The sequence below is a fragment of the Trematomus bernacchii genome, unplaced genomic scaffold (assembly GCF_902827165.1).
Source record: "Trematomus bernacchii unplaced genomic scaffold, fTreBer1.1, whole genome shotgun sequence".
NCBI classification, from domain to species: domain Eukaryota; kingdom Metazoa; phylum Chordata; class Actinopteri; order Perciformes; family Nototheniidae; genus Trematomus; species Trematomus bernacchii.
The window spans coordinates 2040166-2177674 of record NW_022988066.1 but is presented as its reverse complement, the minus strand read 5'-3'; the positions used below and the strand labels follow the sequence as shown (position 1 = coordinate 2177674).

Below are 137509 nucleotides of genomic sequence, written 5' to 3'. Positions count from 1 at the left end.
ATGTCTGTCAAGAGAATGTGTGTCATCCGTTTTATAGTTTTATACATACAAAACAGAAATCCAACCCTAACTGTCTTCATGTCCTACTTACAAATCTTACCTGGACATGCTAAAACAATACAGAAACTCTTAAAATGGTAAGAGTTTCTGTACACTAGAGTAAGTAAACTTAATTTGTAAGGTATTTTATTTCATTTGGTTTATGTTCTTTTGTTTCTTCTTTTTATGTTCCTCAAGCTCGCACTGTTTCTATTGTTGAAAATGTTAACCTGCTGTTGTAAGTTCCATTGTGCAGATAACCTTTTTTTTATTTTTTATATATATATTCGCCCACAAGTGGAATATCCATGAGTTTACACACTAGTCTTTCAGCTACACACTTGTTAAAGGTGATTAAAATGCAATGACTCATTAACTGTAAGGTCACTCCACATCTGCCACCTGTTGGTATTTGCCATTGGAATCCCACTTATCAGCGCAACTAAAGTGCACTCATTAAGTATTTTAGCTACATGCATTTAGACAGGGTCACATTATGAATCACTTTTATGTCCTGTGACGTTAAGGCAAGTTTATTTATAATAAATAATTAATAGTTAACATTAAACTGCTTTATTTAAAGTTTAAAGCAATAGTATATAATATATCATTAGTAGTAGATATTTTCTGTGAGGGAGTTAATATACTGTAGGCAAGGCTATAGCCAGAAGCCTGTTACAACGTCCATGCTAAAAGAAGTTGTTTCATGTGTCGCTCCACCCCTGCTCCACATTATAAACATCTCCATTGTCTCTGGCTCCGTCCCATCATTTTTTAAGCAGGCGGTTGTTCAGCCCCTTCTCAAAAAACCCAATCTAGATCCCTCCCTCCCGAATAATTACAGGCCCATCTCAAAGCTCCCATTTGTGTCAAAAGTTTTAGAAAAAGTTGTTGCTAATCAACTCAATACATTTCTGAATGACAATAAAATCCATGACAAATTCCAATCAGGTTTCAGAAAACACCACTCCACAGAATCAGCTCTCCTCAGGGTCTCCAATGACATCATGATGGCATCGGATGCAGGCGATTGCGTGGTTCTGGTGTTGTTGGACCTGAGTGCAGCGTTTGACACAGTGGACCAGGCCATCATGCTAGATAGACTCAGGGAGTGTGTAGGCATCTCAGGGTCTGCCCTCCAGTGGTTTGCCTCGTACCTCAGTGGGAGAAGTTTCTCCGTGGCGGTGGGCCCGTTCTCATCACATAGCACTCCCCTATCCTGCGGCCTGCCCCAGGGTTCTGTTTTAGCCCCCCTTCTTTTTGCCCTGTACATGCTCCCATTGGGCCGCTTAATTAGCCAATTTGAGGGTGTCTCGTATCACTGCTACACAGATGATATCCAGATATACTTCTCCTTCAAACCTGTCAAAATGGAAAATGTAAACACCCTGATCACATGTCTGTCTGCAATTGAGGAGTGGATGTCAAGCAACTTCCTACAGCTCAATGCATCGAAAACGGAAGTCTTGATCTTAGCGGCTGATAGCATCGCCTCTAAGGTAGCAAGCCACCTGGGTTCATTTAGTGGTAGTGTTAGGGCAAACATAAAAAACCTTGGTGTAACTTTCGATCAGTCTATGCTACTAGACAAACACATAAAACTCCTGACCCGTACCTGTTTTTTCCATCTCAGGAACATTGCCAAGCTCAGGGGGGTTCTATCCAACGCAGAAATGGAGATGGCTATCCATGCCTTTATTTCATCCCGGCTTGATTATTGCAATGCTCTTTTTGCCTGCCTCAACAAAACATCAATAAACCGGTTACAACAGGTCCAAAATGCTGCAGCCAGATTGCTCACTCGATCCAAAAAAACATGCCATATCACTCCGATCCTTTCGCCCTGCACTGGCTCCCTGTCCATCTCAGAACCCAATTCAAAGTATTGGTCTTCACATATAGAGCTGTCCATGGCTAAGCCCCAGCCTACATTAATGACCTTATCCACCCTCACAGCACAACCCGGGTACTGTACTGTAAAGCACTTTGTACATCTGTGTTGAGAAGGGTGCTATATAAATAAAGTTTTACTTACTGTTAGCTTAGCATAAAGACAGGAAACTGGAAGTAACAGTTAACCCTCTGACTCAAGGTAACCAATTACACCTAGCAGCGGCTTTAGTACATCAATTGAAACATGAAAATAGTTCTGGTAAACATAAACACTGGTGCATCTGATGAAAACTAAATATCTACAATTAATTTTGTGTTTTCATTTTGTTCTTTCCAAATTCCAAAATAAACTACATGCAATTAATAATCTTAATTAAACTGAAGGAACAACAATAAAATTGAGGCCTACACCAACATAACAAAAATACACAAAGAAAAAATTAAATGGGTGACAACAATCTTTGTTAGTGTTTTAAATTCGCTCTTTAAGACCAGGTATTTAATGTTTCTGAAGGAATAATGGTCAATGAGCTGTCATGGGGGGTTGTGAAAGATAGGGAAAGGCAAAGATGACATGTTGAATCATAGCTTGTGTGTACTGTAGCACCCTCTGCAGGTCTTACCCCAACACTATAGTTGAATTGTATAAAGCAGAGGATCCCAAACCTCCAGAAAGGTACTCTCTGACAAGGATGTACTAAATCCAGTAGTGCTTTCCATGCAGTTTGAAACATTGCTTTAGGCGTTGGAGTTTGTCATCATGGCGAAAAGTGCTCAAGGAACTACCACTGAATTTGATTTGAGTACCTTTCCAGGTGTCTGTATTTCTCTGTTTGTCTACAGAGATATTTTTGTGGCCATGAAACAAGATGCAGGACGAAAACTTTACACACATATAGCGGAGATCAAACTGAAGGTCAAGTTAGAAGATAGGCATGTTTCGAGCAAGGGGAGGAAGGGGGCCACAACGCCATGTTACTCCCCTGGCTTGATTGGGTGTGACTTTGCAGGTATGTAGATGAGATAAAAGGTGAAGGCTGGGTTTCAAGATAGGTGTTGCCCGAGCAAGGGGACCGGAAGTAAAGGGAAGGAAGTGTGGGAAGGGCCATTGCAATCCCCCACAAGAACATCATGATTGTCATTGCAAGAAATTGGATCAGATTAGATATACTTTAACTGAACCCAGTTTAACTGACACATTTACTTACACATTTACAAAATGACACATAGAAAGTAAAACATATAGTACAGAAATATAGTTAAACACTTGTCCTTTATTTAACGTAACATACAGAGAAGAGGTTGAGTTTAGTCGTCAGCTCAAAGGAATAAATCCTGCTCAGTCCACAGTTTTTGGATCCAGTGCCTGATAGACAGCAGCGTACTACGAGGCGTCGGGAATACTAGACTCTGGATCAGCACCTGCTTCTAGAGCCTGCAGCCTCACTGCATAGTGAGTAGAAGCACCATCTGTATTTTCCTCGCAGTAATCAGACTGTAAGAACATACCATACAGTCATTAGAACAGCTGTTAGAGGTGAACAATTTAATCAACACTAAAAGTGATGAATTATAAAATGGTTACTCACCTCACTCTTGTTTAGACCTTCTGAAACACACAAGCAACACGATTCCTTAAAGGGGACCACTACCTTAATTTAGGATTACTTCATGTTTGTTCTTTGGCCTACGAAAGTTCAATCAATATCTGTGAATATGAGCATCTCAAAGCAGAGAAGTATGTTTGAAATGTGTGTTTTCACCATCCTTAAAGGTGGGGTAGGTAAGTTTGAGAAACCGGCTCGAGATACACTTTTTGTTATATTCCATGGAATGCTCTTAACATCCCGATAGCAATGAATATCTTAAGTGCTTTGACAAAAAATCCATTAAAAAAAATGTCATCTGTGGAAGCCGTGGTACTGTAAAAAGCATGACCAATCATTTTAGCCGGCCCGGCTAAAATAACTGGATGGCCTACCTGCCTGTCAGCCTTCCATCTGTGCACAAACTTATCTCGTGCCCTCATTGGTCATGTGCGCGTTCGTGTGTGTTGGAGGAGGGGCTCTGTAAGGAAGTGGCAGATTTGTTCCGGCTGTGTATTTTCAAATTCTAGCGCACTCGAGCCGGTTTCTCAAACTTACCTACCCTACCTTTAAAGTGTGCAGCTGCTCTATAGACAATGAATGTGAACATTTTGTAAACCCACAGAATGTTTGTTTTCTTATTTTAATACCTAAATGACCTCTTTTATATTGAAATGTTCTCAGTGTCCCTGTTGTCCTTGGTGCCCTCAGGGTCACCTATAACATCTTTCAGAATTAATTTATGAAGCAGCTCCAATTACTTGGGAACAACATGTATGAATTTAAAAAATGGGCAAAATGTACCCTTAAAAAACATGTAGACATTGTAGAGTGTAAGCAGTGTGTGTAAGCATGCATGTCTCTGAGCATGTGTCTCCTCACCCGCATTATTCCGGCAGTATCCGTAGAATATAAGAGGTATAATGGCACAAACCAGAAGAGCCAGGGTCACCGAAACAATGATGACCACTGTGGCGTCTGCAAACAGACAGTCGTTTGTGCTACTGACAATAAAGCTTATTCAACAACAGGATGACAACTTAGTCTCTGATATTCAGAACAATCATTTCATTATTGATGCAGCAGAAACATTTTCTGACCAAGAAATCTAATTATCAGACTAAGTTATTTCTCAATTTTGAGCAATCAGCTGTCAGTTAAGAACATAACAACAACCTGTTTTTATCCATTGGTAAAACATATCAGTTCTTCCTCAAAACACAAAATGTTTAGCCACTTATTACTGAAAATGCACTCTATGGAAACTTTGTCTGCCTCCTATATAAATGGAAACAATGCACATTTTTCACATGCACATCACAGGATCAACACATGCCTATTCCACACATTTCTGTATGTTTGTATCCTTTGATAGCAGCATGTTACAACAGTATATGCCTTTTTTATCGTTTCTATATACTGTATAGGCTGCATGCATGTTAATACCTAAAAAAAATGGTTTGCCACCTCCTGACGGTGAAAGGGGATTATGTCTTTGTCATGATTACTAATGAGATTTATTTTAGGCGATTATCAAACTTTCTTTTATTTATCTGTTGTGCGAACAGTATCATTTAGTATGACAGTAATTGATTTAAATATATATTGTAACAACACAGTCCAGAGGTTTGTTTAAAAAAAATGTGCATATGGTATAGATACAAAAATGAACTAAAAACATATCGCTTCCTCAGACGTTTTGAGACATATTCCAATATTCTGCTTTCAATAATGTGTCTGATGTTAGTTTTTTTTTGTTCATTTAAAAGAGTTAAATAAACTAGATTATATTCGACACAAGATTTCTTCTACTTCATGGAAAGTCCATTGTTAGTGATGTGCAGTCAAGTTTCCAAATCCCACTTGTTGCATGTTGGACCTGGAATAGCTTCCAGACACATACTGTATATACATATAGAAACACATTTAAGGTGAGAAACAAGCCACCTTCAGCACCTGAAGTGAAAACAAACTTCTAGTGTGACTCCATCCAAGTGAAGTTACACAAAGAAAACACAGTTTGGAGTGCAAGGTGACTTACTGTAAGTTGTTATCCAAACTGACCAATAAGGTATACGCTGCTTTGAGGCCTGCAACAGGAGAACAGCTGCTAACAGTGACCGTTAAATACCTTTTAGTTTGGTGGCTGCTGGCTGGTTTGTCTCTGTAGTCGGCAGCGTTGATGCTTCAGTGCTGGATGCAGAGCTGCCTTGGGGCAGAGCTTGTGCTTCAGTCTGCAGAGAGGGGGTGGTGGTGGAGGGAGGGGGTCCGACCGGAACAGTGGAGGCTGCGGGAGAACAGGATGAAGGATGACTGGCAAGAAATATTGTGAACTCGTGATACATCACAGGAAGGGTTGCAACGTCAGGAGAATTTCACAGTAGAATAATCAATTTCACAGCATCACAATATTATTAATATTATTATTATTATATGTATTATTATTGTTGTTATTATTGTTGTTATTATTTCATTATTATAACATCATTATAAAAATTGCATGTAACCACAAAGAATGTTAATTTACATGTTAGCAGCACTAGCACATTAAATAAACTAAGAAATTAGTGTGAGCTTTCAAAATAATGTCTAATGATTATTAGCTATTATCACTTATTATAAGGGCTCCACACACACATGGACACACAAACACATATGTTCACTCGGATCAGTTTTTTTAAATAAAACAATGTAAAAAAAAACATACATGGTATTATAACCTTTAAGTTTTACACCTGCAGTACATATAATAATCCCTTTCCACATGACGTTTGGTTGGTTTTATTCTGCAGACAGAATCAGTTGTATTTATAGGTTTTGGTTCAACATGACCGTGTCATATTATAATGAAAAAGCTTACACTGTGACCTTTGTTTCATACAAAATAACCACTCCTGACTAGAAGATAAATAGTGCATCAGTAACGTCCCAAACCGTCTCATTGCCTGCGGGAACCTCTATGCATTAATCCATAAAATTACCATCTGCCACTCTGAGGTTGACCCTCTGGTGCAAAATGTTATACGTTTCCTCCACTCCACAGCCTCTGTATTTCTTGAATGCACCTTCAGCTTCAGGTTTCAAATGATTTTGTCACAGAGGTTGTTTGATCTAAGGTACCATGACCTTTTCGCTTCAGGGTGGTGCTTTTTTGGCCAAGTGTGACTGTGCTAAAATGATTTGCATGAGGAGGATGAATGACATACTTTGTTTTACGAAAAAGCCCGGCCCCCTTAAGCAATTTGCTAACTTTTTTTATGCATCTGCCCATGAACTTACCATCTTCGACTTTGAGATTGACCTCCTGGTGCAACACTCTATACGTTTCCTCCAGTCTGCATTGATATGTCCCTGTGTCGGCCCTCTCCAGCCTCTTCATGGTCACGTTGAAGGCTCCATCCCCTCTGCTGACCTCCATGCTGTATCTTCCCCGTCGCGTGATAGCCAAACTCTTCTTCTCAGTTTGAATCAGGATGTCTTCTCTGGCGCAGTCTCCTTTGCAGAAGTACATGTTGTAGAGTTCAGAGCTGTTGGTGGTGGTGCCAGAGCAGAGGATGGAGACCTCTCCTCCAACATGGCCGCTCACCTCCAGCACTCCTGAAGCCTCAGCACACACACCTGCATTACGGAACAAAGGGCCTTTGTTACATGATGGTGATATCTACACAACTGCAGTTGGATGAAATTAAATTGCTTGACCGGGCAGCATATTAAGATAAATAAACACAATAGCATAATCTGCTTGATAACTTTACAGCTTCACCTTTTTTGGTTGATTTGAATTGTGGCTTAACACCATTGTGTTTTTATATAATGTCATTCAGTGGGGTAATGTAACCGTACGTAAGTACAAAATGAGGTACTTGTACTTTGCTTGAGTATTTTCACATTATGCTACTTTATTTTTGTACTTTATTACATTTTGTTGGCAATTGTTGTAATTTTTACTTCACTACATTTATTTGACACATTTAGTTTCTCATTGGTAATCAAAGATCTGTAGACATTCCTACTTCTACTATTACAATAAACTCTGATTCAATATAGTCTTAAATACAATATCATACTTTAATTCAGTAGACTTTCACTTTTTGGTTGTGAAGGTTTATTTGCAAGCAAGTTTGAGTTATGATGGAAATGTTTAACTGGTGTTCAAACTAAATTATTTTTTAAAAGAAGACCAATTTTAAAATCTATACCCAGTGGTGGAAGAACCAGTAAAAGTATACTAAATTGTATTGCTTTCAAAATCTTACTTATCTATACTTGAGGTACCAAAAGTAAAAGTATTTCTTCTATTTCGTAATGGCCCATTTCCGAATTGTATATTCTTAATTTCTGGATTGTGATTTTTGATGTCCTAGTTTGTTTGTAATAGCTGGTAAATGAAGGGCTTATTTTAAGTGCTTTTTATAACGCTGCTGCATACATATTAAATAATATGTCAAAGTTCATTTATAAATTGATTGATACTTTGTTAAGATAATCATCTAAATCTAAAAAGTAGCTTTCCAATAAATGTAGTAAAGTTAAGAAGTATTGGCTTCCAGAATGTAGTGAAGTAGAAGTATGAAGTAGCATAAAACAATACTGACAGAACTCAGGTTTATGTTACGATCCACCACTGACTATACTGAACATTACCAGTGCATTAGAAGAGGCTCATCAATAAATGTACACCTTATTAACAAGTACATTTATAACCAATTCACAATGTAACCTTTAGAAATAAAACATTCGGATGATTTGAAAAAAAACTCACCCAAGATGCAGCAAAAAATTACAAGATGAAGAATCCTCATTCTTGCTTAAGGTTAAAAACGTTTTTTTCCGGCTGACAGAGAAAATAAGCAGTGGTCCGCTTCAAAGTGTTAGTCATCTGATTCAGTGCCATACAAAAGTGATTGTCTTGGTGATCTAGATTAGCTACAAGGCTGTGATTGTGCAGCTGTCTCTCTCAATTGAACATGCCTCTTGACAACATTTTTTTAAAACAGATCATACAGTTGACTGTAGTTCTCCAGCCCCCCATCTCTCTGCAGGACCAGCCCATGACAGTGATACATATGAACTGTTTTCAGTCTTTATATGTATTGTTCGGCTCTGGATGCTGGCCCTGCTGCCTCAGTGCACATGAAGCTGGAGGGCATCAAAGTCATAAAGCTGTCTGTTGACTGTGTCACGGGTATCAGAGCCCGAGGGCCACTTCACCATCAGGTTACAGCAGGTTTAACTGTAGTACAATGTGCACATTTCAACTTTTAAATCTTATAAGTTATTTGTATATCAATATCTTTTTCATATTTTAATTTAATTTAATATTATCTAATTCCAAAACAGGGCAACTGTCACTAAACCCAATTTCCCCCAGGAAAAATTAAGTATTTCTGACTGACTTCTGACCTTTAAGTTGCCACAGAAACCTTTCGCTCCACTTAGGCCTTTTTGTAGGGTTAGCGTGTCCTTACACGAGCCACTCAGCGGTGTCTCCGAAGGGACTGTACACAAATGATGTGTGAGAAGGGCTACATTTTATGTTTTGTTTTATGAAAAGAATAAAACTGTTCCAATGTTTTTCTATAAAATAATAAATTGACAAAGTTAGCTGTGACAGGGTTATATTTATCACAAAACCTGGACTATTTAAAGTCTCAATCCAGTAAGAAAACATACATTTGTGTTAGTTGTTGCTTAGATGTCTGACATTAACTTGCAGAATAACACACGATTGTTGTTTTCACATGTATCTACTCAAATTCTTTTGTTGTTGAATACAATCGCTTGACATTTTGGAAATTACGTACAGTTGAGGCCTAAATTATTAGCCCCCCAGGAGTTATGGAACATTTTCCTAAAATTCTTCCCAATGTTTCCAGCATTGATTAATAGTCAATAGTGTACCCTTTCTGAGCCACAACTGACAACAACCTCTTAGAGTAGTTCTTTACTAGGTTGGCACAGGTCTCTTGAGGGATTTTGGCCCATTCTTCCATTGCAAATTGTTCCAGCTGGTCCAAATTGGGTGGTTTCCGAGCATGGACATTCACTTTGAGCACCCGCCACAGATTCTCAATAGGATCAAGATCTGGGCTATGTGCGGGCCACTCCAGCAACTTGGTTTTGGTGTCCTTTAGGAACTGTTGGACCAAGTTTGATGTGTGCTTTGGGTCATTGTCTTGTTGGAAGACCCAGCGACGACCTAAGCGAAGACTAAGAGCAGATTTTTTCATATTATCCCTCAAAATGTCAACATAATTTTAATTTTTCATGATGCCTTGCACCCGAACAAGGCTCCCTGTGCCTGAGGCTGCAAAACAGCCCTACAGCATGATGTGTTCTTAGGATTTCGCCAAACATAAGCAACATCCATGTGCCCAAACAGTTCCAGTTTAGTCTCATCAGACCAAAGCACAGACTTCCAAAACTCATCTTTACCTTTCAAATGTTCACAGGCAAACCTCAGTCTGGCTCTGATGTGCCACTCTTTGAGTAAAGGGGTTCTGAAGCCCACCACGATGAAGAGCCCTCACAACTGTGTTCCTTGAAACATCAACTCCAGAAGAAGCCAGGTCAGCAACAATCATCTTGGCAGATGTCCGGGGATTCTTGCTGACATCTCTGACTATTTTCCTCTCCAGAGTTCTTGAAATCTTGCGCTTTCAACCACGCCTAGGTTTGTTTCTTACAGAATGTGTCTCCTTGTACTTCGCAATAATGCAACATACAGCAGTTCTAGACATTGTGAAGCGCTTGGAAATAGCAGTATAGCCTTCCCCCTTATCATGAGCCTCCACTATCTTCTTTCTGAGCTCAAGACTGATTTCCTTTGTCTTTGGCATGGTGAGTAGGAGTAGTAGTATAGTCCCTCTCAATAAGGTATTCAAGTGCCTGTTTCTTGGAGTCCTTTTATGCTGATTGAATGCTCAGGTGTGGCTTGAAAGCAAAAATTCACATGGGGGCTAATATTTTTGACCAACCCATTTTTCACTATATTTGATATAAAGCAAGCCTAAAAACGTATTTTATTTTCCAAAATGTACCAAAAGCTACTAGATAGCACTGGTGAATGTTTGATTATATCAAGTTTTATCAATGCTGGAAACATTGGGAAGAATTTTAGGAAAATGTTCCATAACTCCTGGGGGGCTAATAATTTAGGCCTCAACTGTATATTGTCCTCGTCTATTTTATAACTGCTTATATCTATCCATTCAGTACAAATCTGCAAGTAGCCGGCTCTTTTAGCTTAGCATAGAGACTGAAACAGGTAGGGGGAAACTAGCTTGGTCCAAATGTTTTAAGTATCTTTAAATCTCGCTAGATAAGATCTTCTTTCTTTAATTCAGACGTGAGGAAAGTATTTATCTCCTCATCTCACTATTGGCGAGAAAGAGAACAAGAGTATTTCCAAAAAAGTATTTATTTTAGACATGAAACATAAAGTGATTGCAGTGTTCCAGCTTAAAATATGGTTAAATATGGAGAGATCTGTGGGAGAAATGTGAAACAGTCAATATTGAGTTTATAAAGAGAGGAAGACTTAGCAATACCTCAGTCAGATATGGTTTTCTATAATTGAGGCTGAAACGTGACTATACAGTTTAAGCTCAAGGTAAACTTCCTTTTTTAGCCCTTGCAGAAATAAAGAGCAACACCCTGGTCCTGCGGGTGGCCCTTTGCAAGAAAGTGAAAACTTAAAAAATGATGTTGTCAGACCTTCTTCGTTGCGCTCGTGTCAGCAGTGGCTGCAGGGGATTGTTCTTTCATAAGGATTCTGGGAAAGTCAGTCCATCAACACATGAATGTAGAGTTGCTGTTTTTACTGTGTGAGCTGCAATGCTAATAAACATGACACATTCTTTCCATGAAGTGAAGGTTTCTCAGGCCAGACAACGTTTTATTTTATTATCAACTTTACATGGGTTGACTTTATAAAAACAATTCAATCTTTATGTTGCAATTTCATACAACATTTTTCCAGTGGAGAACCTTTGATACCAACAAAACTATTTAAACAGAACTGTCCTCATATACTGTACATGTTATAATGTTTGTTCTTTCATCAAAATATCATCTTATTCAGTAAACCAAACAGCAAACAATATTGGTCATATTTACATGATATCGTTTGAAATGCTGCAGTCATTTATGATTAGCATTTTCCGAAGGTGGTTTCTCATACTATGTTTGACAGCGTTCACAAATGTGTCTCACAAGTCTGTCTTTACTTTTGTGAAGTGATTTGTAACGCCGCATGAATGACTGACTGACTGACAAAATAGTTGGCAGCTTAGTGTGATAATCCTAAAGTCCCAGATGTCCGTTGGTGTGGTTTAGGATTGTGGGAGGACCTGAGCGATGGTGTCCCGGGCGCTCTGGCTGAGCCTTTCTGGGAACTTGACCTCGTACTCTACTAACAGGTCGCCTCGACGGTCGGGGCGTTTGGGATAAGGCAGCCCCTCGCCGCTCACGCGTCTCTTCATCCCTTGCTGCACAATATCTGTTGTTGACACGGTCACCGTTCTGCCGTCCAGTGTGGGTGCGTTGACTGTGCAGCCACACAAGGCCTGATGGAAATAAAGGGAGAAAGAAAACATGATTTAAGATCAGGAAACGTCATTATATGTATGCAAATCACACAAGTGACAAAAAGGCTATCTTATATGTAAACTTACATCTCTTAGTGAAATCTTTGCTGTATAAACGATGTCCGAGCCCTCACGTTTGAATACCCGATGGGCCTTGTCCTTGACCACGAAAACCACATCGGCTGGAATGTTTCTGGGGGTCTGGTCCCCCTCTTTGGGAAATGTGATTTTAGTGCCCTCTTTCCACCCCTTCTTTATCTGCACCTCCAGGATTTTATCCTCTTTCCTTACTGTTCGCCCGTCTGGGTTCAGCCTTTTACGGGAGATCTTCATTTTCTTTGTGCAACCTGACAAAACATCCTCCATCGCAACCCAGAGATCGTGAACCACGGGGGGGTCCTGAGGCTTCTTTACAATGCTACTGTGAGGTCCCATCCCTCCCATGCCAGAGCTGAAGGAGCGAGGGAACCCGCCCATCCCTCCGCCCCCCGCCCCGAAGCGGGCAAAAGGGTCTTCAGTGTCCATGTCCTCATCTGGGCCTCCATTGCGGGCACCAAAGAACTGATCGAAGGGGTTACGTCCACCGAAGAAATCTGAAAAAATTACATGGGGGTCGCCCTGGAAGGAGTAGCTGAAGTTGCCAGGCCCAGCACAACCACCACCACCACCACCACCAGGAGCTGGTGCTCCTCCGCCTTTCAGACCTGAGTGAGAGAAACCACAAAGTAATGTATCACCAAAACGACTTCCTTCACTTCACTATAAATTATGTATTTCAAGACTCATTATAGCATCATTCATGTTATAGGTTATGGTATTTTCCCCACATTGTTCTTGTTATAGTTTGTGCAGGCAAGCTACAAAGTAAAGGGCAAAACCAGAGGCAAAGCATTTTGATAAATGAATTGGAGAGGCTAAGAAGTCATGGCAACGGCAAAACATTTTCCATTCGAAATGGCAACAGGCAGCATATTTTACTGTGAGGTGCTCTATCAATAAATCTAACAAACACACAATACAAAAGTCCCTCAATGCTACTTTTAAAGTCCTATTCACTATTAGCATGGGTGTCTTTTGGAATTTGCAATCGATTCTGTGCATAAGAATTGCCTCACAAAGTAAGAATAAGTGGATATGTAGACCTTGAAAATGTCGGATAAAACCCTGAAAGATCTATCTTTCTTGTGTACAGACACCACCATAAAATATGTGACACAAACCTACAAAATTCTACAGCGCCTGTCATTGTTTTCAAGCTGTGTGCAGAAGTATTACTTGTCAGGTTCCGTATTTGGAAATATCCTTAGCTTGAATGCATTGAAGAGTTTCCCTTGATGAACATAATTTCCATTAAATTAATTTTTAGTGTAGCCATTAAATGAGTAGTTATTTTAAATGTTCACATATGTCTTTGATGCAAACAAACATTGTTATCCCAGGGGGGGAAAACATGATATCCATGTAACCCGACATTTGTTGATCCAAATGATGATGTTGCCATGGTTACACATCAGGGGAGCCATTACATCTCCAGTGAATAGATGCAGAGCCTTTTTTTTTAAAGGGTTTCTTATAAGATTTCCATTCAATTACAAACGTGTTGTTTTTATCATCACGTCGTTCCTAAATGTACTAAAGTTATTGAACAGGTATTACTAGTCAAAGTATTTCAGTACATGCACTGCCCCACCTCTCGTTTCTATAAAGCCCCCCTGACAACACCGTTCAAACATCCAAATACAAGAGCACGCTGCTACGCTAAGCCCCGCCCCCTCCTGACGTCAACAACATTAAGTTGCCCTTGTCAACTCACGTTCACATAATCCCCTTCCGGTGGGACTCATGGGACCTTATTTCGGAAAAAGTTTGTATTTAAGTCAATGGAGAGAGAAAGATTATCTTTCGATCCCGTTTGAATTGTGCCACGAATTACACATATGATGTTTGTCAATCTTAAATAATAATAATTTCCATGTCAAAAAAGTCACAGTTTGTCGTAAAACTGTTGAAATATAAGACTATGAAAAATACGCAACTAGAAAGACTACAAATCCCAGAATCCCGGTCTCGCATGCTGGCTCTTACGGAACCGACTAACTCCCCTTTGGTGTATGTACAGCTCTCAACATGCCCAGACTTGTAGTGATTTTCACCTCTTTTAATACCTTTCGCCTCATTCTGAAAGAAAGAAGTGAAATGTGCCAACGTGACGGCCGTCTTGGTGTGTGGTGCGAGACGGGAGATGTAGGTCATTGAGCGGTTTCACACAAAAAAAGTGTTACTTCACAGTTTTATTTTTTTGACTTGTAAAATTATCTTTTAAATTGACAAACATCATATGTGTAATTCGTGGCACAATTCAAACGGGATCGAAAGATAATCTTTCTCTCTCCATTGACTTCAATGCATAACTTTTCCGAAATAAGGTCCCATGGAGGTCCCCCTGGTCTTGTAGAAACATGTATTGGTGGTTTTCCTGTGTGCCTCACAACCAGCCTCTACTGAAGGCCTGTAATCAGTTGGTTATCCCCATTCTCACAGGCTAATGATTCCTATGTGAAATCTTACCTTCTTCACCAAAACGATCATAAATGTCCTTTTTCTTTGGGTCGCTCAAAACGTCGTAAGCTTCGGCGATTTCTTTGAATTTGTCCTCGGCATTTGGCGCCTTGTTTTTGTCCGGATGAAAGCGCAGAGCCTGCTTACGATAAGCTTTCTTTATATCGTCCTCCGACGCTCCCTTTTTAATTCCCAAAATGTCGTAGTAGTCTTTACCCATTTTGACCATCCAGTGGCCTGTTAAGTAAACGTTACAGTTGTTTGTAGTCCGTCCTCAGTCAGAGCTCTGTCGCTTCTGAGACCGCTGGGTCCCGGGTATTGTCTTTATAAACCTTGTGGAAACTTCTAGAGTTTTCCATAAACAGCTCAAGCTCTCCAGTCTCCACACTAGAGTTCATCCCCGACACGCCCACCGCGACGTCACGACGTGCTGCCTTCAAGGGCTGTCGGAAATATTGTCGCACATACCATGCCTTATCAGTCTCACTAAACTGGTTCTGATACATTGGAAAGATACTGAGGGATCCGAACTTGGAGAATCCAAAACTCAAAACAAGGGACCGTCGACAAAGTAGCCTGCAGAAAGATTTTTTTTGCACAATTTGGGTGATTTTTTTAATGTAGCATATTTAATAACTTCACTTTAATACAATGTAGTGATACCCCAAATCCCACACATTAATAATCTCCTGTTGGTAATACTAGGATATACCAACAAGTCTGGAACAACTTTCTTTTGTATGATTTCAATTCCGCACCACACCCTGTCAGTGTGATGAGCAAACATGTTTAATCTTTAACAATGTGTTGTTTATTATGAATTGATCAATTGTTTTTAGTTTAAAATCCTAATCTAAAAAGTAGCTATAAACATAGATCTAATAATTGTCAAAAGTACAATTCTTCTCTCACAGACGTTGGGTATAAATAGCATACAATGGAAATACTCAAATAAAGTAAATCAATAATTCGATGCTTACATGTACATTATTCTGTGAAAATGACTGACATGGCAGATCATATCACAAATCATGTCCCAAGCAGAGATATCATGAACAATGAATACTTGTTATGTAAGCCTTAAAAATACTCCACTCACTGAACCCCTTCCATACCAAAATGAAACGTTGACTACATTGCTGGCAGCAATCTTGTTATGCCTGGGTGTGGCCCATATTCAAGACTACTAACAGTGCATGTTAGTATTTAGGGCATAACATTTTATTTGAGCACTTTCGGTGTTCTCAATCCGTTTTCTGAATCTTTCTACATATGAAAGATGTTTTCTAAATTCTTGCTAAATCTGGAATACAACAAGCAAGAAGCATGAAGATAACATAGCTGCCATCTTTATTCAAAATAGCCTTGGAGTGAGATAACACTATATATTGTGCTCGTAGGCCTAATGTCTCAAAGGAGTTTGACAATTGTGTTGCATGACCGGATTTTATCAGGTGTTCATCAGTAAACTTAATGCAAAGTTTTTTTTTTATATAGTGACTAGAACATTTGAAACAGATACTGATCTGAGTCAAGTGAAGAAAACCGGTTTTTCAAGGATGAGAGGGGCGTAGTCAGTTTGAATAAAAAAAATCACTGCAGGTTAAATGGCTTCACAGATAACTGTTATGCTTTGTGTTTTACATTTCACAGTGATGTGTGGTCGTTTTGTCCTCAGTGTGTTTTTTGCAGGTGTACAAGAAAATCATGTTTTTGAAATGCACCTTACTACTTAATGTTGCATTGGGTTTGAGATTATTAAGTGAAAACATACTGGACAAATGGCAAACTTTATTAATTTAGGGCAATTAAAAACACAAGGAAAACACATTGTACACATATATTCCTTTATACAATATAATGCAAATACAGATTTGATATAAGGCAAAAGCAATTGCAAAAATTAAAATAAGAACTTAATTGATTACCCTTAGGGAAAATTAACTTGTTACTTGTCACAAAGAGTACAAAAAAAACAAAGTAGAAAAGAGAGATACAATTAATTAAGTCTGGTGACAAATCACTGCTGAAGAGTATCCAGCATGAGCTGAGAGACAAGTTGAGGAGGGGCAGAGATTCCTACAGGAAGAAGCTGGAGGAATCTCCAGCAGAACAATAGCAGGGATGTCTGGGCTGGGATGAAGGCTATCACTGGCTTCAAAGAGAGAGACAGACTGACTGTGGGCACCCTGGAGAGGGCCAACGAGACTCTATTTTCTGAGGAAGCTGAGATCCTTCAACGTATGCATGGAGATCTTCTACCAGTCTGTTGTGGCTAGTGCACTCTTATTTGCTGCGGTCTGCTGGGGGGGCAGCATAAGAGACGGTGACACCAGCAGGATCAATAAACTGATCAGGAAAGCTGGGTCTGTCATCGGCATCAAGCTGGACCCCTTTGAAGCTGTGGTGGAGAGACACTAAACAGGCTGTTGTCCATCATGGATAACACCACCCATCCTCTCCACCTGCAGCTGGACAGTCAACAGAGCTCCTTCTCCAACAGACTGCTGCAGCTCCGCTGTCACAAGGACAGATACTGGAAAACATTCCTGCCCACTGCAATAACACTGTACAACAAATCACCTCTGGCTGGAAGAGAACTCTCTGCTCCATAGTTTCTCTAGAAATAAAACCACGTTGTACATTTTACTCTATAATCTGTTCAATATTTATACTCCATATTCCATAATGTCATATATTTTGAATATATATATATATTTGTATATATAATATCTGCATGTATATTTTCTATTTCAACATGTATATTTTCTATTTTATTTTATTTTTCTTTCTATTCTTGTATATTTTGTAGTTTTGTTTTATTGTAAAATGCCTTTTATGCTGCTGTAACAACAACAATTTCCCAATTTGGGATCAATAAAGTACTATCTATCTATCTCTAAAGACGACATGCATTTTACAGTTTAAGGAAGGTGGTTCAATCTCCAGTCTGCTCCACCTGCGCACAGACGGACAGAGCTGCTTCTCAAAGAGAAATTAGTCCTAAACTCTGGATAAATCCAATTATGTTAGCATAGCGGCGACCTTTTCGTTTGCTCAAATCTCATTGGCTACGTTGCTGATAGTGTACGTGATAACGTAATGGCGTGAATGTTGCTGGTTTTGATTGGCTGCAACATAAACGTAGGTCCCGCCTACTATGGTCCAGCAGTTGCACGTTACTTCGCTGAGTGGAGGGCGGCTCTGTCAATCATCTGGGATATTGAGGAAGGGGGTGCAAGCTGCCAAGATGAAGCACTACGAGGTAAGAAGTGATTTTAAAACTCGAAACCCCTAAATGGAGCCATAATGTAATTATCAGACCAATACGAAGTATGGCTGTGATTTCTGTTAAAGTAAACTCCACCAAAACAGGCACTTTATAGCTTTAAACATGTGCAGCGAGGATCACACAATGCAGCGACGCCGCCTGTCATGGGCTGGTTGCTAGGACCGGGGATTTGTGGCCTATCGGTGCATGGCATATATCGGCTTATATCGTACCTAAAAGTCGACCTTCTGCCTCCACAGTAATGCCGAATTATGCTTTCGTTGCATATTTATCATGTTTTAGGATATATGCTGGATGTCTTTGTTAGCTAAACACAGAGACCTCTGTTCAGGATAAAACTCCGCATCATCGCCATCTCTGGCTGGAACGGCGCATGGCGCTTCGTATCTTGTTATTACCCAATAATGCAAGTGAACAGTCAAGTGCGCAAACTTAAACTTCAAATAAATCTTCAAGGCTTATGTTGTTTGACGCTGCATTAGCTGAAGTCAGACCTAAGTTGATGACAGAAAGTCACTTGGAAAGAGCAAAAAAGTAACAATGTTTGTCCCTCAGAAACACCCACACTTTTACCACAGGCCTGTTCCACTATGTTATCATTAAGGTAAAATGTTTGCTATACTTAACCAGTAAACACTTGCAATCACTAAAAGCTTTCATAAAAGTCATGAAAAGGAGTTTCATGAGCACCAAAACCCATCAGACAGGATCTGCAGGAGTCTGACAGAAACTGACCCAACCAGTGGCTGCTCCTGTTCCCCTTCTTCCTGTTGAAGACAGTATGGCTGTTGCAACCTGTAAGGGGTGGGGGCAACAACATTTCAATCATGAAGGGTTTTTCCCCCGAAAACTTTATGTGTCAGTATTTATTTGCACTGACCTGATATGGCCATATATGTAAAAATGGGCCACCCCTGAAACCTGTAATATATTAGCTTGACTCACTTTTTTATGGCCATGGCTGTTGAAACTGCATGATAAGACATGGGCATTATTGCAACATAAGCTACAACAGGTATAACTATGCATGCCCAGGACTAACTGCATAAAATAAGCCTGCACATGTTTGTGTGAGGCCACTGTGTAGGGCTGCTCAATTAATCGTATTTTAATCGCAATTACGATTTTGGCTTGCAACGATTATGAAAACAACATAATCGAAATAAAACGATTTTTTTTTTTAAATAATTTTTTATTGGTTTTTCAGTTGAATTATACTTAAAGTTCAGGGTAATCAACTGTTAAAAACATATTGTTCACATTTTTCTTTCAATAAATTGATGTTTTCAAAGTAAATATAATATATATAATTGTTTTTAATAATCGTGATATCAATGATTGACCCAAATAATCGAGATTATGATTTTTGCCATAATCGAGCAGCCCTACCACTGCGATATTCAGGCCTATAAAGTGCCAGTATTGCGACTAAACCACCCAGTATGTCACTCAGGTGAGTGCTAAGAGCATTATCTTCAACGGGTATGCTAACTGAAGTCATAAAATGTGGTCCCTGCTAGTTGTGAACTCTTACTGACACCATAACCAGTGCACATGTTCATACAGGTGCTCTTTGAGTTTAATAGTTCCTCTATGTATACCTTAGAAGTCTTCTAAAAAGTTCAAGTTCATTGATTCAATCATAATAGTGATCACTGTTTACGTTTTGTAAATTGCATGCTTTACACGGCACGACAGATCAATTTAAAGCCTAACACGCATTATTTGACAAACTAAAACTACTGAATTTTTTTCTTTTTTAAATTCACAATATCTTGGGACATTTATTTTCACTTGGGTCATAAAATAGATTGACAGTCACCAGATAGCACCCAAGTTACGAGGCGGCATGACTTCCAAAATTATCTCTCTTTCTTACAAACGGATATCAGTATCTGCTAGTGTGTTTTTAAAAAAACAAGAAACTTTTGGAGCATATTAACATTTCCAGATGGTCTGCTAATCTGTTTAAAGACGAAGGCCTTATATTTCTAGATTTCAAAAGTGTCCTCTTACCTTGGGATATCAAGTGAACCAGCGAAGAACAGCAACAGTCCGCTGTAGTAATTAAAGGTTATTTCTCCCTGCTTCACCCTCACCCCAAAGAGCATTAGGACTGACTCACTACCAGTAGCTTTATATAGATGAGATGGGGGAGGTTCAGTGGCAGTGGGTATGCCTGGCACCGGGAAGACTGAGATGGGGGTCTTTCTCAGAAGTCCCAACTGCAGTGTCAGGTTTCCTGCTTGATTTAAGAAGACATGAATGTTTACCTTGTAAAACGGGCAGCTTGTGTGTAGGCAGGGCCGTAAATCCATTACAAATAACACTGATTCGAGTTTTAGAATGGCTAGTGTGCACATAAATAAGTAAATGCTTATCTTGAACAAGTAAATACATATTTTGCCATGATGTATGGCCACGACACAAAATCATCAGATAGCTATGTTTAAAAAAGAAAAAAACCCATATACATGTATTTCTTTGATCAAAGTTGAGGGAGGCAAAGGTGAGCTTTTATGCAACATGAAAGTTTCCATAGATAAATGTCTGGACTTAACTCCCATGCTGCCCCTTGTGGCTATGTCTTACATTTCTTATGGTAACTGAATACTTACTGTTGGTCATAAGAGACTGGAAGGGTGGGGGTGGGGTGGGCTTCTCCAAAGGGAATGCCCCAACTAAGCCCTCAGAGTCTCGAATATTATCACCCGTTGGTGGTAGGAAAAGGTGACTCCCTGTGTGAGTGACTGAGATCTGGCTGCTCCGTTTAGTTTGAAGGTACAAAACACTGTAGCAGTCAGTGTGTGTCAGAGACCTTGAGAGTGATGCATTTAGGTGTCTGATCAAAGGTTGGTGATGTGCATCGTGGCTGTAGATGGACAGATGGACAGAACTAGAGAGGGTCTTAAACCATTAGCCCATGACATCATCACATAGTCGTAGACGCGTGGGGGTCCTTGGGGAAAGGGTTGGTCATGCAGAGTTAGCAGTAGACGTTTATATTTAGCTGGGGAGAGGAAGAGTGGGGACAAACTGGGAAAGGGGTGTTGCTGTTCGTCATAATACCTCTCCACCATCTTACCACTTAACCAGGGGTTGAGAGGTTTCACGGGTCGTCAGGTGACCTTTTTTTAGGGACGAGTTATGTTTCAAAACCGAGTCACTGGAAACATAGCTCTGTCTCTAGAAGCTTCCTTCTTGACACACAGATGATCTACTGCTGATAGTTTGCCAGGGGGATACTGGGCATTCCTGTGTATGCAACTGTGCACACACATGTGGCATATGTCCACGCTCCAGGGGTCGGCTGGCAGTTAAATAAAGCAACACAGCAGAAGTGAAGGAATGAGCGTGGGGCAAAGAGGGAGGGAGCGTGAAAGAATGGCAGAGAGGAGGTAGGGGGTGGAGAAGCAGGGTAGAGACGCAGGGTAGAGACAGATTTATTTCCACAGCTGAGTGCTGCTGCTCTCTATGGTCTGGAGTGGGGAGACAGTTGAGAGGTGAAGAGTGACAAGAGAACCGCGAGGAAGAAGGGAATAAAGCGAGTGCAGGAGGAGCACTGTGGACATGGATGCCCTAGCACTAGAGGCTACCAGCACTAAAAAGCCGGCTAACGGTGTGCCGGCTCCAGCCCCGGCCAAACGCAAACCTGCTAAAAAAACTAAAAAAGCTGTTGTTTTCTTTGAGGTGGAGATACTGGATGCCAAGACCAAGGACAAGCTCTGCTTCCTGGACAAGGTGAGAACTTTTTGTATGTGTTTGTTTTCATTGGATTTCTGTTCTAACATCAGCTCTGCAAAAAGTATTTTACAGCTGTATGTAGCTGTTTTGTGTGTTTCCTAATGCAAGAGGTGCGGTATTTCTGCCCCTACAGTATATTACAGTAAAAAGCGTTTGTGTATGCGAGTCAGGCGCTTTCTAGAACATTGTTGATCTGCTTTAGACCTCGCTGTCAGTCAGTGTGTGTGTAAATGAGACTACAGTCCCAACGCAACACAACCCTGCTGTCTGTGTGCGGTTATCTGTGCACACACACATCACATTGGTAAACAACATGGCATAAACAACTGTACAGCTGTGCAAACCAACACAACAGCCTACTTGATGTCAGAAGTTACACCAATAAAATAACTTCTCTACAACTTGTGAGTCCCAAGACACCCCTCTACACTGTTAGACAGATGCCTGGTACCCAAAAAGAAAAATAGATTTAATTTGAAGACAGATGTAGTCTTTACATATTAAGGTGCATATAAGGTAGGTATATGTCATAGAAGGTATTTCTATGACAATGGAAAGTAAGACTTGGTCAAAATGCTGAGCAGATTTATGTTTTGGGCAAAGAATCAATCCCTTTAGATACATGGGCATGAGAAATGCAGCACATATCTGGAAAAAGGAAGATAGTCTGCACATAACCTATTGTTGACTCCAAAAAGTTTGTTTTTGGAAGCAGCTTCGAGGACCTTCATAGAAGTACTAGAGAGAATTTGTTGAGACTGGAAGCTCTCGGCTTTCATTGGGGCTGTACCGTGTTCTTGTCGTGTAAATGTCATGTCAAATGTTTTTAAAGATGATACACAATAACGTATTTAGACTCAGACTGATGGACTTAGTATGGATTTGAGAGTATCAGTGTTGTATTACTCACCTTTATTTTGTTAGGATGTTTTAGATCATTGTTTTAGTGGGTATATGTACAGTACCTTGCACATTGCCTGTAAGTCAGTGCTGCTGCATTAGGAGGGTTTAGTGTGCTGTTGGTGTGCGACTTAGCCAAGTTTACAGTGGTGTTAGTCTGCCAGGCTCAAAAGCTGCTCTTCAAGACCACCAAGTATAAAGGGCTATCCTTCTTGGATTATACCCTGTTGTCGGCTTAGCAGAGTTCCCATGGTGATACCATGCACAATATTAACACCTTTTGGAGAGAAAGTCTGACAGATATAGATCAGGATCTGGGCAGAGAGCCCCGCGATGGGACTGGTTTCCTAAAGTAGGCTAACGGCGCTGAACTAACAGACTGAGTTAGAAATAAAACTCAAATCCTGTATCATGTCTGGGTCAGAGTTTACAGGACGCTCCCAGTGATCTCAATACTGAATGAAGCCTGTTGAAAGAGAGGGAGGTGGTGGGGGCAAGGGTCACAGAGAGGTGGTTTCTCAGTGATGTCATCGTGCTGAAAATGGCCTGCGGTCCTCTGGACGGCGTGAACAGAGGCCAAGTTTATTTCAGCGGCAGACCAATTCGTTTCAGATAGGTCACACGTGATCTTTGAGGAGCATTTTCTCACAGAAAATACATATTGGTGTAACGTTCAAGGCGTCCTAAAATACCATACAAATTAAACTTTTTGGGCGTTTCATCTTAACAGAAGAGCTAATCCAGTACTACCACTAGGGATGGGTATCGAGAACCGGTACTAAGTCAGTACCGGTACCTGATTGGACGGTATTGGTATACCGTTAAGCCGCTGGACAAATGGTGCTGCTATCGGTATATGAATTACGCTACTTCCTTAGTTTAACTTTAAACAATTCTGGTTGGTTGGGAACCCTCATCCCGTGTGACATATCCGGTTTGAGTAGCACTCTGATTGGCCACTGTGAATGCCACTCGTCATCTCTCCTAACAGCACTCTTATTGTGAGACTCCCGGGGGCAGACCATAGGGGCAGACGCAACATCTTGCTAGAAACAGCGTCTCAAGGCTTCTTAACATTTAACAACCTATTAATGATGCATACCCACTTAACGGGAAAAACTCAGCTAACAGACGATATTAACCATTTTACCTACACGGAACAGAAGTCCAACACCAAGAGTCTTTCAACACTAAGCAAAATGGGCTAACGGGGCTAACGGCTACTTTAGCACATAACTGGCAAAAGCGATCTTTTCTACGTCATTTTATCTGCATTAATTATGTCTTACCTTTGCTGTTTTGTGATCAAAAGTTGTGTTCAAGGGCATAAAAACGGTTAATCCAATGTCTCTGTGTAACTTTAACATGATTACTGATAATCCATAATTACAATTATAATAATAAACGCAATAAACGGATTATAATGGTTAGCCGACCGGAGCTTCCGGTTTAGGAGGTGCACATGCAGCGTCTCGTTTTAACTGAATAATGGTCATGTTTACATGGATTTATGAACTGCCCCTAATTACCGCCCCCCTTCCAGAGACACACTGTCAAACACACTCATACCTGCTTGGTATGACATTGAAAAAGTTACATTAAATAATAAATATAAATAAATTACAATAAAATGACTGTTGTTTAATCTTCACATCTTGTAATCATGTCTATAATTTTGAGCACCAAATTATTGAAAAGTATCGAAAAATACCGGTATCGATAAGCAGTATCGGTATCGAAAAATACCGGTATCGATAAGCAGTATCGGTATCGATACAATCCTAACGATACCCATCCCTAACTAACACACTGTCTATACTGAACAGTGCTTGCCTTGGTAATCTGATAGTGTCTTGGCCATAGGTTGATAGTACGTTAAGTGCTCTCTGACAAACATTAACATGTAATTGAACCGTGTCCTTGTGGTTCAACTCTTTAAAGGCTTGATGATTTGCAATCGAAGTTTAAATTAGTACATCATTTTATATTTTCTTGTGTTGGTCTTCACACCTTTGCTTGGTCAATGTGACGGGCCGCATAGAGGTTTACATTTCACAGAAGCATCTTAGCACAGTGAGGCATGGCCAGCAGGGTGATATAGGCTTACTGCTAAAATGTTTAGAGAAACCTGTCACCAGCTTCCTAAATGTCAGAGGCCTGACAGAAATTTGAAGCGGATGCCTGAGATGTTATTAGGATGTAATGTGCATTGCTGAGTTTGTTTTCATACCAATAAAAAATGTCTTAAAAGTTAAATAACTCTCTGTATACTGAAACGAATATAGGACAAATAATGAAAATAGGGTTAATATGCACCTGTGTTAAGCAAGTTTGTTTAATAATCTCAAATTAATGGTTATCAGTCAGAAAAGTTGTCATTTACAAATATGAATGCTTAAGGCGCCAATCTTGATTTATGGAGCACATTTCATATGGGTTAGGGAAGTCAAACATGTTTCAAAGTAAATGTGAGCATAATTGGTGAAACAGCACAGTAATAAAAACCAATTATAAACAAACAAAAGCATACAGACAGCCAGTTATATTTATAATTCATATTTAGTCAGTACTTACATGTGTAGTGTTGCAAAAACACTGGTCTTATTTGCTCTTTTTAAAACATTGGTGGACATTTTTAAAATAATTTTATGACATTTTTCGGACCCACAAATAAATATAATTCCAAAAATATATAAATAATAAACATTTGTTAAAGCTCTAGTGTACACGTATTGTTGCCTTTAAACTAAAGCGCTCAGTATTATAGCAGATCCTAGGGCTCAGACAACATTTTAAATAAACCAATAGGAGTAAGCCATCTTACTCTTTCTTTTTAACAATGATTTTACTACTCCATAAGAGGGGGCTCTGGCAGCAGTATGAAGTGTGAAAGCTGCTCAAATCAAACAGATTTGCCATTTGATCACATGTTGGGAATGTGTTGATGTCCTCAGACCATTCCGTAACAACTGTGTCCGGATCTGCCTCTGTGAGCTCTTCATGTTTCCGTTTTGAAGTCATTGGGTTTATATTTCGGGTAGTTGGGCAATTTCTGGCAGCCTGGCACAAGGTTGTGTACTTTGGCTGTGGATGTGTGTGTGCTTTGAAACCCTAATACCAGCTGTTAAATGAACCACGTCCACGGGGTATGGGAGCTAAATTTACCCCCTTCATGAATGGAAAACAGGGTTATTATCTGTTCCTTTTGTGTACGTGTACGTGTCCCTCTACTAATTTACTGATGCGTTATTTGCAGGTCGAGCCAAATGCCACTATCGGAGAGATCAAGTCTATGTTCCACAAGAGCCGTGAGTGCTGTCTCTCTGCAGGCGACTAAAGCCTCATAAATCTGATTTAACATCAAGCTAAAAAAAAAAAAATGTATGTCCTGTCTTAAGATGTTTGTGACATATTATTGTCTGTTTCAGATCCTCAGTGGTACCCAACCCGACAGTCCATTCGCCTTGATGCCAGTAAGTCAGCCAAAGAGTGACTTACTATTGTTTAAATATTTGTTGTTCATTTAAGGGTTAATGCCATACTGCCTGTTTTCACCCTCTGTCTGAAACCAGAGCCCAGTCTGCTCTGATTGGTTAGCTGACCGGCTGTGTTGTGATTAGTCAACCGCTTAGTGATGTCCTGACCCTTAGCCTATCACATACAATGTGTTGGAGCGCTAACCAATAAAAGAGCCAGTGTTACATAGTGATGTCACTATGTAAATGTGGGTGGGGGGGATTTTCAGGATTTTAGCCTTTGCAGACCATTTACATGCACAAAAACCTATATAACACACTACAGGAAATGGGAAAACCCCAAAAAGCACAATAGAGTGGTGCAGGGATGACTTATTTACCCGGAAGTAAGCTGCACATGGGTTCCCTCGTCAAAAAAGCAATGGGATTTCTCCATAGGATTTTGGAAAATAGCTCGAAATAAGGTCTGTGGAGAACGAACTTTTGATAAATGCACGTTTTGTTCAGCCGAATAATCTCTACATGTCTACCCTACTTTTATAATTTTCGAATCATAAATCTAATCGCCAGAAACAAAATGCTAACGTTATGCTATAAACGAACTACAGCAGGGTCGCTGCTTCAACGTCACGCCAACTTAAGATCGATATTCAAAAATACAGATAACATTTTTTACAAGCTGAAGCTTTTTGTTTTAACAGTTTGCAGGAGGCAGGCACTTGCTTTCAAGCAGAACAGGGAAAACAAACTTAGCGGGAGTGTTTACGTGTTCGGTGTAATGACGTACAACGTCCTCGACAACTTCTGTAGTCCTATTCAGCCACTTGTTAACAACCATCGTTTTTCAGACACTTAAACTCTTCAAAAATCACCAGTGGGGTTACTGCTGATGTATTTAATGTTGTAGGACAAAACGTGATCCGTCTCTTAAATTTGTGTCAACCACAGACCTTATTTCCAGCTATTTTCCAAAATCCTATGGAGAAGTCCCATTGGCTCTGAGACGAGGGAACCGGTAGTGGTAAAATGCTAACTCTCTTCCGGGTTTTAGGACTCGTCGTCACTGCACCGCTCTATAGGGCCCCTTTAAGGCCGACAGAGTATTTATTAACCATGTCTTTAATGAGTTATAAATAAACCCCATACAGTTTATTTAGAACAACAATTATAATTCTATAAAAGTTCCTGGGATGGAGTTTCCTTCTAGTACAACTAGACAGGAAGTACTTTTTCTGTCAGTATACTTAAAGGGAACATCTTATTACTTCCCTCTGTAATCAAGTCCTCGTTTTCTGTACGTCTCCTGAAGTAAACCTGTCTGTGTTTCAGAGGGGAAGTCTCTGAAGGACGAGGATGTCCTGCAGCAACTACCTGTGGGAACCACGGCAACCTTCTACTTCAGAGACCTGGGAGCTCAGATCAGCTGGGTCACAGTGAGTACACCGTGGAGCCGCCAAAAGACGGGGGGGGGGGCGGGGCGGGGGGCGGGCATGTTGTGCTGTCACAATCTAACAATCCTGACAAGCCCACCTACATCAGACTGGGATCAAGAAGAGCTATATTGAGATTTCCCTCTGGGTAAAAAGGGTGTGTGTGTCGTAGTTAAATTGGCTCTGCCAGGAGCGGGACGGCTATATTTATCTTTCTAACACAGCAACAAAAAGTATATCAATATTATGACATTAGGGCTACACTTAAACTGTTAAAAAGGCTCAAACTTATCCTGTCCCTCTTTCCTTCAGGTCTTTCTCACAGAGTACACCGGTCCTCTGGTCCTCTATCTGATGTTCTATTTCAGAGTTCCCTTCATCTACGCTTCCAAATATGACTTTTCCACCAGTAAACACTGGGTCGTTCAGTAAGTGTCCTCATCACATCTTCACACACTCTATAATTAAGTAGCGCCTCTCTTGTCCCTCTTAAAGTTCCACCAAATATAAATTCACTCTCACTACCAAACCACATTCTCTGTCACTAATAAACAAGCATTAATGACATCCAGACCAGACCAGTGACTTCACCAACACATGCAAGCTGATTTCACTTAAAGAGCAACTTGCAGGTTTTTTTTTTTACTAGATTTATGCTTAACCTTGCCTGAAAATTACAATTTAAAAAAAAAAAAAAAAAAGAAAAGGGAATGCAGGATTTGATATGTTTTACAAGACATACGGGCAGGAATTCAGAGGGGAAAGGAGCCACTTTGAGCTCTGCTACTAAAAACTGCTTTTTTTTTTAACGTCATACGTCAAACGCGTCATATTACGTCACATGGGGGAGCAACTTTCTCGGACTCCTTCTCTGCCCAATCTGCGGTAGTAGTTTGTAGTTGGTTTGAGTGGTTGTGATTTAGTGAGCTGGTATTTTTTTGGTAATTTTACATTGCATTTCACCATTTTTAATCATGGTGAGCTTGTGTTTGTGCAGGTTGCGCCTGTTGCGCATTAGTTTCTGTTATGAATCAGTATCAACAGTCCTGCCAGTAACGTTACTACATTATCAATACTACTTTAGTTATAGCCTGATATATGATAGCTAACTTTACAATGTTGTGATGTGACCGACGTTAGCTAACATTAACTGTAGCTAACGCCGGTCACTCACCAAGACAGCTGCCCTGTTCTCCACTGATTCTCCTCACACCACAGCTCCATTTCTCTCCGATGGCCGTTATTTCTTCTAATCCTTGGCTGCTCCTGGTCTCGTGGACGCCTAGCAGGCTCATAATTATATGGTTGTGGTCCGTCATATGCATTCGAATATATATTTTCAACCTCTTCTGTGTCAAAACTAGCATTGTCCAGATCCATGTTTATTCATACGTTAGACCGGCCGCTCTCCCCCTTGTGTATATTTATGTATATTTTTTTGAAAATCTAGTGTATACATCATTTTCCTACACATGTATTCACTGGTGTCACTAACCTGCAAGTTGCTCTTTAAGGCAACTGTCTACCAGTATAAAATAAGTCACAGTAGAAACAGCATTTGACATATGTGAATTCAACCGCAGCACTTTTGAAACTTGTTTTCAAAGTCATATATATTGAATAAGTTAAAGCTCTATACAGGTCACCAATGTCCACCCTTTGGATTTGTTCAAAAGTGCTCTAGAAAGTTATGTCGTTAGCCTGAAACAAGAAAGGATGAGGCAAGTTTCTGCAAGAGAAACTATGATATTTTAAAACTGTATTTTTTTTAAATACTCCAAACATGGAAGTTTGCTTAAAAATGTAATTTTATAATTTTACTTAAAAAATATATAAAACAAGACTTCAAGGAACATAGTGTAAAATGACTTGATACAAATCTAATTTGGGGAACTAAATATAGATCATGGCAATTTCGCTTTAAATTCAAATATGTGGCAGGATAAAAAAGGCCAGACATTCCCAATGTCCAGTCTTTAGCTAATCAGCTGCTGGCTATTGCCTTACTTTATGTTAAACATGCAGACACAAGAGTGGTATTTATGTTAGTCAATAACCAAGCGTATTCCTTTTAAGCTGTGCTCTTTCCACATCGACACCATGTTAGCAGCATCCTGTTTTTGATAACTACAGTACAGCTGACTAGGGATGGGTACCGAGCCCCGGTATTAAAGGGGCCCGGGGCTGAATTATTAAAGACAGTGGTACCGTTAAGCTCCGACGTTATCTGTCTTTTTATCGGTACTGGAGACATTTAAAAAAAGATATGTCATATGTATTATTGCTACATAAACATTATATTGCAGTTTTAGTTTCGCCAACTCAGTTTCTGACATGCAAAAAAACTACAAAATGCGTCTTTGATGTATTTTCGATCTTTCCAATCCAGACGAGAGATCTCTCTCCCCCGTCTGTGTGTGAGGGGGCGGGGCAGTTTACACACACGCAGCTGCTACATGCAGCAACACACACACAGCGGAGATAACTAAGCGCTAAAAGGTGTGGTTAAACTTTACCGGTCTCCATGTGGACAATGCTCGTTGCCAAAAGTGCAATAAGAGTTTAGCATGTAAGGGCGGTAACACGAACAATTTGTCTGAACATTTAGCAAAAGTGTACCATATCCAGACGGAGAAATGCACCGGGTTCGACTGTCTTTCTAGTAGCGCTGTAGCCCCATCCATGTCAGGTATGTTATGTATACCTTAATCTTCCTCCAGAAGAACAGTCAGGCCTTTTGCAGCATACCTGTATGCCCCACCTGTGTTGCTCTGTACCACTGTATTTTTGCAGTAAATACTTGTTTTTTGTTTGTTTTTTACAGTTCCGTAAGTTCACATTATTTACAATTTGTTTAGTTAATTTACCTTTTCTTTTTCTTCAAAAGAACCGATAAGAGTACCGTTAAAGGACCGGATCGATAAGCAGTATCGATAAAAGTAGTAGTACCGTTCAAACCTTAACGATACCCATCCCTAGAGCTAACTCAAGTGTTTGTCCTTCTGCAGTCTCGCCTGTATGTGTCACTCCTTCCACTTCCTTAAGAGGAACCTGGAGACGCTGTTTGTGCATCGCTTCTCTCATGGTACAATGCCGCTACGCAACATCTTTAAGGTGAGATGCATTCTACCACTGTCTTATCCTGCTGTACATTCATATTGCCAAATGAGGAGTCAAAGGTGAATCATGAACTGTTTAGTTTATGAGTGAGAAGTGCATTGCTACTGCCACAACAATCAAGTCTGAACATGACAATAATCCTGTTTCAGAACTGCACGTACTACTGGGGCTTTGCAGCATGGATGGCCTACTACATCAACCACCCGCTGTACACACCACCCAGTGAGTATACATGCACCAGACACTTAACTTATACCATTGTGTTATCATAACTCTTTTTCACCATTATTATTGTCAATTATGTCTTGATGCAGTATACGGGGAGCAGCAAATCAGACTGGCCCTCATCTTATTCTTGGTAAGTATTGACACTTATCAAGCATCATTCAATTTGACAAAAAAGTAGACAATTACTTGTTATTTGCATCACTTAAATAGTTGTTTTTTTTGGCATTCTAAACTATATTCTGTCCTACATTTTCTTCTTCAACAGAACATGTATAAATATGTTTCTCTCTTTTATTTATTGTATTTTTTCTTTCTTAGTTCTGTCAGATCGGCAACTTTTCCATCCACATCGCTCTGCGGAACCTCCGTCCACCAGGTACAAACAACAGTAACACCTGTACGTTAATCACTCTCACACACACACACATACACATGCCTGCACTCAAATATTGCTCAAATGAAGGTATGTGACATCATGTTTTTTTATAGGTAAGCCTCAACGTTTAAAGCCAGTGAGAGGAGAGCACTTACTCTCTAGTGTTACACTCTGAGAGCGCAGACATCCACCGAGGGCCTCCTTCCAGAGTCAGAAAGTAGTTCTCAGGACATCGATGCGTTCATGAGCTTTTAATATCTTTAATATAATGGGTTCTTTGTTACCACACCTTTCCCCCAAGTGTTATGGAAATGAGGCCAGCACACCTCTGTAATCCCTTTTTAATAAAAGAACAAGCGGAGCTAAAAATGTCATGGTATAGAATGCTATTTATAATGTAATAAAACGTCGTATTAGATTGACATTTCCTTTTGTTGCTACCTTCATCTAGGCTCTAAGACCAGGAAGATTCCCTATCCCACCAAGAACCCCTTCACCTGGATCTTCGTGCTGGTCTCCTGCCCCAACTACACCTACGAGGTAATGTAATTTTTTCTTCAAATGCTTACTGATGCCTTTTTCAGCATCAAACTATTATTTATTGCTTGATAATTGAAATAAATCCACTGGATTAGGTTGTCCCTCTGTATTCCCTTGAATGAACACTGAGAGTTAAATACACTGCTGCCCTCTTGTGGTATGGGTCTGTGTGTAACCATCCTCCTCCTCTGCAGCTGGGCTCCTGGCTGGGCTTCACACTGATGACCCAGTGCCTGCCGGTGGCCTTCTTCACCTTGGTGGGTTTCATCCAGATGACTGTGTGGGCCAAAGGGAAGCACCGCAGCTACCTGAAGGAGTTCCGCGATTACCCTCCCCTCCGCTCCCCCATCCTGCCCTTCATCCTGTAGAGCTCAACCCTTCAGCTCTCCGCTAACTGAGAGGGGGCTCTCCGTTTTACACTGGAGCTTAGTAGACTGACTGGCTTAAATAATGTCCCCTTTTTCTTTCCCCCTCTTTTGCTTCCTGTCTGTAATTTCTGTAATATTGAGTGAAAATGTAAAGCACCAACGCTTGCTCTATTTTTTCATTTCCCTATAACCCATTCTGATTGGTTAATTGACTTATGTGTGTTTGGTCTCCAAGAGCTGTTCTTGACCTTCAAACGAGCCAGTGTATCCTGAATGACATACTGTCGATAAATAATGTAAAGATGTCTTGCCACGCTGTCATCTAATTCTGTTGTTTTGAGGCTGAATCTGCATCTGGTGAGATTCAGTCAGATTTCAAAGGCTTAGTTTTTATATCCATTCATCTACATTTGAAATCATAACAGCATGTCATTTTGTTGATGTTTGAAGTAATTTATTAAAAAAAATGTAAAACTAATTATTGTCTTGCTCTGTTTGTGATTCAGTTGCCGCTCTCTGTATTTGTACCAGTGTGGTTATCCTTGAGCTTTTTACACGAATGCACTGCAGAGGGTCAGGCGTCTGACAGATTTGATGGGCTTAGTTTGGGTTCAAATGTAATATAAATTGTCAGATAGGAACAACTGAGTGATCTTTGGTTACCAAATACAAAACGGAAACGTGAATACCTCAAGTCATACAAAGAATGTTTCTTTATGAAAAAAATGGTGATGGACTTGCATTTCGACATTTATTAAATGTATATTTTAGGTAGGAAAGAAAATAACACTCCAGATACAGCAACGTCCTTTATAATCGTTATCTACTCGTACCCAGGCGTACTGAATGAAGAATCCCTCTTGATAATAAATGAAAGGTAACACCCCCTTATCATTATAGGGCAGGTGTTGTGATGTGTACATTTTCTGGTACACGCACACACATTGGAGAGATCCTACCAAAAAATGTTACAAGAAGAAAAAACGTGATTTTACAGAATGTAAGAACTGGTCTTACAGGAAAATCAAAAGGCATCTTATTTAGGCCATTAAGCAGCTGAATGCATCCAATATCATTCAAGTTCTAGTGTTCAAGGTTATTTTTATAGTCTTTATTGGGCTCAATGGACGGATAATCTCTCTTTAGCCGACAAATACATTAATTATATTTACTTGCATAATCAAAATGTTATGATATTCATGTTCTGGTAAGCATGGGTTCTAACAAAAGTACAAAGGAGAAATCCTGGACAAGATCAAATGAGAGGAAATTTAAACCATTTCCTGAATCAGGTCAAAACTTCCATCAAACGCTCTTAGGTAAATAAAGATCGCACCCACCTTTATAGTGACATCATCCAGAGGATTACTGTATGTTTTAACAATAAGACAGAGGATTGTAGAGGTTAAACAATCGTGTTTATTGTGGACAGCGGCACATATATACAGAGAAGAAGCATCAGCTGTGATCATGCAGCTTCAGGCTGAGACTGGATTCTTTTCTTCCTCAGCTGGAGCCTCCTCTCTCTCTCGTACTCCTTCATACGCATCACATAGCTGGAGACAGAAAACCACAGAGAGCATGGTTAATGACAAGGTGGGTCAATATCATCTCAAGATTTACAAAGATCTAGATTAGAAGAGGTCTATACTTGTCTCTTAATTAAATATTATTGTTAGTAGCAAACTGTCAAGATATTGGAAAAAAAAACATGGAGTTTTTTGTGATTTCAAAAAGGGAAATTAGCTAATAAGATCACACATATCGATGAGAAGTCCTTATAATGCTCACAAAAATGTAAATGTTAACAGCTACAATTGCACGACAACTGTTAAAGAAGCATAGACGTGTGATACCATTTAAAGCACCATAACACCTACTAACTCGACCTTGTTGAAACAAAGTAAAACTGTATATATAAAGGCCATAAAACAGACAGTTTAATTAGTTTGGGTTTTCCTGTGCTATCACTGAAAACAAATGTATTGTATTTTTCAAATTTGGAATTAAAGGACTAGATCTAGAGGCCCAGTTTCATTGGTTATATTTGTGAGTCTGCTAAGAGCGCCTAACCCCGACCTTTTAAATGTCATAACTCGACTCGGCTGTCAGCACTTACTCCTGGTGTTCGCAGTAGTCCCAGTCGTGTCTCTCATGCTTGCAGGCCAGGAAGTTGGGCCAGTTGTCCCTCTTGCACTTCATGAACTTCAGGAGGTGCTGGGCACAGTAGTCCCTCTGCTCCAGAGGCAGCTGGGCCAAGTTCATCTGATCCTGGGTGGCTACCATCTCTGGCAAAGGTATACACATTTTCATGGTCATCTTACAATTCAAGCACCTGATGTTACTATATAATTTACTTTGGGAGTCTTAAAGGTCCCCTATTATACTGTTTTTCATCAATATATTATAGGTCTCAGATATATACAAAACATGTCTCAGATATATACAAAACATGTCTCTGAAGTGTTTGGCTCCAAATACCAAACAGATCATGCATTGTAGCATCCCATAAACCCCTCTGTTTAAACCCTGTTTCAAAAGTGCTGATTCTCTGTCTTTTACTTTAGATGAAAGGGTGGTCCAAATACAGAGTCCGTTATGCATGTGCAGTCTAGGCTTAAGGCTGTACATTTAAATTATTATACTGAAGTTTTTTTAGAACCCTCATTTACAAATACAAGACACTATTAAACACATTCATGCCACAGTGCCATTTCAATAAAACATACTCAATCTAGATTGTAAATGGTCTATGTAAAAGGAGACTTTATTTTAAGTCAGGTTCACTTACACCAACTTTGTGAACATTTTTGCTTAAGATATAACATCTCAATCAGTTTGTATTTAAAGAATTACAATTGTGTATGCATCTGCAAAAGCCATCAATGTAGTTCTTATATACACCTTACTTTGCATAACAGATAGAGTTCACTGCCAATTTAGTATAAACATAGAATATGAATATTGAAATATTCTTGATTATGTGTGACTTTTAAAAACAACAGAAGCTGCATCATAGGTGCTACGTTCTATATCTGTATTTGTGTTCTCAGATAACAGTGATTTTGCCCCTGGTTTACTGCAACAGCCAATCTGTAAATATCAATATAGAATTCAGGTTAGGGCTTTTAATGAACAATGTAACGTATTTATAGTGAATTTTTCAATGATTTAACTGTTGTCTTTTGTTGTGGGAGTTACTTTGTAGTTTTGCCTAAATTGTGTTGACGTGTTTTTGGATTTGTGTATTGTTTTGGTCAGTCGTTCTTCATGTTAAATGCTTTTTGCTCCTTTGTGGTTTCTTAAAATATTTATAGTCACTGATAATGTATAAATAAACATTCATCAAGACAGGTATGTCACTAAATATTTGAAATAATTAGGGATAGCATATACAAATATCCCAATATTTGAGAGTATAACAGTTACAGAATGTAAGAATAAAACTATAATATCGATATAATGCATGTAAAACAGGAGCCTATGGTGGAATGCAGCACAAAGTGAGCACAGATCTGCAGCAGTTTGACACTGAGCACCTCAGTTAGCCTAAAGCTAATGTTGCCATTAGCTCGACCCTAGCTCGGCTAACATAAGACGAGCTGAGATAGGAGGACAATGGACTCTGTTTCTCTCCAGGTGTTTATAAACACACTGTATGGTGCATTAAGCTAACAAACCTCTCGCTTCCCTCTCTTCAAAGCCGAACTCGGGGTCGAACTCGTACTTCTTGGTGGGGTCCGGCTCGGTGTCCGTCTCGGTGATATACCGTCTCACCAGGTGAGCTCCCATGGCAACAACGATGATTATACACTGTCAACAACAAATTATATATTGAGTTTACTTCTGCTCAGCGTTAATATTTTATTTCCAAAATTATTCAGCTGTCTGCCTTTCGGTCACCTCCACAAGCCACCTCCGCCTTTCACCGGAAATAAACAGCGGAGCGGTCCCTCCCAGAAACACTTCCCCTCTAGCCAAGTGACAAAGGTTCCGCTGGCAGGGGGCTGGTGATGTTAGAAACTTGTTTTCTAAAAGTGGTGTTCACTACTAATGCAAAATCTAAATAGAATAAATATTAACTATATCATATTATACAACTGCATTGTTTGTTATATCGTACATCTGCTTTATTTATTCACCAAAACACTTTAACTGTCTTGCCCTTTTCTTCTTGTTTTTGTCTTATATTGTTTGTTTTCTTTCTTTGCGAACAGTTGTGTATGTGCGCGTGTTTTAAGCACCTCTGGTACGGGAACTTGTCATTTCATTTCAATATCTATCTATCTCTATCTATCTATCTATCTATCTACCTACCTGCCTATCTACCTGCCTACCTGCCTACCTGCCTACCTGCCTACCTACAAAAAGTAAATATTAATGTCGTTTATATATTTATTCATCACATCTTAAACTCACACATACACACAACTTCCCCAACCTCCATAGTGCAAACAGAGTAGAGTGTGAAAACCTAAAGCTTTGAACTTATTATGCTTAAAACATTTATTATCTCAGGCAACTGTCTTAGTATACGTTTTTTCTGTTATATTAACATTTTCTAAGACATTTTTCATGTGATTTTTGTGTTACAACTTTTTAAAACTTTTTCTTTATAATTATTACACACATCTTTATAATTATTATTACTATTATTGTCCACATGATCCCCTTGGTATCTTGTCACTTTCTCTTCCGTGATTCCATTTCTCCAAGGAGGCTAAACACAGCAGTGGAAGAAGAAAACACTGTTCAGTTCAAATACATGATAATGGATATCATTGTTCAGCTGTTCTTTTATGATTTTTATATTTAGTTTACTCTATTAACTGTCCTTATGTGTCCAATGTAATATATGTGTGGTCTTATAGGGTCACGTGTTTGAGCAGCAGTGACTCGGGTATAACTCATGACACACTGGTATGCACTCATCTTTAATATTATTTACAGTTGTGATTCAGTAGTTTTACCAGCAGGTAACATGATACCTGCACAGGAAGGTTAACTGAGCTAATACTGTGTGCTCTTTATCTTAAAGGTGTTGCACAGGTTATATTTAAGGGGGGGAACCCTTATCAAAAATGTAAAATGTTTACAAGGGGGGACCCTTATCAAAAAACTGTAATTTTGATAAGGAGGGAAACAGCAGGATAATTTAGGCTTCTCTTATAAATAACATCTGATGAAACATCTAATGGAAAAGCCACGAGCCCTTAGAATCAACTGCAATATGACATATGCATAAATATTCCTTTATTGGCTAAACCCTAACTCCATAGGCGTTTCACAAAGATTCAGTCAAGATTTTATTTCCTTTACACACAAAACTAAAATAGTTATGGAAAATATATGATGTGAAGTTAATGCTTATTATTTGCTCCATCATAGTGTCATAGTGTGTTAATACCAGGTATCTGTGTTCATTTACAGATAATAAATATATGTCCCTCACCTGTTGCCAATTAGCAGAGATGGCAAAAGTACACACATCCTTTACTCAAGTAGAAGTACAGATATTCGTGGTAAAAGTAAAAGTACTGACTAAACTTCTTTACTCAAGTAAAAGTAAAAAAGTATAGGCTTTACTTAAGTAAAAAGTACCCATAACTGCCAGCTGTTTCATAGAGTATACTGGTAACTGGACCTCACTTTATATTAATAGAACATTAAAGATCTTCTATTTCAAATTGTAATAATGTCATTGTTAGCTAATGAATGTTTCAACACTGAACAACACACATTTAGAAAACAAGCAAAGAAAAACAAAGCGGGGAAATAAACGCCTATACATTGTAGATTCTAAGGTGACTCTGCCTCTTCCTTGGAAACAACACAACAATTATTATGGTAATGCTTTAAAAAAACTGAATTGAAACAAGTTATATGGTGAACTTTATTTAAAATTGTTGGATCAATTAATAAACAACCCAACTCAAAAATGTTGTTTGTGTGCGTGTGTGTGTTTGTGTCCGTGTCTTCGAAAACCAAACAAATTAACATGAAGTAACATTGTAGCTGAACACATCAGCGTAACAATAGTTTCCTGAACCACACATTGCCAGGAATCGCTTCTGATGCCGATCATTTCGAGCATCACCCTCAGATACTGTATGGCCATGGGTGAGGGAGATTAATATCTCCGCTGCTCTCCGTATTGTCGCTAACTTCATCACCTGTCTCTGCCTCTTACGCTTCCTCCCTAACGTCTGCCATTCTCATTGGTCCCTCTTGTTTAGAGAAGACCAGGAAATTATGGATACATGGATAGTGTTCAAATCAATAGTCACGCAATGACTCTAAATAATAATTATCACACCACCAAACGCAGATTAAAACTAAAGTAACGAGCCTGTTTTGAAAATATAAGAAGTAGAAAGTACCGGTATTTGTGTTAAAAATGTAAGAAGTAAAAGTCAAAAGTCGTCAGAAAAATAAGTAGTGGAGTAAAGTACTGATGCCAGAAAAATGTACTTAAGTACACTAACAAAGTATTTGTACTCCACTACATCCCAACTCTGTCACTGATAGAGATCATCATTGCTTTCCTCACTTTGCTGTCCCGGCCCCCCTGACCCAGAGTCTGACCCCTGACCTCCAGACCGGGTACCAGTAGCAGAGGGGAACCTAGAAGGGGGGATACAAATAAATACTTCAAATATCTGTAGAAGAATCCACGACTACATATGATTGTGTGACAAATGAATTGTACTCATAAAAATGTACCTGAAGTTTCCAAAACCCCGGCTCTGCTGCAGAGTTTGAGAAAACATTTCATATTTGCGGATGTCATTGTCACTGACAGAGCGACGAGCGAATCGCATCGCCTCCTCAAAGTGGTCCTTCCTGATCTCTGGGACTGGATCAAAGTCTTCATCCTGCAGGCAGAGAAAAAATGCAATGAGTATGTGTGTGTGTGTGTTCCCAGTCCAAAGGCTGAAATTAACAAAACCCACAGGTCACGCTTACGCTTTCTATGACACCTAATTCTATAATAAACATACTTATAACACATTATGATCTTCCTATAGTACACAGTATAATTATAAATTATAAACATTCATAATGATTTATAGCAATAATTGTATAACAGTATTTGTAATACTATATATAGTATAGAGTATTATTATTAATGTTATAATGCCAGTTACTCTGGTCATTGTTTACTTAAAATTAAGTGAAAAAGTGATCCTTAATTCTATACAATAACAATACTTATAATTTTTACTTCACTTAAAGCAAACAATGAGCACTTTGAGTAACGTATGATAACATTAAAACATGATTATAGTGATTATGATTTTTATTAAAATATTATTAATTGAGTATTACAACCATGGGAATTAGCAAGAAACCCTGATCCTTGCAGTGACCAACAGTTATAACGCTTTATGACATTTGACCTCATAAGTCATTATACATTATAGTATGTTATTATAATTTTTTTAATAAAGAATTATTAATATTTATGAGTGCTTACAACTATAAAATACACAGTGCTTTGAGCAGTTGAAGGGATTATAGATATATAGTGCATTAGAGACATGTGGGTCATAGAAAGTGTCACCAAAGTCACAGAACCCAGTTTTAAGAGCCTTTTAGGCACATTATTTTATGGTAATTAATTATGGTTTGGTGAGCCAATTGAATATTCTTTTAAGTTAACTCAAATGAACTGAATAGCTATGAATGATAATTATACCGTTTTTGTAACATTTTGTTTAGCTTATGGACTGCTCTAGTTTTATGTTTTGTTATTATTATAGAAAGTAGAATGTAGTGCGCATTCTCAGGTATAAATGACGCTGCCAGCGTGACACAGCAGGAGGTCTAGAGAGGAAGTCGGAAAAAGTTTTTGACCGCACACATCCGTACGCCTGTTGGATTTGTTTGTTTATTTAATTTAAATGCAGTGCAAATGTTGCAAGTTGGCAGTGGGTTGCCAGCTGATCCAGTGAACTTTCTAATAAAGCACTTGAATGGAACGCGCAAGGTATTTGGATTTCTTAAATGTACGCGAGTCAATACTCGAATTCGCTTCGTAGATTAAGTGGCCTTTGAACATTCTATTTTGCATAATCGGCCACTACACCAGTTATTGTTCTCCTGCTTAACATATTATAGTATGGTGTAGGATCAAGCATGCAGCTGTAGCCGCCAGTCTGACAGTCTGACCATGGGGACGCCGGGTCGGTTCTGCCTCTCGCGCTCAGCCTTGATCTCGGCCTCGATGGCCTCACGGATGGCCATCTTACAAGCCCGCTGGCAGATCTCTGTCAGGTCTGCTCCAGAGAAACCCTCAGTGATGCCAGAAAGGAAGTCCAGGTTCACATCCTACAGGAAGGAGAGGAAGAAGAGAGGAAGATGTTGAATAGGAACGTGCCTCTGGAGTAGACAGTTTATTTTTGTCATTATTGGACAAAAAATCATAATAACTGTCTTTCAAGCAGTTTGAGAGAAAACTAGACTTCTTCACCTCCTATTGGCTCTGTTGTTAGGCTTAAGAGAAAATCTAGCCCATGACCTTGACCAGACACAGCAGGTAAAGTGTTCCTATTGGCTGATATACAAACGCAGATTGTGCTTCCATGTTGTGTAGATAAGAAAGTAATGAATCTCTGTATGTGTGTATCACTAACTTTTGCAATAGGAGACTTGCGAAGGTTGGCGTTCAGGATTGCTGTGCGAGACGCTTTGTCCGGCAGCGGGATGTAGATGAGCTGGTCCAAACGACCCGGCCGCAGGATGGCACTGTCAATTATGTCTGGCCTGGTGGGACGAGAGGGGTACAGGAAGTGAGATCAGGACTTTCTATGTGCTAACAATCACTGAACACAAAACTCCCACATGTGCACCTGTTCGTGGCTCCAATAATGAAAACATTCTTCTTGTCCGACATGCCGTCCATCTCTGTGAGTATCTGGTTGATGACTCTGTCAGCTGCACCGCTTCCATCCCCTGCTCCCCCTCCTCTGGATTTGGCAATAGAGTCCAACTCATCAAAAAACAAGATGCAGGGGGCTGCCTGTCTGGCCTGTAGGCAGAGGGGGTTACAAGTTAGAGTGTGAAATGAATGATCCCAGAATGCCTCATTTTCCTTTTTCTGCTCTCACCTTATCAAACACGTCTCTGACATTGGCCTCAGATTCTCCAAACCACATGGTGAGCATCTCGGGTCCTTTGATGGAGATGAAGTTAGCTTGGCACTCGTGGGCGATGGCCTTAGCCAGCAGAGTTTTCCCGCAGCCTGGAGGGCCGTAGAACAACACTCCCCGAGACGGAGTCATACCAAACTTCAGGAACTTGTCTGGATACTCCACAGGGTACTGAGGAGAGCGAGGTGGAGATAGAAGGACCCTCGATGGGGCTTTTGTTTGTAGGTATGCACATAACATGCTTGTGTGAGTGTGTGAGTGTCTCTCTCACCTGAACAAGCTCTTGCAGTTCTCTCTTGACCTCGTCCAGTCCTCCAACGTCCTCCCAGTTCACCTGAGGCACCTCTGCAACAGTCTCTCTCAGAGCCGAGGGGTTGCTCTGACTCAGCGCCCACTGAGAGAGGACATGATAAACGTCAGGGAGCGGAAATGCATCACTTTATTTATGTATCATTACAAAACATTGACGTTAAGTGTGGTTGTACACAAGGTGCACACTTGCGTTCTTGGAGGCATTAATGCTAATTTCAGGTTCTTTTGTATTGCATTTGCGTTTTCTACTACTAGAGCATGCACTGAAAAACTGAACATTTGAGCGCCTGTCTCTTTAAGGCCCTCTTTTGTAAAAGACCAGTTGTTCTGATTGGTCAGAGTTTTTGGGTCTCTAACATCTGTACTCTTGGCAGGAATGACTGTAACAGAACTTAAACTTAAATAACCCATACTATTTTTGGATGAGCAAAAATGTGTATGCGTGTTGGTGTAAATTGCGTGTGTACCTGGAAGTCGTCCATGGTGACAGCCAGTGAGTTGAGCAGGTCTGCATCGATGGTATCATCCTCCAGGTCGATGAGGGTCAGCTTCTTGCGGATAGCTTGCAGAGCAGCTTCAGAGCACAGAGCAGCCATGTCAGCGCCTACATGACCGTGGGTCTCTTTGGCAATCTGAAAAAGGTTTAGGGATTTTAATATTAACTCACTAAGTAGCACATATGCGTTTCAAAATGGAGGTGCATGCAACCAGATGGGGGTGTTTGTTTTTTAACACTAAAATTAGACATCATTTGATGGAACTGGGCTGTCTGACTGAACTCAATTGAATCTGTTATTGCAAGAAGTTTAACACTTAAACATTCATTAATGAGAACAACATATTTGTAGAGAAAGTCACAATTCCATTTCCCCTAACTTCTTATATAATGTCAAGTTTACAGGAGTGCACTGGATTTCATGTAAATGTTATGTTGTTAAGCTGGGGTTTTCTTAAAATTAAAGAAATGTACTTTAATTGAATCACTTTTTTAATTGACTCCCAGATGTTTAACTGAAAGAATATTGTTCCATTTTTATTTGCATGAGAAATATATTATAATACAGTTTATAAAAAAATAACATTCTTTAAAATGAAGGGGCTGTGGACAAAATGTAATTCTGTAACATGTCCCTAACAATTATTTTCACTATCCATTAATATGCCCAGTAATTTCTTTAGTGTTCTCGTCAATTTAATAACATTCCAAAACCAAAAAGCACTCAATTTGCTGTCACATAAGACAAAAAAGAAGCAAATCATCAGAAATATTAGTCCAGATCTACGTAAACATTTTATTATTTTAAGCTTTGACCATCAAAATAGTTGAAGAATAATCAATTGTCAGTTTGTCTTGGCCCGGGCTGCTGCTCTCTCTCACCCTCTCCATGTCAATATCGTCCCCGAGCTTCATGTTTTTGGTGTGAATCTGCAGGATCTCCAGTCTGCCGGTGGAATCAGGGATTCCAATGTCAATCTCCCGGTCAAACCTGCCTGGAGAGAGACGTCACCATTTGTAAATGCATCTGTGTTTATGTGTGTATATGATTGTTTATGTTGCTGTCCTGACCAAAGCGTCTCAGAGCAGGGTCAATGCTGTTTGGTCGGTTTGTGGCTGCCATGACGACTACATGAGCTCTTTGCTTCAGGCCATCCATCAGGGTCAGGAGCTGCGAGACTATACGCCTCTCCACTTCACCATGGGTCTATACACACACACACACACACACACACACACACACACACACACACACACACACACACACACACACACACACACACACACACACACACACACACACACACACACACACACACACACACACACACACACACACACACACACACACACACACACACACACACACACACACACACACACACACACACACACACACACACACACACACACACACACACACACACACAACACACACACACACACACACACACCACACACACACACACACACACACACACACACACACACACACACACACACACACACAACAATGGTTTTGGTGGTGAACTTGATAGAGAGTTTCTGCACCACAGCTCTGTACACTGACTGCAGACATGGCCACTTCCTATCTATTGTTCACCTTCTCTCTCTTAGGAGCGATGGAGTCCAGCTCATCAATAAAGATGATGGCCGGAGCGTTCTTCTCCGCCTCCTCAAACGCCTTCCTTAGGTTGCTCTCTGACTCTCCTGCCAGCTTACTCATGATCTCCGGACCTTTTCACAGAATAATGCACGGCATGTTAAACACATTTCCTCCTATACAGAGAGAGAGCTATACATAAGAACAGGGTCATTTCCTATTTTTCCTTACCATTGATGAGGAAGAAAAAGGCCCCAGTTTCGTTGGCCACAGCCCGGGCCACCAGGGTCTTCCCTGTGCCTGCAGGGCCGTACAGCAGGATCCCTCTGGGGGGCTGAGAGAGAGGACAGAAGAATACTTAGAGTAAATAAAAGAGAATAATGTTCAAATAAAACAGGAAGCAGAGATCAGAGTGTATGGGGTCAAGCTACAACACCTTCACTCCTATAGCCTTGAAGAGGCCCGGGTGTCTGAGAGGAAGCTCCACCATCTCTTTGATCTGCGCCAGCTGCTTCCGACAGCCTCCGATGTCGTCGTAGCCGATGTCGTTAAGGCTCTCTTCCTCGTCCTATCAGAGGGTGATACGCAAGAGTCAGCCCTGTTTGAGTTTATTTGTTTTAATGATCGTGGTGTATGCTCAGTGGCCGGCACCTGATGCATACAAGGTTACATGAAACTATCCAGGCTGGAGGACTTTGGCGACTTTGCTAAAGATTCTGTTGGTTTTAATCCATTTATCTGCCAATTAATTTCTCTAATAATCGTTTGGTGCATTTACTGACAGAAATGCCTTTTCGACTTTCCAAAGCCCAAAGTAATATGTTCAATTTAGTTATTTTGTGCAGCCATTAGTCTAACAACCAAATATGCCTTTTTTTACCACCACATAAGACAAAGGAAAGCAGCAACTCCCTTAACAAAGCTGGATCTACTTAATGTTTGTTCCATTTAATACACTTTAAAAAAAAACATAATAATTCTTAGTTATATTTTGTATTCAAACATTTTACCTGCAAAGTAACAAATAATAAGACATAAAGTTAGCAAATACATGAAGTGAAGTAAAAAGTACAATATTTGCTGGCTGGAAATGAAAACACTCAAAGTATTAGTACCTAACAAATGTAAGTAAAGTTCTACAGTAAATGTACTCAGTGACATCCTGATCACAGTACAGAGCTGGTGAAGAGGCTGGATGTGTCACAGACCTCTCTTTTGATTGGGTCTCCCTCGCAGTAGATGACAGTGTCCGGGGCTACGATGCAGTGAGGTCCGGGGTCAGTCTCCACCACCTTGAACTCCACCCCCCTCATGCTCCCCCTCACCAAGAAGATGTCCCCTGGAAACACAGGTAAAAAAGTCAGCACATACAGGGACTATCTATCAGCTCTATGAGATGGAGAGGGGAAACATCAGCAGCAGAGGAGTTTCAGTACCTTGATGGACGGGCCGGTAAGACTCCAGGAAGTACGGTTTGAGGAAAACATCAAAGAGGTTTCCAGACAGGCCCTCAATGGTGTCATCTATTGGGAGGACATGGATCCGTTTCCCATACTTGATATCAGGGCAGGCATGAATACTGTTATAAAAAAACACATCGACATCCTGGTCACTTCATATGCTGTCGTCAAACCTCACATGTTACTCCATACCGGGGGCGGATTACAATGTTGGCCTGGGTACAGACATGCAAAAGCCCCCCCCAGCTTTCAATAGAAGCAAAACGCAAATACATTATTTTAAACCTGTTTATGTTTTGTATCTCTTTGTTATTATGTGGTCTTTTTAAGTCATTTTTTTGTTTCAGTTTTTACCCTTTGTATGTGTTTTGGTAGTTGGTTATAGTTTTTGGAGTCTCTTTGTAGCTGGTTTAAATCTCTTTTTGTTATACGCTATAAGTCTTTGTTGATTTTTGTCTATTTGTGGTACTTATGTGTCCCTTTTCAATTATCATTGTATTATTGGTCTTTTTTTTGCCATTTCTGTGTTTTTAGTGGTGTTTATTGTGGTTATTTCTGCATATAGTTGGTTTGTGTCTTGTAGTTTTTGGAGTATCCTTGTAGTAGGTTTGAGTGTCTTTGTAGATCTTTTTTGTTTGATTTGTTAAGACAAAATTCCCTTTGCAGCTGTTTGAATCTTTTTGTAATTTCTGAGTCTGTTCGTTGTCTATTGGTTTCTCTTTGAATTAGTTTTATGTTTCTTTGGGGTCGTTTTAAGTCTCTTCCTGGTTGGTACTTGTCTTTAAGTGAAATGTTGTGGGTGAAGGCTAGACGACCAGAGGGGCCCCTGACACTTTGAACCCCTGGACCTTGACCCCATACACAAAGTCACAGCCTATAAGATCTACCTGATGACATCACCGAGCCGGACACGCAGGTTGTTGCGCGTCACACGGTTCATGCGGACTCGTTCTTGCCCACATGTGTTATCAGTCAGGACGATGCACACCGTTTGGCGACGCTTCCTCCCTTTCAACACCACCGTGTCCCCCCGGAACAGCTGCAGCTCCTCCATCTTATCCTAGTGCACAAACAAAACATCTCAACAAAATACACATATGTACATGATATAGATCCACACCCACACACACACTGACCTGTGACAGGCTGACGATGCTGCCGTCTTCATTGTGAGCTTTGCTGAGATCAGTGAGCACTTCGTCCACAATGAGTCTGTTGGGTCTGTGTTTCTGCTTCAGGATGGCAGTGGAGAAATCTTCTCCCTTTGGACTTCCAAACAAGAGACACATTACGACTCTCACACATCATGCAGGCTGTACACTTGGAGCTCTAATTTCCTCATGTGACACTGAGCTGAATTTAGACTCTCTTTGGCTCTGCACATAGCAACTACAGTATATAGTCTGTAAACACATGAAAAGATCCTAATAGTTTATCAATAGCTTTACGTTTAAAGTAATATGACTCCATATTGTTTTAAAACTTGATCAACTGCACATGCAATCTGCACAATTTCTAAGTTACACGCTTTAATTAAACAAAAATACTAAATATATAAGAGTTAGTTAAAATATGTATACACAATCACAGCAGTTGTACTCACTCTGCTCCTCCTGAGCTGGGCATGACTGCTCTCCTTTGTCTGGTCAGATATCCTAAATCTCCACTCAGCCCTGCTCCTTCTCTGTCGTCTGCACTTGTTTACTGTGGGAGTTGATCTTGTATGACCCAATTTCGGCTGCGATCAGTGCCAAAGGTTTCAGGTTCTGCCGGATCTGAACTGCCCTGGTGTGGTTTTGGTTTATTTCCAAGTAGAGGGATCAGTCTTTTCTTTTTTCTATGTTGCCTTGAATCAACATGTTTGTGGGATACGTCAGTGGAGGTATAAATATGCTTCCCTGTTTTATTTGTGAACCAATGATGTGCAATCATACGCACACACAGACTCCAAGCACTTACTTTGCAGTGAGTCCCAGGACAGATATAGCGGCATGACATTTCCACCTCCCAGCAAATGCAGGCACTAGCTTGTCATGGAGAACACTTCCTGACTTTCTGAAATATTGATGGGTCATAACAAATGTGGGTATAGAGCCTATTTCCAAAAGAACAGACTTTTAGTCTGTCTCGTCCGGATGTGTTTCAAACACAGCATGGTCTTTGACTTCTTGTGACTGAAGGGAGCTGCTGTTGTTGGATTCCCTTCCTCACACATAAGCACGTGTGTCAAAGAACATGCACACACACTCAGGATGGACATACTTTGGTGTTTTAATTAAAACTTTTATTACAAAAAAAGTATTTTAACAAATAACTTGAGACACACTGTACATTTCCCTCATGAGAATCTGGACTCAGACACAGCTGTCCTCTACGACAGGTTCAACTATTGACAATGAATTGATTTGATTGATAACAGTGGCAACAAACATAGTAACATACATGTTAAAATAAGTGGAATAACTTGAAATTTAGACTAAAGTACGTGAACTCAAACATTTTTGCTGATCTCAGTACTACCTGTTGTTATATGCATGTTGTTTTCCATGCATTTTTGTTTACATAACAATGTCACCGACACTTTAGCCAACATGATGTCAAAATAAACAGCAGGCTTTTCACTACCATTATACACATTTTTGTTAACAGAGACCAACATCTAATCTATCTTGTGTTTTGGATGTGTGGTCTTTTTTTGTGATATTTTAATATTTCTTTCACATTCTGAAAATTCTTAAGAACAGAATTGTGACAGGCCTACTGTAACGTGTTTCTGGATATGCAAAGTAAGTGAAAGGGAAAGAGGTAGAGGAGGTTTTAAGAACTATTGGTGTGTTGAGAGTGGACTGAAAACATTCAGAACATGACAGCATTATGCTAACAAAACAGAAGATAAACACACAAATATGAGAAAAGATAAACATAATTTTATAATTCATGCACAGAGATACCAAACCTGGAATATTTGTCGTTACAGTGACGATGGGAATGAGACGTGTGATCATTTGGCAGCATTGGTTTTCTAAGGTTTGACCGGTAATAGTTGAAAAATGCTGGTGTTATGAGATTATTGATTGACTCAGCTTCACCCTGCCATAACATCTTTCAGTTAGATAATTGTTTCTCAGTTACTTACAAATGGAGGCTGATGTATTGGATGGACATCATTTTTTATATATTTACACTCTAAGTGAGATCCGATTGTTCTGCTGATTTCAGTTCAGTGAGCCGGCGTGTCTGATCAACATTTCTGAGGCCAGTTTCACAACGATATAAAGACTTGTGTGTAGTGTTAGTCCGGTCTTAATATCCTACTAAGGTGAGTCTAATGCAAGTTACATTTTTTTGGGGACCTAAAATTAAGCTGCCGTACCCCAACGCTAACTCTGAACTAAGAGCCATGTTTCTATGACTACAATCACCTGGTTACAATGGTGACCAGTGGCACCCTACAACTATATAAAGGGTAAACATGGCTCTCGATTCATGATTAGAATAAGAGTAGAGTAATAAGAATGCATGCATATGTCGTTTTCTCATACTGATATTCTGTACAAACTGTGCTGTTATATTTGCTGTAAAGTGTCCTTACTGTAAGGTAATTATTATATGTACAGCACTTTGGCTCGACCAAAAATCGTTTTAAAAATGTGCTATATAAATAAAACTTGATTTGATTTGATGATGATGTTTTAATTTTTTTTACAGTAGATAGGTTTTGTGAATTGTTATTATTGCTGAATTTTCCAAGAAAAAGTGTTGTTTTGATCATTTAATCCTTCCAGGGGGCAAACATGTTTATTGGAGAAACTCTTATATTGGCTATTCTATTGCAAAAAAGTCCTTTCTTAACGCAGCGTCCACACGGCGGCGTGCGTTGAAGATTGCCGGTGGGCGACTGGGCGTGTCTGAAACTCGACCAACAACCAATCACATGAATCTCCCGCCCCGGACACACAAGCACGTGGTTTGATTGGCTAGATCTTGTACTGGCATATGATTTGATTGGCTGACGCTTCAGTCGAAGCTTCAAAAGTTGAACATTGCTCAACTTTTGAAGCGAGCAACGCGAGCAAAGCGAAGCGACGGAACCACAATGCAGTTCGGCAGAGCGTGACGTCACCCCATTCAAAGTGAATGGGCAGAAGCGTTGAAGCTTCAACGCACACCGCCGTGTGGACGGGCCGCCAGACAGTCACTAACGGAAAAGCTTTGTGCGGCGGATTCATTTTGACGTCTCCGAGTCTGACTGGTTTGATCTAAGCCACAATCTGTCTGTGAAACTGGCCCCCAATGTGCTGATGCATAGGTCAGAACAGATAATGCGAGCTCTGCTTAAAAACATTATGTCAAAGAGTTTTGTATCTGAAATATTAAGATAGACAAAATCAACTAACTGCCGATCTGCTGACAAGATCCAACAACCTCTCGAACATCTAGGGGGGAATTAAGAGTTTATTGCTTTGTCCAAGGACCTTGTACAAGGTCATCGACCCTGCACGGGATTTTATCCTTATAGGACGACTGACGGGTCAGCGTGCCAACCATCTAAGTTTCAGGGAATGTTTCTGCTCAATCCAACCTACTATTCCATGCCTCTACACACACTCACAGTATGTGTACAAAACACACACCTACAAGCAAGTAACCCTTGCATCAGTGCCTCAAAAAGCCAACGTTTTTTTTTATAACTTCCACACAGACCCGACCTCTTTCAAAATGTGCATAAAGGTCAGAACAAACTAATATATAAACACAATAAAAACATTTTGCACAGTTTGGTCGATACATTTCAAAGTGCTTGATATTGGGGATATTGCATTATTTTTTGCATCCTCTGCATCTTACATTTTAAGTCTTCTTACTCACTCCAACATTTGTGCTCCTTTTGGCTCCTTTCCAGCTCTACTTGTGTGTGTTGTTTCTGGGACAGAGCATTCACAGTGTGTGTGTGTGTGTGTGTGTGTGTGTGTGTGTGTGTGTGTGTGTGTGTGTGTGTGTGTGTGTGTGTGTATGCTGTTGCACATGAGATGAACATTGAAGTGTATTGTATATCATGCATATAGTTGTATAGTATTTGATAACTTGAGCTATATGTAGATACAACAGACACAACAGTCTGTGTGTATTTCTGTTGTTAACAGTCCTCCTCATCAAAGTGTGTTTTCTGCAGAACCTTTACATGGCGCTCGTAGATCTTGAGGGCGGGGCCGAGTCTGATCGACAGGCCGGTCAAAACATCGTTACGCTGCATCAGGAGTAGAGACTTGCCATCGATTTCCTAATGAAGAGAGCAAAGCAATGTGGGGAGGTAGATGTGGGTTACAGCTGTGAGAGGTTCAAGTACAGACATTAACCCTGTCTCTGGTGTCCTCTAGTGGCCGTTAATGGGATTGACAGGCTCACCTGGGTCCCGAATGCAGCCGCCTGCTCCGGGAAACCTGCTTCTGTGAAATAACTGACCACATCAGACACTGTCCAGTCCATCGGGCTCCCAATGGTCCCCTCGGACTTTATAAACCTAGAGAGATAAGGAAGACGGCGGTTGGCCAATTAAAAACCTGAAGGAGATCTGGAAATCGTAAACTCTTGGAATGAAGACAGCTTAAATAAGGAATGTAGTTTTGTGTTTTATTCCAGGGTTTATTCCCTATGTTCGGATTCATGAAGCATCAAATCATTCCTTAAAAGACTACCCCCTTTTTATTGTCACTCGTGTGCCTTTACAGACATTATACCTATAACACCTGTTGTGGGCGGAGGCTAACATAACATGTTCCTGCAGTAAATACTAATCTGGGAGAGACAACCTTCTGATAGTTTTGCCTATTCTTCTCGAATAATTTACAGAATAGACTGAAACTTGATGATTGGACAATTGGTTAGGAGTTCTAGTGATTCTAGGTGAGCCTGTTTTACACAATGTGCTTGCACTTGCATATTTGTTTTATACCTAGGACAAGGCTATTCAAGAAAGCATTTATTTAGAATTCCTATTGAGGTTGTGTGTATATCTATATATATATATATATATGTTTAAATATTTATAGCTATTTTTTATGTTATTACCTTATCATTATTATTATTATTATGATATATATTTTTTCTCTGTACTAACTTCTGGGTTGTTAAGAGATTTGGATCTCAATAAATAAATAAATTATATATATATATAAATGATGTGTTTGCTCTATTAGAATGGGAGAATTAGCAAGCGTCTTTGAGCACTCGGTAAAGCGCTATTTAATTTAATTAGCTTTAATATTGACACTGCACTGTTTTAGTGTAAACAGGAGAATGATATGTTACGTTCTGATTAATATGAAATGGCTTGACCCTATTTAAAAGGCTATAATCAATATTTTTGATACTTGGCTTTACAGAGCTTTATATTGAGTTGTAACTCATTGTTCACATTGTTTTTGTAACTGTCGTTACACTACTGGCTCAGCGTCAAGCAAATAGAGATTCAGTTAGAGACTAGCAGGTGAACCAAGTGTAGCTTTTAGATGCTAAAGAGACAGATATTTCCCTTAGTAGTTGGTGAAGACCAAATACAGAGGTAAAAGAAAGTGAATATTAGACTAACATTGATCAGAGAGACAGAGACACAACTCCAAAATTACTAATAATGGTGGTATATAACTTCTGGATATGATAAATGGGCCACATCACTTTAAAAGGTGATGCCCTCCCAATGTGTTTATGCTTCCCTCATGTGGCCAAAGGGAAAAGAGGGAAAGAGTCAACTTGGATTACACGAAGGAAAGAACATGCAATGCCTGGTGATTCATTGGCCACTGAAATGGGACTACAGTTGAGTGGGAACGTGCTTTAAGTCAAATTGGACTTTAGTCATAGCGTCTCCAGTATCTCTGCTCTACTCACCCTCCTCCACCGCCAAGTCCTCCGTTCATCCCTCGCTCCTCACACACGCCGGAGTCTCTCGGGGAGGCAGTGGGTGTGAGCAGGCAGGACGACATGCCAACCTCTGTCTTACACTCCAGGCCTACGATGGGAAAACAGAGTGCAGTGTGATCAACTGTCGTCACTGCAAGCCACCAAACGCATACACACTTCTTTTGAGATGATCTGTAAAGCAGAACTCACTGTTAAAGCCTGAGGAGGTGTGGTTGGTTGTGTCATCCTGTATGTGGAGGAGAGAGGGGTTAGGTTCAGGTTCTTTATTTGTACCCGTAGGTAGATTTTGTTTGCAGAGAAAAAGACAAGGGATCCATCCCGACACACTCTAAAAACAAACACAAACAACTGACACAATAAAAGGACTAATAAAAAGTGCAAGTACACCCTGCTCCGTCAAATCTCAAAATATTTCAAAAACATTTAAGAGGAAAAACACGAGTACAAACATTAAAAATTCATAATTAAATAAATAAATAAAAAGGCATCTGTGGGACACTCCTATGATGTGTTAATTTGTGCAATAGCTGCTGGGATAAAACTGTTTTTATACCGCTTCGTTCTACTCCTTGAGACAGCTAACCTCCGGCCCGAAGGAAAAAGCTTAAATTCTGAGTGCAGAGGGTGGGAGTCATCGTCTAATATGGAGCTGGATAACCGCTGTAACTGCCTGAGGTACAGGGTCTCCAGGTTTAGCTGTGGCTCACCAATCAGTCTGCTGGACCACTTTATGATCTGACTCAGAGAGGTTCTGCTCTTTAAAGTCAGGTTACCAAACCATGACATTAACGAAAAAGACAGAATTGACTCGATAAAAGCACGATAAAACATGATCATCATGGTTTTGTCAATGTTAAAATAGGACAGTTTCCTAAGACAGTACAAACGATGGTGCCCCCTTTTGCACACAGCTTCACAGTTTGGATCAGAGCTCAATTTTGAGTCAATAATTGTCCCGAGATATTTGTATGATTGCACAAATTCTACTTTCTGATTCTGGATTGTTAAGACATCATGTATGTGGGGATGTCTTCCCCACATACATGATGCAACTAAATGATAAGCATGACAAAAAGAGGATATCTGAGACAGGGGGAAAATTATGTTAAAAGCATCAGAGATATTCTTGGGTACAGTTTTAAATAATATTTCTGCATCTTACGTGAGTGTGTGTGTGTGTGTGGTCTTTATGGTGCATGTAACATTGCTTCTGATGATGTATTGTATGTATGATGTGTCGTGCGGTGTTGATTTGGTTAATGCATGCGTGCACAAACATAGCGGCAACTGCTTTAAAGACACCCCATCATGCCTGTCAATATTCATGGATGGATTTTACTCACATAATGGAACACATTTTTCTCCCAAAATCATTGAAGAGGTCAACATTGTGAAAGGTTTTCACTTTTGCCCTCTATGAACACTTTCTGTGCACCTTTATGTATCAAATAGAAACACACTGGAATCTGCATCTCTTGTTTTGTTCTCTGTATGCGAGTCCTTTACGCTGCACTTTATTTTCTCCTGACTGCCGCATCAGAGAAAAGGGCAAACAAAGGAGCGTTTTTAAAGGCGCAGTACAACACTTGTGTTCCACGAGACTGTGGAGAAAAATCTCAATTACCTAGGATAGCAAGCACATGTGCTTCAGCTCATCAGGTTAATTATTCTTCATGTTTTTTTTATTTTGTGAGTTTTCAAACCTTCACGAACAATTCTGTGATTATTGATTCATTTTTTTAAAGTGCAGCTGGATGGTTTGCTCTCACTCTGGTTACAGCTAGTCCAAGTGCAACACTGAAAGTGTGTTTTAATTAATGATGAAGAGCACTTAAAGGTAGGGTATGTAATTCACTTCAGAAACACTTTTTGTTATATTCCATGGAATGCTCTTAACATCCCGATAGCAATGAATACCTTAAGTGCTTTGACAATAAATACATTAAATTCATCTGTGGAAGCCGTGGCGCTGTAAAAAGCACGACCAATCATCTGAGTCGGCCCGGCTAAAATAACTGGATGGCCTACCTGCCTGTCAGCCTTCCATCTGTGCACAAACTTATCTCGTGCCCTCATTGGTCATGTGCGCGTTCGTGTGTGTTGGAGGAGGGGCTCTGTAAGGAAGGGGCCGATTTTTTCTGGTTGTGTATTTTCAAATTCCAGCGCACTCGAGCTGGTTTCTCCAAAATTACCTACCCCACCTTTAAACAAATCAAGACATTTACACAGATTACATCTCACCCCCAGTTACATTTAGATTTTTCAATTTCAATGCTTTAGGTTATTTTATGTCAAATATTCCTTTTCATCTGATATGTGTGTATTATTTTGTTGTGTGTGTGTGAGAGTGTGTGAGAGTGTGAGAGTGTGTGAGAGTGTGTGAGTGAGTGAGTGTGAGTGAGTGAGTGAGTGAGTGAGTGAGTGAGTGAGTGAGTGAGTGAGTGAGTGAGTGAGTGAGTGAGTGTGTGTGTGTGTGTGAGGGATGTATCTAATAACTGTTGTGTCTTAAGAAAGATTTGTTATGCAACACGGTGAGCCTTTTGTTCTAAAAAATAATCAAAACTAAGGATTTTTAGTATTTCTGTACATTTCATCATGGTATTTCGAACTTCTACTTCACTACAATTCTGTTATAATAACGTAATAAAAATGAGCACTGCTTTGAACTGCTAAAATAACATGCATGCTAATCCATCACACTAACACTCAATAATATAGCATTTAGTACACGAAACTGGGTTTTGTTCATCAGTACTTTTACTTTCATTTCGGACAAATATTTCGGAACTATAATTAAATAATTCGTTGGTACTTTTACTCAAGCAACATTAATATCTTGAATCAAGGTATTTTTAAACAATAGTATTATATATACAAGTTAGAGTATCTCAATTTAATTCCATAACTGGTGAAGGACTTGAGAAGTAGTACATGTTTTAGTATATTCTTTTCAAAGATGTAGTAAAGCGATGCATCAAAGAATGTTTTATTTCATTGCTGCCGTTATAGTGATTTTGATCGGTAATCATTGATTTAAAACAAGCACAAGCTTTCACTCACATGTGCCTCCTTCTGTAGCTGATCAGGACGGACAGCTCTCTCCTCTAAGTGTGCGCTGTTACATGAGCACAGTGAAGCTCCTTGAACAGGTGGAAGCTCCGTCCTGGTGAGGGAATCAATCCCACCCATCCCTGAGACCAGCAAACCCAGAGGGAAGAGAAGAGATACAAGACAAGCCTTCAATTGTGTTATTATAATAGTTATAGTATTCAAATTCATATTGATTGATAGTTGTTGGAATGATAATTGTGTATTGATATTAACATTCTTATGTAATAATATTTTATTTATACAGTAAATTCACAAAATCGGTACACAAAAAAGTGAGCTTTTACAGGGAAAACAAGGCACAAAATAAACATAAATGACATCAACTTATTTTAAACAGCAATAATAAAAAGGTAATGTAACTAAATGTTTGTACTAGGCTTACTAATTAAAAAAAGGGAGATTAATGGGGTCTTTCCAGGGCGCACATCAACACGCACGTGGACACACCTTTACCCCCGTGCTGCTGCTGGGAGCTGTCCTGCTTTGATGCCGCCTGGATCTCTGGAGCATCTTCTGAGGTTTTCTCAATGAGCTCCGGATCGGTTGTCATGGCTACAGGGGATAGACCTTCCTCCTCGTCTGAGCTCCGGGGATCCTCCTCCTCTTCCCGTTCCTCTTCTTCACTGGCTGTTTCCATCGCCTCATTCTCCCTGGGAGAGGGGGACGGCGGCTGCATTGACAGAGAAAGTTGCATTAAAATATGTCTCCAAAATTAACAAACTGGAGATAAATCATGTTTTCCGAGGTGAAAGAGGCGACACCTGAGTTTGAGCAAAGTTCTTATTCACTGCACCCTGAGCGGAGTCTTGGAAAGAGGACAAACAACTCCCACTCCCACAGGTGGGAAGTGACTAAGTACATTTACTCAAGTACAATGTTGAGGTACAGGTTTACTTGAGTATTTCGATGTTATCCTACTTGATACTTCTACTTCAATATTTAAAAAGGGAATAATTAAATTTACTGAACAGCTTTAGCTACTTTTAACAAAATGCATCTCTAAAAATTAAACTAGTGGACTAAACCTCAAGAGTCAAATTATTTAAATATTTTACAAAAAGTCAATCAGAACTTTGTTTGTCTACAGCAGTAAAATGCTACATGATGCAACAAATCTAGAAATGTCATGTATACACTGAACAAAAATATAAACACTTTTGTTTTTGCTCCCATTTTTCCTGAGCTGAAAGACTCAACGATCTAAGACCTTTTCTATGTAGCCTATACACAAAAGGCCGATTCCTCTCAAATATTGCTCACAAATTTGTGTAAATCTGTGTTATTGAGCACTTCTCCTTTGCCGAGGTAATCCATCCACCCCACAGGTGTGGCATATCAAGATGCTGATTAGACAGCATGATTACAGGCTGGTCACAATAAAAGGCCACTTTAAAATGTGCAGTGCACTTATATCTTTTTAGTTTATATTTGTAATCAGTGTATACATATAATGATATACACACATAAAGGTAAAGTATAGCGACTTTTACTTGTTATAGCCTACTACAAGTAGGCCTACATTTAGCTGATAATAGCCTACTATTGTACTTTTACTTAAGTAAGATTTTGAATGCTGGACTTTTAACTTGTAATGGAGTATCTTGGCACTAATGTAGTAGGCCTTCTTTTAATCAAGTGAAGCATCTGAATACTTGTTCCACCACTGACGCTAACGATAGCCGCCTACAACTCGAGTGTGCACCGTGGAGGGAGGGGAGCGTGCTGTCAGAAAATATCAGAAGGATTTAATGAGGCATAAAACGGAAGAGGAAAACAAAACTACCCGGTTAGAAACGCGCCCTCACAAAATGTTTATCGATGTTACATGAGGAACAGACACGAGGCTGTTTGGTCCTCCGCAGGTCGGCCCGAGCGACACAGAGCGGCAGCGGCACGTCTCAAGTTGAGACAGACACCGCCTCCCGCGCGGCAGGCCCAGTCCGTCCGCAGCCAAAGTTCGTGAGAGCGAGATGCGAAACATAAAGGACCCCAAGCATGATTTGAAGACGACACCAGAGCGGCTCGTGCTCGCGCCGTGCAGAGACGCTCTTAACTGTGCGCGCGCACAGCCGGGGAAGCCGCTATAGCTCCCGCATGTACACACACAACACACATGTACACACACAACACACATGTAGGCTACATGTACACATACAACACACACACACACACACACACACACACAGGCTACACACACATTAACCGAGGCGGCAGAGGACAAACGCAGGCACGGTGGAAAGATGAATCTCTCTAAATGTGTGAAATATGCCCCAAACACTTTTACATGTAAACTATCGACGTAGTAGAACTAGAAACATGAACGAGAGGCGAGCGAAGCCGAGCGCGTCTAGTGGCTTTCGTGCGATTTTAACATCATTAATTTATCAGCGAGCAATCAACAAGCAAGCGTTCAGCGCCCATACAGCCGGGACGTGTTGGAAATATTAAGTTATCGGAGCCCACCTTTGTCACCGTGTCCTGCAGTGCGCTCTTCACAAGTCTGTCCGCGGTCCTCGGCTCCTCCGTCACCACCCCCCTCAGCGGCAGAGTGATGTTCCCGCAGCGGGTCCTGCGTAGCCGGCCCCTCGCCACCTCTCTCTCCATGACCACTTTGACTTTGCCTCGGGTCAGCTTCTCCTCCGACAGCCGCTCTTGGCTGCTCAGGTAGCCCAGGATCTCCTTCAGCCCGAGCGGCTGCATGTGGCCTCTGGTGGCGCTGGTAGAGCCCTCTCGGATGCTCTTTTCGGACAGGCGGCGAACAGAAGCCACCAGTCTGTCGCCCAGGTCGGAGTTGGCGTGGTTCCCCGCTGTTTTGGTGCCCCCTCCTCCTCCTCCGACTCGAAGTTTGGGCTTGAGGGGCGCAGTCTCTCTCTGTTGCTGCGGGTGGTCGCCGACGCTCCCGGAGGAAGTTTTGTTCTGGGTGTCATCTCGGGACAAACACCGCTCCTTTTCTCCCTGAACTGCATCGGCTTTGCTCGGCGTTATCCCGCTGGCATCGCCACCGCCGTCGTCGTGTGCGTGTGTTATGTTACAGTCCCCCACTCCCTGCTGTCCTAATCCCTCGTCTCTAGGTGCACTTGCTTTCTCCTCTTCACTGCCGCTCCCGACCGCGCAGCCCGATGTTGCGCCACAGCTCTGGAACCCGTTTCCGCTACTCGGGCTGGAGGCAGGCTTGGGCTTCTTGTCGGTGGCTGATGTTTGAGTGTGGGGACCTGGGCTGGGCTCAGAGTCCTCCTCTTCCTCCTCCTGGTCGGTGAAGCTGTGCGCACTGTTGTTGTTCGGATGGTGGTGTTTGGTCCGCTCCCTCGCTGCCTCCGCGCCGCTGCTGCTGCTGCCAGCGGCCGTAAACTCACTCTTCTTTCGGCTTTTCCTCTGCACCTTCGCCGCATTCCGGTACGATATGGAGCCCTTGTAGCTAACTTTGAGCACGGTCTGCTCTTGGATCAGTTTCTCCAGTTCTGTCCTGGTTCGGTCCGGGTCTGACCCGTGTCGTCTTCGGACCATTCGACAAATCCTCTCCAGATCGGGACGGGCTTTCCTCGAGCGGAGAGAGTCGATTGTTTCCAGGATCCACTCTCGGTACTTATTGGGCTCGGACATCTTCTCCTGCTGGTGCGGATGGGGTTTGGCCCGAGTGCGTCTTTTCTTCCTTCCTCCTCTTCTGTTTCACAAGTGACGCTATGTCAAAGCAGGGAAGCAAGAGTGCGATCCCCGGCTGGAGAATGAGGACGGAAGCCTGGCTGGTACGCTTTCGTTCGTTGGCCACAATGTGCGCTTAAGGTGGACCGAAGATGGCGCATGTCTCCAGCACAAAACTAAAAATTAAGGTGGAATTGGCTTTGGGCGCATCGGAGTCTTTGTTCGCTGTCAAGATTTGATCAAACCGACGTTTATAACATCTGATTTGACACAAAGAAACACAACTGCGCGGAACAAACAGTGAGGGGGGAGACGTGTTTTGAAGCATATCATGGTGAATCAGACTGAATAGAGCAGTCAACAGATGGGTGGATGTAGGCTCCTTTCCGCATCAGATGGCAATGATATAGATGTCTGACCTCCAGGCTACAACACTAAGGCTTCATTTGAGTTATGTCACAATCTACAATTCACTGTTTTCCAAACTCACAGGAGCTCCACCATCATACAAACATCCAGGAAGCACACACACGTTCAGTAGAATTTTACAAGTAAAACTTTATTGGAATGATACTCATGTTGCAAAATATTACACTTCGTGTTTTTATGTCACTGTTCCCGTGACTTTAGACGCTTCCCTTTGCAGTGTGTGTGTGTGTGTGTGTGTATGTATGTGTGCGGGGGGAGTGGGTTAACATGGTTTACATGGGGGTCTCATTTCCCTAAAAAGTGCGACAGTATGTACCAGCATTGTGCCTGCATCAAGAGGAAGTTGTATCACTGCAAAAAACATCGAGGAGACACGGAATAATATTAGAACTTCAAACATTTTGTCCATGATGATATAGTCAACATTAAACTTGACATGGAGGTAATACAGCGAGTGTGAATTCTCAACAATTGGTTTACAACAATGTCATAATAATAAGAATAAGGAAAATAAAAGTTAAATTAGTCATAATAACCAATAAGCCGGCTGAAACCGAGTGTCAACTTTGTAGCTCTTGCCACCATTAATCTGCCAATATCATTTTTCACTCAAGATTGATCAATGAAATGTTTTTCAGCTGTTTCACATCTCAATCAAAAAGAACAATATGAAAAGTAGTGGGTGTATGGGGGAGGGGATCAACCGTTTTGGTCACCTTGTACTGTGACTCATTTCTATGAAAATAATCCAAATCCTTTTTTTTTATGGACACTGTTGAGGCTACCAACTAGGAAAGCAACTGCCCATAGCCCCCAACAGCCCCAGGTCCACTGTATGAGTTGGTTTGTAGTAATATAACTTAATTAAACACATTACTAAAGCACAACTTTATCTGACACTAGAACGGGACTTTAGATAGATCCTGCTTCTTTACTTGTCAAAGAAAATAGACTATAAAAGTTGTCAGATTGAGTCGCACGTCGACATTAGAATCTTTCCCCGCTCTACCATCCATCCCGTATGATGTGACAGTTATATAAATCCAAGCCTCTGCTGCAAGTCTTTTGCAAGTTTTATTCAAGTGCAACGCTGAATCACTTGCCCTTTAAGACCTTCATTAATTCTGCTAATGATGTGCTTACATGATGCATATTCACAAAGTAGTGTTTAAGTCAAATTACAGCACAGTAAAACTGGGGTCATGTCATATTCCAGCATAGTGATACTGTCTAATGTACAGAGAGAGGGAGGATGGGTTAATAGGGGCCCAGACCCCACTAGCTGGATAATCCGGCCATGAAATGTGGGCTACATAGACCTCACATCATCTCATTTAGCCCACCTTGAATTTACACTGATGTTAACTTGTAAATGTGTCATTTTTAATTTGGACAGGAAGGACTTGTGTGCATCAAACTTATCTGGATTTTTAAAGCGATCAGACAAGAACTGGAGCACCTCTTGGAACCAAAAGGGAACATATTAATTTTGGTGGCACAACACAGCTATGAAGAAGGCATTTTAATGTTTGAAACAGACACTAATGTCACTACGTCTTCTTTGATAAACTCCGTAAGACCACCATTTTGTCGCATCGCTTCAGTTATTTGCCATAGTAGCTCAAGAGCTAAAGAGGCATTGAGCACCTGAAGAGCTTTTTGCACTTTAAACAGGCCGCTTGTATCCTGTGCACTGAGATGTTTTTTTGTATCGTCTGAGCTCTCTTAAACTCCAGGTGCTCTACCTTCTTCTAACTTGTTTAATGGAGTCATCTTTGCATGGAAAAAAAATTAAGCATGTAAACAGAGAGATGGGAAAGAGTCTCTGTCAAATGTAAGACTGTCGCATGGAGTGTGGCTCAACTTAGCAAGTGATAAGAGGAGAGGGCTGGGGAGATGAACAAAAACACATCGAGCACCAACCAGACGCAGTTTTAAGGTAATCTGCCTCGGATGGTCTCTATTCGTGGGAGGGCCTAATGGTTGATTCAAAATGCTGCATCAACTTGACTAGTAGGTGAGCTCTGAGCAGAAACAGCGAGTGCTTTGAAATCAGATTTGTCACGTTTTAAAACCAAATGTTCTGGAAGGAAACATTTGGAAAACGCAAACCAAAAGTCTTAATATTCCCTTATGTTCCTTTAAGTGCTTACCAGAACTGTATATTCCCAAATCTATATCATAAGCAAGTGTCTCACACGTCTTCTTAACCTGCTAATCCTAACGCTTTCTGTTGATAAAATGTCTTATTAAGTGATATGTTCAAACCTGAGATACCATTATGTTATAATGTTCCGTCACTACACCATTAAACTGAGATATAACCATCCAAATGTCCATGTTTGTTAACCTGACATGATATCATTGGAGCCACATTTCAGCCACATGGAGTTCACAAACCTGGCTATGCCTACAATGATAAGAAGTATAGATGGAGTAAACTTTAGTGACCCCCCCCCCCCCCCAAGTGTCACTTGTATCTGACGGAAACCTGTTTGAGCATGCAATGCGTCCACTTTATGTTTTTCTTTTGGCCAACTTCGACTTGCTAACGAAACAACGAGAAGGTTTTCAGTTTAAATTTAAGAAACCTTTGTGCAGACTGAGACCTCGACTTGCACCACGCATCATGTAATTCATGTAACCTGCAGGAGAGTAGAACCGACTTTCTCTGTGATGTGGCCCAAAAGTGACTAAATGATGAATGAAACAATAGAAGAGCCGGGAAGATCTTGTGTTAAAATGTGTAGAGGCAACTCTAAATAAGTGGGCTTCCCAACACCCATGAATCTGAAGCACGCCTTCATTATAAAGGGATCCATAAATAAGACAGAATAATAAATTAAATACAACAGAAAAGGCAACACTGCTGGTTATCAGTCTCCTTGCTCTTTTTCCCTTCTCTATCCCATTTCCCCCCTCTGTTTGTAGCTGGTGCTTGTGATTGGACAGGAGACAGTACTTCCTCCTTACGTCTCCCACTTGACCAGCTTACCTTTGACTCTCCCTACTCCCTTCCTCTCTCACTTTCTAACTCTAGAACTCCGCAAACTCCTTGGCACATTTCTCATTAAAGGAGACACGGATCTCCTCCTCTTCGTAGTCGTCAAAGTTGCTGGTGTCGCCTGGTCCTTTGAACTTGGGGACGAAGGGAGCTTCCACCTGAAGACAACGAAAGGCCCGTTTGAAAAGAGAATTCCACAGAAAGGAAGTCAACGTATATAAAAAGTAAACTCTCACATACCTTTTTCTGGTAGATCGCAATCCAGTCAGTGGTTGCAAACCATTTGTGTCCCTTGATGTCGTTGACCCCGTTCTTGAGGTTTCCGTAACGTTTTGTTAGATCCACCTGGGGATTTAATCAATAGGTTTTCCTCACATTATAATACATTCACAACACACAGCAAAGTAAATGTAGCCTAACACCAGAATGAGTGAGATATTTGCTCTCACCTGTAACAGGTTCCTCAGGAGGTCCTTCAGGTCAGAGCTGAAGTGAGATGGGAAACGCACCTGAGACAGAAGACAAGAAGAAGAAGGAAGCAGCAGGAACGTTTTTAGTTAAAGTTTGAAATAAATCTATTCAACTACAATTTTTGGTCCTGTAAAATAATAAGTAAGTAAAATAATAAATTCTGGCTATTCTGACCAAAACACTACTGCGCAGTGGATATATGAACAAGAGCGACAATGATTCAAGTGCAAGATACTTTCTGCATACTGCATGGAACAGTACTAACTTAGAAAGTGCAGCTGCAGTACGTACTAAAGTAAACATATGAGATTTGGAACGCTGCCACAGGGTCCCAACCTGCTTACATGCAGGCATGTGGTGGCCTGAAGAAGTGATGCATTTCTACATTCCTGACATCAGCATAGGGCCAAGGCGGTATGACAAAAAAACTCATATCACGGTATTTTCCAAATTGTATCGGTATCACAGTATTTATTTATTTTTCAATGATTGGAAATGTATTTACATTTATACGTTTTGGCCCCACAAAAAACACCTGATCAGTGGTGGCCCTTATGAGTCAGAATGCATGAAACAACTGCAACATTTCAGAAAGACATTTCACCAGCGTTGCTTGTTGAAGCAGATCGTATTCTCATACATTCTTCGTACTCCAATAAGTGCTTTCTGTTGAGGTGGTTGAGTTAATTACTTGTGTTACCTCCTCAGGCAACAATTTTAAATTTGACAACATTTGCAATAAATGTTTGTTTGGTTCACGTCAGATTTTTTTTAATCCAAAAAACCTCCAAACAACAGACACAGCTCCTCTCCTTGTCATGTGTATCTCCACCTCCAGTCTCATTTTCTTCAGTGTTCATCTTGACATTCAGCTTCACATGTTATGCTACTGCTACTACGCTTGGCGCTGTATCCCAGCATGCATTTCAGCGGCGTCCCCAGGGGACTCCTTTCAGTACCGTACCGCACCGCTCGAGCGCCCTTCGCCACTTTTTCAACAGTATTGCGGTTTATGAAAAATGAATATCATACCGTATAAAGTTCACGGTACTGGGTATTAGAACAAGAAGTCCTGCTTTGTGTGACAAGCGGTATCCAACATGGCTGAACTGAAACTCAAACTTTACCAAGAGTCTCAAAGGCACCTTGTGTGTGTTTGTGTGTTACATTTGACCCTGACATGCATAGGAAGTATCTTGATAAATAAAGGCATATTATAAGGAGTGAATCAAGATGGCTGACTGCAGCTGTATTCAGTATGTGAACTGAAATCAAGCATTTAAATAATGAAGATATCTTAGATTCCCTGGCAAAAAAAGGGGGATACATATCAACATAAAAGCAACAACAGCCAAATGGTTGTTTCAAACATCCGGACATCAGTCCAGAATTTCACAATCAGTGCATCCCTGATAGTGACTGTAGCACAGAATGGCAATCAGAGTCAGACTCACCTTCCCTGATACGATCTTTTCGTAGATCTGAATGGGCTGGTCAGCAAAGAAAGGCGGGTACCCTGCTGCCATCTCATAAACCAGTACCCCCAGCGCCCACCAGTCTACTGCCTTGTTATACCCCTGGTGGATATAACAAGGGAGGAGGGAAGTGGAGACAAAAAGAGTTCATTATCGAGAGAGAATCAAGGAAATATATCTAGCGTATTAATGTTAAATGATCATATACTCCAATTTCACTTTGCATCCCATCTAAAGGCTTGGATGTAAGAGGTATCATTGTCATACACAGTGTCGTTGGCAGTATTGTATTAATTACAAATATTCCTGTGGTTATTATATTGAAGAATAGCTATGTAAGGAATCTTACTGAGAGCAATGAATAAAGGTGACATCATGATTTCTTTCATGTGTTGCATCCAAAACACATTTAAGATGTGTGCCATCTATTGATGATCATCAACATCCCTATATGTTTCTATACGTTTTGAATCAATATAACTGTAACCATGTGTTTCATATCTGACGACTCAAATGAACAACTATCCAGTAAAAAATCGTTGTTTGTTTAAATGTAAAATATCTTGTTTTAAGGGAGACACAGGTGACAGCTAACACGATATAAAATGGCATGGTTGGCTCACCTTGCTGAGAATGATCTCTGGGGCCAGATATTCTGGGGTGCCACACAGTGTCCAGGTCCGGCCCTTTACACGTTTGGCAAAGCCAAAATCTGTCACCTAAGAGAGGGAAAAAAATGACAATGACAAATATTAAGAGTTTTAGGAAGGAGAGACAGAGGGAAAGAGAGGGAGGGAGTAGAGTAGAGCAATGGATTTTTTCACCAGTTGTTATTTGACTATTTACCACTAGAGGGCAGCAGAATCTGCGCTACAACACCAACTTTCTTTAGTGTACACTTTAAAATACAGTACAAACCAATAGATGAAAAAAAGGATAAAACTATTATTTCACAATGAATTTTATAGCTCCAGGGTTTCTTTTTCAGGGATTATGTTTTATAAATTTAATAATTGACACATTATATATATGTTTAATGTTTGCACTTAGGTAAAATGGTACTATATTCATTCAATCTAAACAAACATGCACAAATGCAGACTTAAATGTTCTGTTTTTCAAATAATGTGTGTTATGTTCAGGCAATGGACTGCAGAGCTGCATGCATCAAGGTGTATGGAAAGACACCGCTAAACCCACTTTCGCTTAAAGCGTTGTCCTTGCATCTCTCTCTGTACGGACTGTTACACTTCGAAATACAATGACAGTCAACAAATCAAAAACTACAGGTTGGTCTTTTTTCAAGCAACCAGTGTTCCTCTATGACGTGTTCTATACACATAACTTTTACCTGTGTCTAGTGTTAGTGTTTGGAACGACAACAGTTCTACAGAGATACTCTTGCTGCAGCACACTATATCAAAAGTAACAATAATTCCTGTCCAACATTTCATTTCATATCTACCCCTTACTAAATAAACAGTGGACTTCTCAGCAGGGGCGAAGTCACTCAATGCCTAAAATTAGCAGGCCCCAAATGTACATTTTCCTGTAACTATGGTAAATTATTCAATACTCAAAACTGAAACTAATTAAGATTTTTTTTCAAACTCCATAAAATCTCTTGGGGAATGCTGCACTCAACACCATCTTTCTCCTTTCATTAAACTGATTCTTCCCAACAAAGCGATTCACAGAGATAGATGAATATTTCCAACAGAGCATCACTGGTGTGATACCACTACAATCGAAGCACTCTTTTAGGCTAAATCGTCAAATGTAAATTTGTACACTAGTAATTGTTTCCTATTTGCTTCCATGTGGAGGTTTAGGTTGTTTATTTTTGTATCAAAGTAAGTTGCAATTTTATGTTTAACAAGGTAACCCTGAATTTCCCCTGGGTTATAAATAAAGGTCCATCTATTAAATCAATTAAATTGCAACAATCTGAGTGTATATCATTCATATAGCAGTAATTGTACCAACATTTGCTACACATTTGTCTTTCAAGTGAGCTCCACTTTGGCTAAACTCCATCTTTGTTGGTAAAAGTCACTGTAATTGCACTGATAAGTGACATGAGAAATTGTGTGTACACTGTCTTTTTGTGAATTGAATTATGTCAGTCTAATACAGTCAAATGTTTAGCTGACCAAACCGATCGCAGTTTTTTGAAGGCAAATTAATTCTAGAATTGCTATTGGAGTGAAAATAATGGCATTATCCCAAGAGTTTAGAAGTCTTTTTGCTGCTACATAAACCTGACGTTTTCAGAATTGTTTTCATGGTTACATTTTAAGTCTGACATTGGAGAAAGTGTAAAGCTTTACCTGTTTACTTCATCCCTGTACAATATGATGAACAACTTGAAAGTCAGCGCTCAAATACTAGAGTAATCCATTAGTTTGATAATCTATTGACTGTTTTTTTTTGTCTTGGTTTTGGTCACACAATACAAAATGTGTAATCAACACAAATCTAAGAATTCACACTTTTTAGATAATTTAAAGAGCATACAATGAATCAGTTAGTTGAGGAAATAATGTACAGATACATTGGTAATGAAAATAATTTCAGTTGCAGATCTAATAAATATGAATTCATCTCCATCAGCGTTAACGTTTGCACACTGCAAAAAAAAATCTTAACGGCCACTGGGACACCACAAGGCTAGCATCATCATCATCACTTGTGAACTCCCAATGCTGTATAATGACTGATTTAGTGCTCTTGCAGAAAAATCATATGAATACATATAAACAACAGCCTTCCGAGTAGGAAATCTATGATCCTCTTTTATATCAGACGATCAGGTCTTGTTTTATTTCACCTTTATTTAACCAGGATTATTTACCTGTATGTATCCCTGTTGGTCTATGAGCAGGTTCTCAGGTTTCAGGTCTCTGTAGATCAGGTCCAAAGCGTGCAGATACTCGAAGGTTAGGACGATCTGAGCAGCGTAGAAACGAGCGTGTGGCTCACTGCACACAGGGAGAGTGACAGTTAAGTGGAGAACAAAAAAGAAGGGAAAATAGTACAAAAACATTTAAAAACACACAGACATGCTAAAACAGACATGAGAGAACACAGCTGTAACGTATAGAATAATATAGACTACAAGAGAATAAAAACAGGAGACCACAGCTCAATGAGATGACAGAGCTCCCTAACTTCCCTCTGCATGTGCCCACAAAATGCTTCCGGCTGCCATCTCCTTCGACACTAACCTAAATCTGCCAATTCTCCGTAGATGGGAGAACATCTCTCCACCTGGAACATACTCCATCACCATGTAGAGGTTAGTGTTGTCCTGGGGAGGGGAAGACAGAGGACCTGTTAGTGACATTAACTTATACACACACATTTGAACAGACACACACATGCACGCACAGGATGGGCAACAGGACAACATGGAAACCCTATTTTTGGGGGTCAATATAAATGAATCCACTGACCTTTTTTGTTAAAACCATAAAAAGCGATAAGGTGTCAGTCACTCTGTATCTTATACATTCATTAAGATGTGTTATATTTCCAAAACCCTATTTGAAATTCATAGGTTCTTTAGTTCTTGATTCTGAATCGCTCAGTGATTGTAGGCTAGTCAAATGCAAGTTTATTCATTCCTATGTGAACCTCTGTATGCCTGTGCAATTAGCAAATTAGCTAACAAGCTATTTCATTTAATAGGACTAGATAGGATAGGATAGAAATTGCTGGACTATGTTGATCAAATGAAGTATCCATATAATTAAAATCAAACAGTGTCAGGTAGTTAAAATGTATTTTTCAAGCTCTATTACTAAAGCACATTAATAAAAAGCAACACAATGCGCTTTACATGGAAATGAAATATAATCATAAACTACAAAATAAGGAAGTTCCATAAAATACAGGATACACTTACACAAACAGGTTCACACACACACACACACACACTCACACTTCGTCACCTACAAATTGAAGACACATGAGCTAGGAAGTTATGCACAGACTGTTGTGTAGAGCAGAGAGATACAAGCTGTATATTGTCAAGGAGGATTTTATTCTTCACCCCGTTCTCATTTGACACTTGCAAATATAAGAAACTGTTGAATAGCTCTGACTAAGCAGAGTTACTATTCTGTTAATAGGTTTATTTGAGGTATCAAGGATATTCTATCCCGGTCATCCAAGATCAATCTGATCAGCTTAACCTGAATAAGGTGTTTATATAGTCCAACTCTCCACTTCAGTATATTTTCTTTTCTTCAACAATCAGCTTAGATCTTGATTGAGCTTTAAACAGACAAATTATACCCTACAGAATAACTGCATTCATTATCTGGGGACAATAACCCAAACCCCCCAACATAGTGTTAAAAGCTGTGAAGCAAACAAAATGTTGAGTGGCCTTAGACATTTTTGATATGCTATGCTTTATTGAGTAAAGAAGTTTTAAGGTTTTAACTTCACATGTAGTGTTAAGAGCCTTATTTGAAAAAACATTGTTCAACAGATAAAACATAACGTTAAAGCCATAATGAACTCAAAGCTAATATTTAGATGAATACTTAATACATTCATTTAAGGTGAAAAAATGATTATATTAAACAGCCTGTTAAACATGGTGTTTTAAAGATGTGTCTGAATAAATGGTTGTGTTACATTTTGAATGGAAAATGAGTTCTGTTTACTGTGCCTTTGGTCTTCCAGGCAACTACATGTACAACGTTTATTTCAGTGTGGAGATTACATGATACACGATGAGTTGGGCAGCGGAACAGATTTCCGACTGCCATTTAGGAAAGTATACTGCCTGAAAAATAACTGAAGTTTTGTTATTTTGAGAGCTATTTCAAGTCGAGAATTGTTACTTTATTCAGACTTTTGACTTTAGACCGGTGGCTGATGATTATTTTGGATTGCATGTCGTCAACACGGCTCTATAGTGGCTTATTGGAAAGTTTGGATGCCACTACAGATAAAAGGAAATGCTAACATATAGTATATAGACAAATAGTCTTCAGCAGTCAGGGCGAGACACACACACACACACACACACACACACACACACACACACACACACACACACACACACACACACACACACACACACACACACACACACACACACACCACACACACACACACACCACACACACACACACACACACACACACACACACACACACACACACACACACACACACACACACACACACACACACACACACACACACACACACACACACACACACACACACACACACACACACACCACACACACACACACACACACACACACACACACACACACACACACACACACACACACACACACACACACACACACACACACACACACACACACACACACACACACACACACACACACACACACACACACACACACACACACACACACACACACACACACACACACACACACACACACACACACACACACACACACACACACACACACACAAAGATTCTGTGTACCTTGAATGAGTACTCTAGTCGCACCAGAAAAGGGAAGCTGACAGCCTGAAGGATCCTCTTCTCATTCAGAGTGTGCTCTATTTGTTTGAGCTTCACCACCTGAAAGGCAAACAATAGGGATGGAAAAAGGAGAGTTTAGATTGTAACAAGAAATGAGTTTTAACAACAATAAACAACAGCCACTGTACGGATACCTATGGATAGAACAAATAAACTGTGTTCCCATCCAAAACACTGTGAGCTATGCATGTGTACTTCGTTAGATAACACATGAAATAGCTATAGCTTAGAAAGTAAACAAAGGCAACTAAGGACAAAAGGCAATAGTTCAAAAATTATTTTAAAAAGTGATATTAAGTGATATTATTATCTTTATTAACTTCTGTTGTTTGTTTACAATTACATTCAAATAAAATTCAGTGTGTATTATAACTTTTTAATTTCTAAAGAATAAATGATTATGTACTAAATTAATGAATATGATCATGTTCTTACTATAATTGTATTAAATAATTTTATTTGGTAAAGAGTACTTGCTAATGGTGTTTCCCCCACATCCTAATCTTGACTCTGTACAGTCTGCAGCTTTTAGGCTCCACATGCTTTACCTCAATGTCTTTAGTTTATGGCACTCATGGCCAACAGCTGTCTATCTATTTTTCCATTTTTGTTTGCTTTTGATCAGGTTATTGACCTGGCTGGCACTATTACATTGTGAATAGGTCAGCATTGCACACTTCATGTAAATAATATCCTACTTTTAAATTGTGTTGGCTGTATTTGGCCCTTCATAGAGCTTATTGGTCAGACAGTCTACAGATGTTTATCTTTCACAGTCAACTTGTATATATTTTACTTTTTAGTTCCGTTTTCTATTTTGGGATGTTTCTATTGAATTTGTGTTTATTTTCTACTCTTTTGATGTGCAATGTCTTTGTTTTAACATGCTGCTGTAACAAACACATATTCAAAAAGTACCATTTTATTTCATCTTTTGTTGGTCAAGCGACACATTCACACATCCAATTATTTTAAATGAGGTTCATTTGGATAGTATGACTAAATCCATGAAAATGTACTTTTCCTATGAGTATTTTCACTTTTCACTTTCAAAGTAAACTAAGATAAAGGTCATGGGGGGATTAACACGATGGTAAGATCAATACCATTTAGATACTGAGGCAGAGGAGGGTGCCTGCTCTTTTAGTAATCAGACACACTACTAAAAGTATACACTAATTATAGTAAAAAAACGACACTTTGAAATACAGGCCTGAATAGGATGAACATACTATAAACAGGAGGAATATATTCTAAGCAGGTGGCATCAAATTGGCCAATTACATCAGCTGCTTGTATCCTTTAAAGGAGGGCTGTCTCTCTCCAGATGCAGAGACAGGAAGTAAAACAAAGACATGTATACCGTTTGTTATATAATATAAGGAACTCTAAATGAGACTATACAGAAACCTAAATATATATCAGATTTCTTTATTTCTATACCTGCTAGGAGTCTGGCCCAGCATGCATTTGGTCAAACAGTTAGCCATGTTTCCAGCACATACAAAATGTATACAAAAACAACATTTGCTTTCACTATTTGGTGACTTATTCTGTTAACCTGCATGTATTTTGACTGTATTAATGTGGTAAAAGAACCTAAGCCACTTGGCAAAAACAGGCATTTCCATTCGCATATGTTATCTACAAAAATATTAAGCCCATCTATAAATATTAGATCATTAAAGGGGATCGGAGCAGGGACACTTTAATTCTAAATTGGGAATCAAAATGGCTCTACTTGATGTGATTTGCATAAAGACAACCACGGCTCAGCCACTCCAGCCGATGCCTGCTTCATCACAAGCGGGTTCAAAGAGGTTCAAAGGGAAAAAAAGGAATAAAGGCTTGCACCTGTACGAGAGTCTCTGCATCTTTGCACCAGCATATTGACAGGATTTGATATCCACGAATATTTCAAGGCTTGCAAGTTCATTTCCACATCAATTGTAATTTCCTTATTTTCTATGAACATACTGCAAGTGTCCCTAAATGCCAGTTAACACCCTCCATCCCGACTGACCTTCTGCTTGTTGAGGATCTTCATGGCATAATGCTGTCCCGTTTCTTTGTGCTTCACCAGCATCACACGGCCAAATGAGCCCGTGCCGAGGGTTTTCAACCTCTCAAACTGCTCCAGGCCAGCCGTGTTCTGAACAAACATTAAGGGTTAGTGGATCTTTGTGAAACTGGAGGGCGAGTGTTGTGGCGTGGAAAGTGAAGTTTCATTTGCTAATGTGTCCAAGGCTCACATTTAATTTCTAACATAGTTTATGTATGTTTTTGTACAGGTTAGCAATGACCAAGTATAATCACAGAGTAAATCATGTGTATCAAGCATGGTATATATGGACTATGATAGTATTTTTAAAGTATGTAAAGCATCAAAATGCATACTTGATATTTCGTATAAGTCCTGATTGAGATCATCAACATAAAGTTTGCAAAGGAGTCACCCTGTCACATGTGAGTGTGTGTTTTTTCATAACTACCTGGTTAAGAGAAAAAGGTAAATATACACAGATTATGAAATACTATCATAGTGTCTGTAAAATATGTCTTAAATCTTTGTTGCATAGTAGCCCACAGAACATCCATGGCTTGTATAATACTCCTAGGGTTTAAGGATACACTTGAAATTAAAACCACAATCTTAACAAGGATTTCTAAAATGTCTGCAGATGAAAAGGATTGTAAAGAATGCATGTAAAACAAGCCATATATTGTTCAATGCAATGCTATCCATTACATGTGTCATAACTCATCACATATAAAAAACACAAAATCAATTTTAGAGGAAATAGGGCAATATGGTTTTGATCTAAATCAATGATGAAACATCACCCAACATGTTTTACAAGTATATAGAAATGTACATTAAAAGTGGGAGATAATACAAGTCACATTCCTGTTATTGAGATGAACACTAACCTGTGCAGGGATCTCCCACTTCTTTAGAAAGTCCTCTTTGGCTTTAACAAGGAACTCCTTGACTATAAAGGACAACATCACAAAGGAAAGATGTTGGTGTGTGAAAAGAGTTGAAAAACCAGAAAATAAATAGGATACATCTGGTGTTAAATGATAATAAGTTGTAAAGAGCAGGTATGCTTTCTATAGCCCAGGTAACACCAAAAGAGGAACAATTGATAGGATGGCGTGCAACAGGTGCCAAACAGGTTGAAACATGAATCTAAACTTAAACAACTGAGCTATATCGTTTAAGATTAAACTTTGTGTTTTTGTGTTGTTACTTGTCATAGTAAAACTGTTGTAGAACTTCCAATGGTAGATCTCTAAAGTCTAGGGATATAAAAGAGAAGGGCCTTTTACAGGCAGTAAGGAAAGAATATTTGAGTTGCATTATGGGAAATGTAGAAAGCTGTTAAAGAAAAGACAATCTGTGTCTTTGCTGCTTTATCAATCTCTTGTGAGTATCCAGCTATTTGAAAGTGTAATACTATATCACAGGACAAGCATGCTACTTAAGTGAGAAAGAAAACAAAACTAATTCACACAAATTTAAATCAAACATTTCCTGAAAACAGATCAAAGGTTATAACTAGCTGTGTGGATATGGTAGGGATAAGTGAACCATAGTAATGCCACAGAAAACACTTTTTAAATCAAATTTCAAGGACTCTCTTCATCATCAATGTAAGTTGTTTGTTGAAAAACATATCTGGTTGAAAGGACACCGTTTTAATAGTGATGCACGGTTGTAGCATGCTATTCAGCTGCTAGCCATATACTCAGACTGGCTTGAGTATGAGATACACACACACATCTGCATTTATTATGCATCACTGCTGACAGACATTTAAATAATAGTGGCTTTAGTTGATGTGTCATTGTAAAAACCGTGGTGAAAACTAAATCAATACCAGTAATATTTCCTTGGATTCACAGTACATCAGACACAGAGACAAACTCAGCAAAACCTGCAGACTTTTTGGGATTCTCAGAGAATATATTCAGCTCACCCACACACAGTTAAAGCAGCATCTCTTTCCAAATGTGTGGAGAAACAGGCCTAGTGTTTGGGAAATATCTGACAGTCAGAGTGTTATGATATTGCCAATATTTCAGCACATTGAATATTCCAAGATGATTGCTGCTTACAACTGCAGTTGGCAGTTGTTCAGCTTACAGATAGATTTGGCTATGGAAACAGATCAAAATCCTGCTTCGTCCTACCTTAGCACACACATAAATTCAATTCAAAACCTGAACAGTAAGCCTGAGCCTCATTTGAAGAGAGATTCCCTTCCATCTACATACAATGCTCCTCGATTTAAATGTGCAGGGCACAGGCTGATACAGCAGCGAGGACTTGTCATGGACGTACGAATGGATCTTAATGAATGGGAAAGCAAGAATCTAGGCCTCTAATTGACAGTGTATGGCTTGTTATGTAAAGCTAACATAGCCTGCTGTATAACATCGTCTCTGATCATTTCATGAGGCTGTTACAGAGCAGGTGTTTGCTCAGGAGTAGTGTGTATTTTACCCACCGCTTTCCATCTCGCTGCCCTTCCTGGCCGTGGGCGCGTTGCCCATGATGACAACTTGTCAACGGGCGATCCGTGGCTTTTTGGCCACCCTACAGCCTTGGCACGCCGGTCAAAGCTCGATTAGGTCTGAATGGTGCTCCTTAAATCCAGCTGTTATAGTTAGCAAGCGTTCACTCCGAGGTTTTGCTCCTTAATAGGCTGACAGCTGCTGATGCGGTGCCACGGAGATGCGGTGCCACGGAGAGACGGTGCAGCGGACTCACTCACTCCACGGTCATCCCTCCACCGGCGACCGGAATCGAGTTTAAATCCACGGGGAACTATCGCTGTGGTGTCTCGGTCGCTGGGGCTTCACTGGACTGCCAGGCCGACCTCGGCGCAGTTGGCCTGAACACGGAGGATCCAGTCTTCTCCTGTCCCTCCTTGCAGCCCCCTCCGAGCGAGGCCCCCCGGCTCGCCACCTCTCCCCCAGCCCAGAAAAACAGCTATGCCGACGGCGGGGATGCAATATTATCAACCAAAAGCCTTCCACCTTTCGTTACCGAACCCAGCTTTTAAAAATGGTTCCTCGGCGGGCTCCGACAACGACGGGAATTCGCCCTAATCAACATTGGCCCCCTGTAGCCTCGGAGACGAGCGAGATGACGGAACTACAGCCGAGCGAACGTCCCGCCTACCCGCCAGAATCGGGGTTGAATGACAGCTAGAGCTAGGCAACTGATTGGCTACCTTTCTACAGCGCTGTCCCATGGAGCGTTGTAATTGGTCCTTTGCAATCCATCACCAACGGTAGCGTACCGCCGCCATACAAATAGCAAGCGACGGGAACGTCAGTGATTATTTTCCTCCCGACGACGAACGCGCCCACTTACTCCGGTTGCTCTCCTCCATTGGCTTGGCGTGGTCGAACCGTGGGAATCTCGGTGAATGCGTGGATATCTATTGGCTGTATTCAGTGGTTGACAGGAATGCCCCCCCCCCCCCCCACTCTTCCAAAAAAAACTTCCCTCCCCGAGCTCTCATACACCCCCTCTCCCCGCCGCCGAGCGACTGATACACGTTTGGCTGAGTGACGTCAACAGCGAGCTATTTATAGAAATGTTGGTCAGAATTTAACGCACGCGCCGCGCGGCTGGCAGGACTTCTGAACAGATCGCAGACGGTCGTGCATGGAGGGGAGAGTTTATCTGGTAGGAAGTGAATCACAGGAATAAACCGATTTTACAATCAGTGTTGGCTGAAAACACGCAGAGCCTCACACTCTCAGTCTGTGTGGACCGTCAACGGTTACAGTCAGACTCTTCGAACAGCATCTCGTGTCATCCGCACCTTCCGGTGTACCAAATGCCCAAGGGCCCCTTATTATCATGATCCTGAAAAGCCTCAATTTCACATAGATTTGCATCTAAATATCACATTTTAAGATTGATTTGAGTCTATAAGTCTGAATTTAAAAAAAGGCCCATGAACAAACACCCAAGCTATAAATAAGACATCCCTACAGCTACTGCAGGGTCTGACACCATCATATTATGGCTCTGCAGCCTTCTACTTTATTTTATATATATTCTATAAGCCTAAACAGGCGTATAAGCTACAACTTGTAAAATATTAAGCCCTACATTCATGTGACATCTCAGTGTGTTTTGATTATATAATAAAGCTTTTATTTATTATCAGTGCTTGTTGAACATTTAATCAAATGATTTATGTGGCACCTCTGGTTTTCAGAAATGCAGTGGTGGGCTGCAACCATAGACTGTATATAAAGGCTACAACCATGGTGTTATTGTCATTTTGAAAATAAAAAACCAGGAGGTAGGTAAAATAGAACCAACAACGCAAAGCAGATAAGGACTAGTATCAAACTGACATGCTTAAAATACCACGAGTAAAAGTGAATGGATTAGCTTGTGAATTTCTCCCCTGGGATCAATCATATCTTAATTTATGATAATGCATCATTTTTCAGATTATTATTTTTCAATATTATTAATCTGATATCAAAAGACACAATCTCATACACAATCCTTGTATTGGTCTAAAGTATATTTAAAGGTCCATTTAAGGACCATACAATTGAACTGTGGTTAACGCACCCAATACATTTCCTCCACTCAGGCAGGAGAAGCAACAATTGATTTTGATACCAATTTTAATGTATGCACCATTTTACATACAAGACTACTTATTATAGATTTGCTTTACATTTTTTAGATCTAGACCGCAGCTATTCAGTCTTGCTAAACAGTGAGAATAGTAAAAGGACAGAAGTAACAGATGAAGGCAGAGGAGCCAGTCCCTTCACCTCAGAAGAGATAAAATCAGTGAGCAGACAGCCCCCCTCCCTTTTGTGCTGCAGTTGCCTAGCAACATGAGGCTAGAGTGAGAATGGTGGAGTGAGGCTGCTACATTTTATGAATGAAATTGGAAAAAAGAAAGGGCGCCAGAGAGGGGAGGGGAAAGAGTGGGCGACACACACACTGCTGTTGCTGTGCTCTCCTTTCCTCTCCTCTAGGTGGAAAGCAGCTGTGTAAGTACGATGTGATGACCACAAAGCAGCACTAGGTTCACAAAACAAACTTTATTAACCCCATCACTGTTACAAATACTGAGGCAGAGAATATATAGTAAGTATAGAAAACATGCCTTCCCTTCCTGAAGACAAAATAAGCGCTGAGAAAAAACATTATTTACAGTTAGCCTAAAACACCCAAACAACATGGCTGCAACACAGAATCCATTTCTCCTTTGTTTCCTTCACCTACATGGTTTGTGCATAATTACAGACAGACATTTTTTGTAACATTTTAAAGAACATTATCTGACCTGGAGCCTGTTTAAAGAGGCTGTTTTACAGACTATTAGTAAGCGTTTAACAAATAAAAGCTACTTCTTGCAACAGGCCCCTGAACACGGCACATATTTCATACCCAATATTGTTGAACATGTAATTCAAATGCTACAAATCTAGCTCAGAGGAGACAAACCTTCAGAACAATTATTTATTATAAGCAGCTAGTGCTACATCTATTCTGACATAGAGTACTGCCCATAGATTTGATCTGTGCTCCAGAGGACAAAATGAGCAGCACAGTATGAGTATGACTTGCTGTGAGGATTTGGTGGTCTTAAGATCACCCAAACTTGAGGCCTTTTAACTTTCTCTGACTCAGCTTTGACATTATCTTATACAGTAAAATAAGGCAATGTTGGTTGTGCAGGTCGGTGTGTCGAAATGCACAAGAGACAAAAACATTTTGTAATATTTCCAGATCCATCCCATTTGTGTGTGCTGTATAAAAATATTGTTCCTGCTGCCATATCCCTGCTTCCTGTTAATGTCCACATGTTGTCTGGATAAATCCATGGCCTCTTTGTCCGAATGGGTGTTTTCACTGTGGTTGAGTGTATTGAAGGAAGAGCTTCTTGTCCATTATGTTATTCTGATGATTCTTACATGCAGTCCATGGAGTTCTCCGGCATCAGCCCAATAGGTGGCATCTTTCCTGGTAAACAGGACGGAGGGAGCATGCCGCTGATGTTGGGAGACGGGTCAACATTTTCACCGTCCTCCATCTTGTCTGCTGAGCCCTCCCAGTTGATATGGAAACGGGTGACACGGGGGTTTGAGGCCAAAATGTTCCTCAGGAGCTGAGAGAATTTGTGAAATGACAGATTTACTTTTTATAGTTGAGATATCCTCACTTTTAGTCCCAAATATGGGTAAAGTCTCAACACTTTTCTTAAAGGTAGGGTAGGTAAGTTTGAGAAACCGGCTCGAGATACACTTTTTGTTATATTCCATGGAATGCTCTTAACATCCCGATAGCGATGAATATCTTAAGTGCTTTGACAAAAAATCCATAAAAAAATGTCATCTGTGGAAGCCGTAGTACTGTAAAAAGTACGACCAATCATTTTAGCCGGCCCGGCTAAAATAACTGGATGGCCTACCTGTCTGTCAGCCTTCCATCTGTGCACAAACTTATCTCAGGCCCTCATTGGTCATGTGCGCGTTCGTGTGTGTTGGAGGAGGGGCTCTGTAAGGAAGTGGCAGATTTTCTCCGGTTGTGTATTTTCAAATTCTAGCGATCTCGAGCCGGTTTCTCAAACTTACCTACCCTACCTTTAATGGAACTAAACACCATCTTTTCATTAGTGCCCACCCGCTTGGTAAACATGCGATGACTGCAGGATTGTGGACCTATAGCCAAAACTGATGTAACCTTGATGGCTTTCCATGCCAGAAAAGAAAGAAAGACAGGAACATCAGGAACTTTTTTTTTAAAGTTGGGATCCCTGTCAGGTTAATATAAAAAGGTCCCTTTTCCACATACAGTATAAGTTACACAGAGCATACTTCAGAGAGTCATGGTCAGTGTTGAGTAGGCTTCTGTTCCACTGGCTTGCATTGACGCTACATCTTTATCAGGCTGAGAGTTAATGGAGTTTGTACTGTAGGTGTATATTACAAGCTAAATAAGTAAATACTTTTTATCCCTGATATTAGAACCCCTCACTTATTATTTCAACCAGAAAGAAAATGTTTGTCTGCATTCAACACCTTCAGCTCTCATGGAGTTTTGACAATGCCCACTGTAGCCCAGAGTTGAATGCAAACAAAGTGTAGGTTATTTTGTATCACTGTTAAAAGGCAAACGAAAGCCATTATCAATATTTAGCCAACTGAAAATGTTTGTGCAAGGCTAATAAAAAATCATCCCCCTTTATGTTTTAACTAACTCTAACCTGCATTGAGCGGTATAGGGCTGCAAATGGGGATTCTTTTCATTATCAATTAAACTTTAGTTTTTTTTTTATAATCAAGCAATCATTCAGCAAAACTTTTAATTTCAGAATAAAAGAGCAGAAAGCAAATTATAATCTCTAAGATGCATATATTTGGGGTCTTTGACTTACTTTTGCGTTATACCAACAGAAAAATAAGAATTAAGAGAGAACAACTAAAGATAAGGAAACATTTACTTCATACAGTATATATATTTGAAGTTTATGTTATACTCTTGATGCCAATGTATCCTGTCATTTCCATTTTTATAGCACCAGAGGGCAGTAAAAACTGTGTGTGCTTAAAAGACCCTTTCGACAAGCATGGCCTATCACTGTAGTGTATGTCTGCAGATTGTTGTGAGTGGGCTTCCTACGCTTCTATCCATAAAGTAATGCAATGCCGGTCTTTGCTGAGTGTATGCATGTGTTACCTGAGCGTAGTCTGGTTTCAGAGGTGGGTTTTCCCTTAGTTCAGGATCTGTGTATTCATTGTTGACATAGTAACCGATGCGGATGAACTCCTGTCCACGGTAGGTGCAGGTTATAAGGACAACAGTCACTCCTACAGCGTCAGTCTCTGGAATCAGCCCTGTGTTAGGAGCATCAGCCTGGGGGTACGAGAGGAACATTACAAATAAATAAATTAGATTAAACTAGACCAAAGTATTTATCCTATTAATGCAGCACTGGGCAAAATGAAGAACAAAACTAGGGAAATCAAACACTTTTACCCACATTTATTTGGTGAGAAGTTCTATAATTCCCTGTGGTCTAGCTTTAAGAGAAGAGAAGTAACACGTGACAAAAGCTTACATACCTGAAACACAAACATGTGTCTACCAGCCGGTACCGGGCCGACTAGAACAGAGTCCAGAACCTGGTCGTATTCCTCGCTCTCAGCTGAACCCACATAGATGATCTTCCACTCAAGATCTGAAACCATACACAACAGTGAGACTTTCAAAGGTGAACAGAATAACATCTGCAGTGTATTTAACAACGCTTCTCGTTGCAGACCTTATATATTCAATGAAAGCAGAATACATTTCATTCACTGTTCGAAACAGTGTAGTGTACAGATTTAAAATATGCATTAAATACAGAACTTATGGCACATTTGTACTTTCGACCCTAGAATTGAGGTATAGGAGTTGGTAAATCAGGGGACAGAGGGGGATCTGTTCAAACTTAAAAAGGTATCTAGCAAGGCAATATGGTTGCATTCTTTGACATTCCCAGTTATGGGACTTCTGCCACCATTACAATATTAGCTGAATATCAAGTAACATGACCTAAGAAAAATAGGTCCTTGAATTTCCAGTTTCACCATTGGGCCAAATATCTACAGTAAAAATCAATAAACTGATTTGCTTCACCCGAGTTCATACTGACAGTATGCACAGTGTTATGAGTGCATTTATACCCCTTATACAATCAAAAATATGTTGTTCAAAAACTCACTACAATAGATCCAGTTACATAGGTTGATGAAACTTAATATTTCCTGGTATGCTTACAATTGATGTCACCATCGATTGCTTGCATTCCCAGAAAACACTCAGTTTCCAGTTTATAAGTTACACCAAACAAAAAATAGTATGGTGCTCCAAAAGAATCCCACTTTATTAAGGCTATAAATGTTCAGTTTGTGCTGAAACGGTTTGAGTAGAATCAACTGTACAATAACTTGGATGGGGTTAGGATTACATTGTGTGCATCACTGTTGTATTTAGGCTGAAACAGTTTGTGTACCTAATAAACTGGCGAATGATAGGACAGGGCAGCTGCTTCCCTGTTGTCTTTCCTCTCAGTTCGCGGCAACTCGTTGAGTTCGTCTGTTGCTACAGTAACGTAACTGGTACAACCAATCAGCTTCTCGGGAAACAATCCTCGGATTTACCCTGAACCAATCATTGCATACAGGAGGCGGGGCCATGAGCACAAACGCGCCAGCGCCAATTTTCAATAACTTGTCAAAGGATATCTTGCTATTTAGCCTCTAGGACAGCTAATAGTGATACATCGTCGAAAAACACAACGTTCTTATCAACAACATAAGATTCGTTCATCTACATTTGGTGTATTAGATACAACTAAAGCAGATGGCGACCAGCGAGTGAGCTACTAATATAGCTAAAATAACAAAGAATAAGAAAACCGTTAGCTATAAACAATACCCACCTTCCGGCAAATCCTCCATGCACTCAAACGTTATTTCAAACTGAAAGGGGTTTCCAAATGGGCTCGGGTTGTCCAACACAGCTACATTTAACACTTGGACCTTGGCCATAGCGCTATCTTCTGAGGCACCTCGACCTGGAAAATTAACTTAGCTTTGCTGATCCAATTGTAACGAGTCTCTCGGCATTGACTATCGCTGTGTTCTTGGACTCGCACGCTTTGACGTTGCCTGTCGTTAAAGTTATGACTTTTCTTCTCCGAGAACACCAACAAAACCCAAAGGCGGCCGGGCTAAAGGAAGTACGTCACTCTTTTCTTCTTCTCCCTCTGTATTTCTGGTAGCCACACGCTGCATCGCGGCGCGATGCTGCCTCCTAATGTGTATGTGTTAAACTACAGATCATACAATACAAATAAAGCACTTTAAAACCAAAAGTGCTGTACAGAGAAATAAATACATAAAATACAAAAAGCACACAGTTTAGTTCACAAACATATAATAAGTAAAAATACAAATAAAAAGGGAGAAAACTATAAATAAACCAGAATAAAATAATAAATGACTACATTTGTCACTCAGGCTAGAAAATACAATTAAGGGTAAACTGGACAGACTACTGTCATAAGATTCAGAAAAATACAATCATTTTTGGGTTTATCCCATTATACCCTCTCACCTTCGTAAGATACAAGTATGACGATGAAGATACTGTTAGATAAATTGATGTATTTTTTCATTTGAATTTTGTGAGAGGCTGTGACCTGCTTGTTTCTTGACTATGGTTTTTGCTCAACCCAAACAATCAATAAAACAGCATTTTCAGCAACACATCTTTGAATGTTTTTCTTTTTGTTGGTAGTTTTATTACAGTTGTCATTATGTATCTATATAATCTTTCAAATATTCTGAATCACAGCCAATTTGAAATTGTTTTATACATTGTTAAACTTCCTATACATTTATCCCCTGAACTCAACATTATATATATATTTAATATATTGCTTCGGTGAGAACTCATCGAAGTTTACTATAACCAACAAAACAGTCAAATATGAATATAAGACACAGAAAATGAGATTAAGATCATTTAATTTCAATCAATACACTTCAACATTGCAAGTCCATACATCTTATAGCAGTGAAAGTCGTACAAGATGGGAATAATGTCAAAATATAAACAATTCCAAAAGCAATTAATTCCACTACTGCTGACATCCAAAGAGTTGGTACTGCTGGACCATCTCCTCCATGCCCAAACAGGTAGGTCTGTGTTCATCAGCTTGACACTCAGCTTCTGTGGGCCAGAACTCGATCCAGGTTCTTTCTCCAAGTACGTACTGATACCTAAGGAGAGCAGAGTGAAAAACACGTTAGGTCTTCATGTGAACAGCGATCTGTAACATTCAAACATAACACAAGAAAGCCTCCTTCCTCCTTCTGGATACTTTATTACTCAATAAAGTAAAAATAAATTATGGCAACAGTAAATGTGTACAACAAATATTGACTTGATTTAGTATAAAAAGTAATGAAACAGAAAGATCTTAAATTCCCACACCACAAAATCAGATTCAAACAAACTTACGTTTGATGTGTATCATCTCTGTGAATATCATCTGATGTTCCCATGATAAGGTACGTTTTGCCTGCAACCAAATCTAAAGACTCCCTGCAGTGCGGATAACTGAGGAATGTGCGAAGTTTATTCAGGGGACCCACATCAGACGTTCCTGGAATTTAAAATTAGGAGAACAAAGAAAAGGTGAGGATCAAGTGGAAAGCTAATCATTAATCACACAACAAAAGTAGGCCTACTTTATTATTACATATTTCCAGTGGAATCATTCTGAAAGGAACAAACGTTTCTGGAAACACACTTATTTGCCCTCTTGCCAAAAGTGAAAGAGGCTCTATTAGGCTTTTTGGGGTTTTTCCTTTTCTGTATTGTGTTATATGGGTTTTTGTGCATGTAAATGGTCTGCAAAGGCTGAAATCCCAAAGTTCCCTCCAGAGGGAGTTTCTGACCCACACTCCCGCCCCCTGCTCGAAACTCTTCCATTGGACGGCTTTACGGTTTACTTCCGCGACATAGTGACATCACTACATAACACTTGCGCTTCAATTGTCTAGCTCCCGACACATCTTACATGAGAGGCTAAGGGGCGGGACAACTCCAAGTGGTTGACCCATCACAACAGAGCCAGCCGGCTAACCAATCAGAGCCAATCAGAGCAGACTTGGCTCTGGTTTCAGACAGAGGGTGAAAAGCAGCACAGGCAGAATGAGTATATAAAAAAAATCTATTTTTTTACATTAAAGCATGTAAACATGTCACTTTAGAGCCCCAAAATACAAATATGAATCATAAAAGTGAGCATAATAGGGCCCCTTTAAATTGATCCCACTCTCACGACTGTATAATAATTATCCAACTGCACTAATAAGTGATCGAACATCTTATTTTGCCTAGAAACATGAAAATTACCGGTGTTGACATCTAACTGCCTGACATAAATGCATTTACCAAAATGTTAAAAGTTGTATTTTATTGTCTGACAGGAGATGAAATGTGCACACAAAATGTAAAAAGGAGGTAAACCAACTGTTAAGTCACCTACACCTTTACGGCACCTTAGAAACATCAGGGGCTACTCCATTTTAGGCAGTTAAACTAGACACCCACCTTCTTTGATGACTTCCAGAACACGCATTGTGTAAATGTCTGTGGACAAATCATCTTCAAACTTTTCCAGTTTCATTTTGTACACTGAGGACAGACACATTGTAAATTGTTAGCTCATCTGTTTCATTGCTCACTTGTTCTCCCAACCTCTCAGACACACACAATCAAACACATGCATTTTTGGCGTATAAAAGTACTATATTGAGTCAATTGAATCCATTTATGCTCTCTTACCAAAATCTATTTTGCTGGTTTGTGTACTCTCACAAGCCTTAGCTGTGCGCTGATCATTGCTGATTGTCTCCTTCTTCTGCATACTGCAGTTCTCTGGAAATACACAATTGACATAAAGTTATAACACATCCGATCAAATGTTTATATTAGTACATGAGCATGGATGATGGCAGCTGTATTTACGTCACAATTTAGATTGTGAGGTTTTTTTTAGACTTCAGGTGCTTATGTTTCAATCTGGTGATTTACTGCAAACTAAATTTTACAGCATTCTCCTTTACCAGATGTGAAACTAAGTGCTTTTCTCATAAGGAGTACAACTCCTAGATTTATGTTGTAAATGTGAGAGACAATTCCTGGTGATATCATTATGATTCGATGCTCGCAGTGTGGCTTTCATGGGGACAATGTCTGTCTGTCGTTTAGTGGCTCCAACACTTGGGTCAAGACTGAAATATCTCAACAACTATGATTGGGGAATAGCATTTAGTGCTGCTGTCCATAGGTAAGACTGTCAGCTACTAGCATTGCTGTATAGCCTCTGAGTCTTTGTTTTCAAAGTATAATAATACGCTGCTGCAGTTTACAGACCTCAGATCTGCAGCTTACCTGTACAAAGCACAATTTAAGTGTTGTGTTATGTTAGAATTTAACAAATAAAACTTTACAGTGGATGGATAAGGTTGTTTTGACCCGTTTACCTTCAGCACATGTGCACTCATCACCTCTGCAGAGCCGCAGTAGCTGTCCACCTTTCCTCTCTGGGTGGTAGAACTGCACACAATGTGTTTCTGCAATAAAAGAGAAAGATATGGAAACAGATTCTTACGGTACTTTATAAAATATAAATTAAATACTTGAACAAATAATAATGCCTGCTTATTGACAGTGTTATATTCTCTGACATCTATTGGGAGCAAAACACATGGAGGTTTCTCTAAGACTCACGCTCATAGTATTCATAGACAGATACAGCCGCTGGTTGTAAGACGCCCACTTTCATATTCTGACGAACCCTAAAAATGATTTCTTCTGGTCGTGTGTGAGAAACCTGTAGATAAAGGTGAGATAGAGATAAATACACAAAGAGCAAGGCAGAGAGGAAAAGTATGGAGGAAGGAAACAGCGACGTCTTACCTTGTCCAGGTAGATGATGAGTGAGCCTCTTTCTGACAGGACTTTGTCCATCTCATATTTTGCAATGGTGCGGGCACATCCTTTGGACAACTACACACACACACACACACACACACACACACACACACACACACACACACACACACACACACACACACACACACACACACACACACACACACACACACACACACACACACACACACACACACACACACACACACACACACACACACACACACACACACACACACACACACACACACACACACACACACACACACACACACACACACACACACACACACACACACACACACACACTCAGACCACTAACCATAATACACATATTTTTTCTCCTAACAAAAACCAGCTAGTGCATTTGTTGTGGGTTAATGTGTATCTGTAAAAGTTCTTACTAAGTCCAAGTCCTTTGTGTCAACGGTGAAGCCGGTTAGCAAGCCAATATCCAAAATTGACATTGCTGCATCTCTTTCCTTGTCCTTATACCTGTACACAGAATAGATTGAAGGAAATGAAAGTGTTAAGAATATAGGGAAAAGGGTAATGAACAGAAGCAGAATATTTAATACAGATTTTGAAATATAATAATATCGTAAATAGCTGGTTAGAAAATGTTATGAATAAAGCCATGTGTCAGTGTGTTGCCTTGGTTGTACTTACAAAATTTCTATCCTCAGCTTGTATATCTTCTCGTCTTCATCCATTTTTTCTGCAGGAGTATAATATTGTATTTGTATTTAGTTAATCTGTTTCTCAAGAGTAAGGTACAACAAACGAAGAGACAGAAGGCACTAAATCACCTGGGATGAGCTGCACTGACAGGTTAAACTTCTGACAATCACTTTCCTTTTGTTTAGGTAGAGCGTAGTACAGCGACACCATCTGTCACACAGAGAAGGTGCAATATTTTGTTTAAGTCCTCACAAGGTTAAAAGGGTATTAGGTAAAATCTTAATTTAAAAAAGGACGGATCAGTTATTAACTGTTATTTAAACTCAGAGTATAAAATATAAACATATTTTATACTCACTGTCACTGTTGCTTCTCCTGAACCCTTGCAAGTCACTTTCACATTCTGGTTTATATCATTGATCTGTCAGAGTTTAAATATGAACACAAACACAAACAGTCAAGGATAAGCAGATATTAAAGTATTTATTATTTGTGTGACGAAATCAACAATCAGTGTGTAAATATGCAATCTGTACATTTAAAACTTCTTCTTAAAAATCTGATAAATCAGGCAAATCTCCATGGAAGAATTAAGATCCTCAAGGGACTTGAGAATTCATAAATAAAAACTAAATTTAGTTCAAAAGTTACATTTGTCAGGAATATAGGTTTTCAAATGTGCTTCTTTTATTTGTAAATTATTTGTTATTTTTAGTAAAACTGAAATTAGTTTTTTTCTGTATTTTCAAATCACTTTTATAGTTCCATTTATTTTTTGAGAGTTTACAGATATTTTTTGTATTCCAGGAGACTACACACAATATACACATGCATGATTACAATCTGTTCACACATTGCCACCTTAATGAGCCACTGTTTGTGAGTTTGTGTGTGTGTCTGTGCTTACTTTAGATGTCCTTGTGGCATAGTGGTTATCCCTGTTGAAGTTGTACCTGTCAGGCTTTGCCCTGCCTGGCAACAAAATGTCCACGTTCAGATCATATTCTGGTTCTTTAGCACTGGACCAGTACTCTGATATAGCCTGGTACACCATCATGGTGGCCTTTAGAGAAAAATAGTGGGTATCAGAAAAAAATAAATGATAATCTGAAACAGGATGGAGGGATCAAGATGGAGAGAAGAGTCTCTTCTTACCTGAGTCGATCCATAGCCTCCGCCAACTTTCTGCTGTTTGTTGAACCATCTCACAACAGGTCTGGCATCTTCAAAAGCCTTTATTCACAGAAGGAAGGTACATGGTTGAACTTTTCTGTCATTCACTGCACATTAGAATTATAAAAAAACATACAAATATATTAAAAAGACAATCAAATCAGTTACTTAATAATTGTAATATATTATAACATATTGGATACTTAAAAGGGTCAATTTTCACTTATATTTTAAGGCTGTGATATTACTGAGAGACACATTTCATTGAAAATTGAATACAAACCTTTATATTAAGGTAGCATGGATAAGGACTAAATTGTATGTTGTTTGTAGCATGAAAGGAACACACATAAATGCGACATGCTCACCTTGGTCTTGACCAGAGCGAGAAGAGCGTAAGCCGTAGCCTCCAGTGTGTAGACACGTCCCTTAGGCGTCGGCCAGTGGTTCAACTCTAAGGATGACACACAAATATCTTCCTTATTACTTTGCTATACATACATCTATTTACTTATAAATCCAGGATATCTCATCTTAGAAAATAAAGTATAATTCAAATACGTAGGGACATATTAAAATGTGCTCGCTCTTAATAATTTTAACTAATATATCTGTTATTCAAAAAGTGTTACCAATATTTGTTGTGAGCAGGACAATAGGCTGGAAGACTATTTACGTCAATTACAGACTGTTTCTAAATTAGCTCAAACATTTGACATTTCTCTACTGAGCAAACATCATCCCATCCCACCAATGGGATTTGGTTCACACCAAGTACTTTTTACCAAAGTACTTGGTGTGAACGCGCCTATTTGTGTTGGTAAGGCTCTTGGTAGTTGTGGATGAGAAATCCTTTTGAATCTAATCACCACAACATAGACTATGTTTTCTATGTTTAAGAATAGTAACAGCACCTTGGGAAGCGAACGTGTAGAGGATCTCGCGGTTCATTTTGTTTTCATTGGCCATGGCATATGATGTCATGGCAACAGCATATGGGTTGGTGAGGCTGGGCAGACGCCTTTCCAGATAGGCCACCGCTTTGTCTATACTGCCTGGTAGACTCTGTACAAAAAGTAAGGGAGGAAAGAGGATAAGGCGAGAACAGTCAGGTAGACATTTTTAGGCAACCAAAAGGAAAAAATAACCTTTCATGAACTGAAGACACACTATTAGAGAGTCTTAAACTAAAACATGGACAACATCCTAACCGGATAACACTATTTGAGCTACTATTCAATCCCATGGTAGCCACGCCATAAAGTATACGCTGATTAATCGTCTATTTTACTCCAAATAAGATCATCATTTACAAAATGAACATCATGCTTCAATAAAGAAGACTAAAATCTAGCGATTGCGACTATAAACACATTTGGAAAATCTTTACTGAGTTAATAAATCAAGTGAGAAGTTATTTTCTCTTAGACTTCTATACAATCTGACTTGATTTTGCAACCAGTGGAGTCGCCCCCTGCTGGATATTAGATGCAGCTTTAAGGCTCATCCGGATTGGCTTCACTTTTTAGACCCGGAGCATGTTGGACAGACGGTAAATAAAGAAATGAAACAGATGAGGGAAAAAGAGAAAACACTGTATGGAGGTAAATTACTCACACCAACACTGGCAGCACAAATCGTTCGTGACTCCTGCATAGCAATGAGGCAGAAGGCCGTCATGGAGGCATCTGAATCTGCGCCACGCACATCACCCTAGACGCACACACACACACACACACACACACACACACACACACACACACACACACACACACACACACACACACACACACACACACACACACACACACACACACACACACACACACACACACACACACACACACACACACACACACACACACACACACACACACACACACACACACACACACACACACACACACACACACACACACACACACACACACACACACACACACACACACACACACATTTTTTGAATAAGGGTCGATAACATGCTATTGTTTTCAAACTTATTAGCTATTTTTGTAGCACATAGATGAAAAACAGATTTCTATGAAACCATTGAACGCACAATCATCTCTCCATGGATCACCGTTCCAACTTCTCTAAATAAGCCATCAGGTTGCTGTGCTCTGAGAATCAGAAACTTGATGGCCTCACAGATGTGTGGGCTTTGCACTGCCACCAGATTGTTTGCCATGGCAAACACCTTGGCAACATAGGCCGTCAACCTTAGAGAAGAGAAGAAGGTGTAATAGTTTAGTTTTATTCATACGTGACATACATCATTGTGTGAGTTCAAGGATGTTTGAATTCCTCACCAGGAGCTACTTTGGTATTTTGTCCACACAGCAAAAGACCCATCATTTTTCCGGTAGGTAAGCTGTCGGTTGTAGCCTGTACACCAACAAATACACACAACCATTTTAAAAAGTGCCATTCATTGCTCTACTGAATCTTATTGATTAGAAGCCAATTTAAGGAGTCCTGAATCTTTTTCAGTCTTTAGAGCTTCTTTCAAATGATTCTGCTGGCACAGGCTTTTGTTTTAAAAAGGGAAACCCAAATGAGGGCTGGACAGGGGTGGTGTGGATTGATTTTATTTTTCAAACCTCTTCTGCAATGTCAGACAATTTAAAATCACACTCACAGTGTCATTAATAAGATTCTGCGATCTGAACTAAAAATACATCAGTGAGCCTACCAGTCTTGATGTGTTGGAGGGCTTCTGCACGTTTCTGAAAGCCCACAGTTTCCCACTGGTTGGTTTTGTCTAAATATGTGGCTGCAATGAGAGGTAGGGTCATGTGGATCATGTTCTGCTCTCCACAGCCAGAGGGCTGGTAGATCAGAGAACCCATTGAGTTCCCGCTAACAGCTTTCTCCACGAGGGCAGAAACTTGTTCTCTCCCTGAATGCACACACACACACACACACACACACACACACACAGACAGAAAAGAACCACAACACGTTATAAATCAACAAGAAGAAACCACTAAGCAAACAACTAAGTGCCCCAACGACCAGTGAGGTAGATATTTCCAATAAGAACAATAACAATTTATACCAATTGTATAAATCGTTTCCATTGTACATGCACTGACATGGCATCATGTCCCACCTGTCACAGAGATCTGTGTGCTTGTTGGTGTGTTTGGAACCAAATCTTTCTTGGCAATTCCACTGTTGAGAATTTCTTCTTGTTCACCATCTAAAGGGAGTAACAGTGGGCAAGTTGGAGCATCAATTAGCAAAAGATAAACACATAAAGTTGATAAACCACATGTCATTCTTCAAGGTAACTCACCTACACCTTTATTAGTGGGGTCTAGAATTACAATCTTAGGTTCTTTTACTAGTATGCCTTCAGGCTGGAAAAAAAACAGTTAGGACAAACATTATAAATTACAATCATTTGCATTACTTTTTGAGTAATCTTTCTTTGCTGTTGTTTAGCAAAGTCAAATAAGGTCATCATTTAAATAAGGTATTTATATATCAATAAGATGCATTTCATAAACATGACAGTTTACAAAACTGACTTTACCAGACTATATCTCTCATACCTGTAACTGTAGCTTTGTCACGTTATTAAACCGATTGTATTCAAACTGAGGTTTTTAAAGGATTTGTAAACGGCTTGTGGCTTGAAATGAAAAGTAACAAGAATATTCCATCCATAATGTAACAGACCTTGGATGAGTACTTTTTTAAGGCAGCTTGAACATTTTACTGCAATAAGAGAACAATTCCACATCGTGTAGGAAAAAGTATTTTTCTTACCACCACCCGCAGAATCTTCATAATTCCATCATTAAGCGACGAATCTTTAACAGCAGCTTTGACCTCAATGCTGAATTCTCCTTCTTTCATGGGAATGATGATGAAGGGCACAGATCGTGTAGTTTGAGCCCCAATTCGGACCTCCTGGCGATACTTTCCACGCTTTGAAGCCGAACTGCACACATTATCCTCCTCAATCAGATCAACCCGCACCTTGAGAACAGGACAAAGATGGACTGGAGATTGTGAAGTTGCTCAAAGATAAAGACTATTATTGAGGATATAATTGGATTACATCAGTTTTATTTGAGGTCATCTAACGATAATGCATACCTGATTTTAATTAACATTTGATGATATACAGTGTTTTTTACAGGATCAATCTGATCTTAATAATAAAAGGCACACTGTTAATAATGCAGTAAGGTTTCCCGCTGTTGAGGCATCTATCGTTTTTCCATCCCAGTTCAGACATGGTGCCCACTACCGCATGATGGAAGCATTAATGCAGCATCAGAGCGTCACCGGTGGCATTTTCATCCCACAAAATATGGAATTGACAGCTACAGTCGCTACATAGAGCATCCTTTTCATAGTAGATGATGAAAATAGCTATTTTTGAATACTTCTTATAATTAACACTGAATTGATCAGATTAAGCGGCCCCTATAGTTTTTTTCCCAAGCTAGAGTTGGGATTGTATTACTTGAGCATTGTTTAGATGGGAACCGCGACATTCTATTTTTACATCCATGACGCATTTGTACAGAGCTACGTCATGCTTTTTATCATGCAGGTAGGCCTATAAATTAAATCTAAACTGGGTTGGAAAAACGATAGTCGCAGGCCAACCAGTATGTGAGCAGGTATGAAAAGTCTAGAGTAGGAAGGTTATTCACTCTCTTTTTTTGATACGGTATGTCAGTTGAACATTTGTTGATTTTGCCCTTTAGTCTAAAATGTTTTCTTGCCTCTTTTACTGTATGTAACACAGACTTACAATTGCAGGATCGGGGCTGTAGTTGTGCAGGATTGCCTTAACTTCCAGCTGCTCTCCCCGGACAGCAGAGTATGGCAGCCTGAGATCAATGAAGAATTCCTTCCGGACAATCACCTCTAACGGATCACCAACACAGATTCCTTTAAGATGAGAGGGACAATAAAAAGGGATTACATAGAGAAAGAGAGAGAGAGGATTTAAGGGATAAAAAAAGTTCAAGGTTAGATTCCTAAACGAAAGAGCTTTCAGTCACTGAATCCTTACCGTGAGTAGTTGACAGACTAATGCCAGTAAACTGCCAGGTGGTGATTGAGTCTTGCAGTGGAACATTTTTAGTCACTGATGTGGTATCACTGAAACAAAGAATAGTGTTAAATCTTTGGGAGGTAAGTGTAGACTTAAATTCTAGTGGCGTCATTATTGAAGTTAGTGTTTTTTGTGTGTATATATGCCAGTTGACTTACCATGGGTTTTGTCCAGGGCAAGCAGGAAGTATGATATCTGACCACAGCCAACTTTCAGGGAACTTGGTGCGAGAAACAATTTCATTGCTGTCAATGTAACTGTTGTCATCCTCCTCACCTAGAGTGTCAAACATATTTTCATTCAGAATTTTTTGTTACTACTACTATGGCAAAAAAGTATCACCCAGGGCTTCAGCCCATCCCTTGTCCCGGTCTCTTACTGCGAGCCAGTTGAAGGCTCTCCACCTTGCTGTCAGCTCGCTGGCTTGCCATGTCCTTGCAGCAGTGTAGGAAGGCTGCTGCACAGGCTTCACCATCAATAATGTACTCTACACGCCTTTCACAGGTGTAAGAGAGGAGGGTGTCCTTCATGCCATCCAAACAACAGTCCCGTTGCAGTTTTTCTGTATAGTTACTCACTATTAAAAAAAAGGGTTTTGAAGAAGAGACAGAGAGATAAAGATGTGTGCAGGAAGTGTAAACTTGAAACAAAACATTGTTTTTTTTGTTTTTTAAGAATAAGGAAAAAAGAAATCTTAAGCATGGACAATAGATATGAAGGAACACATTGACCTATTAACTAAATGAAAAATAAAGTAAAAAGAGTTTTCCCTTTTGACTTTCCACAATACATACTCTAGCACAGTGTTTCTCAAAGTGTGGTCCGCGGACCACTGGTGGTCCGTGAGCGCCCTTGGTATGAAAAAGTTTGAGAAACACTGCTCTAGCATGGCATGGAAGAATAATCTGAAACCAGACCATCTACAAACATGTGGAGAGCCTGAACTGCCACACTCTGCTTCTCTCTCTGCCATCTGACCCCTCCCAGTTGTTGTCTGTACTCCCTGTTTCAAGCCTTCATCCACCGCTGTCACTAGACCTGGACTCAAGCCTGAGCTCCACACCACCATCCATTGCTCTCCACATCTACAAAGGGGGCTTGTCGTGGGACTCTACCTGAGCCTTCCCTCCTGAAGAGGAGGAGGAGGTGGACACGTTGATGTATCTGATGTGTATTCGGGTCCTTAAAGAACCCTAAACATGAACTGTGTGACGGAAGCATAGCCCGTATATGTATTGTAGTAGATGTCGTTACTGTGATGTCGGCCATCAGCTTGTTAACTACAACTTTAAAGCTAAGGTCTGGTATTGTGGCAGTTGCCATCTGTTAATTAGAACAGTGACACATGGATTTCAAATAGACTATAACATTTGAATTGAAATTGCTGAAAGAGTTCAAAACAAAAACATATGGTCACCCAAAATTGGATAATATCAAACCAATGGAAAATGTGTACTAGCGACTTGACAACCAAAAGATAGCCGCAACCTAAACCATACCCTGGTTTTGTATGCATTTTACTCTAAATGGGAACCTAGGGATTGAGAACATAAACTTGTTAGAAATACTTCTATAAAATCAGACTTCTCTTTCAAACCTGTGTAGTTGCCCATGTTGTATATGAGATGTAGGTTTAAGGCAATTATGCGTTGGTTTTCCTTTTAAGACCTGAATGTTTTCAGACAGAAGATAACAGGAAATTAGGTTATTGCTTTCTATAGAGTTATGGTTCTTACGTAAGCTGGTTCTGACATCCATGATTGTTGTCTGTCGTTTCCTCCTGCTCGGTGCCGGACATTTCAATTCTGGAAAAAAGCAACAGAGACAAAATCGTTTACAGAACTCAACAATATTCAACCTACCTTTAGCATTATATAATTGATGTGGAACTTTTACAATCAGAGTGAGGTGATTTCTCTGGTAGGACACGTGAACAGGGTGTGGGGGTGAGACATTTCTTTTTTTAGAATAAGTGCTAAAGGTGGTTTTAAAAACCGCCTTATAATAAGAACAATTCAGCTCATTGGCCAGTCACGATGGTCAATGCAAACTTGGAAATGCCTCAAAGGGTAAATTCAACCAAAGTCACATTTCCTACGAACAAATACCCAGATATGGGAGTATCTGACCGTTTCAGCTTTTCGATTCCATGTTTTTCTAGCATTTTTCTAGCATTCAATATTTTTCTATAGGAGGCAAATATTTACAAAATATCCAAACAGCAACGAACCATTTAAGAAACACCAAAACAATCTGCGCGACCATAAAGGGGAGCCATAAAAAGACCCTTTAGGATGCAGTTATTTTACTGAACACAATATGCTCACTTCTAAAGAAGCACTTGACTGATGGTGATGAATAAAGGTGTATGTGCTCACTTTTTAAAACTATGTTCAGGGAAGGGGAGAGTAAAGTAGTGTCACCTTGTCTGTAGGCAGTCCCAGAAGCCGTGTTGGACTCAAACAACAGCCCAGCGTCGTAGAACACACTCATACCGTCCTTCCCTCCACCTGGTGTGCAACCTGTGTCGTACTTCTCTACAATGTCCCACACCTGAGCATAGTGAAAGTCATTCACACACAAATAAATAAACAAGACTTAAAGGCAAGACGTAGACATATCTCGAAACTCACATTAAAGTTCTGATATGTCATGTATTCATGCAATGAATGCAAGAAAAATATGATATAGATAAATTGCCTTTTTCTGTGTGAGGCGGTGCTTGTTGTTAAGGACATAGACGCCTTTATCCACTGCCACCAGTCCCACTATGGCCCCTGGGTCTCCTGTAACCTTCAGACCAAACATCTTGCGAGGCTCGTAGGATGGAGCGGGTCTCGATGGTTCCAGCTTCAGCTAAATGTGAAGGTGAGGTCAATGAATTACACATACAGTTTGGATTTGTTGAACCAGTTGCTTACATTAAAAAATGTCAGATGAATACAGTAATAAATAAATCAGTTTGTGTGTGTTTTGTATTGCGTGTCTCACCGAGCCCATGCAGGAGTCTTTTACATCCACCCAAACAGAGTCTGATACCACTTCATTCCCATTTGTGTGGTAATAGGCTATGATGCGGAACGATGGCAGCATGTCTTTGGTAATGGGAACTATCAGGGAGATCAGTACTTGACCACTTGTCTCGTATCGGCCTTTTTGCACCAGCTGACCTCTGCTCATGATCTATAGGGACACAGACTTACATATCAGCACTTATTGCACATGAGCGTATATATATACTGCACTATACAACTTGATGGATGCAACAAAAAGGGTAGTATAAGCACACATGCACATATTTAAAACATCTCTCACCAGAAATGTGATGTCATTGTCATGACAATCCTGCCTGTTGAGGTTGAGGTTGATTTTCAGGTTATCTCCTAATTCTACTTCAGCTGAATCCACACCTGCAAATATGACATGTGTGATTGCAGTATCTCAAGTATTTTCTAAAGTAGAGCCTTGTAGTATATTTTCTCCCCATAAAACAATGATATTTTACATTGCTTCTGATGGACAGTTATTCTAGAGCAAGAGAGTTCTAGATTAACTTGTTACATAAAAGTGAAAAATGTAGGAATAAGAGCATGTTTTCCAGACAAATTATTTTAAAGGTATATGGCTCAATACCGTCCAAAGTCTTGCAAATCATAACTTTGAATAATTTCCTCAAATATAAAAAATCCATAATTTCATCCACGCTTTACTGTACTTTCACGCCGTAATAAACGCAAGGCGGATTGGAGTCTATTCCTAAATTAGCACCTCTATGAAGTGAATTGAGGATCAATTTAGAATCAAACCGTGATTCAAAGGATACAAAATGAAGTAGTGGTATACAAAAAGATTCCCACCCCTGGTATCTTACCTATGTGGATATAGTTTTTGGTTTGGGTAATATATGGGAGAGCTTTCATGGTGGCTGATGCTTGTCTTGTCGATGAAATACGAGGATCATTCGTCTTTGCCTGAAATTAAAGAAACACACAAGCATACACATGGTTAATTAAATAAATATTACTTGAAAACTCCTGAGTCTTTCCTATTCCATCTTTATCCTGGCTACGATGAAGATAAACTTCACCTTTCACATGCTGTAAATTAAATGTGCAAAAAATCGGAAGTAAAGCAATGAGCTATAAAGAAGCAAAATCATCTGCTGATAGCTCTGCTTGAATTCACCTTAAAAAATGAATATCAAAAATGTTTATAATGATTATTCATTGATTGTAGGTTAAAGCTTACATTTGAAAAGCGGCCTGCGGTGCCTGTATTAATTTTTAAGAGACTTACAGTGATCGTCAGTTGTGGGTCCCTTGTATTGATGGTTAGCCTTGCCATGCCATTGTCTGCGGTGAAGCCATTCACGGTGCCTGGTTCAATCACAACAGCAACACCTTTTGCCGGAGTGTTGTCAGGATTCACAACTTCGACCTGCCAACACAGACACAAACATTTCAACAATCAGAAAGATGTTTTACTGTTTTACTGCCTTCGCAGAATGCCAGACGTCCGCCTGCCAAAAGACATCTTATACAGCGAGCTGAGCGCTGGTTTCAGAGGCAGAGGACGACCACTGTTGCGCTTCAAAGATGTCGTAAAGCGTGACATGAAGGCCCTGGACATCGCTTTGGACGGCTGGCAGAGGCTGGCGGGACGACCGGCGAAGTGGCGCCAGCAGCTTGGCGAAGGTGGTGACAGACTTGACAAAGACTGGATTCGTGGACCTGCTCAAAAACATGGACGTACTGTATCTCTTTGATTGCACTGTACAATCTCTTGTAGATTCATTGCCAATATATTCACTAAGTATTATGACTTTATGGTGACACAAACTTTAACGGGTACATTTCTTAATTTCTCTGGAATATTTCCCTAAATCTGAAAAATCTGCCTTAACATCATAATTAAAATCCATGACAAAGAAAAATTATGTGATCTGTTAGTGTTATTAATATAATAAGAGAGAAGTAAACTGTATGTAGGTTTCATAATTTAAAAAAGAATAACTGTTTTTCAGCAAATCATTTAATACATTAAAGATCTAGCCATACTTTTGCTAATGTTATTATAAAGTGCTTTTTTTATCGTACTTTTTTAAAGTTAATGTAAAGTACTTTACCGCAACATCGAAGGACATTCCTGGTTTGAAATATTTGGGAGTTTTCTTGAAGTGGATGGTGTAAGGAGATGTAACAATCTGAATATTTCTCAACTCTGCCTCCACCATTTCACCACCTGTTAATAGATGCAGAAACAAATCAAATCAAAACAGATTAAAGATTATTTTGTTTATAATGTAATTATATTTTTTCAATTTGGTCACTTTCTAGTGGATACATCATCATCAGGTTTATTATAGAGACTCAAGGTCCATTTTTTAAAAGACATACAACACTCAAATATACATGTAAAAAACATATCCTATCTTTATATATTTATGTTTTCCAACTCTGTCCGTCTCGTTTGGGAATAGTCTTAGTCTCTTTCTTACCGTTCTCCGTCAGCACACTGACAGCTACAAATATGGATTTCGTCACCAGTTCTTCAATGTTTTCGAAGGTCCTTGTGATGTGCTCTCTCTTCAGCGTGACAGCTCCAACACCTCTTTCAATCTAATGTAACATAGTTCAAAAATGTGTCTTAAAATGTAGTATAGTGTTACAGTGAACAGTGAACAGTTGATAATACAACATTTTATTTCCTGCTGCTAAGGGTCTCTCAATTAAAACAACATGAAAAGACTGTGTTTTGTCACCGCATCGTTGTCATTATGTTACATTTTCAACACGCTAAATACATTATATCTGTGAATAGAAATGAAACTGAAATAACGGCAGATCTTGGAGTTAGAGGAGAAATACTACACATTTTGTGAGTATTAGACTCTTCCAAAACACATGTAAAATACAGTAAGTGTAGAATGTGCTCACCTGCACTCTCTGAAGAGAACTTGGAAAGCTCTTCTTTTCACCATCATTTATGACCCCAAACACAACGTAGGCCATCCCATTCACCTCTTGACCAAACAAATACCTAAATCCACAAGAGAGGGAAATGTATGAATCAAAACAGGGTCATTTTAAACAAAGTAAAAACAAATGGTTAAGAAACTAAAAGATCAAGAGCGTCAACCCAACCTCTAAACAGCAACCTGTATTCATTCCTACAATCAATCCAACAATCAAACAGTCTCTAAAGCCACAGAGCAATAACTTTCTCTTACGTGGCTTTAATGTTGACTGTGAGCTCGTGGTCGTCCACGTAGAAGAAAGGGCTCGTAGGATTCAGTTTAACCTCAAAACTGGGAAGCACTGAAAAAAGATATTTATGGTTTTACCAATCCAGTAAAAAAACGAGTGAATGTTGATATTAGTTTTAAATGAAAGTGCAGGTAATGGGAGACTCACCATATTCTTTGACCTCAAACTCTGCACTAAAGCTCTGCTGTGGGTTGCTGTGGAACTTTGTGACGACCTTCCACAGTCCGGTACTAAACATAGAAACACACAAAAACACAACATTTAAACACTAATTTAGAGAGGTAACAAGGTAATACAGGAATCAGGCCTCATACTCTGTGAAGGTAATTACATCTTGTTAATTCACAAATAAAATATATAAAAATTAGCTGCTGAATATAATTATTAGTGCCCTACACTAAAATGTAACGTTTTCAGGTTAGTAGTGTAGCAGGGAGTAAGGGTATTAGTACTTTTATTGTATTTATTTTTATACTGATTAGTTTTACTGCCTATTTCTATTGAATCTGTCCATTTACAATTAAAAGGCTGGATTGTTATAGATAAAGTAGATAGAAGACTGTTATTTCAATCCTTAATCATTTCGGCCAGAAAGCCAATATGCTAGTACAAGTAGCATATTGGCTGAATGAATTTACAGATGAATTTACAGATGAGGTGCAGTAAGGTGTTATAGAGCCCAGGAACTTCTGTGCCAACCAAGTTGAAAATATATTTATAATCAAATTTCATCTAATTTCTAAAGAAAGTCAAACTCCACTTCCACTTCTTCTGTTGACATAACAAATAGTCACACTCAAAACACTACATTTTCAGTTTATGTTGTTCTGATCCAGTGTTTTTCACTTACATTCATCCTCTTGGAAGTATGGTGTGATGTGTGAACTGAGAATTCATTGTGTCTCCACATTTCATACAAGATATTACTTTTTGTTTAGTTCTTTTCCAAACACTATATTCGCAACATGGTAGAGAAATTCATTGTAGAGAACACAACATAAACAAGATAAACTACTAACCTGACAATTTCAGCGAGTTGGTAATCTCCAGAGTGGATCCCTGATTTCAAAGAGACTGGATCAAGTGCTAAAATGATGCCTTCAGGGGTCTAAAAAATAACAATATAAAAAACAAAACATTAACAGAAACAAGTTAATGTTGTAAATCCACGCTATAGTCTATTTTATGCATGTCTCAATGAGCTTGGTCATTGTCTCTATTGAGACTTTTTTAATTTCCAGTTCCTCCTAAAATGTATTTATCTACCACTAAAGGAAGTGGCTATGTTTATGCAAATCAACCACTAGAGGGTAGCAAGTGATAGGACAGGTGTTCCTAAAGTAACACAACCCAACAACTCACAAGGTTGGCTTTGTTTTTATTTTAATTTTGGTAATTTCCGGGGAAAAGTATCTACTGTTAAGAATTTGTAATACAAAGAGGCTTGGTATATGTGCTTATCAAAGATCGGAAAACAATACCACAAACTCAATGTCAATGGACGCATCCATTTGGTTGGCGTCATCCCTTTCCACAGGCTCCATACGGGGTGTCACAGCAAACATCCTGAAATGAACTGACATAGAAAAAGAGTGGACTTAAGACTTTACTTTTTGATAAAGCTTATAGTTGGGGCTGGCTCAGGCTTACTTTGGACCAGCCCCTAGTCATGCTGCTATAGGCTTAGACTGCCTCTCTTTTCCCCTGCCTCTCTATCTTTATGCACTAATGTCCGATAAATGCATGGTAATAACTTGGCAACTCCACATTTTTAGCGCTCTTTCCTCTTGCAGAAAGGCACATTTAATCGTTGCACCTTTTGGATTGTGGATTAACCTGTTGCAGTTCTCCTGATTGAGGTCCACTGTCACTACTATGTTTTAAAGGTCCCCTATTATATTATTTTTCAACAATATATTATAGGTCTCAGATATATATAAAACATGTCTCTGAAGTGTTTGGCTCGAAATACTAAACAGATCGTGCATTGTAGCATGCCTTAAACCCCTCTGTTTCATCCCTGTTCCCAAAGTGATGATTCTGTGACTGTAGCTTTAAATGCTAATGAGTTGCTGCTGGCCACGCCCCTCTGTGAGATATTTGGTAAAAAAAACACAATGGTGCTTGAGGAAGGTTTCCCATTTCTCTAATTTCCGCCTCCTCGACTCCTAGTAGTAGTGACCCGGAAATGGATTTCAGCACGCCATGTTGAAGGACATCTAATTTCTCTAAATGCACATTGAGGACCGAGGATCGAGCATCGAGGAGGCTCTCTGGAGGAGCTATAACCGAGGGTACATTGATGTATCCTCCACGGATCCTCCGGGGATGCATTTCCGGCAACAGTGATGTTTAAAAGAGTCGTGACGCACGGCCTGACTTATCTCAGCCAATGACAGCTCTGCATGCATCCCCTGGATATTATTTTATTAACTGCTTTAATCGTGACACGATGTTTACAGTGAGAACAGCTGTGAGGTCCGTGCAGAAAGCAGAGCAGTGTGTATAATATACATCACTCAGTATAACAGGCCTACTCTCTTTATTTGTATACTTTAGTTTAGTAGATATCTAAAAACAAAGAGTCGATATATTTCTAAAACCATTAGTATTTCACATAATAAAATACACAACGGCTGTATCCTCATATTATATGCTTTAGGAGCTGTAGGTGTGCGTGTTGTACAGTGTAGGCCAGGGGTCGGCAACCTTTTTGATATGAAGTGCCATTTAAAAAAAAAAAAATTATCAGCGTGCCAACGATCGAGAATTATCAACGGGGGGGGGGGATGTTGAGGAGCTTGACGCTCGTGATCTATCAACAGGAGGGCGGGGGGGCCTCGCTGCGGGGACGCAGTGTGTGGACCTGTCAGCGCAACTTACATGATACCGAATTTAACAACCACATTTAAATAATTGTTTTAAACGGCATAATAATAAGGACGATCGTCCGTTCTGTGATTCTCCAGAACACACATGTTATGATATTAGGGTCATGCAGAGTGAGATGAGATCGCTGTCCCTTTAAGAGAGAGAGAGAGGGGTTTGGCGTGTGCGTGTGAGTATGTTTCTGGAAGTGAAACGAGGCAGCAGAAAAACAGAGGTCTGTGATGTATTTTGTGAAACAGAAGAACAGCTAAATAAATGCAACGGCCTCTCAAGAAGAGCTCGCCTCTCTCCAGTCATTTAAGCTAAAGTGGGTTATTGAACCTGAAGCTCGTTGCTTCTGCCCTCCTCGACTACGGTCTGGGAGCCGACAGGAAAGTTCAACACACAGATGGCCAGTCCGCCCCTTTGTAGCATATTATTTCAATGAGAGATGAGCAGATCGCCACTGGGCTTTCAACTAAAGACACACACAGCCACGCAAAAACTGCGACATTTGTAAAGCTCCTTATGGGTACTGCAATTTGTGAAGTGCTTTCTTCCGTGGTGAAACGATCAGCACTGCACCACGGAGGAAAGCGGCAGAAAGTCACCTGGAGTTAAAGAGAGCGGGGCTGCGTTGCGTGCATGGCTTCCTTCTGCAGGTAACGGGGAGACGCGCTCTGGCGGCGGTCTCGTTCAGGATCCGAAAATACAATTTAAATATTTTGCACACTTATTCGACTTATTCCTAGTGTGCCACTGGCTACGGTGCCGCGTGCCAATGCTGGCACGCGTGCCAGGGGTTGCCGACCCCTGGTGTAGGCTATAGGTGTGTGTTGTACATAGTGTAGGTGTGTGTGTGTGTGTGTGTGTGTGTGTGTGTGTGTGTGTGTGTGTGTGTGTGTGTGTGTGTGTGTGTGTGTGTGTGTGTAATTTAAATTCCCCATTGTAGCAAGAGGGGGGGGTATATCTCTGATAGTGTTACGTTATTATAAGAGTTCTCTCATACTTGTTTGATTCTGAAATTGTATATATATATATTTATATATATAAATATATGTGTGTGTGTGTGTGTGTGTGTGTGTGTGTGTGTGTGTGTGTGTGTATGTCCGCATCTGTACCCTGTTATTGTCTCATTATACCGCACTGTGAATGAATTAAAAGTAAATATATAAGTCGTCATGAACACATCTGTCCATCAGACAGAGGGCTGCTGTGCCTCCTGTCATCATTAATGGACGTCTCTTTAAAATAACCGCTCAGAGGAGAGGATTTCTCATTTCTCTAAACGCCTGCTGCTTCCCCTCCTCTCTCCTCGGTTCCCCTCCTCGACTCCTCCGCTCGCATCTCCTGTGGGCGGGACTAAGACACGAGGATAGGAGTCGAGGAGGGGAAACCTTCTAGGATGAGATTCAGGTGATAAGGTGGGTGGGTGTCACCTTGGTTGGTTATTGGCTAATGGTTGCACAACCCAAAACAAACATTGTGACATCACAAAGTGCCCTAAACCTGATCAGCTCATTTTCAGACCGGTTTTTATATAGATGGATCAGGACAAAAAGAGAAAGATTATTTTTTCCTGAAACTCTTAACACAGAGGGGACACATATTAATGTATAAAATACATTAAATAGTGGATTTTGCCTTATTGGTGACCTTTAAGTCATATCTTTATAGTTTTTATTTTTTCACTGATTAATTGGGACTGGTTATCCTAATCAGCCCCTTTTGGCACATTTCACATTTGTAATATGGGGCTTTATGAATAAATATTGCTTGATTTATTGATAATGAATTCACCTCTGCTGTTGGGGGTGTAGATGGTCTTGTCAGTTTGGATGAAGATATACCCAGACTGAAAGGAGACCATGACAACCTTCTCAAGCAGTCGGTCAGGGAACTGAGCTTGCAGATACACATACTGCTTAGTGTTGGGATCCTTACTGAAGTCTCCAGCAGGGATCTGAAATCATTATGAAGAAACACAAACAGTGCATTAGGAGCAGGGTGTATACATTATGTGTATTTTTTAATTCAACACTAGATCATCTTAGAAAATGCAGCAGAGTTATAGCGCATCATTTACCATTATCTGTACCAGCGCCTGGAATTTATTTGCACTGGTAAGCGTCACAGATGCAGTTGCCAGCCTTTTGTTTTTGGTTGGATGGTTCATCACCAAGATTTCCACCCTTTTGTCTGCACCTGTCTTGATGCAGTCTTGACATTCCACAAAAACGTTTTCTGCTGTTCCTACCCTCAACAAGTTGGGGGCAGACATCACCTCCCTGTAAAGCGGGGGCGGAAAAGAAGATATATATTAATGTGAATGTGATGTCACCGAGCAGAAAGAACCACATGCTGGATGTACTGAAAAAAAAGAGTTCAAAATATTAATTCACACACAAAACAACCTTTTTTAAATTAACTACTCACCTTGAATTAATGATGCCTCCATGGTTTGAAGTGTTTCAAATAGTAAAGTTTAAAAGAATATTCATGTGCTTTGGAAATTGTTAGCAAACAAATAAATATATGGGATACTGCATGAGTTGTGTGTATGTGCTTAAAGTGGTCAAATAAATAAACCCAATTGGTAAGAAGATAATTAAAGGGAACAGTAAGGGGGAGCAGAACATTTAACTTTAGGTTTCAATTCCCCCAAACTGCAGAAAAAAACTAAATCTATTTTCAAAGATGTGGATCATGAGCTCCAGTATGGATTGCACACACAATGAGTAATCTATTAATTACATTGACAAAGATCCAGCACTGGATCAACACAATATTTCATCATATCTCTAGACCCTTGCTCTGTCTGGCATTTTGCATCGTTGTGCAAACTCTAAACAAAAAATTAGGCCAACTTATGGCATCATTTGAAACACCACATGACCTTGAATTTTGTAACACAGAGTGGACTGTAGCCCCTCATTATGAAAGACACAAGTTAAGGTAAATCCAAAAGCTTTTTGAATAATACGAATGTAGCGACCACCAATAGTTGCTCCCATTACAGTTTAACCAATAACAACGTGTATACCAGGAAGATGACCAAAAACAAAAAAAGATATATCTTTGTTTTCTGAGAAATGATTCAAGCAGAGCTGGAGTGGGTAAAGGTACGACATGTCTACTTACAATGGAGCTCCATCAGCAAGAGAAGTCAGGGAGACGAAGGCCAGAGAGGCCAGCAGCCACAGCAGAGTCTTCCTCATCCTCCTACCTGATCCTGATCCGCTGTCAGTGAAGTGTCGCTGTGCAGCACCCTCCTTTTATCCTCTCACTGCCCCACCACCACCACCACCTCACCTCACGTAGTCTTTCTTTACACATGTACCAACGCAACCACATACACACCATTTCCCAGCAGCAGTTGAGTAACTGATAAACATGAGGTCCACTTTGATAGTAGAAACAGTTGAAAATCAATAAGGGGGTAACATGTTTGATTAACTTTGGAGCATAAAGTTGAATGACCAGTTCAAAATGACTGTCAAATAACTATCTGCATTTATGTTGTTTTTAAATGTGACAACTGGTTCTTCTTTTCTTGTTTGGGAAATGTTACTAATGTTTAATTATTATTCTGAACCTGCACATAATCAATAATACTGAACATGCACACTAAGTCCTAAGGTAAAAACTGTTGAGTAATACTTGGCAGGGATTTTTTAAGTTTCAACAGTGGGGAGTTTTCACATTTGAAAGTCTGAAGAAAAAAACGGTTAGTCTGTGAATCTTTATTTTATTCTGGGAATTTTATAACTGTACAATTTCTTTCAGATATTCAAATCATTTTATGGATCAGTTTATTTGTGATTTGATTTGGGATTTTGCAACTATATTGAAATAAATAACAATTCAAGAATTAGCTATATACTAAAAGAAGGATGCCATTGTTTGATGGATATACTTATATTCTTTTCACATACAGGTTAAGGTTTAGGGTAAGGCATAAGGAACATTCGGGCTGGCAATGAGAAGAAATCGTCCGGTTACGTATACTGATAATAAAACAAGACAATCACATTCATTAAAAGGCCACATCTTTTCATTTGACATTTATCAGTTGGCCAGATTTATGTCAAAAGTTCAAAGCTGGCTTAAATTGTTGTTTTTGCACCTTTAAAGGTTAGACACCATTGTTTGGTCTCACATCTCTTATGAGTTTACACCTAACAGGAAAGTAAGAAAAGTAAATGACTCTGTCTACAACTGCTATTGTAGAGTAAGCTTATCTCTCTACAATTTGACATAAAGTCTTCATGCTTCCATTCATTATTGATAAGCCCCATACCACTATAGAGCCATGGCGTGTCTTTGTTCTGGATGTCAGGAGTCCTACTATTTGGAAACAAACAAAGTTGTTTGATTAGTAATAATGAAACTAGGCCACGCCAGAAAGCAAATTGTCCTTGCTGACCAACAGCAGATCTAATCTCGTAGAAGGCCTATCTCTCTAATTATTAAACCGATACCAGAGAGATTGATGCTTTGGAAAACACAATCAATCCAGGTTTCTACTGAGAAAGGTGGTTTGTGTTGCAAAATTCAATATAAAGAATTGAATGGAAAAATGAAAAAAAGTCTGAAAATAACATTTCATTTGAAATGTAGATAAACAACATAAAGACATGCACAGAGTAAAAAGTTGGAGAGATAAGGAGCTGTTCCTGATTGGAGGAAATGGGACACGTGACCGTGCTCATTTACGTGTGGACAGGCAGGTGAGCGTGGGAGAAAATAGTTTGAGCTATGTCGCGAACACACCAGCACCTGACGGGATTAAGAGTCCTGTCGCTTTGCCAGAGCATCTTCCTTTGAACCAGGAGTCACCACAGGCCGTCGGTCCGCTCACCTGGACGGACGCTCAGTAACCGGAAGGTAACTCCCTCTGAATGTATCCATTATCCCCTAAAAAACGTCAACACTTAACCTACGAGTCGAGCCTCTTATTATACATCCATGGTCGAGCCCATACGAAACATGTTCCGAGCCTCTTCTCGAGTTACAGAGCCTTAAGGGACTACTTTATGTCTGTACTTTTCAGCGGTTTACCTGGGCTGAGAGCACCGGTTAAACAGGTGCAGCAGGACCTCCTGCATTCCGCCGTGCGCAGACATACATCCGCCTGTACCACTATCAAACTTCAGTGGGTGTGTCCGTGTGTTTAGTTTATCAAGGATTAGGAAGGAAATGGACCTTTGTCATAGTTTGTTCACACGTTAACAATGATTTATAGCTATAACGTGAAAGGATGTAAGGATCTTAAATTACAAGTTTATTACTTTTTCGGTTCGGACCAGGCCTGCGTTTCACTTCGGTTAAATGGATTCCTTGCGTCCCTCACTTGCGTCGTTTCCCTGCGACTAGTCCCTCCCACCAGGGAAGCATGGAGAGACGCAAGGAAACCACGAGAAGCAGGGAAATGAGTTTTAAGAGCAATGGGACGTCCTTTCCTCCGGAGCGTCACGTGAAGCGACGTCCGTTTGTGATGACGCTGCACAGCTGATCGTCTGACAGCAGCCAGCTCTGTCCCCGTTATTGTCACAAACACCCCCGCCTCTGTTAGTACACATTTACTGACACAAACATTTGTATCATCTGTTGTAGACCCAAATAAATCAAATCAAATAAGAACTAATTCTCAAAAAAGATAAACGCCATTCTTAAAATGTATAAACGAACAATAGTTGGATTAATATTGATTAGAGTGCACAATAGAAATAAAATAATTGAGAGAAGAAAAAGAGATATGTTATCTATCAAAACCCAGTTAGATTAACATTCATTGGATTGCACACTTTGTCTGTTTGTGTGGATATGTAGCAAATTAACATGTTAAATAGCACTTAATGACTGACTGAATGGAAATGACAATAAATGAACATGTAAAACGGAAAAAGCGATCATGAAAATGTTTCCAATAAATGAATAAAATAATTTTTTACCACTTTGTTGTTCAGATATATCACATATTTGTAACTGAATGATGCATGAATTGAAACAAAACACAGTATGAACTGAGGAGTGAGTCCCGTGAGTTTCATGTGTTTTCTTCACTCCGCTGGGAAACTGCTCTCATGTCAAGAAGCATCAGATCAGTGCATGCGCTGCATCGTCCAATCAGTGAGCGATACACAGTAAGGGGGCGGGGCGAGTGTCTGAGGATTTCATCGAAGGATGGTCTGGTGGTTCCTCGATTATAGCTCCTCCATTATCGCTCCTCGCTCCTCCGGCAAAAATAAGGCCATTGGGACGCTACTCAAGATGGCACAGACAAATCAACTTCCGGTGAGACCGAGACCGAGGAGCGAGGAAATGAAAAATAAGAGAAGTGAAACGCAGCCCAGGATGTTTCCTGTAGTTTAAGTGTTCTCTGTACATACATTTACCAGGCAACATATTCATTTAATTTGACGCGTTAAAACTTAAAATGTGAAGGTTGAGGTTATTTTTTTAGCTCAGGCACAATAATGGTGTACTTTATTTTAATTATTTGTTTGCATACTAGTTTGCGTTAACATATAACATATAACAGTTATTTTGTATTACAAAATAACTTATTGCAGCACTAGTATGCAAACGCATACATGATTGTATTCTTTATTCTTTGGTCTAGGAACATTTAGAAATGACTGAGAAATCAAAATCGCAGCATCACAGAGAGAGCCTCACACTAATCTTAAATAGTTGTGAAAAGCCTCAAAACTAATTTGATATGTATTTACATGGAAAAGAAGCATCATATTTGACTACCTGTAAAAGTGCATTTTTTGTGAGCAAAAAAAGTGACTGAAATGGTTTTTGATTTTTAAAATATTAACATTTATCTGTTAGTAGGTTAACAGAATAATTGTTAAGCTGCAATGCTTTTTCTAAATCCACATTTCTTATTTGTGTTTACCCTTGCTAACCTCAAGCGTATAGGATGTGTTGTTGGCCTTTTGTAGGCAATACACTAGCTGAACAGAAACTACAACAGCCCTAAGGAATGTAATGTAATCCAAAACAACAGCACTGCTGCAATACTGCCTGTGAAACATTAACTTTATTGTGTGTTTTAGAAGAGAAGTGTTCACCTGTGGTTTCAAGTATTTACTTCCTGGAGTTGTTTTATTGGACTTAATAATATTAAAGGTTTAACGTACATGGGACAAGAGTTGTTTTGTAGCCCGACTATTTTAGATGCTGTCTTTGATCTTTTGACTAAGTCGTTACAGTGACATATTTGCACCTCTTCAACATTTAGCTGTCTTGCAGTCAGTGTTTAGAATAGAAGCCCGAAACAAGAATATTTACTTACCGTTTGCTTTTATAACTCTTGGTCATTGAACTGTGTTTTTAGTCTTTCTCTGAGCTTTAACTGTCTGCACCACACCAAATAAAGTCAATGTGTGCACTTGAGATGATGGTCTATCCCCCTTCTCATCCAAACACATGCTTAACCTTTCTTTTCTCCACAATGCGTGGGAATAAAACACGATTTGACATGAACTTGCTATTACTAAATGGGGACTGACTGTGATGACACCCATTTGTTCAATGCCTGATTTGCTTTCTTTCTTATTTTTCAGATTCCTCTCTTTTGTTTCCATCTTAACAGTGTTGGTCCAGATGTAAGGGCACAGGCCTCAGACCTGATCAGTACTTCCTCATCGCCAGGTAGGTTTTTTTTAGGACTTCACACTGTTGGATGATCTCATCCCTGTATACCTGTTTGGGGATCATTTCATTTAAAGGGTCGGTTATTTCCTAGAAGGTTTCTTGGAAAGGAGTAATGTATCTTTGTACTAATAGAGTGGTGCAGTGACGCATCCTAAAACCCGGAAGTAAGTTCCTTCCGGTTCCCTCGACAAAATAGCAATGCAATTTCTTCATAGGATTTTGGAAAATAGCTCGAAATAAGGTCTGTGGAGACGGATCACGTTTTGTTCAGTCGGATAATCTCCACATGTCTACCCTACTTTTATAGATTTATGATCGATAGAACCGGAAGATACCCATGCGCAGCTTACTTCCGGGTTTTAGGACGCGTCACTGCACCACTCTATAATAAGGAAAATAAGTCTGTATCACACTGGATAAGTATGGATCATGATTTAAAAAATAGGTTTGAACAGCGATTAATTTCCATTCTGGGACAATCATCAATATCCTCAAAAAAGCTGTCTATCTCAATCAAGGAAGTGAAAATACAACTTGCTTTTAAGCATTCATCATGTAGGGCTCGTCCAATATTGCTATTTAAAAAAGGTATTTATTCTTAATTTATGAATTACGAATACCATATTAAGGATTTTAAGACAAGCTATGAGATATTTTTACAGTATGTTTTCATCTTTTTATCATATTTTGATGATTTAACAGTATCAACAATTGTGACACTTTAAAATCTTTCCATTTGCCTACTTGTAGACAAATTATACATCATTACTTCTTCAGTTGACCTACTAAATAACACAAATATAGGTTATGCTTTAATTGGAAGCTACCAATTGAACACCTCCAGTATCAAATTGCTAAGTTCTATCCAGGAAACGGTTTGGATATTGCGCACAAAATCATTTCCTAGACTTTATTTAACATGCTGAATGAAACCAATCAATAGTTTGATTTGTAGTTATACATTGACTGACCACCGTGATTCCCTCCCCAGCTGTCTGTCACCATGGTGATGCAGGTGTTGATGGCCCCTGCTGTGTCCGTCCTGGTTTCCACCGTGCTGTCGCTGCTCAGCCTGGCTCTGCTGCTGCTGCTGTGTGTCATCAGGAAGAAAAGGAGGATGGAGGGAACATACAGGCCCAGTGCGGAGGAGAGGAAACAGACGGGATCGGGCGAAAAACCAAGCCTGCCTCTCCCGTTGCCGAAAGAGGAACGCCTCATATGACAGACGTTTGGAGATGGACCCACCCTCTGTCCCTGTGTATCCTGTGGATCCAATCCTCCTGTTCTCTGACGTCTCTGTGCTGCGCTCCTCTAGAATGATCTATGTTTGCCTTTGGCGCCAGAAAATCTTCAAAAACACTATTTGTGCTGCACGTTTTTCTTCTTGGGGACAACAAATACATAGATCAGACTTTCAATCAAATCCCCCGACTCACTGCATGGGAAGGGAAAATATGTGTCATCTCAGATCCTGTTGTATTGCTTCATAAAAATCCCTCACTCCCTTTGTTTTGCCGGATAAGAAACATGAGCTGAAGTATATTTTGTATTGTCGAGAAATGAGTATATTTTACTGTACTGTGTGTTCTGTGTATTTATATCTAAAACATTTAGTGTTTTACACTATTTCCAGTTATGAAGGATATTGATTCAAATGATTACTGTGATGCACTTTTATGTCAAGCTCTAAGAAGCTCAATTTCTCTAAATCAGTATGTGTGGTACGCGAGGTGTTCTATTAATAAACCAGGTATGAATACCTTTTTTTACCCAAGTCTTTGAATATTGAAGGAAACGGGACGTTAGATTTTCAAAATAGTTTGTTTATTACGCTTTAAGTTATTCATATTCTGTGTGAAGACCAAACATGCAATATCCTCATTGTCAGTTATAGTATTTAATAACTTTCTCACACACCTTATAACAAATATTCATGTATCAATGACAAATGGGCCATCATACAGTAGCAGAAATGCAAAACATTCATGTATTTCTTTAATGTCAACTACATTTCCTAGTTGTACAAATCTGTTCATATTTGGTAAATCTTGGCAAAGTTCCATAAGATTTTCTTGACAACTTCTTGACAAATATACCAAAAATGATTAAAAACACTCCACCCCCCAATAGTCCACAACAAATGCGCAACCTATTGAAGTCTGTATAATACTTTCCTAAAGCTACAATCCTTTTTTAGGTTAACTGAGTCATTTTAAATAACATGAAACGTTATATATGTCCTATTTTTAAAGCGCTACAAAGTTAAAAAAAAAAGGGCATGGGTCACAGATATGCAGGAGTGATCAGTGCTGACACACTTGCACATTGCTCATGTTGGTGTTTTTCATTGGATTTGTTAAAATACAAATATAATTTAGGCTTCAAATCTCTTTTTAAGCTCAGACACTTTGATCAGAGGCGGTTCGTCCTCACCATGCTCATCCTTTGAGACATTTGAGACACATGGCGGGTGAGTCTGTGTGTTTTCCCTGCTCCAAACTGTGTTGCAGGGTCTCTCAGGTTCAGACCGTTCCTGGATCCTGGACTCCACCTGAAAGCCGCGGCTCAGCGCCTGGAAGCGTGTTTCAGCAGATATCACTTTAAGAGGAGAGGGGGTCTGCCTTGTGTCTTGCTCCTGTTTCTTTACTGCTTCTTCTCTACTTTTTACAGGACCTTCTGGAGGGTCAACAATGAGACTTTGAAGCCCAGATGTGGGTTCCAGATTGTCCTCCAGTTCTTGCTGCTCCTCCGCAGCGTTGGGATGATGACGATTCAGTTTGTTTAAATCCTCTTTATCTTTCTCCTGCTCTTTTCCCTCTTCTCCTTTTGCTTCACCTTTCTGCATTTCATTTGTTACTTCTTCCAATTCTTGCCCCTCAGCTACCTCGTCACTCTGTCTTTGTTCGCTTTCCCTCTCTTCTGTCAACACTTCATCCTCACCATTATCACCTATTCCTATCAATTGCTCCTCTCCTAAACTCACTCTCTTTTCCTGACCCACTTCTTTTGTCTCTTCCTCTAATTTCACTTCCTTAAAGTTACCTCCACCATCTATTTCTTCTTCTTTGTTCCCATTTATTGCTACCTTCACTTCTTCCTGTTGTCCTCCTTGTTGCTGTCCTATGTCACACACTGCCAGCGGACTCTCTGTCCTGTCCTCCTCTGGTACGCTGGTGTCCAGGCACAGCCAATCAGAGTCCTCTGTCAGGTCTGACTGCTCCTCCATGGTTTCCACGTTCCAGCTGTGCAGGCTGCCGCTGCCGCTGATGGACAGAGACAGGCTCTCTTGGCTCGGGTTGGCTGGAAAACAAACCTAGAAAACACAACGGCATGAGTAAGACCAGTGTGTGTTAGACCCTCAAGCATTTATCTAGCCCTCATCCAGTCACTTAAAGCACTTGACATTCACATGCTGAGGCAGAGGTAATTCAAGGTACAACCTTCTCAGGGGAGAACAACATTCACACACTGTTGGCCATGCCATTGGATGCAATATCAGTTTCAGTATCTTGCCCAAGGACATCCGACATGTTGGCTGCATTGGCCAGGAATGGAACCAATGTATTCCGATTGGTGGACGACCCTCTACCTCACAAACATCCGCCACCTCATCTTCTTACCTTCCTGATATAGTCATGGCTGTCGGGTCCAAACAGATCCAGGCTGCGTGTGCCGTACAGGTGGCCGCGCTCATTGGAGCTCCGGGAGCTGAGCGTGTCAAAGATCTCCCCCAGCAGATCCATCTCCTCTGGGTCACACAGCAGTGGATCTTCCGCATCTTCCTCATCCTTCTGCAGCTCAGAGTCCAGCTCGACCACAGGCCCAGAACCAGCTCTGATACACAGAAATAACAAAAGAGTAAAACATATTTTTAAATATATACATAAATCCCAGGGTTTTCCCACTTTTCTCCATCTCTCAGTTTATCTCCGACTCTCACCCATCCCATGTGTCCCCAGTGTCCTGCACGTCTTCCTCGTCTCCAGGGGACCGTTTGTGAACAGGCCGACGGGGACGTGACTAGCAGGAGGCAACATGGAGTAACGAAGCAAAGAGAATGCAACATTTCCACAACAGAGGTGACAGATGTTGGGGCGGACCACAATAAGGCAATAGAAATGGAGCAAAAACGATGCAAAATAGCACAAATAAGAACATTAGTTAATAAAGAGGATACATGTGAATGGTATCTTGTAGGGGAAACTAAAAGTGCCACAATAATGCTTTCTGGCTTATGGACTAATCATTGCAAAAAAACATGGCCATTATTATTTGTATTATTAATATTTATCAATGCATTCATTTATGTACAGTAGTTATTGTATCTTATTATAATGTTATGTTTGTTACATTTTAGAAAGACATTTTTTAAATAAATATTTGATTACTGATGAGCTCTCACCCTCCCAAAGTGTTGAGTGATTGGCAGGCGGTTCTGCAAGCAGTCCGATTGGGCACGGCGGTGCTTCACAGATCCTCCCCTTTGCAGGGTGTTCTCTTCATTTTGGGTCTGCATCACACACACACAACAAATAAGTATTATAATAAATCAACAGCAGCATTTGATTGATCCCCGTAAAAACCAAAACCACATAAACACTGACCCACCTTGTGCAACAGCAGGTTTTTAAAACCAGACTTTGTGAGACCTTTGGCCTGGGAGAGATTAAAATCAGCATGAACAAATGTTTTTTATATGACTGAATTCACTTGCCCAATACTTACAAAAAAGACTCACCCTCATGTTTGCTTTGGACTTCATGTTAAGGATGAGCGCTCCTCCCCCTTTCTGTCAGAATTGTGCATACTGTATTTTTGGCAAGAACTTACAAGAATTAACTTTAAACGGTTTCAATAATAATACAAATAACTTACCTTTAAATTACCAACTAACTGTTGATAGGATTTGCTTCTCCCTATGAGAACACAACAACACAATGGGAAGAGAAGAGTGATACCTGAGTAATAAAATACATATTTTACACACACACACACACACACACACACACACACACACACACACACACACACACACACACACACACACACACACACACACACACACACACACACACACACACACACACACATACCTGCAGTTGTTTCACACTTTAAGACCTCCTCTTCATAGAGGTCATCTGGTTCTTTCCCTTTGTTCAGAATATCCAGGCGATCGTCAATGAACTACAAAAACACATTTTGATATGTTTTTCTAAATTATATTAAATGCTTACTCATGTACAGTAGAGTAATACCAGAATGACTTAGTCCAAGTAATATGATGTAGCAAACAACACCCCGCCCATTACTGTATAAATCAGCATCAAAGGATGTCAGAAACATTTTGAAGCAGCTGCATTTCATTTGTTTTCTCTGGACAAGCTCTTCTCCAGCTGTAACTGCAGTGCCCAGGAGAGGGCAGTAAATCACACGAGGCACAATGCTCACCTGTTTGAAGGACTGTAGATGAATGGCATTCTCTAGGAAGTGCCTCATGCTGGAAGACTTGTGCTCTACAAACAGTTCCTCACTGAACCACACCTCTCCCTCCTGTAGAAAAAAAAGTAGAGTGTTATTGACACAACAAAAGGCACATAGGCATGACGAGCTGCCCATATAAATAAACAAACAGAAATGCAGAAAACACATTTGAACTATTTAATCATTTACTGCACTGTTAGTATTGTTATTATAAAAACATGACATCAATAAGCCTTTTTGAATGATTGACCTTTTCACCCTGCAGTGCGTCCCTGTAGCCTCCAAACAGCAGAGCCTGAGCTTTGAGGAAGGCCCTCGAGACCCCGCAGCCAGGAGACACCGCCTGACGCTTCAAACACACCTTCAGCCCTGACATCTGGAGAAATATTTACATTTTTATCATGATTATGCTCAATAATAATGATTAATAATACTGTGGTGACTATTGCCACTCAATATCGCAGAGGGATTGGCTAAACTGGGTAAGGGAATTGGACGTGTGTAATCTCATTCACGACAACGTTTTTAGCTTTCAATACCATTTTATATCCAAAGAAAAACAGCGTGTGCATGGTACACGGTCATAAAACTGTTGCTCTTCCCAGTCCCAATCCCACACCTATGCCGGTAAGGTCACCAAAATACCCTTTGCCCCAATGCGCTATCTAGTGCTCAAAACCAACAACAAAAACATACAAATGGGCACAACAAATACGATTAACAGAAGAAGTGCCAAAGCTGCTACAGAGAATACTCTTTTTTGTCATTTTGACTTTGTTATCGTAGATTGTGTAGAGTGACAGAAATATAGAAAGAGAATTATGGTTGGGCTGGAACGTGTGTTCATACCACTCAATGAACTGCATGAACTTTTCAGGGTTAGGGTTAGAAAATAAAGAACCTTGCTTTTATTTCCATTGAAGGAATCTAGGTCGAAAGACGGACTTTTACATCCCAGTTTATTTCCTAATTGTAGTTCCTATGTCCATATGACACCTGTTATAATTCCAATCAAAGACCCATGAATCTATCAAAATATGCTTTGCACATTTTGAAACATGTATTTATCACTATCTCGAAAATTAATATAAATAATTAGGATAACAGCCTGATTCTGTAGTACACACTTCACATCCCAGTCATTATTTCCTTTCTTAGAAATAGTTCAGTGTGAGATAAGAGACAACCAAAATACTTTAATTTGACCAGACAAACATACATATACACAGAGTATTTATTACCACATCTGAAGGTATCCTTTTCAGGTCGTCAAAGGGGTTTTCCAGAGTGTTTGTGTCCACATTCAGAATAACCACTTCTTCCAAGCCACGACTCCTCACCCTCTGTCAGACCGACACAAAAACACAGTTTGAGCTTCCGTTTGTGGTTCACAATAAGGAAATAATTGAGTGACTATGGACAACTTTAATTAGGCGTTTACCTCAGATAGACTGGCGTGGACCCCTATTAGGTAGGGCATAGGTGCACTGTAACCCAAAGACACAAAGAGTGAATTCAATTAATTGAAGGTGGGATGGTAGGTAGGTTGGTAGGTAAATAGGTAGATAACTAGGAAAGTAGGAAGGTTAGAAGGATGTTTGGTAGGTAGGTTGGTAGGTAAGTAGGAATGTAAATAAGTAGGTAGTTAGGTAGGTGGCTATAGGCAGGTAGGTAGGTATGTGGCTATAGGTAGGTAGGTAGGTAGGTAGGTAGAGTTCTTACCAGCAGTAGTCCAGCAGATGGGGTGGCAGGACAGGAATGAAGATGTGTTGCCAGTACATGGGGTATAACACAGCACTGAGTGCATGCACACAGGACGTCAGCTATACACAACACAAAATTGACAATTGTTTCAGACATTAACACACAGGATACACACGCCTTTCTGTATGGTCTACCATGACTGAACTTATTGGATAAGCTAAAGTGTCATGAGTTTTCAGAGTCTGAACATGACACACGTCTAGACATTCTTTAAAAACAATAGAAGATAAAAAATGTGTGTCTTACAGTGCTGAGTTTGCTGGCAAAGATGAGGATGCGTCTCTCAAACAGCATGCTGGCGTAGAGCTGGAGCAGGTTCCCCACATCTACTGCCACTATCATCTCAGTCAGGTTCCTCTGGAAAACACAAGCACATGCAATTCAGGTTTAATGGGCTAGGTGTCTAAACTAATTCATTTAACTTTAAATCATTTTTACTCACATTTTCGGGGATTGAAGGGAGACTTCTTGGGTCTGGAGCGATGAAGTATGGAACCTGGTCATGACAAATGAAACAAAACATTAATAAAAACTGGATTTTAATGCAAATGTTTCTGCTTTCAGCTGGCTTCGAAATCATATGACATGCATGCACAAAAGGTTACAGGATGAGGCTATAGGTTTCATTCCAAAGTTCTGTATCCATTAAATAATGGCTTATTTTGGAATGAAAAAAAGTCCATACACTTATTTGGGATCAGTATAATCAAGGGTTATTTATGGGTTAGGATACATACAACTGTTCAACTGTTCACAAAGGTCAGGCGGGCATTAGTGCAAATCGTGTTAGGTTTGGCATAAACATTCAATTAGAGAGACGAATGACAACGTTTTAGTCCACACACACGAGGTTTAGCCATCAAGCACAGACAGCTAGATTTTTCCAGGAGTTAGTCTGTATCCGCTCCGCAGTTCTTCGAGACCACATGAACCCCTGTGGGACTCACCCCCTCTTTTCTCTCTCTGTGTCCATCAGGATGGGACACCTCTGTGCTGACCAAAAGCTGCTCTCCCTCAGAAAAAAAACACAACACGCTAACCACTGACAGGTAAACAGCCAAATAAGTCAAGTGTGACACCATATTGGATATTTAGAGATTTACCATCTGCAGAGTGACTGATCCAGCTGCCAGTGGTAAGGGCTGCTTGTAGAGTGCAGCCAGCAGAGCTTTCATCTCATTGGTCTGTTGAGAACATGATGTTAAGGATACTCATATAAGAGTGTGTTTATTTCAGACAAATAGAGGAGCAGAAAGATAACACACAAGCAACGGAAACTCACCTGTCCTTTCGAGAGGTAATCAGCCAAGTTGTTGAGAAGTTTGTAAAACACTTCAAACCATGGAAGATAACTGTAATGAAATCATAATTTTAGAATCATTAGAATAACTATTTTAAAATCCCCTTACTCCCACATTTCCTCATTCTCACACAGATGTACCTGAGCATGCAGAGGCAGGTATGTGTGTGGTTGGTGAGACGGCAAAAGCCAAACCGCTGGCATCCTTCAAGGTCAGTCAAAACAAAAGTAAAGTGCTGCACGGCCACCCCCTCCTTCGCTCTGTGCAGATAGATGTGGTGAGAGGTTGACATATAGATAAACAGTGTAACCATGAGTAACAACAGTTTGTACTCACCTTTGTAGTCCTATGTCATATGGGAAGCAGAACCGGGGTAATGTTTGAGAGGACTCCTGGAGAGGGATAGAATTGTGTGTTTCACATGAACAGTGAAAAATCACATGACATGTTGAAAGAGTCAAGCAATGCTAATGGTTATATGAGGCTGCACTTAGGCACATCACTGATAACACATTCACACTGCCAGGCAGGTATCATCCAATTAGCATTAGCGATAATGTACAGCTGAGGCTGATGGGATGGTGAGTGTTTTTTGGAGGTATTCGATCACAAACCAAAGTAGGGGAGAGTGGGGTAAAATGAGCCAGTGGGTAAATTGACCCACCCCCTTAATCTAGGGAACTGTGCACATTTGTTGTCTTGTGACCATAAATTCAGGAAGTACACATCATTTATATCTGGTTGTGATGGAGAGAATCAGAATCAGAATCAGAATCAGAATCAGAATCAGAATCAGAAACAGAAACAGGTTTATTACCAGGTAGGTTTACACGTACGAGGAATTTGACTTGGTGTCGTGGTGCATACATAAAAGTAAAACAATAGAATAGAATCACTTCTATCTAATGTTCCCTTGCCTAGAGGACAACATTAGTACAAATTGACTCATCTTACCCCACTCTCCCATATTAGACACGTTAGAAATTTGATCAGAATATAACGCTGCGTGAAAATTCATAGCAATGGCATTGTTAATGCATGTATGCAAAATGTCATGCCGATTCATCCAATAGCTGCAGAAATAGTTTACTCAAAAACTAATGTAAACCTTATGGTGGCGCTACATCAAAGGTCAGGGGATTGCTAAAGTCAGTAGGAATTCTCTTCTGAAGAACACAGAAATGTTTTTCTAAAAATGTAATGGAAATACAAATTATACATTGTGTATATCTACATTTTGTGGATTTTGGGCATTGATACTTTCATAGTTGCAGCCTTATAGATTGTTTTGTTTTAAACTAGCACTCTTTCCCTTGTACTGCAGCTGCAGCAAAATAATGTCCCTCAGGAATACATAAATGTATATCGTCTATCTTAATAGTTATTGAGATATTTCAGTCTGAACCTGAGTGGTGGACGGACTGACCCGCAGACTGACTGACATTGCCATCCTAACAGAGGCACGGCAGTAGCATGGCTAAAAACAAGCCTCTTCCATCAGTTTAACGCAACAATACATCAACACATATTAAACCATTCCAGGAGCAGAAGACATGAATGGCTACCTCATCGCTGAAGTCCTCTGGGAACTGAAACAGAACACCGGGATCTAGGACATAAAAACATTGATGAAATGAACCACATGGCTTATACTCCAAAAACATCAACTACACAGAACATGTAGAGAAGCAAAGTCTTTTAGGTGTGTTATAAGGCAACACTGGTTGTAATAGAAAGACGACACATTATTTAAGATGGGCAGTTTAAATAAATGTTGCATGTCAATAAAAAGTATTTATTTAACCCAGCTGCTCAGTCTGTCAGATAAACATAACATGCTTCATCTCATCTAGTGTGACTTTGTGGTTTTTCTGATCACATGACAGGAAGTATGAGCCCTAAGCTCGGCAAAAACACCTTTATATTCACCAAGCATTATTATCTTATCACATCATAATTCATGTGTGTTTTCTAAGTCACCCACATGTCAGATGGTAGTTAACAGTCAGATTGTTGTAACATGTAATGCGGGAAAATGACGAGAAGATGGTAAACAAAGTCAGAGGAGTTTGAGGAACAATTTTAAACAACTTCTCCATTGCTGACAAATGGCTTATCTATACCAATATAGAGGCTGATACACAGAATCACAGTAATCACTTCTACTTCTTTAGCCCCGGTGTGTCGCACAGAATAAAGACAGAGGACTCACCTTTGTCTCTGGCTACGGGGCAAGTTGCTTGAAAGAACCAGTAAAAGGTTCGCTCAGGGTTTTGTCTGACAGGAAAGAGATTCACACATCATTTTTAAGATTATCTTGACAGTGTGTTTCAAACCAAAACATTTCCACATAATGTGTTGACACTAACTAGTCAATCTGCCCAACATGTATCATATGAATCAAAACATTATCTCACAAAACCAAGAGGATGTTGTTCTCAGGGAGGTATGAAACAGGTGCTTTTGAGGAAAAAGGACTGTTACCTTATACATTTACTTAAAAACATTTATGAGGAATTTGTAGTTTAATTTAGTGTTTCAATTTCATACTGCTGTGTACTTCTACTCTACTTTTCAGAGGTAAATATTGTACTATTTTTCTCGACTTCATTTAATTGACGTCTTTAGTCACTTTTAACAAATATCAATCTACTACAAATGGCGATGTATTATTATAGATAAACACCCCCCCAAACATTTTTACAAAATCTGTTCTGTATTTACCAGCTACAACATTAAACAGATAAACACATTCATGCATCAATAATAAATAGAATAGAATATTTACAATAAATTATTCTTATAGGCGAAATTCTTCAAGTTGGATACTTTCACCTTTGTTACTTTAAGTGTTTTTAGATGCCTATACTTTTGTAGTTTAATTTAAATAACATTTTAAAATGCAATCCTTTTACTTGTACGATAGTCTTTATACACTCCGGTTTTGCTTATTTTACTCATGTAAAGTATTTGAATACTTCCTCCTCCACTGTGGGATTACTTTACAATTCTAAAAAGTGGCTCATATGCATCAAACACAGATTGCTTTTAAGAAGAAAAGTGTCTACTGTAAAGTGTATGGCAACACATAAAAGGCAAAGAGTTGCTGCAGGAAACTTCCTGTGCAGTTGTGAGAGGAAGTCATGAAAAACCACAAGAACAGACTGACGGGCAGTCATGATGGAAGTCAAGCGAAGAAAGACATGACCACTCACTTCAGTCTGGAGCCCATGCTGTCCCGATGTGTCTGTGTCCATGTGTTTGAGGGCCGATATCTTCAGCAGGAGTCTCAGATGATGGCCATACTTTGGATGTAGCAGTGGTGCAAACGAAGTAGCACACCGGCGGTAGCAGCTCTCTGCACAATCAGCGCAATAGAAGTGACAGAACACTTCCTGATCTATGTCAGTGTGTGTTCATGACGTCTGTTATAACCAACCTCTCTAAGCTCTCTCATAGACTTCCATTTCCATCCTTTAATGTTTTTTCACCCTCTGTTTCCTAGAGTTGGATACTCATTTTAAAAAGGCAGCCATCAGGTGTAAAGCATGTCTTTAATCATATAAATCTTCATGAGTGGCTTCAGGAACAATCATGGTACAGTGTATACTGTTAGAGTAGACTACAACTTCACACACTGAAATTAATTGGACAATTTACAAAAAATGAAATGTTAGAGGTTCTGATTTCAGACCGGTTTACACAATATGCTTGTATTTCTGTTTTATTTTGTAAGGATATTTCTAACTAACCTTGTATGTATATTTCAATCTTGCTTTTCTATTATTATAGTTGTTGTAGGAGTGTAGTAGTTTGTCTCCTCTATAATGAGTTACCTTCTCGTCAAAAGAATTCACTGTGACTTCCTGAATAAATAAAAAAAACATATGCATTTTTAGATCTAGCATTTATGAAGTCATTTGGTCGACAGGTTTCATATCCTCATCCTGCTAAGATTGGCTTTACACTCGCAGATCTCTTTACTTCCTCCTAGTGGTGTTCAAGCACAACTTCCTTATCATTAGATAATGCAGGTCTCCATTTTGGTTCATACTGTGCCATCTAGAGTCTAACTTGAAGATGAATTTCACTTCTAAAACATTTTTTGATATTCTCTTTTGTCTATTTTAGTCAAAAGGGATCTATTTTGTCAGCAGAATTTTATTAATCGACAGCGTGGGTTTACTTATCTCCTTGTATTTTATGTAAAAATGTATTGAAATCCAAAATGCATTACACAAGAACATCAAAACACTTTTAACAGGAATATAACATTTATTTCAATCAATGCCAAACTAGACAAGCGATCAAATTGAACATTGAAAGTTGAACAGTTTCATTGAATACTTGGCCCAGTTTGACTGATGGTGATGAAAGAGCAATGACAGAAAGCTACTGACAAAAATACCACAAGCACAGCTGTGTTAGCTTCCTCTATATGAACTACGAGGTTGGGGGGTCACTTTAGCCTTGTGAGTCCTACTCTGAGAGGAGGAAAGAGGAGAGGCAGAGAGAAAAGGGAACAGAAGGATAACAGGAAAAAGAGAAAAGGGAACGGATAGTACTTAGTACTTTGACTCCCTCAGAGTAGTTAAAGTGAATTAATATTTGGACTGTTGGATGGATTTATGACAAGTGCAGTTGAGAAATCGTGGGTTATTTTAGCTTTAGGTTGCCTCTTCTTCTCCCTCCTCCTCAAACTCTCCCTCCTCAGCGGTGGCGTCCTGGTACTGCTGGTACTCGGACACCAAGTCGTTCATGTTGCTCTCAGCCTCTGTGAACTCCATCTCGTCCATGCCTTCTCCGGTGTACCAGTGGAGGAAGGCCTTGCGACGGAACATGGCGGTGAACTGCTCGGAGATGCGCTTGAACAGTTCCTGGATGGCAGTGCTGTTCCCGATGAAAGTGGCGGCCATCTTGAGCCCGCGGGGTGGGATGTCGCACACGGCTGTCTTGACGTTGTTGGGAATCCATTCAACAAAGTAGCTGCTGTTCTTGTTCTGCACGTTCAGCATCTGCTCGTCCACCTCCTTCATGGACATGCGGCCGCGGAACACGGCAGCAACGGTGAGGTAGCGGCCGTGACGAGGGTCGCAGGCCGCCATCATGTTCTTGGCGTCGAACATCTGCTGTGTGAGTTCGGGCACAGAGAGGGCTCTGTACTGCTGGCTGCCTCTGCTGGTGAGGGGGGCGAAGCCGGGCATGAAGAAGTGCAGACGGGGGAAGGGCACCATGTTGACGGCCAGTTTGCGGAGGTCAGCGTTGAGCTGGCCGGGGAAACGTAGGCAAGTCGTCACCCCGCTCATGGTGGCAGACACCAGGTGGTTGAGGTCTCCGTAAGTGGGTGTGGTGAGTTTGAGGGTGCGGAAGCAGATGTCATAGAGGGCCTCGTTGTCAATGCAGTAAGTCTCGTCTGTATTCTCAACAAGCTGGTGGACAGACAGGGTGGCGTTGTAGGGCTCCACCACTGTGTCTGATACCTGGAGGCACAAAGCAAAAAGGTCAGGGAGGGGGAAAGCCAGAAAAGAGTAAAGAAACCTCCACTAAGCAACACATTCTGTACCTTAGGTGAGGGCACTACACTGAAGGTGTTCATGATACGGTCCGGGTACTCCTCACGGATCTTGCTGATGAGCAGTGTTCCCATACCAGAGCCGGTACCACCGCCTAGGGAGTGTGTGAGCTGGAAACCCTGCAAGCAGTCGCAGCTCTCAGCCTCCTTTCTCACCACATCCATGACTGAGTCCACCAGCTCGGCCCCCTCTGTGTAATGGCCCTTTGCCCAGTTGTTACCAGCTCCACTCTGGCCTAGAAAGAGAAGGTTGATCGATCCTTTCAATATTCAGCCATATTTCTCCTGCTAGCAGGTCATCATTTCATTTAAACTTAAAATAGTCATCTTTATGGAAGACAACAACTCTCTCTATAATACACTTCCAATTAAAATGAGCTTTCGTTATGTTCTAACCAACATATGTGTTTGTGGCTGATCATATACCAAAGACAAAGTTGTCGGGTCTGAAGATCTGTCCGAAGGGGCCGGAGCGGACAGAGTCCATGGTGCCTGGCTCCAGATCCACTAAGATGGCCCTGGGCACGTACTTTCCACCTAGAACACAAATGCATGTGTTACAACATTTTTCATCAGAAAAGATAGGACTGACTATAAGAACACCAAATCGTTTTTAAGAGTCCTGACCTGAAGCCTCATTATAGTAGACGTTGATCCTGTCCAGCTGCAGGTCACTGTCTCCATGGTAGGTTCCTGTTGGGTCGATGCCATGCTCATCACTGATCACCTCCCAGAACTACAGATCAGGCAATGTGTTGGATTGACAGAAAAACTTGCATGATGCAGTCTGAATTCACTGATATTTTAATAGCTTAAAACATGGTAATGGAATACATTTATATTGCATTTAACAAACCACTGTACTTGTTGAGCCACAACATTTGCTTGATAGGGAATTAATAGACAATTTGATTGAATAATGTCATTTGTAATTCATACACCAAATTATTTATCTATTAAATACCAATGTAGGATTTAGTAGCCTTATGGGGATGTGGAAATGCAAAATGCCTATGTGTAGAGACAGGATTGATTTGTCTGTTCTGAGCTTCTGAAAAAAACATGACGATGCAACATTGCGCACTTGATGAAGAGGAGCCACTATGAAGGGCTTACTCCAAACACATTGATTTATAGTATGCGGTGATTATATGCTATGAATATTACATTACATTTCTGCCAATACGTCAAACTAAATCATTTATTTCTCCTCTAATTAAAGGCCCAACAGATGAATTAATAATGAATGACACTTATGATTAGCAGTCTCAGAATATTATTTAATAATTTTTGAAAATCATCAACCTCGTATTCATCTCTGGTTCACAGATACCTTCAGAAGATAAGATGATTTACATTAGAAATTAGGTTAAACCTATTTTTGGATACAGGAGTGTTCTCGTTGCAATAATACATGACCTATATAAATATGTGTGTGTTAAAAACTGCAAGTCCTCTTGGTGCATTTAATGTCTGAGCCACACCTTATCTCTCTGTGACACACACGCACACGCAGTTCACTGTCTGTGATATACTCAAAGGGGATAAGTGACAGCAGGGTATGTCTCTGCCTGCCACTGCCCATGGATCCAAAAGGATGCTATTGTGCGCTGCGTTCAGTCTTATACAACCCTTTCTCCTCCCCTGTGTTGACCTATTTAGTATTTCCTGTGGAAAACATGGCCCCGTAACAGCCATGACATAACATAATCACTGTAAAAACATGACTTGAATCACATTTGAAAACGAGCCCAGTTAACAGGTAGATATAACGGCGACGATTGTGCGCGTTTTCTTACCTTTGCTCCAATCTGGTTGCCGCACTGGCCGGCTTGCAGGTGCACGATCTCACGCATGATGTCTCTGCGGTGTGTGAGGGGGTCTCACGGAGAAAGAGGGGGATGAAGATGCCCCGCTTCTTGTTCTGCTCGGTGCTGGTCCGCCCGGTGCAGTCGACTGTCTCTGGCTGAATGCGTAATGGGCTCTCCGTCTCGCCTATACCCTCCGTCCGCGCCTGCGTATTTCATCCGGGTTCTGCAGCATGACGTCATCTCCATGGCAACGGGAACTGGACCCGACCAGAAATCTGCCTCTTCCCGTGCTGGAGACCGGCCTGCGCGTGGTGTGGGATTGGCATGTATGTGAGATAAAACTGGAACGATAAGCAACCCAGATGAACTTGGTTCTTAGAGCTTGATTCACGGGGTTAACTGTCTGCTGTCGGCACCAACATGTCAAGTGGTGTGAATGGCCCTGAGTTTGATGGTATAGGTTGTAGTGATCACTGATTCATACACTGGGGTTACATAATTCAATCCAGGAACTACAGGTTGGGGGTATTGTTTCCGCACGGACAGATATGTTGACGGTACCTCCGGGGTACCTACTGTGTGTTGTCCCTTACACTTTCTCTTAGTCTTCTCGGCTCGACCCGACAGCATGTGTATTTCTGCTCCTCAATAAACTGAGATTTGCACCTTCGATGCACCGCCTCCGTCTCCCTTCTCTCGGCACTACATTGGTGACCCCGACATAAGTCTCGCGAAGGATCCGGGACTGACTCGAACACGGCAAAAAGCGCAGCTTTTCTCGAAATGCCGGGGATTTTTGGAGACCTCCGTTGCTGCCACGTGCGCTCGGACTGAGGCTCGGTGCGCCCCACGGAATGGCTGGGAACGTCGCTCACCATTCCCGCTTCGTCTCGGCACTGGGGGGCAGCAAGCCTTCCTGCTACGAGGGGACTATGCACGACCTGCTGGGTATGGAGGGACCCGACTTCTGCCTCGTGGAGCTGGTTCTTCAGGACATGCTGCATGTCCGGGCTGCGCTAGCTAACTCGGCTAGTGTTGAGCCCCGCGCTTTGGCCGGAGATGCTGGCCGGTTCCTCCTGGCCGCCCGGCGATTTACCCCTGAGGTGCTTGCCACTGCACGCTGCAGCACCTTCCCTGGTAAGGGCACGCTGCCTAGCAGAGGCTCCGGGGCCGCCGCCGCCGACAGCGACTACCGGCCGGCCTCGACGGCTAACGACAGCTATCGACATCCGACTGGTTTTTTATTTTTTTTTGTTGTTTTTTGTGGTGCCGGAGAGGAGGTTCGATCAAGTCTGGTCGGCCTCGCGTGGATCCTCTCGCTATTTCGTCCACCTGTTTTTGTTCGTGGACGGGACGACCATTTTTGAGTTTTTTCTGGTGCCTGAGAGGAGGTTCGACCATGTCTGGTCGGCCTCGTGTGGACCCTCTCGCTGTATCACCACCTCGACGGCGGTTTCGGACGTCACACACGCCTGCTTCGGCCCGTGGGTGACGCGCTTCTGGACCCCGTCTCGCCTCTTCCCTCGCCTCGGCGGTTTCGAACGTCGCCCGTGCCTTCATCGGCCCGCGGGTGGCGCGCTTCGGGACCCTGCCTGGCCTCTCCTCTAACCGCGGCTCACGGTTCGCCTCGACGGCGCCCCGTCTGGCCTCTCCCCTGTCCACGGCTCCCTCCTCCCGGGGACTTCGTGCCCGCCGCCGCTGTGCCTTCGCCTGCGGCCGGGCAGCGCTCCTCCCTGCCGACCCTGCTTTCTGCGGCCCCCTGACGGCGGCCCGTGCCGGCCCGCCCCCCGCCCTCCGGTGGGGTTGCCCTCGCCCTCGTTGGGGCCCCTACCCTCTCCTGCGGCCCCCTTCCGACGGCCCGTTCCATGGCCCGCCCTCCTCGGCCCCTGTGGTGCTTCCTCCCGGACGCGAGGATTGTGTCCATGGTTGAATTCTGGGGGGGCTTGTGTAGTGATCACTGGTTCATACACTGGGGTTACATAATTCAATCCAGGAACTACAGGTTGGGGGTATTGTTTCCGCACGGACAGATATGTTGACGGTACCTCCGGGGTACCTACTGTGTGTTGTCCCTTACACTTTCTCTTAGTCTTCTCGGCTCGACCCGACAGCATGTGTATTTCTGCTCCTCAATAAACTGAGATTTGCCTCCGTCTCCCTTCTCTCGGCACTACAAGGTCAATGTTTATTTTAAATCTTCTGCAAACGTGCACTTTTATTAAAGGTGGGGTAGGTAAGTTTGAGAAACCGGCTCGACATACACTTTTTGTTATATTCCCTGGAATGCTCTTAACATCCCGATAGCAATGAATATTTTAAGTGCTTTGACAAAAAATCCATAAAAAAATGTCATCTGTGGAAGCCGTAGTACTGTAAAAAGCACGACCAATCATTTTAGCCGGCCCGGCTAAAATAACTGGATGGCCTACCTGCCTGTCAGCCTTCCATCTGTGCACAAACTTATCTCGTGCCCTCATTGGTCATGTGCGCGTTCGTGTGTGTTGGAGGAGGGGCTCTGTAAGGAAGTGGCATATTCTTTCCGGCTGTGTATTTTCAAATTCTTGCGCACTCGAGCTGGTTTCTCCAAAATTACCTACCCCACCTTTAAGATAATATCATATTAATGCAGGTTGCATTATCTTTATAGCACGACCTGAGCACTGCTGTGCCATTTCCTGGAGAAGAATACATCGTTTTGGCATGAGATGGATGCACTTGAGATTGCAGAGACGTGCATAGCCAAATATATTCCAAACCGGCAACATATGATTTTAATTAATCATCCTCTGCTTGCCTTAATTAGTGCAATACAAATGAAAATGGTTCATGTCATGTATCTGCATGTTTATATCACAGAGATTGTATGTGGGTCAATCTGATCCAGCAGTGCAACCAAGCAGTGAAAGTGGAGGCTGAATGGGGTCATAAGTGCAAATGTGACACACACACACGCACACACACACACACACACACACAAAGGGGTCAGCAGTCCAAATGTGAGACATGGGAAAACTGCAACATTACACTCTGCCCGTGCAGTATACTCACTGTCAGAGCTGGACAAAATTAGCAACACAAGTGAGGAGAGGACAGCCCGGGATATCTGTAACACATCCTTGATTATAATCATCACAGTGAAATGGAGGAGAATGTGTCTGAAGATGAAGACCTTGAGGTAAATTCTGATGATGAAGATACTGAATTATGAACCATCAGATGAGGAAAGTGCTATTCCTCCAAATGAGACATTCATGTTACATTTTTTTGAAATACAGTGGTCCTTATCCCCCAATAAACACCAGGCAGGACTTATAGTCATACTGATGAAAGGCAGGCGGCATTCAGAGATCACTGCCCGTTTAAGCAGTACCTGCCTTCCAAACCGGCAACATATGATATAAAAATATGGGCAGCATGTGATGCAAACTCCAGCTATGCACTGAACCTGCAGGTTTACACTGGAGAGCCGGTTGGAGGAGACCCAGAGAGGATGGCACATGGCACAAGGTCTCACGGGTATCAACATAACCTTCTGAAGAAAAAGCTCACAATGGTTAGAACTGTCAGAAAGAACTAAACTGAACCCCCGGCTGGATTGCTGGTGATCAAGAACAGGGCCCCTCACTCCTCCAAGTTTGTTTTTACAGACACCACAGCCCTCTTACTGCTCCAAGAAAAGAAAACATTTGTTGCTCATAAAATAAGATAAGATAAGATAAGATAGTACTTTATTGATCCCAGTTTGGGAAATGTTTGTGTTGCAGCAGCATAAAAAGACATGGCAATGGCATTGTACAATACAAATTAAAAGACAAGAAATAAACAAGAAAGTAGAAAATATATATGTTGAATTTACAAATTAAAAATAACAAGATATAAAGCAAGGTATTATATATACATAAGTATGTGACGGATGGAATATTAAATATTAAACTGAATATATAATTGTAAAATGTACAGTGTGATTTTATTCCAAGAGAAACTATGGAGCAGAGAGTTCTCTGCCAGCCAGAGGTGATTTGTTGTACAGTGTTATTGTAGTAGGCAGGAATGTTTTCCAGTATCTGTCCTTGTGACAGCGGAGCTGCAGCAGTCTGTTGGAGAAGGAGCTCCGCTGTCTTTCCAGCTGCAGGTGGAGAGGATGGGTGGGGTTATCCATGATGGACAACAGCCTGTTCAGTGTCCTCCTCTCCACCACAGCTTCAAAGGGGTCCAGCTTGATGCCGATGACAGAGCCAGCTTTCCTGATCAGTTTATTGATCCTGCTGGTGTCACCGGCTCTGATGCTGCCCCCCCAGCAGACCGCAGCAAAGAAGAGTGCACTAGCCACAACAGACTGGTAGAAGATCTCCAGCATCTTGCTGCACACGTTGAAGGATCTCAGCTTCCTCAAGAAATAGAGTCTGCTCATCCCCTTCTTGTATACAGCGTCAGTGTTGATCCTCCAGTTCAGCCCATTGTCTAAGTGCACTCCCAGGTACTTGTAGACCTCCACAACTGCCACATCCTCTCCTAGAATGCACAGGGGCAGAGGAGGAGACGTCTTCTTCCTCCTGAAACCAATGACCATCTCTCTGGTCTTGGCCACAATCAGAAGCAGATGATTTATTCCTGTCCACTCAACAAAATCACCCACCAGCGCTCTGTACTCCTCCTCCCGTCCATCCCTTATACACCCTACCACTGCAGAGTCATCCGAAAACTTCTGCAGGTGGCATGACTCTGAGTTGTATTGAAAGTCAGAGGTAAGGTGGACAGGAAAGGAGACAGCACAGTCCCCTGTGGGGCTCCTATACTACCAACCACCACATCAGACAGCACACTGCCCAGCCGGACGTACTGTGGTCTGTCCGTGAGGTAGTTGGTAATCCAGGAGATGGTGGACGAGTTTACCCTCATAGCCTGCAGCTTGTCACTCAGTAGCCGAGGCTGGTTCGTGTTGAATGCGCTGGAGAAATCAAAAAAGGTGATTCGCACATTGCAACCCGATCCATCCAGGTATGAGTGAGCATGCTGCAGCAGGTAAATAATTGCATCCTCAGGACTGTGTGTGTGTGTGTGTGTGTGTGTGTGTGTGTGTGTGTGTGTGTGTGTGTGTGTGTGTGTGTGTGTGTGTGTGTGTGTGTGTATGTGTGTGTGTGTGTGTGTGTGTGTGTGTGTGTGTGTGTGTGTGTGTGTGTGTATGTGTGTGCGTTAGGGGAACCACTACATTGGCGATATAGAAATGATTATTCATTGTGAGCAGTCCCTGTCTTGTTAGCAATGACTAAAGATCAGTCCTATCTCCATGTTAGTGGTTCTCACTATGCACTAACATCTGCAAAAAGACCGTAAAGTCATCATTATCCTAATTTCTCTAGGTTGCTGCTGGGGGGAAAGGAAGAGGAACAGGTGCCAGGTGTATAAGCCGTCTGATGACAACAAGACGAGCACGACATGTGTGTCATTTGCAAAATACCTTTGCACAAATCACACAGTGACAACATGTCCCTCCTGAGCTTTGTAGACAAAGACAAGCACACACACATCTTTGGTTAATTTTTCTTAATTGCTGTTCATTGGAATTAAGTTTCCAAACAATAAAAGTTGACTTTCAATTAAAATCCTTATTACTCATTTGGCTTGATTCTAAGTGCACGGGTCCATTTGTGTATCATCTCTGTGTTTGAATGTATATCTTTTTTAATAAAAAATCTGGATTTGGGGTTTTCTGATCATTTTTGTATAATTAAACACAGGTGTTTACTCAGGAATATTTTGGCTTTTACAGAAAAACGAGTATAACATCATAGTTGGGATGCAACGTTTGCCAGACTTTGAGCTTTTCATTGTGGCTCAAAAATGTGCTGGTTTGCCCATTTCCAACTCCTCCCGATGTCCTCTGTGAATTGCACATATCCATGATTAGTATTTGTCAAATTAACTTGGTCCTACTGTATGCAAGGACGGCTGTTATCAATGGGCTAACAGGACTAGTCCTCAATATATTGTGAAAAGTATCGGTTTTAAGGGTTACAGGCTGAGAAAAGGCTTGCTTCAAATTTGGTGAAACGCAGAGCAGCAATATAAAAAAATATTACGAGTAATCTAGAGATTTATCCTTTTCTCCCCGTTAGTCGACATAAATGGTACAGGACTCCAAAGACATATCTGTGTGTGTGTGTGTGTGTGTCTTTATAAGGGGCACACACACGCACACACACACACACACACACACACACACACACACACACACACACACACACACACACGCACACACACACACACACACACACACACACACACACACACACACACACACACACACACACACACCATTTAGCAAATTCTGTTGAAGTGCAATGTCCTGTCTCAGCCACATGGGAGAGACAGAAACAGCTGTTGGTGTGATGAAATGTAGATGACTATCTATTAGTCAATCTATTGGTTAATCTGTTAGATTATTACTACTATTTGATTACTAGCTGAGCTGAGACACTTCTTTCAGTTTGACACACTGCTCCAACTTTTTATCATCACCAAACTGGTATTACATTTACTATAAGCTGATGAAAAGGAAAACACATTCAGATGTGATACTGTCTGCAGATTTGATTCCCTTTTTGGTCCATAAAAATGTATAAAATAGGAAAATGTGCCATTCCAGTTTCTGAAAGTCAAAGTTGATGTCTTGTAATGTGTAGTTTCATTTGTCAAAATCCCTAAGATATTCAATTTATCATAATATTAAACAGAAAAAAGCATGGCATCTCCATATTTTCAGAGGCTGAATCTTGCATTTATCTGCCATTTTGTCATTATGTTATGGCCGAAGCGAAAAAAACAGATGACCCGAGGAAGCAGCTTGTTGTTTGTTGTGTGCTGTTGTCCATAGAGACAGGAAGTGTGAAAACAGAGACTGGAAGGGAGTGAGGAAGGAAGAAAAATGTGATAGTTGGCAAAGAAGATGGCATTACCTTTTTGCAGCTGTCCAAAGAAACCATCAACGGTGAGTAAGGAGGGGAAATCCAACCACAAGTGATCACTTACTGAACAGCTGTTGCTTATGAGCCTAAACCTGAAATAGTCTGGATACACAGCATCTGGATTCATGATTTATTACTGTCTTTACATTACCTCACATGACCTTCAGTTACATCCGGTCAATCACTGCACAGTATGCAGTCTGTTCTGAAGTCAGCCCCTGGAATACATAGAAACTCAGTCTGAGCCAATAGTTAGCTGTCTGGAGGCGTTAAGTCACAAGCCTGACCGGTTTCTCATTCTCACAATAAATAAAAAGGGGAGAGGTGGTTTGCCGTCATTAATAAAACACACACAAGGTGAATTTAAATCACCACAGAAGTAATATAGTGCCTTATCTGGCAATGTATAAGTTGGCACATTATGTTGAACATAAATTAAGGTTTTTAAGTGCCTTCTCAAAATATATATAGCATCATTGATTTTTTTTTTTGCCACAGTATGGCAACCGTTAAAATACAACATCTACTATGTTGCCCTTCAATCCAGCTTTTATGTATATTGTGCGCCTAAATGAGGCCATCTACTGGTTATTTTATGCACCCTCTTTAGGTCAGGAGGTCACAACACCATGTCTAAGTGGAAGATTTATATTGGTTGATTTGAAATGGCCGCTGGTCCATGAGATCTGTTTGACCCCCTGACCAAGGCTCGATGCTGAATTGTGTCTTGAGTTTGTAAGTGCATGACCCACATGCAGCAGAGCCTATCCTCATCAGGTTACAGTGTGTGTACAGAACTGTCTCTTTTCATTGCTTTGACACATAATACATTCAGCGACTACATCTTTCACAATTTCTGAAATGTTCTCACAATCAAACTCCACCACCAGTATACCCATCATGTAACTACTATTGTTAAAACTGTAAAATATACTTAACTGAAACATGACTTTCATTTATCTAAATTATCATTTGTTTGATTTTTCCATTTCTTCAACTTCTATGGAGAACTTGCTAAGGAAAGGAGGCAGGTGAGGTGAAATCCAGACCATCGTGGACAATGTGTTGTTAAGTGGTTTACAGCCAATCGCAGGACGGTGTCACTTATCCTTCCAACTAACTATCTCATTCAACACACGAGAGGATTTTTTTTCCTCATGATGATGGAAAGGTTTATGGCCAATATCCACATGATCAAGTTCTTGGACGCAGTAAATGATGGATGTCTGGACACATCTGCAAATGATAGGTCCAGAGAAGAATCAGGAATGTACAAATATTTTTCCCGTCCGTATTGCAAAGGAGACATTAATATTCAGAGTTTGTTGCCAAATACACAGGGCCAGGTTGACTGTTATGTTTGAATGTCTGTAGCAGTGATAATGTGAAGTAAATATTTATAGTTTTTATAGTCTAGATTTAAATTATTTTTATTTTGTGCACATAGGATCACTCTGTGAAAAAATAAAGCCTATGGCAGCATTTCTGATTGTTTTCTGTGTCATTAACAAAGAAAGAAAGAAAGATTGGAATTGTTGGGATTGCGGTGGCCACTGAGTAGAAATCCTTACAGTTATCCAGCCATGATTACTGTAATAACACCTGTACTCCACTGAAAGGCGATAGAGATCTTCCGTCCCTTCATTCCTTAACCTGGTAGCTTTACTGTCCCTTACTCCTTAAAAAATACAATACAATTACACATTCATTTTATAGCTTATACATTTCAAGTTCCCATACCACATGTAAAGTAAAACCTGTGTGATTGCAGTACTAGTTGTGTCTTTAATCATAACATATACAGTATTCTAGTACTAGTATTATAGTATAAAACAGTATTCTGAATTAAAGAAATAAGTAAATAAATTATTAAATAAATAAAACCGCAATAAATAAATAAGTAAATAAAGTATTAAATATGATGAATAGATAATACACACAAACAATCAAACAGATAAAATGTCTTATGACAAGTTGTATGTTTGTTGGCTTCTTAGACATTTCCAGAGATTTTCCCTGAAAGTCTCTAGAAGGGTTTTAATGAAACTATGAGATTAGAAAGGTTATACAGAATACAACGAGATGCAGTAAAAACACATTAAAGAAATTACATTTAAAAGCTAGACATGACCACAGGTTTGTTTCTCAATATATCTTAGTGCCATCCCTTCAATTTGCTGTGTGGATAATTCCCCTTTATGAGAAATAATTAGGATCAGATACAGAAAAAAAAACCTCTTCTGCTTTGCCTTTAAAATGTGAAAACTGCAGCCTCTGGATGGCCCTTTTATCTCAATTTCCATTTTTAATATATATATTACATTACATGTGTTACTTGTTAGACGCTTTTATCCAAAGCGACTTACATACTCAATACTGTGGGCAATCCCCACAGGAGCAATTTGGGGTGAAGTGTCTCAGGGACACAACGACATGCTGACTGCAGTGGGGTTTGAACCTGTGCTCCCTTGATCCGAACACCAACGCTCTATCCACTGCGCCACACGCAATTCCCTTTATATATAATATATATTCTTTGCAGGAACACATTTACAGATTTCTAATGCCTGAGGAGGACAGTGGAGCAATTAAAGACACACACACACACACACACACACACACACACACACACACACACACACACACACACACACACACACACACACACACACACACACACACACACACACACACACACACACACACACACACACACACACACACACACACAAACACTTCACTCTGCTGCTGACATTGCCTCCTCTTTTTCCTTGGGAGGATATGAAGTGTGCAGAGCATATTATCCTGCTTTAAGTAGTACATATCCGGATGTCGTATATTCAAAAGGCTCCATTAAACCCACAACGCCTCGGGTCACATCCCCATATAGTGTCACACTCTGCTTACTCTCTCAGCCTCCCACATCACTGCTGTGATCGTCGTCTGTGCATTGCCTGCCATACATCTGTCCACCCTTACCACCATTTTCTCCCAGTGTGATTTTTTACATTAAAATGTCACATTCGAAGCCACACACATACACACACTTATTTAAGATTGCTCACTGCTCATAAATATCATGGTTATTTAAAATATGTTACACTGAGTTGAACACTTGACCAGCAGTTTGTCATCGTATGCAAGAGCTGGCAGATGCATTCCCTCTCATTAATGAGAGTCATAAAAACCACCCGGCCTGTCGGAAACACCAAGATCACTGAGGAGGGTGATCAGCACTTTGGAAGGACGGACACACACACACACACACACACACACACACACACACACACACACACACACACACACACACACACACACACACACACACACACACACACACACACACACACACACACACACACACACACACACACACACACACACTGAGGAAAAAGTAAAAACGTGTTCAAAAAAGGACAGCACTGAAGACTGGAAGTGCAGAAAGAAGGACAGCCTGATTAACTAATGTATTGTGTTTCTCAGAGGTATCGAAACAATTAAAACTTAATGCAACTATGTTTTATTAGACTGACTTGATCCGGTGAATAAATGTTAAGTGATGAATGAATTAGGGGAATAAAAGTCAGCAAAAATCTCTCTATTTACACTGTACGTAACTTAGAAGGATTAGATATGAACAGGGGAAGTGAGTTTGGCTGTTGGCCATTGTTGCTAATCAATCAGGGTTTAGGCAAAGACTGTTGAAGTTGGAAGAAGGAAAGATAACTGTGTTGCTTGCGTATGTCTTAGGGAAGATGTATTCCTCTCCATCTTTACATAATGAGCATTCTTGTTTGTCAGCCAAGAAAACAAAAAAATAAGAAATATCAGCCTCTTGCTTCTCACCAATTGACCCTCACATGTCTGCCACAGAATATCCTTCAGAAAACAAAACAGAACAAAAATATGAAAAAAGGGAATGAATAACTGTTTCATTGTTTATTTATTGAATTTCCTATGATGACATGCACTGTGTGATGACATATTGATAACAACGTTATCATCCCATTTATAACTTGAGATGTATTGGGCCATTGTGGGCAATGATGCACATTAATGAGAAGCAGATTATGAAGGATTTTTCATCAGTAATGGGATGTGCAATCTTTTTTTAGCCATTTATGTCTTTAGTTAAGCCAGAAACAGACTTTCCCATCTTTCCAGTATATTTTGATATTGCAATATAGGATAACAAATACTTAAGTCCTGTTTTTATGGTAAAAATAATAATAATAATAGGAAACCATCTTGCGATTGGATCACACCAGGAGCTCCAAATGTGCCAGGAGCACACAGTTGGGATTCTAATGTGACCACTTTTGAATAAAATTCAAACATTTGCAAAAGGCTTGTTTTATCAAACAATGCCACGTAATTAGTTTTACTGAAAAAAAGAATGTAGACAGTGATAAATGATTGCCCTCTTACATTCATTTTGATAATGAGTGAAGCCTATTCAGGTAGCCTACTGTGCTTGATGAGAAAAGTGCGACCTCATGTGGATGGCTGGAACAAGGTTGAAAGCAGGAGTAATGCCAAATTTGATTTGGCATGTATCAACAAAAAGTTTATTAAAAGAAAGCACAAAAAATGAAATAAAACTAAACTAGACTAAAGAAAAAGAACACCAGGCGAAGAAAGGAAGCCACAGCCTCACAGAAAACTGTCATCTTCTCTTCCCCTCACTCCAAATGTGACTTTCCCATAAGCCTCAATTAACTACCAACTGCCCAGGTAAGTACAGTAAAGGGAGAGCTAAACTATACAAGCATCCAGATCACACAGAATAATGAACACACCATAAATACAGGATCCTAAAGTTACTTCTGATATTACTATTCATGTATGGGCAATCATTACATACCTTAAAGCACATCAATTATAACTAGAGAATGCAATTCCTGAAGAAATTGCTAGTGGGAATGCTTTATGCTGAAAAGCTGACGCTAAACTGCTATGCTGAAATGTAATGTGTAAGAAGAAAGTGAAGAATTTAGATTGAAATGATACATGAACACTGGGGGCTTGAATGTGTGATGAGAGAAGAAAAGAAAGTAAAAAGGCTTGGAAAAGCAGCAGAATATTTGAACTGCAAACTTTTGAACTAACTTGATGGCGGAGGATCTGTCGCCATGCCAACGGCATTTGATGACACCCCATAATATGCTTAGATGCGTTGATGGCTGCATCGTTACCAAACCTGTGAAGTTTTGGGCCGTTTGGAACATTTTCACTGAAGTTATGAGAAAACCGTGTTTCATGCCGAGCATTGTGTTGCCATGGCAACGGCATTTGAAGAAACCCCATAATTGACGTAGATCTGTTGAGGGCTGGACCGGTGATATACAAGCGAAGTTTGGGGGACGATCGGAAAGTTTCCATTGGACTTACAGCGACATCGTGCATCATGGCGAGTGGTCTGTCGCCATGGCAACAGCATTTGATGACACCCCATAATACGCTTAGATGCGTTGATGGCTGCATCGTTACCAAACCTGTGAAGTTTTGGGCGGTTTGGAACATTGTGTGTGAGAGAGAGAGAGCGTGTGTGTCTGTGTGTG

General features: G+C 40.4%; 10 protein-coding genes and 1 long non-coding RNA gene across 16 annotated transcripts; 2 read left to right on the top strand and 9 right to left on the bottom strand.

The window, feature by feature from the left end:
* Positions 1-11382: 11382 nt before the first annotated feature.
* Positions 11383-15048, bottom strand: dnajb1b (DnaJ heat shock protein family (Hsp40) member B1b). Its single transcript, XM_034120507.1, has 3 exons — positions 14675-15048; positions 12194-12810; positions 11383-12085 (listed from the first exon to the last, which is right to left on the bottom strand). Exons 1-3 carry the CDS (start codon positions 14892-14894, stop codon positions 11852-11854), a joined length of 1071 nt encoding a protein of 356 aa, XP_033976398.1. The 5' UTR covers positions 14895-15048; the 3' UTR covers positions 11383-11851.
* Positions 15049-17778: 2730 nt separating this feature from the next.
* tecrb (trans-2,3-enoyl-CoA reductase b) lies at positions 17779-32617 on the top strand. Of its 3 annotated transcripts, none has more exons than XM_034120506.1 (12): positions 17779-17930; positions 21648-21698; positions 25858-25909; positions 26030-26074; positions 27407-27510; positions 27820-27935; positions 30516-30621; positions 30777-30849; positions 30942-30985; positions 31174-31231; positions 31683-31771; positions 31966-32617. In XM_034120506.1, exons 1-12 carry the CDS (start codon positions 17826-17828, stop codon positions 32137-32139), a joined length of 1017 nt encoding a protein of 338 aa, XP_033976397.1. In that variant the 5' UTR covers positions 17779-17825; the 3' UTR covers positions 32140-32617. The 3 variants fall into 3 exon arrangements, with proteins under 3 accessions (XP_033976397.1, XP_033976395.1, XP_033976396.1); XM_034120504.1 differs by having other exon boundaries at positions 31174-31252; XM_034120505.1 differs by lacking the exon at positions 17779-17930 and having other exon boundaries at positions 21513-21698.
* A 921-nt stretch (positions 32618-33538) lies between these two features.
* On the bottom strand, positions 33539-36134 carry ndufb7 (NADH:ubiquinone oxidoreductase subunit B7). 2 transcript variants are annotated; one of them, XM_034120294.1, is made up of 4 exons: positions 36043-36134; positions 35820-35952; positions 34259-34427; positions 33539-33695 (listed from the first exon to the last, which is right to left on the bottom strand). In XM_034120294.1, the coding sequence occupies exons 2-4, from the start codon at positions 35929-35931 to the stop codon at positions 33608-33610; spliced, it is 369 nt and encodes a 122-aa protein (XP_033976185.1). In that variant the 5' UTR covers positions 35932-35952; positions 36043-36134; the 3' UTR covers positions 33539-33607. The 2 variants fall into 2 exon arrangements, with proteins under 2 accessions (XP_033976185.1, XP_033976184.1); XM_034120293.1 differs by having other exon boundaries at positions 35820-36087.
* Positions 36135-37370: 1236 nt separating this feature from the next.
* zgc:136908 (uncharacterized protein LOC563679 homolog) lies at positions 37371-46918 on the bottom strand. Its single transcript, XM_034120763.1, has 18 exons — positions 46766-46918; positions 46299-46431; positions 46050-46222; positions 45139-45281; positions 44911-45041; positions 44139-44270; positions 43934-44036; positions 43703-43836; positions 43171-43306; positions 42982-43094; positions 42071-42235; positions 41563-41685; positions 41250-41462; positions 40992-41170; positions 40776-40905; positions 40312-40470; positions 38863-39014; positions 37371-38763 (listed from the first exon to the last, which is right to left on the bottom strand). Exons 1-18 carry the CDS (start codon positions 46786-46788, stop codon positions 38658-38660), a joined length of 2448 nt encoding a protein of 815 aa, XP_033976654.1. The 5' UTR covers positions 46789-46918; the 3' UTR covers positions 37371-38657.
* Positions 46919-47424: 506 nt separating this feature from the next.
* samd1b (sterile alpha motif domain containing 1b) lies at positions 47425-58962 on the bottom strand. The gene is made up of 7 exons (XM_034120840.1): positions 57658-58962; positions 55642-55864; positions 55144-55274; positions 52273-52309; positions 52051-52171; positions 50569-50683; positions 47425-50443 (listed from the first exon to the last, which is right to left on the bottom strand). The coding sequence occupies exons 1-7, from the start codon at positions 58792-58794 to the stop codon at positions 50300-50302; spliced, it is 1908 nt and encodes a 635-aa protein (XP_033976731.1). The 5' UTR covers positions 58795-58962; the 3' UTR covers positions 47425-50299.
* A 409-nt stretch (positions 58963-59371) lies between these two features.
* On the bottom strand, positions 59372-75199 carry LOC117474614 (cAMP-dependent protein kinase catalytic subunit alpha). Its single transcript, XM_034120501.1, has 11 exons — positions 74271-75199; positions 72688-72749; positions 71780-71908; positions 69697-69795; positions 67440-67522; positions 67067-67193; positions 64836-64931; positions 64192-64314; positions 62716-62775; positions 62507-62611; positions 59372-62424 (listed from the first exon to the last, which is right to left on the bottom strand). The coding sequence occupies exons 1-11, from the start codon at positions 74314-74316 to the stop codon at positions 62299-62301; spliced, it is 1056 nt and encodes a 351-aa protein (XP_033976392.1). The 5' UTR covers positions 74317-75199; the 3' UTR covers positions 59372-62298.
* A 1636-nt stretch (positions 75200-76835) lies between these two features.
* On the bottom strand, positions 76836-81548 carry asf1bb (anti-silencing function 1Bb histone chaperone). The gene is made up of 4 exons (XM_034120502.1): positions 81246-81548; positions 79882-79997; positions 79496-79672; positions 76836-77924 (listed from the first exon to the last, which is right to left on the bottom strand). The coding sequence occupies exons 1-4, from the start codon at positions 81352-81354 to the stop codon at positions 77727-77729; spliced, it is 600 nt and encodes a 199-aa protein (XP_033976393.1). The 5' UTR covers positions 81355-81548; the 3' UTR covers positions 76836-77726.
* Positions 81549-82318: 770 nt separating this feature from the next.
* On the bottom strand, positions 82319-104693 carry LOC117474610 (complement C3-like). The gene is made up of 43 exons (XM_034120496.1): positions 104525-104693; positions 103470-103671; positions 103184-103346; positions 99997-100091; positions 99535-99623; positions 98663-98745; positions 98479-98566; positions 98186-98288; positions 97747-97867; positions 97375-97490; positions 96546-96686; positions 96121-96220; positions 95565-95659; positions 95241-95432; positions 94950-95105; positions 94673-94802; positions 93986-94054; positions 92629-92826; positions 92408-92525; positions 92208-92296; positions 91944-92083; positions 90944-91156; positions 90468-90531; positions 90282-90371; positions 89862-90068; positions 89479-89554; positions 89229-89388; positions 88787-88882; positions 88084-88234; positions 87538-87623; positions 87152-87229; positions 86904-87059; positions 86355-86417; positions 86125-86206; positions 85985-86033; positions 85720-85810; positions 85301-85390; positions 85112-85214; positions 84865-84954; positions 84164-84256; positions 83930-84013; positions 82832-82976; positions 82319-82590 (listed from the first exon to the last, which is right to left on the bottom strand). Exons 1-43 carry the CDS (start codon positions 104599-104601, stop codon positions 82449-82451), a joined length of 4974 nt encoding a protein of 1657 aa, XP_033976387.1. The 5' UTR covers positions 104602-104693; the 3' UTR covers positions 82319-82448.
* A 104-nt stretch (positions 104694-104797) lies between these two features.
* Positions 104798-110823, top strand: LOC117474616. Its single transcript, XR_004555109.1, has 3 exons — positions 104798-106270; positions 108964-109051; positions 110046-110823. It is a non-coding gene; the product is annotated as an uncharacterized LOC117474616 (long non-coding RNA).
* Positions 110824-110859: 36 nt separating this feature from the next.
* On the bottom strand, positions 110860-120996 carry si:dkey-76b14.2 (DENN domain-containing protein 1B). 3 transcript variants are annotated; one of them, XM_034120497.1, is made up of 23 exons: positions 120816-120996; positions 119813-119877; positions 119166-119209; positions 117937-117992; positions 117741-117860; positions 117582-117651; positions 117403-117483; positions 117247-117312; positions 116742-116795; positions 116546-116656; positions 116258-116358; positions 115977-116022; positions 115777-115878; positions 114786-114911; positions 114503-114604; positions 114148-114238; positions 113930-113970; positions 113793-113843; positions 113663-113710; positions 113457-113564; positions 112995-113074; positions 112675-112888; positions 110860-112367 (listed from the first exon to the last, which is right to left on the bottom strand). In XM_034120497.1, the coding sequence occupies exons 1-23, from the start codon at positions 120830-120832 to the stop codon at positions 111429-111431; spliced, it is 2733 nt and encodes a 910-aa protein (XP_033976388.1). In that variant the 5' UTR covers positions 120833-120996; the 3' UTR covers positions 110860-111428. The 3 variants fall into 3 exon arrangements, with proteins under 3 accessions (XP_033976388.1, XP_033976389.1, XP_033976390.1); XM_034120498.1 differs by having other exon boundaries at positions 117247-117303; XM_034120499.1 differs by lacking the exon at positions 117247-117312.
* An 859-nt stretch (positions 120997-121855) lies between these two features.
* On the bottom strand, positions 121856-125197 carry LOC117474613 (tubulin beta-4B chain-like). Its single transcript, XM_034120500.1, has 5 exons — positions 124972-125197; positions 123800-123908; positions 123599-123709; positions 123164-123408; positions 121856-123080 (listed from the first exon to the last, which is right to left on the bottom strand). Exons 1-5 carry the CDS (start codon positions 125026-125028, stop codon positions 122268-122270), a joined length of 1335 nt encoding a protein of 444 aa, XP_033976391.1. The 5' UTR covers positions 125029-125197; the 3' UTR covers positions 121856-122267.
* Between the last annotated feature and the right edge of the window lie 12312 nt (positions 125198-137509).

Excerpts from the sequence above, each read along its gene's own strand:
- dnajb1b (XM_034120507.1), bottom strand. The coding sequence starts at position 14,894 with ATGGTCAAAATGGGTAAAGACTACTACGACATTTTGGGAATTAAAAAG. Across the intron at positions 12,811-14,674 it reads TGATCGTTTTGGTGAAGAAG|GTCTGAAAGGCGGAGGAGCA; the intron begins GTAAGATTTCAC and ends TCTCTCACTCAG. Across the intron at positions 12,086-12,193 it reads CAAAGATTTCACTAAGAGAT|GCCTTGTGTGGCTGCACAGT; the intron begins GTAAGTTTACAT and ends TATTTCCATCAG.
- tecrb (XM_034120504.1), top strand. The coding sequence starts at position 17,826 with ATGGTCCAGCAGTTGCACGTTACTTCGCTGAGTGGAGGGCGGCTCTGT. Across the intron at positions 31,253-31,682 it reads TACAAACAACAGTAACACCT|GCTCTAAGACCAGGAAGATT; the intron begins GTACGTTAATCA and ends ACCTTCATCTAG. Across the intron at positions 31,772-31,965 it reads GCCCCAACTACACCTACGAG|CTGGGCTCCTGGCTGGGCTT; the intron begins GTAATGTAATTT and ends CCTCCTCTGCAG.
- ndufb7 (XM_034120294.1), bottom strand. The coding sequence starts at position 35,931 with ATGGGAGCTCACCTGGTGAGACGGTATATCACCGAGACGGACACCGAG. Across the intron at positions 34,428-35,819 it reads TGAAGAGAGGGAAGCGAGAG|AGATGGTAGCCACCCAGGAT; the intron begins GTTTGTTAGCTT and ends TACCTTTGCCAG. Across the intron at positions 33,696-34,258 it reads GACTACTGCGAACACCAGGA|CTATGTGATGCGTATGAAGG; the intron begins GTAAGTGCTGAC and ends TTCTGTCTCCAG.
- zgc:136908 (XM_034120763.1), bottom strand. The coding sequence starts at position 46,788 with ATGCCCAGCTCAGGAGGAGCAGA. Across the intron at positions 45,042-45,138 it reads TTACCGGCCCGTCCATCAAG|GGGACATCTTCTTGGTGAGG; the intron begins GTACTGAAACTC and ends CTGTGTTTCCAG. Across the intron at positions 40,906-40,991 it reads ATTATTGGAGCCACGAACAG|GCCAGACATAATTGACAGTG; the intron begins GTGCACATGTGG and ends TCGTCCCACCAG.
- samd1b (XM_034120840.1), bottom strand. The coding sequence starts at position 58,794 with ATGTCCGAGCCCAATAAGTACCGAGAGTGGATCCTGGAAACAATCGAC. Across the intron at positions 52,172-52,272 it reads CACCTCCTCAGGCTTTAACA|GCCTGGAGTGTAAGACAGAG; the intron begins GTGAGTTCTGCT and ends TTCCCATCGTAG. Across the intron at positions 50,444-50,568 it reads CGGCTGCATTCGGGACCCAG|GAAATCGATGGCAAGTCTCT; the intron begins GTGAGCCTGTCA and ends TCTCTTCATTAG.
- LOC117474614 (XM_034120501.1), bottom strand. The coding sequence starts at position 74,316 with ATGGGCAACGCGCCCACGGCCAGGAAGGGCAGCGAGATGGAAAGCG. Across the intron at positions 62,776-64,191 it reads AAAAGATCGTATCAGGGAAG|GTGCGTTTCCCATCTCACTT; the intron begins GTGAGTCTGACT and ends CTTCTGTCTCAG. Across the intron at positions 62,612-62,715 it reads TCCTGAGGAACCTGTTACAG|GTGGATCTAACAAAACGTTA; the intron begins GTGAGAGCAAAT and ends TTAAATCCCCAG.
- asf1bb (XM_034120502.1), bottom strand. The coding sequence starts at position 81,354 with ATGGCCAAGGTCCAAGTGTTAAATGTAGCTGTGTTGGACAACCCGAGC. Across the intron at positions 79,998-81,245 it reads CATGGAGGATTTGCCGGAAG|ATCTTGAGTGGAAGATCATC; the intron begins GTGGGTATTGTT and ends GTATGGTTTCAG. Across the intron at positions 77,925-79,495 it reads TGAAACCAGACTACGCTCAG|CTCCTGAGGAACATTTTGGC; the intron begins GTAACACATGCA and ends AAATTCTCTCAG.
- LOC117474610 (XM_034120496.1), bottom strand. The coding sequence starts at position 104,601 with ATGAGGAAGACTCTGCTGTGGCTGCTGGCCTCTCTGGCCTTCGTCTCC. Across the intron at positions 98,289-98,478 it reads ACAGTCAACATTAAAGCCAC|GTATTTGTTTGGTCAAGAGG; the intron begins GTAAGAGAAAGT and ends TTGTGGATTTAG. Across the intron at positions 84,955-85,111 it reads TGTCTATGAATACTATGAGC|AAACACATTGTGTGCAGTTC; the intron begins GTGAGTCTTAGA and ends CTTTTATTGCAG.
- si:dkey-76b14.2 (XM_034120497.1), bottom strand. Across the intron at positions 113,075-113,456 it reads TCACTCAACACTTTGGGAGG|TCACGTCCCCGTCGGCCTGT; the intron begins GTGAGAGCTCAT and ends GCCTCCTGCTAG. Across the intron at positions 112,368-112,674 it reads GCCATGACTATATCAGGAAG|GTTTGTTTTCCAGCCAACCC; the intron begins GTAAGAAGATGA and ends TGTGTTTTCTAG.
- LOC117474613 (XM_034120500.1), bottom strand. The coding sequence starts at position 125,028 with ATGCGTGAGATCGTGCACCTGCAAGCCGGCCAGTGCGGCAACCAGATT. Across the intron at positions 123,710-123,799 it reads CTACTATAATGAGGCTTCAG|GTGGAAAGTACGTGCCCAGG; the intron begins GTCAGGACTCTT and ends TTTGTGTTCTAG. Across the intron at positions 123,081-123,163 it reads GTGTAGTGCCCTCACCTAAG|GTATCAGACACAGTGGTGGA; the intron begins GTACAGAATGTG and ends TTGTGCCTCCAG.